This window comes from Primulina tabacum, chromosome 18 (assembly GCF_025594145.1).
Source record: "Primulina tabacum isolate GXHZ01 chromosome 18, ASM2559414v2, whole genome shotgun sequence".
Taxonomy (NCBI): domain Eukaryota; kingdom Viridiplantae; phylum Streptophyta; class Magnoliopsida; order Lamiales; family Gesneriaceae; genus Primulina; species Primulina tabacum.
The window spans coordinates 27,895,280-28,010,975 of record NC_134567.1 but is presented as its reverse complement, the minus strand read 5'-3'; the positions used below and the strand labels follow the sequence as shown (position 1 = coordinate 28,010,975).

Genomic DNA, 115,696 nt, shown 5'->3' with positions numbered 1-115,696 from the left:
GGAATATCCACTTTCTATAGTATCTTCTCTAAAATCATTGGATGGGTGGGAATCTAGCGATTTCACGAGCATTAGTATGTAATGGCAAAAACTTGAAAATCATATCAGCCGTAAAAACTAATTTTCAGTCGAGTCGAGTTAGACCTATTATAAGGATATATTATTCCATCCTTGGTTTTTTCTATCCACCGTACTCGAACCCAATATCTTACATGTTGCAAAATAGTGTCGTGAATAAGGCTAAAAGATGACCTCGTATAAAATTATTAGAAGTAACTGATATTGTAATATTATAATTCAAAAAAATTTGTTTTTATTTGGAGTCGTTTGCCTATTCTCCTAGCATAAAATTTTTTGTGAGACGGTTTCACGAGTCAATTTTGTGGTGTGGTTTTCTATTTGAGTTAGTTATTCATAAAAAATATTATTTTTTATGCCAAAAATCTATACTTATTACTGTAAATATTGACATGATTGACCCATATCACGGATAAAGACTCGTGAGAAATCTACTAATCTTCTAGATATGCACTCAAGGATTAAATGAAGACAATTTGAATTGAACATGCATTAAGGTTTTGCTTTGATCATTGAATGGAGAAGACATATTTCAAATTTATTTATGCATTTCCATTGGGTGTTGATTTCAAATTTAGTCAATATGTCATTAAATTCACGTTTCAAATATTTTCCCAAATCAAATATCCTCTATAAACATTTTATCGAGTGGGACTATTGCACACAACTTGGTCAATAAGATTTACTTGACTAGCGCGATTCTCTTTAGCGTTAGACCAAATATTTATTCAGTATTTAGTGATATTGTGTTAGCTCGATTATTTATTCAATGAGTAATAAAAAATTATTTAAAAAATACATTGAATATTGATATGGGTCGTCCAAAACTACATGGAACAAACTACTACAAAGACTGTAATATGGCCGGTCAAAAGTCCAATCCGATAACATATCTTGCCCGATTTGCAATTTCTTAAAAAAATGTCGAAAAACTTTATAAATAAAATATATTTGTATGATTCTGTAATATGTCAAAGAAAGAACTTAAAATATTTTAAAATAACCACTTAATTTGTTATTTTTTTTATGAGAGTGTGGCCACATCGTCTCAACTTCAGATGGTAAAAAAACTTTATTAAAAAAACAAAAACAAATGTCAAATTGTCAATGTATATAAAAAAATCATGTGAGATAGTAGCACATATCATTTTTTGTAAGAGATATATTTTATTTGGATCACTCATGAAAAAATATCACTTTTTATACCAAATTATTAATTTTATAATAAATATGAGCATGATTATTCCGTCTCACAATAGACTATATATTAATTTATCCTAATCATTCTAAATCAATTTTCCTTATTATTTGATATATTTTTATAAACGTTTATAAACCTAAGCACTTATCAGTTTTTTTAATATATTTAGTTGAATTATTCAGATGAGCCACTTATGACAATTTGGTAGCTTTAGTATGTCAATGATTTCATAATAGATCTTATTAATAAAACTTTCCAACCTCAATACATGACATACAATCTATGATACATATTACCTCAATTATTTATTCATACAACTTGAACTTGGTCAAAATATAGATTAATTGCTTGACAAGAAACAAATCATTTTTGGATATTTTTTTATATTATAACTATAAACAGTGAGTTTTGTTTTTAACATAATTTCGAATACAAAGTGCTCAAACATTAATATTTCGATGGTTCTAGTTATTTAAATAAACAAATAAGTCTATTGTATGGTTCTAGTTATTTAAATAAACAAATAAGTCTATTGTAAGACGATCTCACCAAAGTGTATATATATATATATAGACACACACGAGGGAGTCTTCTAGGTTTTAAAAAATCAAGCCAATTGTCAAACATCATCAAATAATAGTACACCCAATTCAACCTAAATATACAACACCCTTCTTTGCTTCTTCCCGCATTCCATTCTCTTCATTCGAATTCATTTTCTTTTTCTCTTTTATGATTGTGATATTATGTTGAGGCTGTGGAAATGGTACCAGAATTGCTTGGCGACGCACCCAGTTAAGACCCAGGTGATTAGCTCCGGCTTGATTTGGGGAGTTGGTGATATTGCTGCTCAAACCGTCACTCAATCCACCTCCAGAAGAATCTATGTGAGTATCTTTTTTGGGTTCTACATCGATTTTTGATCATATTTAATGGCTTTGGTTTTTATATATAGTTTTTTTTTTGAATTTTTTGAGTTGCGCCAAATTTCGTTTATCTGTTTGTATTTGTGTTTCATTTTTCTCAAGTTGTTATGTGACCATATATATTTGAGTGTTAAATATGCGTTTGTGTTGTGTGTGCTTCGAGTAGATGGGGTGTGGATTTTTCATGGATGTTTGGGTGCGGATGGCATGGCGGTTGATAATCCTAGAATTTTTGTGATGGAACTTACATTTTTTAAGAATGGATTGCCATAAAATCAATGTTTCCTCGCTGTATCCTGTTTCTTTTGTTGTTGAACTAAATGCTGGTAATTGAAAACGTCTTATTTCTCTGTCTGTCCCGCTGTGGTTTTATTGTTCAAAGGGCATTAAATATCTCTAGAAGATGAGTTATCAAAGACTCATTAATTTGTTACATCTGCTAATGTGCTGTGTTTATGTTTCTATAACTTTTGTGAACGTGTTGCACGTTTTCTCCACAAAATATGCGAAGTCAAATGTTGTAATATGTGGCATAGCTATTAACTGTTCGGTCTCATACGCTCATATCTCTCGAGAATCCTTAATGTAAACTTTTCTGGCAGGGAAATGAGATGTGGTTTTTGGTCTATTTTCCCAAAGTGACATGAATTTTCCACATGAGCGTTCCTCTTATACTTCTAATTGATTTAATCGAGTTTCTGTCTTACTGAAAAGAATAAAGGTCCTCGTGTTCATTTTGAACCTACTACACATTTTCTTCCGATCGTGAAGAATGTTTATGCAATCTGTTGGTTAGCTTTCTTTAAGGCTGTGCTGTTTATATATATACTTGTATATAACTTTGAATGGAACAAATGCATGATGGTTTATGCAGTTGTGTGCAAAGCTGTTATCCATGAACATTGAATGATTAGACTTTAGAATTGTTCTCGTGTTTATGTTTTTTCTTAAAAGATGGAGAAAGATATGACCAGTCTCAGAATGGTAAGTTTACTTTGGCTATTTTGGAATTAGATTGTGTTTTATCCTTTAAGCATTAGATATTACAAAATGTTGCACTGGCATTATTTATTCCTTTTACCTTGTGTTTCTAATACTTGTTGAAAATGAAACAGCCACCAACCCCTCGCATGCACGAAACCTGCCAAAATGAACATGAAATGAATGTTTTCTTCTTCTTCTTCTTCTTCTTCTTCTTCTTCTTCTTCCTGCTCATACGTCTGGTAGTCATACACAGCTTTGGCAATTTGTATACCTGTTAGTCCGAGAAGCTTCACAGCTTGATTTTCACATCACTGAATATCGATACCCATTGTTTCCTCTGCAGGATGAAGACAAAGAATTAAAGATCAATTGGAGAAGAGTTGCTACTACGAGCTTGTTTGGGCTTGGATTTGTTGGCCCAGTTGGGCATTTCTGGTTAGTTTTCTGTTGAGCTATGACTTTCAGAAGAAACCCTCGTTTTCTATGCTCAAAGGTCCTATTAAATTAAATATGAACGCTGCCGCTTTTAAGTTACATCCCGTGTTTAAACTTGAAAATGGACAAGTAGGTAACTGGTTGTCTCCTGTAGCTTTGCTCATACGTTTGATGGCCAGATTGAAATTGACAAAAGAGAAGATTTTGAAAAATTATTGCTCAGTAATTTCTAAGACAAGGTCGCAGTGATGAAGCAATGGTGCATTATTTGATAGTATCCTACTGTCTTCTCTAACATGGTGCTATGTATCTCAGGAAATTCTCATGATGATAATAGTAACCATTTACTAATGTAGTTGAAAACGTCAAGAGTTCAGACTGTGAGAAACTTCATGAACACTGAATGCTGTTGAAATCCAAAAAATTATTTTGAAATCAGATTTGATATAACTAAGGTTAAGATGTCTTTTTCATGTAATCTGATCTCGATTTTGTTATAGGAGATGTTTTAAACTAGTCACAAGATAGTTTTACCTATATAAAGAGTAAGATGAATAGAGTTTAGCCCCCTATGCATTGTGTCATGGATTTATATCTTCACTGATGAATTGTGTGTCGGATGTTCGCATTCACTGTCGAATGATTTAAATTCTCTGTTGTTTTGTGTTGTGTTCACTTCTCATCGCAATTATGTTATTTAAGAGTAAGATTAATAAAGCTTTAGCCCTTTAAACATTGTGTCATGTATAAGGAACAAATGGTGCTTTAGACTTCTAGTAATGTTTGATTCTTGTCATTACACACGTACATGCAGTACAGTTCTCAATCTTTCTTCCACACAGGTATGAAGGGCTGGACCGTTTCATTAGATTAAGGCTACAACTACGTCCAAATTCCTTCCGTTTTGTCGGCACAAAAGTAGCAGTCGATGGCATAATCTTTGGGCCCTTGGATTTACTTGTTTTTTTCACTTACATGGGTTTTTCCACGGGTAAAAGTGCCACTCAGGTCAAACAAGATGTTAAGAGAGACTTTCTCCCCGCCTTGATTTTAGAGGGAGGCATCTGGCCAATTGTTCAAGTTGCCAATTTTCGATTCATTCCTGTTCGTTATCAACTCCTTTATGTCAATTTTTTCTGTTTATTGGATAGCTGCTTTCTTTCGTGGATTGAGCAACAAGAAGATGCCCCTTGGAAGCAGTGGCTCAAATCATTGCTTCCTTTGGAAGAAGAAAAACAAAAAGGCGGGTGATCGGTAATTACTTGTTCATCGTTTCAATTGGGATCATTTTTCGAACTGTCATCAACGACAAGAATAGTGTGAAACCTTGATTTGTGCTCCGGAAATGAACGTTTTGTGATTGTAGAGTTCTTGGCTTCAATATACTGCTAAAGAGGAGAGGATGGCATGTGTTCATTTTTTGCATTTTATAGGATTTGCTATTTTCATGAGAAGCGCGTTTCCGATATGTTTGCGAGTCATCACTTCTTGTGCTGTTGACGATCAAGAGTCATTTGCTCTTTGTTACGGGAAAAAAAAATCGTTTACTCATTGATAATTGGATTGTCATTTGAAATTAGATTCTTTTTCAGTTTCGTCTCGATTGTTTCTTTTCACCATGCTTTTCTTCTTCACTGAAATTCTTGTAAACAAAAATAATAATCATTCTTGAATAACAATAATTTTTTGAGGATTTTGCAAGGCCTTCAATTATTTCGTGACAAAGGATAGAAGTTGCACCTTAAATTTTTTTGAATACGTTCAATTATTTATCTATCACACAAACCAAACGGTGTATAAGAGTATTATTTTTTATTGTGAATATCGGTAGGGTTGACTCGTCTCACAGATAAAAATCTGTAAGATCGTCTCACAAGAGATTTACTCTATTAAAAAATGTTTTTGTTTTTCAATTTAACATATTGTTATAGGTACGATAATATAATAGAAAATGACCAAAATTATGAAATTTTCTTTTTTAAAAAATATGGTGGAAGTGGAAGATATCCCATCCCAAACCCAAATATCGGACAGTACGCACACACTGAACGTGAAAACGCCATAGCTGAGACTGAGAGATGTTTCTGAGCCATCGACTTCCAAGAATTCACCTCATCTCTCATTTCACTTGTCCCAAACCCAAAAGGCTTCTGCTAATCACTTCAACCATTGTATCCAAACACATACCTGCTTCCATCTCCCACTTCTCCGCGACAATCGCTACCCCGTCAAAGCCCCAAGAAAATGCGCCGCTTCCTCTTGAAACTCTCTTTGTGCCGCCGGATACAGACGTTTCGTCTTTAGAAATCTCGAGCTTAAGCGCGAGAATCTTGAAGGGCTCGAATATCGTGCTGAGTAAGTATGCTGCAGGCGATGGTACTGAAGTTGTGAATTCGGAGTTTGTGAAGAGCAGTGTAACAACTGAGGACTGTCCTTCAGATGGGATACCGGAATTCGCGCTCGTGGGCAGGTCTAATGTGGGGAAATCTTCGCTTCTTAACTCGCTCGTTAGGCGGAAGCGGCTCGCGCTCACTTCCAAGAAGCCTGGTGTGTGCAATTTTTAGCAGTGTAGTGCGTGTTCTTGACAGAACTAGTTAGTCAGGCATCATTTTGATGTGGCTTTTTTTTTGGCAGATATTATATGTTTGGTTTTTGGTTTCAATCCGTAGGAATGGGTAATTTAGCCTTTCATAAAGTTCATTTCTTATTTTTTTCAACTCAAGGGGAAGCTTGCTGCCGTAGGAATGAATAATTTAGCCTTTCATTAAACATCTCTGAACCAGGTTCGGTGAATCACAGAATAGAGGGATTTGTTATTGTATGCTTATAGATGGTGCTCAATAGTGATTGAATGTGAGATCAAATGAACTTATAACTGATAGTACTATAGCTATGGGAAGCTTATTATGCGCAAGTCGTACCATGAAACTTTTCATTTTTTGGCGTGATAGACATATATTGTTACATCCAACACTGATAGCCTCTTGGGAGTGTTCTTTTGTTCATTTTTTGGAAGCTAAACAGGATTAGAGGACTTGATTTTGTAGAGTTTATTGTCGGAAAAGACATTGGGTTTGTCTAATTTGTGATGCAAAAAGGTGCGAAGCTTTGAATTTCCTGTACAAGATGATAGAAAATATTTATCTGGAACTATTCAAAGTACAATTTTTGTTGTGAAAGTAACTATATTATCGTGTTTCCATTTTCAGGGAAGACACAATGCATCAACCATTTTCGCATTAATGATAGCTGGTACCTCGTCGATTTACCAGGCTATGGGTATCCTCTTGACTTTGTATTTCTCGATTTTCGCTCATTTTATTGGGTTTCACTTTTGTGATTGGCGTTAAAAGTAAGAGTCGGTTATATATACAAATAAACAATTGTGTGACAGTAGTTTGAATGCACCTGCTCATTTCTTAACATAAATGAACACCATAATTGTACTTTTAACATCATAGTGTCCTAGTTTTCTACGTCGTGTTGCATATATGCTGCATCCAAGCGCTATTTCTCTATTTTTGGATGTTCACCATGTGTCCTCGTAAACTGGTTGAATACATAACATAGTTATCAAAAGTTTACAAGCCATGCATCCATGTTCAAGGTTTAATAAAACAGCCCTTACTCCTGACACAAGCAAAGGCCCAGTACTTCGATACTGCACACATAACAATAAAGTTTCGTCTCTAGTGCATTTCTAAAGTCCAAGAAACCTTTAAGTGTGCTCCAAACACGGGGACGATAGATCCAAAACAAAATGCAAGGGAATAATGATGAGTTCTTTTATAAACCAATAACTATTTGTTTTATTGTTACATAATGGCTTGCAAAGTACATGAATAATTATACACGATTAAATTTTCTTAGAATATTTAGATCCTAGCATATCATTAATTGCATCAATCAAGCGTCACTGTGCCTTCCGTCTAGGATATGTTATAAATACCTATGCACCTTATGGTTTTAATAACTACAATATAGAACTTGCTACAAGAAAATGTTAGGTTTAGCACTGTGTATGGCAGAAGATTCGGATATGTTAAGCTAACATGTGCATGCACTATTTGAGTGTATGGTGTTGAAAGGGTTGTCTGAACCATGAAAAACAAGTAGATTTCCTACAGAAAACGTTTTTTCTTCTCATTTATCTCTCATATTCGTGTCTAATCTCAAGCTTCCATGAAAAGGGATTTACAAAAATGGAAAAAATGTCAAACCGATATGTTATGTGATACTGTGAATTTTTCGACATTCTGTTCTGCTTAGCAAGTAAATTGGACAATTTGTCGGTACTTGTGGCGGTGACTAATTATTGTTGTTAAATAGGTATGCAGCCGCTCCACATGAGATTCGAACAGACTGGGGCAAATTCACCAAGGATTATTTCCTCAACCGGCCTACACTTGTCTCTGTTTTCCTTCTGATTGATGCCAGCATTCCCGCAAAAAAGATTGATCTTGATTATGCTAGTTGGTTGGGACAAAATCAGGTTTTTAATTTCTACTTTTACTTCTGAAAGGGAATACAAAGCAATATTCATTTTCTTGTACGCGAGGAAGCTTCTCGCCGTTTTATGTTACCCTTTTTTGTGGCTTTATGGAATGCTTTATGCCATACTTGGTGTTACAACTAACTAACGTTATAATAATTTGGTACTTGCCAAGAGTTTTACAACTGCCTTTTTTAATTCATGTAGATGAATATCCAACCAGTGTTGCAAAAAAAGTGTGAAAATCAAATGTTGCTAACAAATTAAAATGCTTGAATGGTTCTCTGCTGGAAAAGTTATCAAATCCATTTATAATTTTTAACGTTTTATATTGGTAATCTTCACATGGTTTGATGATCATATTTATTAACAAGTAAAACCACTAGAAAAATTGATAAAGAGGTTTTAGCAGGCTCAAGAAAGTCGTGATGTCTATATTTTGTTCCGTTCTTTTTTCCAGATTCCGATGACTTTAATATTCACGAAATGTGACAAACGGAAAAAGAAAAGGAATGGAGGGAGACGACCTGAAGAAAACGTCCAAGAGTTTCAGGAGCTGATACACAACTTTTTCCAGACGGCACCACCTTGGATCATGACCAGTAGTGTCACAAACCAAGGAAGAGAGGAGATACTTTTGCACATGTCTCAGTTAAGAAACTACTGGCTCAAGCATTAGGCTTCCTACTAGGTATTACCTCGATCCTCATGACAGACTGATACAGTGGAATAAACTACACATACAATTTGCCCTTTTTTTAAAAAAAAAATGTGGAGAGGGGTGTGTCCCATGGCGGAGCAAGAGGGAATATCGGGGAGCCCCCCCACCCCATGTTCGTTATTTTTTTCCGGATTTTTTATTGAAATATTAAACAAAATAATGTCGCGTTCCCTAAATCTCCGAAGTTCTCATTTCGGCTCTCCACATGAAGTTCTTGGCTCTAATGTCGGCTCATTCCCATGAATCCGGATCTTGTTTCTCAAGTGTTGTACTGTTTTTTACTTGCAGGACCGGAGTCTACTGCTAGCCATATGGTTTGTAGTAAGTAGGATTCATGGGAAGTATTCCTTTACCCTGTTCCATTGGTTTTCATGTGACAACATATATTGTTTTTTTCTCATTCTTTATCAGTAAAATCATTTGAAGTAGTTGCCTTTGGTCTTTATGTTTGTGTGTATGTTTATTGATTGTATTACAACACCCATGTATTCAAATCATCGATAGGATATTTTAAGTTATCATGTCTAAAAAATTAGGCGAGCTAGATGATTTTTTAGTCTAAATATCTAATTCTTTTTGTTCACATCTATATTTCTTCAACAATTTTTCTGTATCGGATATTAAACTCAAAATCCATAACATATTCATTTTCATCTTATGCAAATTGATGGGTAAATATATCAAATATTTTTTTTATAAAATTAAAAATTATATATTAATCTAGGCGGCAACGAAAATGTAAGAACAGAAGCACATTACACACAACAAAGAATCTTTGCTATAATATAAAATTCTATGCTCGAAAATGATGGTTTGATTGCCATCAACGTATTATTTTTAAATGATCAATTATTAGATTATTTCATATATATTTTTTAAATGAAAATTTTCTATTCAAATGTGGTTTTGATTAAAATTTGAATTGTTAAGAAGCCGATAAATGGGTTTTTTTTAAAGTAATTAATAAATTAAACTATTGAAAACTTTTACGCACAATTTTGAATTTTTAAGAGTGTGCGTACATTCGTACCAATAAATAAAACAATTAACTAAAGTAAGAGTCGGGCTCCATGTGAAAATTGAAATTAATGGAATAAATACAATATAAAGAGAACAAAATTTCACAAAAATCTATGACAGTCACATCATTAAGTCAAAACTTTAGGATTGGGGGACTCGTGTTCTGAAAAAATTCTACAATAAAAATTATTAATTCAATTCGAAAATAATAATAATAATAATATTATTATTATTATTATTATATATTAATATTATTATTATGTGATCAGATACGAGAAAAATTTATTTTTTAATGATATTTCATTGTCCTAACCACATCGTTTGATAGCTTTTGGTGGTTTCGACAAATTTTTGGAATTCCGAATACAAGTAATTTTTCAACAAATGAGATTATATTTACTATTGACCCAATATAATATTTAAGTTCGAATAAAACTCGAACTTGCATTATTATCCTACTTTGCTAAAAAAATCAAAGGTCAACGATCTAATCTAAATGAAATATCTGATATGAAATCTCGGGTTCAAGACTAAATATAACAAACTTATGACCAATTATACGTATATATAAAAACTTGTGTGAAACGGTCTCACGGATCGTATTTTGTGAGACAAATCTTTTATTTGTGTTATCAATGTAAATATATTACTTTTTATATTAAGAGTATTATTTTTTATTGTGAATATCGGTAGTATTGACACGTCTCACATATAAAGATTCGTGAGATCGTCTCACAATATATCTTTATATTTTTTTTTCTATTTGAAATGTGAGTGGCTACTAGGTATAGGATAGGATAGATCTACCATTCATGATATTGACATCTTCTGGATATCTGAATTTGCACATGCAATGAATTTCAATTTTGATCAAAGAAAGTGCAGTGGCATTGAAAATAAATGTAAATAATTGGACATTTAGGGAAAAAAAATTAAAAAAAAAATCAAATTAAAAGTTATTAGTTTATCCAATAATTGCTCCTGAAATGTATTTATTTATTTTTTTAATAAAATATATCTGAAACTGAGACCATCTGCGTCTGACAGCATTTGGGCACACTCAGGTCAACTTTCAAATCACTCAAGTTTTATGTCTGTGCCTCGTTGGAAGCTTCTCAAATTTCAAGATTCTCTTCCAAAAATTTTTTTAATGCAAAACTTATAAATTAATTTTTATTCGATGAGCTGGTAATTTAATTAATTTTGAAAATATATGCATAAATTCAAGAGGTTTTTTGTAAAAATAAGAAATTTATGCCAACATTTATACATTGAAGAAGATTCGTGCCTTTTTTTTCCAAAAGAAAAATTTGTTCCTAAATTAATCTAAGGAAACACATTAATTATATATTATTATTCTTGTAAATTTTATTAATATATTATCTTTGTTTTGTTATATTGGAATTTTTAATGAGAACCATTAGTCACTTTATAATGATATTAATCACATTACATATTTTGGCCAAACTTTCAAAATTTATGTGAGAAAATTGATGTACTTTTAGAAATCAAAAGCAGACTGATTATGAAAGTAATGCTATGTTAATTATATCCATAAATTCTTGTTTTTATGACGTGAGAATCCAAAGTCAATATCTTTTGACATGCATTGGATAAATCATACGCTAACGTAATATCATATCAACTATGCTGGCTAGATAAACCACAATGCATGAGGCATGTGCAATAAATTATCCAAGTAAATCTTGTGTGAGACGATCTCACGGATCTTTATTCGTGAGACGAGTCAACAATGTCTATATTTACAATAAAAAGTGATATATTTGACATAAAAAATAATATTTCTCATGAGTGATCTAGATAGAAGACATGTCTCATTAAATTAATCTATGAAAATGTTTCGAGAAAATCGAGCTCTTAATCATTGATCGGATCCGAATAAAAATAAACATAATTACGATAAGACAATTATTGTAGCTGAGCCTACTCGAGCTCCTCCCTATATAAAATGCAGGCACATTCAAAATCAAAATTCAAAAACTTGGACACGAATTTTGATATTTCCTAATGGAAAATCATAACTTCTTCCTCAGACTTTCTCGTTTGTTGTCTTCTTCTTTTGCTTCTTGCCGTTTTAGAAGCCCACCAGATCATGTTGCTCATAGCTCCATCTCCATGCAAACTGATAATAGTAACATCATTATTCCCCATGCAAACGACAACTCGTCTTTCATCAAAAACCCTGAAAAAACTCTCGAAAACGACGGTTTTTCAGGTCCAAATCCCTGCAGGAAAAACGACGCCATCGACCTTTATAACCGGAGTACGTCGTCCCATAGCGGCTGGTTCAGTAGTGCCGATGAGAAGTTACAGGAGAACGACGCTTTCTTCAGCTTTTCGTCTTGCTCCGTGGAGTCCTTTCGCCTGAGATATCGCCGCCCCAAGGTAGGGTGTGATGAGATGAATAGTATCGATGAAATTGGAGAACGTGCAAGTTCTTCGGCATTATCTGCATCCATGACAGCGAAGATCGTGGGAAGCATCCGCCGTATGGCAGGACCTCCGCCGCCTCAGACCACCAACGTTATTCTCCATGAAACTGCCGAAAAACCCACCAGGACAACAACCCATGAAAAGAATCACGACCTTGGGTCCGATCAAATGTCAGCCAAGATGTACTATTCCTGCCGTGCATATTCCGGTTTGTCTCGCCGGAAAGCGATGAGGACTCGACGGAGAGCTCATATGAGGAAGATTTTCGTTTGCGGTTCGATTGTTGGAGAGTGTCTGGCGGTGGAGAAAAAGTCGAGGGATCCTCGTAGGGATTTCCAGGCATCAATAGTGGACATGATCTTGGCGAAACAGTTGTTCGGAGCAGAGGATCTGGAGAGACTGTTGATTTGTTTCCTGTCTTTGAATAGTGTTTGTTATCATGCCCTGATTTTCGAAGTGTTCTCTGATATTTGTGAAACTTTGTTTCGTTTTTGAGTTTCTTTGGAATTTAATGGCTTTTGTTTTTTTGTTACTTGTACTTATAGTTTGGTGATGAAGGATTTATATCTCTAATCTTTCCTAAAATCGAATTACATACGTTTATACATATTTTGTTTCCAACTATCGTTGGTGAAGAACATTATAAAACTGCTGTCTTAAAGAAAGGTTAGGTGAAATAGACATTCTTTTTTATTATTATTACTAAAAATGAATAAATATTTAAATTTAAAAAATTAATACAATTATAAAAAACAAAAATAAAAACTATTTTTTCGCTAATTTTAAAAAAATTTCTTAAATATAACGCATGTCGATTAATTTTTTTGGCTAATAATCACTTTCATATATCAAAATTTTAGATCGTGTTAGCCTAAGGCAATGACATGATGCTTATCGTGTTTAGTGTATTGATGTCTGCCATCAACCTTAATACATATTTAATTCTTTAATTTTCGAGAAGTTATATATTTTTATTTTTTAACATGTGATAAAAAATATTTTTAAATCACATTCAATAAAATTAATGAGAAATATTTTTCTAAAAATTCAGTAATTTCGTCTAAATCCACATTCACAAACAATTTTATGACATGACACGTGTTTGACACATTTGAATGATAACAATAATTTTTTCATCAATTTTTTTATCCAAATGAGTTGTGATTTAATTTACCAAATCTCTTTATAATATAAACAACAGCCTATTATTACGAAAGAAAAATGAAACATGTGATCACAAGTAGATTATGTATAAATAAAAAAGTTATTTTATTAACATTTACTATGTGTAATCCAAAACAATTTTAATAAATTTTATAATGTGTCTTCTAATAAGATGCTTGCTTTCTTTAGAATTGGTTTAATCATTTCATTACGGGACATTGTACTATCATGTATCCGTGAACTTTGTAATATAGAAGAAAATTATCACATTAGTAATACGTAATAATTAAAATTTTGTACAAATAGAATAATAATATTTTTTACTTCTTGATCATGAAAGATAAATTTCAAACTTAATGTCTCGTTGTTTCCATATGTAGATATTTCATAACAACGAACAAATCTAACTTTAAACGAACACTACATCTTGGAAGGATTCAACTCATATATGATGCTGAAAAGACGAGTCATTTCAGAATTCAATTTTGGAAATAGATAAATTTAATAAAATTGGTTTCTAATATAATATGCAATATTGCATTATTTAAAATTTTAAATTCAAATAAGACATCCCAATGGACAAAAATTATACATTGAATGCTTTTGACAGAATTATAACATACATTAACTCTTTCAAATTATGGAAATCTCGAATTGCATGCATTGAGTGGCAAACATTTCTGATTATTGAGGGTAATAACATGTTTATTGAGAGTAATTTAATGTCCATTTGAAACTCTTTTGAATCTATCTCTTTTAATTTTCTTGTGCTCTTTTATTTGAATTTGTAAGAAGACAATTCAAGATATACGATATACATATAATTTTGGAAGAAAACTACAATGCATTAATTCTTTCAAATTAAGGTAATTTCGAAATAATATGTATTTGAGATAAAAAAAATTTATGATTATTAAAAGTAAATTAATGTCCATTGGAAAACTTTGTTGTAATGATAACTTTTAACACTCAACCAATTTTATTTTTAAAAAAATTAAATAAACTAATTAAATATTGTATTTCTTTTTTAGTAAGTAATTTGGACAATAAATTACTTAAAATAACAAAATTTATTTTTGAATGATTTACCTCATGAGCGATTTTGAACATTGCAATCATTTTTATTTTAAATTTATTTATACATTTTTTACTTAAACTTATTGATATAATGTAACATTGCAAATTTTTTAAATATAATTTACGTTTTCAATATAGTTTAGTTTTAATTTGAGTAAAAAAATTAAAAATATATAATACATAAATTACATTTGAATTAATATAAAAATTAATTAAATTCAAAATTGAATTAAATGAATTGATATAATCAATACAAATAATAATTGAAGTGATCATTTATTGCAGTGGACATATGTCAATATTGATAATAAATATTTCTTTTTTTAGAAATGACATTTTGACGGGAAATTACTATTTTTGGCAAAAACTCTACTTTTATATATATATATATATATATATATATATATATATAGATATCTAAATTAAATAATATGGAGCAAAGAAACATGTATTTTACAAACACCCAATAAGAGAGGAAAAATAGAATCTAAACCACAAAACAATGCCATATCATAATGAAAGAAAAATGGAGTGAAGAACTCAAAAGTATTAATTATATGTTAATCTAGTTTCATTATATCTGTTCTTTCCAAGCACCATTTTCTAGGAACTAGTCCCACGGAAAACTGCATTCGTGGCCTTGTATATTTTTTTCTTTGTAATTTAATTTTTCAAGCTGATATGTCATTACACACATTAGAACATAATATTGATGATTGGAAGAAAGTTTACTATATAGATAAACATTGATTCAATAATAGATATGTGAGGCCCGGGGTCGAAGAGGGCGTGGGTGATCGTCGGTGCCATGAAGTTGAACGAATAATGAGCGGCTCCTGGCATGCTTCTAGGTGGAGCGAACATGAATGAACCGATCCCACACCGAAATGAGAGGGATTCTGAGACTATTTAATGTAATGGACTGTGCAGTTGAAGAGAGCTCAAGAAGATGCATCTTCTTTTTCGGTAGCTCATCACACAAGAACTTCAAAGTTAAGCGTGCTTGACTTTGGGCAATTTTGGGATGGATGACCTCCTGGAAAGTTTCCCAAGATGTGTGTGATTGAGGACATAAGCACGCTGAAAATACCCGTCTTGATACAATGAGGATAATCATCAAATCTAGGGCACTTGAAATTTACAAGATACGTCCTCAATAGTTTATCAACGGAACATTTCAAAATAATTTTTGTTCCAAGTTATTTTTTGCACATATATTACATACAATATTTGAGATTTTGAGTCTTCTAGTCTGGATATTAGAATGATTACGTGTTTTACATCAATTAAACAAAAATTTATTCCACTGACCGGAAACGAACCATTTTAAAAAAACAAGTAAAAGGGGTACATTACATATTCTACTCTAGGGACCAAGAATTTCAAAGCCACCACCATAATTAAACGGCGGTGCTCCCACTTCCGTCGCCGTCGTTAACCCCGTTTTCTCCGCCTACGGAAACTTGCTTAAATCCGTAAAGATATGACAATAGAAATCGATCGGTCCCCGTAGAGGAGAGTCTAGAGGGGTTTCTATAAATTTCTCTGGCGGGAGGTGCCAAGTCCGATTGATTTCTCACGCGAGTTTGTGGAGGAAAAGTGGTGGTGGTTGGGGGGGGGGGGGCGGGAATCATGGTGAATTTGATGGTGGAAAGAGCTACCAGCAATATGCTGATCGGTCCTGATTGGGCAATGAATATCGAGATCTGCGACATCTGCAATCACGACCCTGCGTAAGCTGTTTGAATTTTTTCTATTTTTTAAGCTTGGATTACTTGATGGTCCTTCTTTTCCTGTGAACTTGGAATCGCGATTGTTGAATGCATTAAATTAGGTTACCGCAGTTGCCCATGGCATGAATACAGAAGTATTCAGCTTGTTTCTTTTCTTCATGCTGAATGCTGGCACTTTTTGTGTTTTACTGTATATTCCTCTATTTCAATATATGGCTGGTTTTTGTGAACTCATGATGTTTTTCTGTTTGCATCAGACAAGCAAAAGATGTTGTAAGAGGTATAAAGAAACGTCTTGGCAGCAAAAATCCAAAAGTCAAGCTTCTTGCGTTAACAGTAAGCTTGATTCTCCTTCCCTAACAGTTTTGCCCTTGCCTTCAATATTTGTCCACGGGCTTTGCTTTATTTTAACTTAATACTTCTGGGTTTTATACATGTTCAACAAGACCATCCTCTCAAGGTCAAATGTTAGGCACAAAAACCTTGGCTTTTTCCGAAACTTCCAGAAATTTAGCAAACTTCATTATCTATGTTATCAATAAATACCCCTTAGATTTACCTTTAAAATCTTGTTAAAAGCTCAAGAAGATGCAAACATCAGACATGGTAGACAATAAAGCCATATCTTGACCAAATTAGTTCGATTCATTTACAAAACTTGTGGCCAATGACATTTTAAACACCACACGAGCTTGGGAAGCCATAACCAAGCTAGTTTCAAAGATGAATTTCAATACATTGATTATAACTTATGTGAACATGAAGCTCGTTGCAAGGATCAAAAAGCAATGATGAGACGTTGATATGAGATGTTTTGAAAGTGAAGAGTAACAAAGAAATTGACAGAGAGTTTTCTTTCTACCTATGCTATCTAAGTTCTGTAATGAAAAAGCTTTGAAATGACCATTATCAAGCCGTGGCATCGTTTTTAAAGTTACTTTTTGAAAAGAAGTAGAAAAGTTTCCTGAAAGTGTCGCAGGTCCATACCCCATGGCCCATGGTCATGTCCGTATCTTTGTTTTTTTTTTTTTTTTATAAAAATTAGTAAGCACAAATCCATGAGCCTTAAAGTGTCCTGATCCATAGCGTGCTTAAAATTTCTAGCCTTCTCATGTTCGGCTACACGCAACATGCATGAGTTCCGTGCCTTAACACCAAATTTGGAATGCAATCATGGATTCGTGGCAACCCCGGTGCCTAGTATGAGGTAAACACATAACAAATCCACTGGCTTGAACATGACTATGGGTCGTGTCTGCATAACTGAACCAGCTCACAAAACATCATCACTGATCTATGACCCTTACCTTCACGTCCGTTGTTTGCAACACATAACAAATCCACTGGCTTGAACATGACTATGGGTCGTGTCTGCATAATTGAACCAGCTCACAAAACATCATCACTGATCTATGACCCTTACCTTCACGTCCGTTGTTTGCAACACATCCATTGGCTAGAACACGATAATGTGTGAATCTAAACATGGATGAACAAGAATAGAAAGCAAGGATTGCACAACCGAGGCTATGTGGTCACTTACGTGGCACTGTGGACTATCGGTGGCCAGCATAGGAACAAAAACACTTAATTTAGAAGCAAGTGTAACACATTGGCTTATATTCTGTTTTCTAGCTATTAGAGACCATTGTGAAGAATTGCGGGGATATTGTGCATATGCATGTTGCTGATAAAGATTTACCTCGTGAGATGGTGAAAATTGTCAAAAAGAAGGTAACATGGTCACATATTTCGTTGCTACGGTGGCATGATCTCTTAATCTTTTCCCATATTTGTAGTAACATTCATTTTGTTATGCAGCCCGACTTTCATGTGAAAGAGAAGATTTTAATTTTGATAGATACATGGCAAGAAGCTTTTGGAGGGTCAAGGGCAAGATATCCCCAATACTTTGTGGCATACCAGGATTTATTAGTATGTCATGCGATCATCATGTCTTGTTCCCTCCATTGTTTTTCCTTCTTTTTTAAATGAAATAGTATGGTTGTGTTAATTTTAACCTTTATTTTATTGCATATTTGTCAGCGACTTGGGGCAGTTTTCCCTCAGAGATCCGAGAGTTCGGTACCTATTTTTACACCAGCACAAACACAGCCATTAACATCTTTTCCACAAAATCTTCGTGATCCTGAGTCAAGACCGGATGCGGCTGAATCTTCTGCAGAAGCTGAATTTCCAACATTGAGGTACATTAACACAGTAAAATTTTCTTTATTTGTCTCGATAAACTTGACATTCCCTGTAATTTTATTGGAATTGTGGAGGCATATTTTTCAAAGAATTGATGTTTGGTACCATACAAAATTTACTTCAAATTGATCGCCTATTAAAACTTTCCTCTTTCTGCGATTCACGTTGTATAAAGAAAATGCTAAATCATGGATATTTGGAGTTACGATTAATCATTTAATCTTTTATTTCGATTTGGTGTACTACTTAATTTTTTGAGCTCCTGGCTTTGAAATCCAGCCTGTAGGCACCTTGTCGGTGCTTGAATGATAATGTGAATACGGAGACGTGTCTTACTCTGGTTTATGATAATTCTAGTTGTGCCACATATTTTGTTCTTCATTCATAGGAGCCATATTTTGTTCTTGTTTTGTAGGAGTCGAGTTATGAACTAAAATAGCTATTCCTTTATACCTTTACTTGCCTTCTGATTTGAGTCTCAGTGCTCCTGTGGTATAGTTAAATTGCTCTTTGATTTTGATGGAAATTTTTTTCAGCGTGACAGAACTTCAAAATGCACGAGGTGTCATGGATGTCCTCTCGGAAATGCTGAACGCCTTAAATCCTAGTGATAAAGAGGTCATTCTTCACTGACATTTGTTCGAGCAATATTGTAGTTCTTATGGATTATCTATTCTTGCATAATTATGTGAAGTGACTTGGAAAGTTATAGTTTCTCTGATTTGCTATGGTGGAAATCGAATTGAAAATAATTTACTTATTTTACTCTGATTTAACAAGATTTCCCCTTCAATTTTTTGCTGAGAATTAAATTTTTTGTTGCAGGAACTCAGGCACGATGTTATTGTTGATCTGGTGGCGCAGTGCCGTACTTATAAGCAAAGAGTTGTGCACCTAGTTAACTCAACTTCGTAAGGGCTTGTTTAACTTCGACTTGTGCTAATAGTGTTTGTTTATTGTAATTGTCATTGGTGTTTATCCTTGTTTCATTTTTTTTAATGTGTTCCTTTCTATTATATCTTAATTTAAACAATAGAAACTAGCCATCTTAGTAGATCAAATGTCCTAATTGTTGACCAAGGAAGGCACATATCTTGATGTTTCATCTTTTTCTCATTTATTTCTTTCCAAGTGTTCTGCATATTCTGACTTCAATACCTGTGGAACAAATTGAATGTTGTAATAGCAGGACAGGTCCACAACAAATCACTTAAATCTGGGTGGATTTTTGCAAATCTTAAATGCTGATACTGGTCGTGAACCTTCTAGTATAAGAATTGCTTCATGTACTGATAGAGTTAAGTGTTTGAAGACTGAGTGCAGTTTGAAAGGAAAATTCTTCTGGTTGAGTAACATAGGAGATTGCCATCGTTATAACTTTTGTATAGGTTCTCCGTTAAGCCAGGTTCTATGATTTATAATTTCATTTGACAGGTTTCATGGGTGAAATTTTACCTTTTTAGCTCCCGTTACCTGCTATTTTTGTGGTTTTTGAGAATCTGCTCACTATATTGATATAAATATAAGCTAGTATTCTTCATGAATCAATCTAATATCAGCTAGAGATTGTAATTATACTTGGTCAGAATACGTTGGAATTTAAAGCAGTCTTTTAACGTATTTTGACACAGGGATGAATCATTGTTATGCCAAGGACTAGCGCTGAATGATAACTTGCAACGTGTTTTGGCTAAGCATGAGTCAATGTCCTCTGGAGCCACCTCTGGGGAATCAGATAAGCCAAAACCCGAGCCAACCCGAGCCTTGGTAAAAGTTGATGCTCCTCTTATTGACACTAGTATTGCCAAACAATCAGAAAACGGGTAAATTTTGTTTCTGCCACTGTATTAAATTTATGAATTGCCCCCATCATTTTTACATGTTTAGAAAAGTGACAAAAAGATTGTTCCTAGCCATGAAGTGAATGTATTTTGCAGATCCACATCAGGTATTATCATACCAACACCTCCAGAAACTAATGCTCAATTAACGACGCCAACAAAAGCTGGTCCTATTATAGATCTTCTGAGTGGAGACACACTGGCCCTTGTGCCTGTCGCAGAACCTCAGCCAGCGAGCCCTGTTGGATCTCAGCAGAACGCTCTCGCTCTTGTTGACATGTTTTCACCAAGCAATAACAATCAATCTTCCAACTCTATTGGACAAGGATATTCATCATCACGTCAATTTCCGCAAAATGTTCAAACTCCACAGCCTTTGTTAAACTCAAACGGAAGTGTGTCTGGCCCTGAATTACCCCGATATAGACAGCCCCTTTACCCTCAGGGCTCTTCTTCTATGTGGAATGGTCAGATGACCCAACAACAGCAGTCACCTTCACCAGTTTACGGTGCATCTTTCTTTTTTATTTGATATCTAATAAAACAACCCTATAGAAAACCAGAAAAGATAAAACATAAAATAAAGCCAAATTAATGAATGAATAGGAAGCAAGCTTCAATTACTTTTGTCCCATGTGTGATTCTTGGAAAAATTTTGGCCCTGCTACTTTCTTCATAAATATGTTATTGGGATAATTTCTCCGATTGTCATCCTGAATCACGTCATCACGTAATTTATAGAATTTTGTAGTCTTGATCTACTCGAGAGCTCAAAGTAATATGATGCATTAGAATCAATGTCTAATCTATTCCTAATTCTTCAAATTGTAGGTCCTCAAGACAGTGGTACGCTTCCTCCTCCACCTTGGGAAGCTCAACTGGACAACACTCAACAACCCATAGTCATCCCCCTCAACAAATGCATGTTGCACATTCCCTACCATCACCCAGTGGCACATATCTTCAAGGATCGCAACCTTTGGCAAATAACCAACCATTCAGCACATACGCTCAACCAATCTCCAGTGGCCATCATACCCTCGTAAACAATCAAGTTCTGCAGAGCGATCAAATGACTGCTGGCTTGTATCCACAACATTTTCAAAATCCACAGGCTATGGGTATGTTTCCTCAGCCAATACAATCTGTTCCAATGGTTTATATGTACCCTCAACAGGCATACGGATATCAAATAGCTGGCTATGGCCATGGCTATGGCTATGGCCAAGGTGAACAACAGAACACTCAATTTATTGATCAAAAGATTTCCATATCGTCGAGGGACCACAGTTCCCTGAGGAATTCTTCTAATATGGTTTCCAGTTCCTCGTATGCACCGTCCCTGAAACCCTTCAAGCCAGAGGACAAGTTATTTGGAGACCTTGTTGATATTTCTAAATTCAAAACGGGAAAAAACCATGCCTGATAGAGCTGGGAGTATGTGATAAACGCCATGTTGTCTGTATCGCACCGGCATTCTTATTTGCTTGCCTACTTTCTGTGGGTGCCTGATGTTTGTGATTTCTTATTTGGAATCTTTGCACACATGTTCTCTTTATTAATTGTACTTTTCATGTTGGAAAAATGACTCCCGTTTAAGTAAATAAAATTTTTATCTTTATTTTTGGAACTTGATAGCCTATATACGATTATTTAAATGCGAGACATGGGTTTAAAAAATATAAAATTATCAATTTTCTATTTTAAACCTTTCAAACTTATCTTTAATTATATTTTAAAATTATAAATTAGGTGTTACATTTCTTCAAATAAAAAACTATGAAAAAATTATTATTTTAAAAGTAATAGAAGTCATATTTAGATAATTATTTTAAATATACAAATACGTACAAATATATACTAAGTATATATATATATATATATATATATATATGAAATTGAAATATAGTGTGTGTTGATTGTCAATTTTAAAGTTCAGTTTCAAACTCCATGAACCTAGGTCCAATTTTTCATAATTTATTACATACATTGAGTGAAGTTTTACTGGGGGTAAAATGGGAAATACTAAAAATTAGTGGACCAAGTTGTAATAATACAAAGCTATAGGGTGTGGAACAAATTTTCGCAGCTCATGTTCATATTGATCGGACGACGTATCAACGGACAAGATTTGCAGGTACCACTGAGCAACGGGGCAATCGCTATACTAAACGAAAATCGTTGAGAAAATTCATAATAATTTTCGTGTGTAACTACGAATCCACAACTGATTTCAGGCGAGTTTCTATTTCTTCGATCCCTCATAATTTTTCATTTCTATTTTAGCTCCTGCCCACTTTTCGTATTTTTTGTTTTTACTATAACTTCCTTTGCTTCTGGTTTGCGACTTTAATGGTGGGATTCCTATAAATTGATTCGATTTTTCTGTTTTGTAATTAAGGTAACTCGTTGTTAACTGATTCAGTTCTCAGTCGTGCGTTTTTAGGTGGATTTTGATCTCTACGATTGGTGTAGAAGATGCAGGTTAGTGTATTTATCTTGAAAGATTTTTTTTAACTTGGGTTTTTCTTGCCTTTGTTTGTTTTTCCTTCTTCACGATTTTGTCGTCTGCTGTTATGTCTGAAATTGAGTTTTTTTAGAACGATACTATCGTATGATTCTTTGTTATGTGTGCCTAAGCTTTGTGACGTAGTGTGAAATATGAAATCAGTTGATGGGCGACTCACCTTATTTGTGATTTTTTTTTCCTTCATATTTCCTGAAAATTTTTAATTGTTGCCATCGGCGGCTTCCCCAAAATTGTTTAATTATTCTGATGTAAAACATGGTTCCTCCTCATTGATTTAAGATGCCATGTTCATGTTAAAAAATTGCCGACATTTAGTTGAACCGCAGAATACCATTTTCCTCCTCCTCTAACTGGATACCATTTGAACAATATTAGCGTTGTATACTTTTTGATACCCCTAATAGCTTGCACAAAGTGGAGGTTGATTTTTGACAGCTCAAAATTAGAAACGACTTTCAAAAGATTGGAACTATGGGGTGCACAAAAATTTGCATAAATTGTTTTAACATCTCAAATTTCCAATTTATGGCCATTTTGAGTGATTTCCTTCAAGAATGTTTACGGTTGACACTGATGTCTGGTTGTTATTGTATGTTATATCTAATTTTTTATTATTATTTGTATTGTGTAAAGAGATAATGGTCCTTTCTTTGCCACCTATCAAATCTTGACTCTTGAGTCATTGTATTTGGAATGTAAGATTAAAACTTTTATTGGATGTTATATCTAATTTTAAATTTGATTCTCCGTATCATGTAAAGAGATCAACCTATAAAATCTTGAAGCATTGTATTTGGAATGTAAGATTTGGACTTTTGAAATTGGATAACGATGACTAAGTTTCATGAACTTATAGTGTAATGTTTTATTGTCGACGATATGGAAGTATCGGCTGTATATTTTATTTGATTAATAAGTTCAGTGATCTGTTGTTTGCTTGTTATATTTGAAATGGATTTCTTGGGGGTTAGGCATCAAGGGCTAGGCTTTTTAAGGAGTATAAAGAAGTTCAGAGAGAGAAAGTAGCCGATCCTGACATTCAACTTGTTTGTGATGATACAAATATATTTAGGTGGACAGCTCTCATAAAGGTTGGTACAGTCTTTTCTATGCGTTATTATCGTGTTGTGACGTTTTGGGAAAATATGAATCATTCTTTTGTATCGTTGCATGCCTTTTATGGTATACACATAGGGGCCGTCTGAGACACCATATGAAGGGGGAGTTTTCCAGCTTGCTTTTTCTGTCCCAGAGCAGTATCCCTTGCAGCCTCCTCAAGTGCGGTTCTTGACAAAAATATTTCATCCGAACGTACACTTCAAGGTGATGATTTATCGCTTTTAATTTTTTCCATTTCTGAAGTGTGCTTGTTCTAATGAAAAGACGAGAGATCAAAGGTTAAAATATGTGAAGGCGTGTTTGTTTTGTTTTGGGAGTTAATGTGGAAGAGTTTTGGGGAACGAAATATTATGTTTGGTTCTGCTGATGTCAGATCTTGTAAAAGATTGTCTGGTAAAATTGTTTTTTGGGTTAGAAAATGATATACAGATATTGGAATGATGAAAATTATAGTTAAAATAACGATTATATTTGGAGATCTTAAGCAGGGAGAAAATAAATGTTGTAGAAAAAAAACAATTTATGATTTTTCTTTTTTGGGATGAAACATCTTTAGAGATAACAAAACTTGACAAACGGTTTGTTAAAACTTTAATCTTTAAATATGATAGTTAAAACTTAAAAGCACTTTCTTTTTGAAATATTTTTAAAGAGAAGCAAAAGTAGAAATTCCAAAAGTCACAGTTTGTGGCTTCTTGATTGTGGGTTTTTTAGGCGCTCTAAAAAACTATATATTTCCATGTAATATCTTTTTCAAAAAACTATCTCAGAAAAGCTTCTCGACTCTGAACTTTTAATTTTCTTTAGTAGCTTATCTTATTCAAGTACATGTATTAATTTTCTCGAAATATGTTATGGTAAATTTGCTTTTAATATGATAAGGCTGGTATGTTAGCATAACATGGAAAACATGCAATGTGTTTTTATCTGCAGACGGGTGAGATTTGCCTCGACATTTTGAAAAACGCTTGGAGTCCGGCCTGGACACTGCAGTCTGTTTGTAGAGCTATAATTGCCCTGATGGCTCATCCAGAACCTGATAGCCCACTAAACTGTGATTCAGGTATTAATATAGCCTCATTGAGATATACTCGGACCACACTCGTTTGTCTGTGAGAATAGAAAATATTGGATGCGATTGTTTGCAGAAAAGATATTTGTTTTTCAGGTAGGGTAAAGCGTGTTCTATGACTAGCAGCTAGCTAACACTAAATTCGGGTAGATTATGACAATTATTGCAATTTTTTATGTCGCGTTACTATTTTTTTTGCACAGACGTGTATTTTGTGCGACTTGAATTTATGATTTGTGTTCTAAAAGTAATTGCTTCACCTCCAGGCTAATAATGGTAGTCCACGGATGGCTCATTCCCCTATAAGAAACTATCCTTATACTTCTCTTGTCCCATATAATTAAAAATTGAGAAAATTGTTTTTTTCCATATATGTTTACCTCTTTGCAATTTTGGTATTTTATGTTGTCAAATTTTAGTTTTAGTTCCCTATTGGTACTTTTAGTCATTTTTCGACTTGACGCTGATGTGACACCAATACATTGTTGATGTGGCTCTGACATGATCTGCAATCCTAATGAAAAATGACTAAAATTAACAAAATCAGAACATATAGGGCCGAAACTGATATTTGACAACATGTATGATCAAAATCGCAAAATGATAAAATTACAGGACAAAAAATGTAGTAGTTCTTACAAATTTAATTGAACCGGAGATACTGAAACTAGGTTCGGAAGTCTCGAGCGGTTGGAAATTTATTCAGATGGTGTTGTTTCTTGGATGTTCACTGAGACATGTATCAAGAAATCAATGAGATTAGGAAATAACGTAGTTCACATTTCCAACAAATTTTGCTGTCATGCTACTGAAATCAATGCTACGGTGCAGACGAACAATGTTTCTTACCCTTGACACCAAAAGATCCATCCCTATAATTCTTGTCTTTTATATCTTCTTGCATTGATGTGATTTTTACAGCTATGAGGCGATTGTATATCCTCTATTCGTTTATAATTTAGAGTGAAGAATCTCTTCAATTCTCTGCAGGCAATCTCCTGCGCTCCGGCGACATCAGAGGATTCCAGTCCATGGCCAGGATGTATACTAGACTTGCAGCCATTCCCAAGAAAGGGTAAAATCAACTCACATTCAAGATCGTGTGACCCGCATTTTGCTAGTCAGTCATCCGCTGACCACCCTTCGTATAATCAATTGCGAGTTTGTACACGAAACATGTTTCTTCACACAACTTGATCGGATTTCACTATTCTAATATACGATATAGGAAAATTATCTTTGATGTATTTCATTTTATCTTTTGACCTCATATTCAAATGATGATGGGCTGCATTTTACGGACTTGGCACATCATGGTTATTTATTAACAAGCGTAGGATAGAAAATTATAAATCAAGATCAACATGCACACAAAATAGTTGATGACAGCAAAGAGATGCAACCGATGATACCCAATCCGATGGTGTACATATACAATGAATCATATATGATTTTTTCATAAATTTTATATCACACCGTATTCGCTCACGTTCAATGTAAAGGGCCAGGGCCATTTCAACTGGAGTTTTCAGATCAAGGGCCATTTCAACTGGAGTTTTCAGATCAACCACGGCTTTCGACAATGTTTTTCTGTCGATTTCACTGGCGTCCGAGGAACGAAGCTTTCGAGGTTTTTAACAAACATGTTGCCCTCTATTGTGAAAGGCCCTCATGAAAAAGAAGTTGGGAATATATGCTACTGGTCATTGAGGGAAGATGAGTTCTGGATTGGATACTCAGTTCCTCCTCCGGTGCTAGAAAGACTGGAAGTGTGGTAAATTGATAATATAATATTGCTTAATAAGAAACAATAATTTGGTGCAAAAAATAGAAAAAGAAACAGGAATTATTAAATTTGAGATAAAATATAGTGTTTGGTTATTGTATGATTATTTTTTTCGACTGATTAAGTACTAATGGCATGTTTGGATTGACTCAATTAATTTGTTTGGATGAGTTTAAGTTTAGATTAATTTTAAGTCAAATTCCTATCAACGAAGTGTCCAACAGGTGAGACATGTAATTGCATTGAAAAATATTTTTTTTCCCAATCATATCTTTTTATTTTTCGAGTTTTTATTTATTCTTCGTATTTTATTTTCATAAAACATATGAGGATATTATGGAGAATAATTACTCAACATAGAAATTCAAGAGGAATAATTCTCATTCATACATGAATTTTTAATTTTATTCTTATGGATTTGCAAAAAACCTATCATCTGTTGGGGACGAATACCCAAATAGGTTTTAAGTTTTAGTGAGTGGAATATTATATTTTTAATCGTATAACTATATTTTTTAGTCATAGATTAATTTATATTCTTAATTCACTAATTTGTACTTTTTTTCTGAGTTAATTAGTTATTTTTCCTAGTGTGTTGGCGCGAGATCGGAAAATTACGACATGTCATCGAAAATTATTGGCATAACTAGAAACACTGCTACGTGGTCGACGTCACATCATCACTCTAGCGAAAGATGACTAAAATTGAAACACAAAGGTATAAGTTATAGACTAAGACAGTGCATTGATGATCTATAACACGATGAAATACATGCATGTATATGTTGCAATCTATAAATATATATACATAAAATTAATGCAAACCGGAAACAACGTTGGGATCGGACATGAATCGGATCTTGTTTACTATAAAAGAAACATAATATAGACACATGCATTAAGATATATAAATCCATATATGGATCTTACTTCGTTTTCGATCGAATAACAGATTCATTAATCGCATGAAAAATCAAGTGGTTAATTCTTTGAAGGTGTCGTTTGATGTCATTGGGCATTGTGTAACCCGCCAAGCCCTTCGAGACAAAACAAGGCGAACTCACATATAATATTTGTTTTTCAATTGACAGAGACAAAAAATGATAGTATCATGTAACAAGAAATTTAATTTACAGCATAAAATGACAAGAGATATACCATTGGAGGGACAGCTTATCGTGGGAATCAATTCAAATGCATAGATTTATATAGCCCCCCCATCATGCAAATGATTTTGTAACATAAATCTGTATATTTCCTTTTTGTTTTTCAGTCTGTTTTTGTACCAAACATATAAATATATATATACCAAAATGTCTTCACCGCTTCTTCCTGCTAACTTAATCCCCGACGAGGCGAATCCGCCATGGATGAACAAAGGGGACAACGCGTGGCAGCTCACAGCCGCGACCCTAGTAGGGCTACAAAGTGTGCCGGGGCTTATAATCTTGTATGGTGGTGCTGTCAAGAAAAAATGGGCTGTGAACTCGGCTTTCATGGCTTTATACGCATTTGCTTGCGTTCTACTTTGTTGGGTTTGCTGGGGATACCGGCTTTCCTTCGGGGACAAGTTGATCCCTATCTGGGGTAAGATCGACGTGACCTTGTCTCAGCATTATCTTCTTGGACAGGCGTTTAGTGGGAAGTTCCCCAACGCCACCATGGTGTATTTTCAGTTCGTTTTCGCGGCTATAACGTTGATTCTGATAGCTGGTGCTGTGTTGGGGAGGATGAACTTTTACGCGTGGATGCTGTTCGTTCCTCTATGGCTAACGTTTTCTTACACGATTGGGGCGTATACGATTTGGTCTCTCGATGGTTGGCTGGCTGTTGCTGGGATGATAGATTACTCGGGTGGTTATGTTATTCATCTGTCTTCTGGTGTTGCTGGTTTCACTGCTGCATATTGGGTAAGCACAGTTTTTAATTTCACATGTTTTTCATATATATTATCAGTGGACAGTCCATTTGAGATAAATTTCACACTTTTAATGCACATGTATATCAACACTCCTTGAGCAAGATTTTTAAACAAAATTTTATATTATTCAAGTTTATTTATCATCTAACATAAGATGATCTTTCCTAAAATTTGTTGCTGGGATAGTAGGATGAGCTTATGAAAGAAAGTTATAAAATTGACAGAGAAGGACTTCATTTTATCGTAAAACTTGAGTCAAATGAGAGACTATGCAAATATATTGAATCTCAACTTTTGCACTTAGCGGTGTAAGATTACTGCTTACCATGTGTTTTGAATAATCAAATTTATTTATTTTAAAATTTTCCAAAGATATATCGTAAAATTAGATTTGAAAATTCAGTTTTGTAAAACCTAACATATCCACAAAATTTAAAAACTTGACCATTAATCACTACAGAAAATATGTTTTGAAAAGAGATGAAGGGATTTGATCATTAGTATGTATACGATTGAAACTAATTATAACCCTGGAAGTGGGAAAGAGATAGTTTTAAGTATGATCTTTAGAATGTATGTATATATGAGAGTTGAGACATTATATCATATGAAATTTATTACAACATGGTAAGTGGGAAGAATAAACAAAAGAATACAAACAATGAAAACAATTTTCGTGATAAAAACAATGATATTTTAACTTGCAGGTGGGTCCTCGTTTAACGAAAGACAGAGAAAGATTTCCTCCTAACAACATCCTCCTGATGCTAGCTGGGGCAGGCCTACTGTGGATGGGGTGGACAGGTTTCAACGGGGGAGACCCTTATGCGGCTAGCATTGATGCCTCCTTGGCTGTTATCAACACTCATATATGTGCTGCAACTAGTCTGCTGACTTGGCTCATGCTCGACATCGTATTCTTCGGCAAAGCATCCGTCATCGGTGCAGTTCAAGGCATGATCACTGGCTTGGTTTGCATCACCCCGGCTGCAGGTACCTTTCTTGTTTTCTCTGTATTCTATAATTAATCTGTTGAACATTAACTTGGTCTGTACTTCAAAAATGTACCTTTTACATTTTCTTGGTATAGGAGTTGTGCATGGATGGGCGGCTATAATAATGGGAATATGCTCGGGCTCGATCCCTTGGTTCACCATGATGGTGGTTCACAAGAAATCCGTGCTCCTCCAGAAAGTCGACGACACCATGGCTGTGTTTCACACGCACGCGGTTGCGGGGTGTCTAGGAGGGATTCTTACCGGCCTCTTCGCCGACCCAAAACTATGCAATTTGTTCTATACAAAGTATGCCAAATATGTAGGCTTGTTCTATGGCTTTCACAATGGAGACTACCACAACGGATTTAGACAGATTGGACTTCAACTTGGCGGCGTGGTTTTCGTGGTCGGGGTTAATATCGTGACGACAAGCTTGATATGCTTGGTTGTGCGACTTATCGTGCCTTTGAGAATGAGCGAGGAGGATATGGAGATCGGGGACGAGGCTGCTCACGGTGAAGAGGCGTATGCCATATGGGGGCAGGGGGATAGGAATGAGAATTCACGATTTTCGACATATAACGACGTCGAAATCGGCCCGTCTAAGGCTAGAGGTCAGGTCGAGATGACTTGAAGAAAGGGATCGGAGCTGTGAGGTTCATGCAAGTTGGATCGAATGAACTAAAGGATCGAATAAAATGTGCTTTTGGTCTTTAGCATATTTATAATGTTTTTTGAATATGTCATCGTGAATGCAAGTGAAAGAAAAGCCTCTAAAACGTGACATTTTATTGTACCAATAATATTATAATATTGCCTTTTGTTAGGAATTGCAACTAACAAAATAAATGTTCGTTGAATTAAAAATATTTAACTTCGAGCTCGATTCGTATATAAAAAAATTTATAATTGTTTTGTTGTTTCTATTCAAAATTTGAGTTTATAGACGAACTAGTCGAATTAGTTACTACATCCTTAAAATTCAAAATTTCATATTAATAAAATATTAAAATAGAGGACAAAAACTCGTGTGAGACGGTCTCATCGATCGTATTTTTTGATAAGAATATCTATTGGGATAATTGACTTTAGTACAAAGATAAAAATAAAAGATTCGGGAGACTCCAAACGGAGATGGAATAAAAATTAAACTTGTTAATTTATTGTTATGCGGCCTTTAATGAGTAAAAGCCCACGATCTCCTCCGATTTTCCGTGGACCTCTCACGATTCCGCAATGGCGAATGCATCAACTTCAATTCCACCATCGACCAAAGGAAGGTGGGATCACCTATCTACATACGCGTCGCGCATATTTCTCTTCCTCATCATTTTTCAGGTTCCGCTTTTCAGGTCAGAACTACGTTCTTCTCCATTTCATATTCATCAAAATTCATAGTTGTCCTTGGGAATAATGGATTTTTTGTTCCAATTTATTCTAAAGGTTCGTCCTTTTTTGGCTGAAGTTTGTAATTGTTCGGAGTTTTAGTTTGATTGGTGCTGCTTTTGTTGGTGAAAGAAGATATCTCGTTAATTGATCTGTGGATCTTTCTATTTTTTTTTTTTTTAAATCGGAATCCAAGGTTCCTTTTCTAATTCAGTATGCTAGGATGGTGCCTGATAGTTTTGGTTAAAATATAACAAATACTAGGCATGTGATCGAATTCAAGTGAGTTGCTTGTGCTAAGAATTATATGCTTTGGTTCTATTTTCTTTTTCCTAATTGCAAATTGTCTACACAGGTAGAAAGTTTGTTTGTTTTTTGTGCAGCTGTAATTATTCCATGTGTTACTGCAGCATATAGCTATTTCATTTGAATTTCTTGATAAACAAAGTGTTGAAATTCGTTGCCATGACTTGATCTCTGTGAATATGCAGTTGGAAACATTGTTTTGTGTAATTTAATCACCAGCAACTATCTTTTTTCCTCCCCTTTATGTAACTGGTTTCTTCTTCCCATCTCCCACACACTCTCAGGGTTCAATGTAGATCTGGCATGTGTACAACGCCTCTTCATGTCACATCTTCACAGTTGGTGGCCAGCGAAGTCTTTCCACTTCCAGTGATAAAGGGCCTTCTTTATCCGGGAGCCATTGTAAATGGTCTCATCAGTAACATGACTGTGCCAAGCTGGAATAATCTGCTAAACTTCTATAACTTGACTGACATAAAGGAGGCCTCTGCAGTAACTGATCTACAGCGATTGGAGGTTTGGCTTTGGCTTCTCTTTTCCCACATCTCTATCATTTCTTATATCATAGCTTTATGTGACTTGAAGTTCTTTATCTATTAAATATCAAATCGAACATGCTTCCATGGGAACAAAAATGACTTTTTCACAATCTGTACTGCACTTTGGATATTATATATAGTAGATAGTAGATAAGATGCATAGATATTAATTCTTCACAATTTACCAATGTTGTTACTGTCGTAAATTTGTCAAAGGAGCCCTCACCACGTGGTCCCTAAATGTATTCTTCCTTTAGGGTCTTGGGATTTGAAATATTCAATTCGTGTTCTGTGAAATCTTGTTTACCATTTCAGTGAATGAAAATTCTACTTCTCCTTTTCCCCATTACAATTCGCTTTTCTTGAAAGATTTTTCTAATCGCTTGACAGGTTCTTGCGGGAAGTTACTTCAGTGTGGCTGGTTCGCTGATTGGTGTTATAAAACCAGGAAGGATGAGCATGTTTGGAACACTTCTTGTTGTGTGGGGTCTTGTTAAGGAAGGGATTCTTGGAAAGCAAGCAAGCACGGATCCAACAAAGGCTGTATTTGTGTACCCAACAATGTTAATAGCTTTGGTTTGTGCTTTCTTGTCTGTGAAATATGATTTGAAGAAGGCAGTGAGAAGTGCCCCAACTCGACCTGTTGTTAAGCCTCTGAAGAGCTCTTCAAAATCCAAATTGAAATGACCTACAGATGCAATGTAGGCAACAGTAGGTACTCTCTCTGTTAAAGAAGGGCCAAATCTGGCTACCCAAATTCCCTCAAGATGCCTCGAATCCCATCAAGTCCATGTTTGCCAGGTGCTTGATATCTTGTCTTGTGACATTTTATAATCTTTATTTTCTTCCTTTTCTAGTTTATCTATCACTCGCCATGTATCAGTTGCTGATAAATTTTTACTCTTTGAGTTTGAGAATTTGTAACTTGATTGTTTTTATGCCAATTTAGGAAGTAAGTCTGTCACACCAGAAACAAATTTATGTGATACTGGGGAAAGATTTTATATGGCCTTCTGCTTTGGTATTGACATAGGAAATTATACACAAGCCGTTTTTCCTTCCCTTTATTTGAATGTTCAGAGATTGATCTGACCATGATCGGAGAAGTTCACTCACGATCTAAAGAATATTATTAGATGTCATATAGCTTTTATACAAGTTTATAACCGAGAGGTATTTAAATGTTATGGCTTATAGTTATGCGATCATGGCATCACATATAGACCATTCTACCATTTTGACCCCGTTGATTATAATGCAAAACAATATTCCTAAATTCCACCTACTACTCTGAAGCAGGTCAAAAGCTTTGATGCCATCTTCTGGCCTTTTTTGTTGTTCTTTACCTTGTACACCTCTGTACTTTGGTCCCTTCCAGTAATATATATTGCAAATTGAAACCAACAACAATTCAACATATTATACTTCAGACAAGATGGCCAGTTTGAATAGGTCAGAGAGATCATTTAGAAGGCGAGGTTCGTCAGGATTGGTGTGGAATGATGATGAACTAGCTGGTGGCTTTTATCAATTTGTGCAGACAGAAGGGAAGTTGGGTGAACTGAGGCACTGTCATAGTCTCGGTGGTGACGGCGGCGGTGCGGCGCTGATGGATCAAAGCGGTGTAAAGGCTGCACCGCACGTTTACAACCTTTACAACCGCAGTGTATCCGCTCCAATCATAAATCCAAGATTGCCTAAATTTGTTGGAAAAAAAATATTTCCAGGAATCTTTGGAAGACCTCCCAAGTCTGGAGAACATGCCAAGTGAAATTTCTTATCAGCTTTAAACAAACTCGAAATATAATTGATGGGAATATAAGAATTCTATGTTGGTACAAATTTCCCTTTTTTAATTTTTTCTTTTTTGGTATTTTAATTAGCTGCAAAAATGGGAATCCTGCGTGATTTGTTGTGATTGGGTTGGTTGTAACAAATCACATACTTCATATAATAATTTATTTGTATTTTAATCCTTTAGGTTTTAACAATCACTGAAATTAATTACAACTCGTGATCTAATTAAACTAATTAAAAACTAATCATTTAATAATTATATCATAAATATTTATTTATAATAGCTATAAAACCCAGAACACATAATCTCTTACAAAATCCGTAATACAAAAAGTCCGATCAAGTGGTTTGTAATTATAATTAATAATCATATAAATGTGTATGGATTCAATACAAAAATAGTAATATCCACATAGAAAATAAATATTTTAATTTACTATAAAAATTTATAAAACTCACTATGCTTGCTTGTGATTGAATTCAACCGCGTTACACTTATTTAGGTATATATGACTAATGCATGCGGAATCTGTAGTGTTTTAAATATGTTGTGCTTCTGGTTTTATGGACTTGATGAATGAATGGAGAGCAATGATCAGTGGCGGAGCTAGGAATCCGATTCTACCCGAGCTAGAATTTTAAACTCTAAAATCCTTTAATATTTTAAATTGATTTACCCGGGCTAATATCAAATTTATCCAAAATTATAAAAAAATTTACATATAATTTTTTTAAAAAAATTAGCCCGGGTGACAAGTAATGTGGCTCCGCCCTTGGCGATGATGAAATAAGAAGTGCCGGAAATGGGTGGCGAAGCGGTTGGTCTGATGGCTTCCGGTCATGATGGTGGTTCAGTTGGCGGAACGGTTCATCAATCAACAAGTGGTTCAAGAAGGAGAGGAAGAGGTCCAGCTGACAGAGAGAATTTCTATCTCAATAAGACATCTACACGCGTCATACCCAAGAAAATACTAGTACACGGGACATACCTTGGATCTCCAGATACAGATACACAAGGCATACCCGATACTCCAGCCAATACAAATACACTAAAAAACACACACTCGCATGTCAATACCAAATAAGAACAAATCTTGACTTTCCAGACAATGTCTTCAATGCAGGCGCATCATCCTCTAACTAGCGTGTTGCAACCCTTCTAAAATCTTTTTTGCATCTTCCGCCCTGTGAACCGAGTCCACATCAAAGTCCCCATTGCTTTCTCATCCAAATTTTTGTTTTGAAAATGCCAAACACGTCTACTTTGTGGGTACGCATATGAGCACGTGCATTATTTTGTTTTAGAGGCTTTCACATTTTCCTACATGCTAAGAATCGGCCTTTCATTGGGTTGGTTTACAAAACAATATTCCTTAAAAAAATATGACCGTCGGGGTTTTTGTTGTGCGCTCTTGTGCGTGTTGTATCAGAAAGCAAGTAGGTGATTCCAATTTTTGTGTATAGAAAGAAAGAGTCGGAACTTTCAAGAGCCATCGACCATGGTGGGATATAGAGATAGTGTCTTCAAAATTTTATTTCAAGTATTTTTTAGTTATTAGTGACACATGTCTCATGTTGTTTTATTCATTTTGCACGTAACAAACTTACTTGTTTTACGACTTATTGTTTTGTCCTTCAATCAAAATTTGATTGCAGAAAAGATGAGATTATTAGTATGTTATAGCCATACACAATCCTCAACAAAATTACGAGGAATAGATAGATCGTTCATACAATTGGAAAACATTAATTTTTAATCAAATGAAACCAGGAAATAAATAATATGTTAAAACTTAGAGTAATTTGACTTTTAATGGATCTGAGAAAAAAAATGGTGTGAATTTATTTATGAGTAGGCCTCTTCTGAAACAGCCTCACGAATCTGTATCTGTGATACGGGTCAACCCTATCGATATTCACAATAAAAAGTAATATTTTTTCATGGATGACTCAAATAAGATATTCGTCTAACAAAATACGATCCGTGAGACCGTCTCACACAAATTTTTGTCTTATTTATTTATTGTTATGATCCTCGAATCACACATAATTGAAATAATCCTAAAATATTGTCGGAGAATTGAGTGATATCTGAAATATTTCATTCGAAATAACTCCAAAGATTATATAATCAGTGGTTTATTTTTACCATATGATTGGTGAAATTCAGAAGCTGAAAAATAAATTTTTGAACAACCAAACACCGACAGCTCTCAGAATCATACACTTAAGCCTAAATAATGCAGAATGACAATTATTATTAGTATTAAAAATGGTTCTACATTGAGTCTGACTTCCTAACTAAAAATAAGATGAGATTAATTATTATTTTTTTTTTAAGAATTGGTTGACTCATTTTTATACATAATATATATTGAAAAATATTTTTTATTTTGAAAATTTTTAAATAATATAAAGATTATTTTTCCAATAGGAAATTTAATATATTATAAAGTATTTATGCCCAAATTACGTATTAATATTTCAGCAAGAGAAATTGTATAGGGTTGTTCTTTTCTTTTCTTTTTTTGGATGTATAATTTTTAATTTTGAAAATATTTAATATATAATTTTTGAGTAGGTGAATTAATGTGAAAAGCAGGGGCATTTTAGTGATATACAAAAAAGAAATAGAACAATGGAGTCCGCCGACAGCTCCAGTTGGTGCTTTGTGGAGGGAGGGTGACCGGCAACAGGCGGTTGCAACCAAAGTACAGTCTGTCCGCAGCCACTTATGGGTTGGAATATATAAAGTACACCTTCCAAATGCCATCATCCTTCTCCAACCCAAAAAAAAAAAAAAAAAGAATTGTGAAAAATCTCTTTAATTTATTATTATTTAAAAAAAAAGATTTAAGATGATTTTACTCGTATAAGCTCTTAACGTAACAATTACTCAAGGTGGAAAAACGATAAATGATTAGTTATGATAAGATTAGAATCTTCGGATAGCATGCAACCTGTCATTTAACGATGATAATTGAGAAATTGTCAAACATAACTCGTCTATTTGGCATAGTATTACGGGCTTAACAAGTATTTAGTTATATTATATCGATCGAGAAGTTGGCAATCCAATTCACTTTTTTAGATATATGGAGTTGGGCTGACAGATTATCGTTGTCTATTTTAACGGGATCTAGATAAATTGCAAAATAATTCAACTTCTATTCATTAAAAAATGAGTGATAAAAATTATACAAGTCTCACACGTTGATAACAAATCAGTGTTTTGAAATAATCATAAATAAAGTATAAATTTTCTTATTATATTTTGAAAAAACTGTCTTAACCACACCCTATGACTGATAACATAATGATAAATCTAAAGAAACAATATTTTTTTTTTTCCATTTGAGATTATATATATATATATATATAGCTGTTGTGTAGCCGACAGACGAACACCGTCTACCGGTTCAGCTGGTAAAAAATCCTTACGTTAATTATATTAGAAAAGAAACTAGAGACAGCGTGTCAGCATTCAAGCAAATGAAGGAGAAGTAGAGAGATAGAGAGTGAGAGATGGCCGATTGATTCAGCCTAAGAATCTTCCTTTCACTACCGTTTTGTTCAACTCTGATCACAAAATTCCTGCTTTTTTAACTAATTTGTGATTATACTGAAGAAATAATGGAGGCGAGTGCTGGAATGGTGGCTGGATCTCACAAAAGGAACGAGCTTGTTAGAATTCGCCATGATTCTGACAGTGGGGTATGATCTGTTTTAACATGCATTTGGATTTTTTCTTCTCTTTCGACCTTTTCGGTTCTTGATTAGTGTTCTTGGTGTTGGATCTGAGGTGGGAAATGTTGGATTGGGACTTGGATCTTGGCATGAGGTTAATTGATAATGGACTAGTGGTTGGTTTCTGGGTCTTTTAGGAATTCGCACGCTTTAATTCTTTGATGATTGATTTTGTGATTTTAGTTGTAATTTTCTTTGAGATTGCTGGGGATCAGCTGAATGTGTTGAATACGTGTTGATGAGTTCGCTGTGAAATTCTTCTTGCTGATTTGGAAGATCCATTGACTCATTTCAGCTTATTGTGCCCTTTGACTAAATATGCTAAAATTGGAGGTCTTAATTTATTTGAATGATGGGCTCAAATGAATTTGCTAGCTCTGCATTTGATCTGGTTGTCCTTTGCTTGGGTCTGTAAAATTCTGTTATTAATCACTGTAGTAATCATGCAATATGCAGGCAAAGCCCCTGAAGAATTTGAATGGCCAGATATGCCAGATTTGTGGAGATACTGTTGGACTGACTGCCAATGGAGATGTTTTTGTTGCTTGCAATGAATGTGGATTTCCAGTCTGCAGAGCTTGTTATGAATATGAACGAAAAGATGGAAACCAGTCATGCCCCCAGTGCAAGACTAGGTACAAGAGACTCAAAGGTTAGTGTGCTTCATAGATTCCTTTTGCGTGTGAACTACTTATATTTTGAACATTAGTTAATATAGTAGTTTTGCATCTTTCAGGGAGTCCTCGAGTTGACGGTGATGATGATGAGGACGAGGATGAGGATGATTTGGAAAACGAATTTCTTTACTCTCAAGGGAAAGAACAAGGCTAGATCTCAGTGGCAGGGAGATGATGCCGATTTATCTGCATCTTCCAGGCGTGAGGCTCATCAACCAATTCGTCTTCTTACCAATGGACAACCAGTAAGTTAACTAGAAAGTATTTTGTTTGCTTGATTTCTCGATTATTCGCCTACCAGATGTAAAGCAATACAGTTCGTATTTATCAATTTTTTTTAACATATTTGACAGGTCTCTGGTGAGATTCCCCCGTCTATGCTTGACACTCAATCTGTAAGAAGTACATCTGGACCTTTGGGCCCTGGAGACCGTGTTCACTCCCTTCCATATGTTGACCCCCAGCAACCAGGTAAGTACCAATCAGGATATGTTTTAATTTATCATTCCTTCATAAGTCAAGTTTTCTCGTAGCACTGACGATGTCATCAATTTATGTAGTTCCTGTAAGGATTGTCGACCCTTCAAAAGACTTGAATTCTTATGGACTTGGGAATGTTGACTGGAAGGAGAGAGTGGAAGGTTGGAAACTAAAGCAGGACAAAAATATGGGGCAAATGGCCAACCGATACAGTGAAGGGAAAGGAGATATTGAAGGCACTGGGTCAAATGGAGAAGAACTACAAATGTGAGCATCTTTACTTTTGATTTGTTTTATCGTACTTTGACAATAAATATCATTGACCGATAGCTGACTCGTTAATATTTAGAGATCATAATTATTAGTATCATAAACCACAACTAAATTGCAGCTCTGTATAATTTAGATCATGTTACTTTCATGAAATTTGTTTATGTTAGATCTCTCTTTACCTTTTCATAGTGACCGCTGATAGTCGGTGTTGATGACAGGGCTGATGATGGTCGCCAACCTATGAGCCGTATCGTGCCCATTTCCTCTTCTCATCTCACTCCTTATCGAGTCATAATCATACTTCGATTAATCATCTTGGGCTTTTTCTTGCAATACCGTTGTACTCATCCAGTGAAGGATGCTTATCCTTTATGGTTGACATCAGTCATCTGTGAGGTATGGTTTGCGTTCTCGTGGCTTCTCGATCAGTTTCCAAAATGGTACCCCATTAACCGTGAGACTTATCTTGAAAGACTTGCAGTAAGGTCGGTGAATTTTCTGTAATTCTCACAGTTTAGCCCGTCATTTCTGAGTTGAAATGATTCATTGGGTTTAAATTTTCTTCTTAATATATCTTATATGTGCAGATATGATAGAGAGGGTGAGCCCTCCCAGTTAGCACCTATTGATATATTTGTGAGTACAGTGGATCCCATGAAGGAGCCTCCTCTTATTACTGCCAACACTGTGCTGTCCATCCTTTCTGTGGATTACCCTGTCGACAAAGTATCTTGTTATGTTTCTGATGATGGTGCATCTATGCTGACCTTTGAAGCGCTCTCTGAAACTGCGGAATTTGCCAGGAAATGGGTACCTTTCTGCAAGAAGCACAACATTGAACCCAGGGCCCCTGAATTTTATTTTGCTCAGAAGATTGATTACCTGAAGGACAAGATCCAGCCTTCTTTTGTTAAAGAGCGCAGATCAATGAAGGTGAATCTTAAATGTTGTCAATAATCATATATTTTTAGTTATTTACTTTACCTCTTTATCCTTTGTGCATGGCTTCTGCTTTATCTTATTTTGACCGTCTTAATTTCCATCATGCATTTTGAGAATTAGCAAGATATGTCTAAAAGTTTGCTTTATTAAATTAATTTAAAATAATAAAGATATGATTCAATACAAGCTACTCGCATTAGACTTTTACCAAAGAAGAATGAGTTGAACTTATTGTTGCAGTGTCAGAAGTATTAATTCCATTTACATGCACTGGCAAAAAATGTTCTGAAACCGGACAAATTTTAGTGGTAAACGTGTGGATTGAATTTGACAAAATATTTTGCAATCAAAATGCAAATGCATAGCTATCATCAACAAAAATATTCTACAATCAGACGTGCAAGTATAACTGTCATTATGGTACCAAAGGCTCCTCTTATAATCTTATGTGATGAGGCAGGAAACAAAAGAAAAATGTAGCATCACTGTATTCACGACATTTTTCTGCAGAGGGAATACGAAGAATTCAAGGTACGCATCAATGCTCTTGTTGCCAAGGCTCAAAAAATGCCTGAAGAAGGATGGACAATGCAAGATGGAACTTCTTGGCCCGGAAATAACACTCGGGATCATCCGGGAATGATCCAGGTATTTTTATTTCGATGTTCTTTTGCATTCAGGTTATGCCTTTATTATTTACTGTGTTCTAATTCTCATCTCTTTTTTAATTAACAGGTCTTTCTGGGACATAGTGGGGGCCTTGATACGGATGGAAATGAGCTTCCTCGGTTGGTTTATGTTTCTCGTGAGAAGCGTCCAGGATTTCAACATCACAAGAAAGCTGGAGCTATGAATGCTTTGGTAGGTGATTTATTTTCTTGGGGCACGTCGTAGGTGGGGCCGACTTCAAACACAATAATCCCGCTTTTTTGTTTCCATATAATTAGGTTTCGAATTTATCTGTGTGTGGTGTAGGATGTGTATTTAAGTCTATATGAAGAGGTTTGTGACGAATGAAAGGCTAAATATTCCGTATTTTAATCACCTTCTTTCTCTTTTGTTTTTGCTTTTGGTAATTTAAAGTCGTCACTGAATTTCTTTATGATAATATTTATTGTGTGCTTCAGATCCGTGTCTCTGCTGTCCTCACAAATGGAGCATATCTTTTGAATGTCGATTGTGATCACTACTTCAATAACAGTAAAGCTCTTAAAGAAGCCATGTGTTTTATGATGGATCCTGCTTATGGAAAGAAGACTTGCTATGTGCAGTTTCCTCAGCGTTTTGATGGCATCGATTTGCACGATAGATATGCTAACCGCAATATTGTGTTTTTTGATGTGGGTCTCACTTTGCTTTGTTACTTCTTAAATTTTGAGATCCTAATATCTCTCTTGTCCCTGCATTTTAACATTGATATGTTTTCCACTTGCAGATCAACTTGAAAGGGTTAGATGGCCTTCAAGGCCCTGTTTATGTGGGAACTGGATGTTGCTTTAATCGGCAAGCTCTGTATGGATACGATCCAGTCCTAACAGAAGAAGACCTGCAACCAAACATTATTGTTAGAAGCTGTTGTGGATCAAGGAAGAAGGGAAGGAGGGCTAATAAAAAGTACATTGATAAGAACCGAGCTGTAAAAAGAACTGAATCCACCATTCCTATCTTTAATGTGGAAGACATGGAAGATGGCGTGGAAGGTATTTGCTTACATGGTTTGATAGTTTTATTTACCATAATGCATATTTTAATATTGTTATTGATGTACTGTTATCTTAGAATTGGATTATTTCCTGCGCGCCACCCCCCAAACAAAAAAAAAAAAACAGAATTTACCCTGTAGATAGTACAGTCAATTTGGTTCAATTCTGGAAAACGTTTACAGTAAAAAAAAAAACCTTTCATTGAACTCTTTAGCCATCAGAACTGTCTTGTTTTTCATGTGTTCACCCCTAAAGCTATATTTGTACCAGTGATTCTTGTAAAGGCTGTGGCTAACCATTCCTTGTCTTGTACAGGATACGATGATGAGAAGTCGCTTCTTATGTCTCAGAAGAGCTTGGAGAAACGATTTGGTCAATCTCCTGTCTTCATTGCTGCAACCTTTATGGAACAGGGCGGCATTCCACCGTCAACAAATCCTGCCACTCTTTTAAAAGAAGCAATTCATGTTATTAGCTGTGGTTATGAAGATAAAACAGAATGGGGCAAAGAGGTGATGTGGATATATGATGGTTTTACTTTCATTCTGTTATTCTCCATCTGAGTTCTGTATCCTCTAGAATGAAATATTTGTCCTTTATCTATATTATTTCTCTTTGTTATTAAAACTCAGTTCATTTTGTTTCTATCATTTCAGATTGGGTGGATTTACGGTTCTGTGACAGAAGATATTTTGACTGGTTTCAAAATGCACGCTCGAGGATGGATCTCAATTTATTGTATGCCTCCTCGTCCAGCATTCAAGGGGTCTGCTCCCATCAATCTGTCAGATCGTTTGAACCAGGTCCTTAGGTGGGCTCTCGGATCCATTGAAATTCTTCTGAGCAGGCATTGTCCCATATGGTATGGCTACACTGGGAAACTGCAGCTATTGGAGAGACTGGCTTATATTAACACCATTGTTTATCCGCTCACATCTATTCCATTGATCGCCTATTGCATTCTTCCTGCTATCTGTCTTCTCACTAACAAATTTATCATTCCAGAGGTGATACACAATACAAATTTTGTGATTTCCTTCCTGAGTTATGTGATTCTAAATCCACTCTTGTGCAGATAAGCAATTTTGCCAGCATGTGGTTCATTCTTCTCTTCGTCTCCATTTTTGCTACTGGCATACTTGAAATGAGGTGGGGTGGCGTTACTGTTGAGGACTGGTGGAGGAACGAACAATTTTGGGTCATTGGTGGAACATCAGCCCATCTCTTTGCTGTCTTCCAAGGTCTCTTAAAAGTCCTTGCAGGAATTGATACCAATTTCACTGTCACTTCAAAAGCATCTGATGAAGATGGAGATTTTTCCGAGCTTTATGTGTTCAAATGGACATCCCTCATTATACCTCCCACCACTGTCCTTATCGTAAATTTGGTCGGAATTGTGGCTGGTGTTTCATATGCTATCAACAGTGGATATCAGTCATGGGGTCCCCTTTTCGGGAAATTATTCTTTGCTATCTGGGTTATTGTCCACTTGTATCCTTTCCTGAAAGGTTTGTTAGGCCGGCAAAACCGTACGCCTACAATTGTCATCGTTTGGTCTATTCTACTTGCATCAATTTTCTCTCTGCTTTGGGTGCGAATCGACCCCTTCACATCTGAGGCTACAAAGAGAGCTGCACAAGGTCAGTGTGGTATCAACTGTTAAAGAGTTCTTTTGAATGCCATCTTGTAAGATCAACTCCATGTGATACCAGATACCTGTATTTCGTGTGTATAGTCCGAAAAGCAAGGGAAAAAAGGGTCATGTTGGGAACCTCCTTAATTTCTGTTGTGCCATTTCTATGTAGTGTCTGAATGTGGTGATGGATATTCATCAAACACTGAAGCCCATATGATTTAGAATACATCATACTTCTTGTATACGCTGTGTAGTGAGCACTTGTTTCGTTACAGCCCTTGTCCCAGTACAGAGGTTTTTACAAGCTTGTTGATTTGTTATTTTTTTCTAGTAATTGGTTATTTATAACCCAAAAGATGTTTGATTTTGGCATGTTTTTAAATAAAAGAATGATTTAACTTAATGGTTGATGAACAGGTATCCACGGAATGCCTCACATCTTGCCATATCTCGTTTTTGCCAAGTAGTCAAAAATGAGCGTCGGTTCAACTCCAGAAGTGGCTTTTTGCCAGTGATCAGTGAACGAAACTCAACTCTATTTGAGATAATCATGGAATGAGACTAGGCAGCAGCATTCCTTTCTTGGCATTAACACCAGTACGTTAAAATGGAATAAAGGGGAAAATATTAAACAGAAACAGAATATAAAATTTCCCGGTGCAACCGAATTGTGTACAAAATTTGAGTAAACTTTAGTCTTCACCCAATCTGAGATTACAATTAAAATGCAGGAACAATCATATTTCTATAATCATACTTAAAATAATCAAAACAAAAGGATGTTGCAGTAATCAAAAAGCGGAAAAAACAAGGGTGGGTGAAGTATGACCAAAAAAAGGGAAAGGTCAAGACCAAATAACGTTCAGGTCTCAGTCTATCTTCTAGGTATCAGGAAAATGACACAACATTCATCAAGTCAACTCGAAAAAAATCTGTATCCGGCTTTTAGCTTTGGTTATTCATGAAAGAGCTCTTCTACTCGTCCTCTTCTTTATCTACCAAAATTTTCTTGCACGCTTCGTAACACATGAAAGATATCCCAGCTGCAGGCACCAACTTCAAGCAGCTCGGGCCGAGCCCTTTGTACAAACCTTGAATTCCCTCTTGTTCAAGTATGCTGGCAAGAGCGTGAAGCACATTCCTATACACTTGCCTCCCACCGACAGCACCAACCTGCATGTGCTTACGAGCCACTTCAAGAGGGAAGGTAGCACTACTTGATATAGCACCAGATGCTGATCCAATCAACAGTGTTTCAATATTTCCAATCTTCTCCTGTTTGAAAATTTTTCTATAGACCTTCCGTAACGTGTCATATGCACAGTAGTTGGCAGCAGCATATGGAATCACTCCGATGACACTGGGTGCAAGACCTCTATAGAGCTCGCCAGGCCCACCCTCTTGCAATATTTTAACAAAAGCGTCAAGCAGACCATTATAAACTCCTCTCTGCAGTATGGAAACAGGCTATCAAGGGTTTGAATAAAGAAATTAAAAAGAACAGGAAAATTTTGGTTCTTTCTACCTGAATGGTCAATCGCGTCTTGACTAACTCAAGGGGATAGGTTACAAGAGTTGAGCTAACTCCAGCACAGGCTCCTGCCACCAATGAAGTGGGAACGGGCAATTTGAATTGTTCTCCAGGTCTTGAAGACAAATTCTTGTTGACAGTGTCATAAACAAGTAACTGTAGTAAAATTAGCAGGTATAAGAAATGGGTGAAAGCGCAATAGAAGAGTAAAGACAAGTATTTTTCCATATATATAAATATTTGATATTCTCTGCTTCATGAGTGGTGTCTGATATACTAGTCAAATAAGCAATGTTTAGCAGGAGATGGGAATTTTAGTTATAGCTTTTTTACATAAGACAGCAGAAAATAACGAAGGAAACATATAAATGAATTACAGCTTTAAACATAAAGCTTTATGCAAATCACGCCAGGAATCGTAAAAGAACCAAAGATCAATTATGCAAATTACACCAGGAAAGAAGGGATGAGGAAAAGGATGTGAAAATGAGCAGTTACATTTTGATTAAAAAAGAGTAAGCTTCTAAATGAACATCAAATTTCCATACGTCCACATTTTTCAACTATCCGTATACTGCCAAATTATACCCATTTTATACTTGGAATAACTCAAAGCAAATCACATACCTAGCATTGGGACTAGGACAGTAGAATTATGAGCAATGCAACATTGACGGTTTGTGGTAGAGAGGGCAGTGGTCACGGTGGTAGTATAGTGGATGGTACACTAACAAATGCCTTGGAAGGTATTTCTTTACGTATATTAATGACATCAGTTAGTTCCTAGGAAATAAAATCCCATGGTGCTCAACAAATAATATAAGTTAATAGCCATGGTCCACAAAGGTTCTTCTTTCTAACCGTTCTATAGGTGGTATGCTGTCTTAGACAACACCAAAAAGGCCAATCATGGGCATGGGTATTCTGCTTAGTCTTGATCATCAAACATCACAAGATCATGGTAACTAAAAGACACGCAGAATTTACAATGCATAATGAGAAGCTCCTTCAGAGCTCAAGCTCAAAAGATATTTACATGAACACAAACAAAGCAGTAATCAGCAAACAAAAGATAGCAATAAGTTATATCTCATCAAAATTCATGCTGCAAACAGTGCTACAGCAAATATTGAAGTCTCAAACCCATTTACTTGCTCCACAAAATAGACAAAATGTTCATGGCAATAGAAGGGAAAAGTATCCAACTAACTACAAATAGATTGAAATCTAAAAGAAACAACTAAACAAGCCAGAACAGAATAAAGAAGAAAACATAAAACTAGCACAGAATGCAAACAAAATTAGTAAGAAAAAAGAAAGATGAGAACAGAAACAAATCACACTTTTACCTCAATGGCCTTGCTAGGTGCAACTCGAATCACATTAATGAAATTGCCCTTAAACAATCCAGTCCATCCATCTGCTTGCATAATATTGTGAAACACCTCAGAAGTTGAATGCCCACTACTGCCCACCATCAAGTGAGTCCTAATCGTCTCGAGTGGAGCCACAGCAGTCCTCGATATCGCTCCAGCTATTCCACCGCTCAATAACCTTCTCAACGAGGGATTCCTAATTTTAACTTTGAGCCCAACTCTCTTTTTCTTCTTCTTCGTCGCCCCATTTTCCTCCTCCTGCAAACCTGATATCTTGAACCCCTCAGGCAACGAAACATACTTCACAAATAAATCGGCATAAGGTAATTTGACACCTCCGTTTTCGTTGTTTCCCATTTGCCCAACAGAAGCAAAGAGGCCGCCGCCAGGGTAAAAGTTGCAATCTTGGAGATTCCATTGGAGACCCAAATGAGAATTAAATAGAGACCCATTGTTTCTTACCTCCAAAACTTGCATTTTTTCTATCCTATCCATCATCCAACACCTCCAAAAGAATGTCCCCCACAGCCTTCTGCAACAGTTTGTGGGCGCCTTATTTTTATATTTTTTTCCCCTTCAAGCGAAAATTTCCGTTTCAAATCAAAATCCTCGAGTTTAAAAGATTTCAAGTCTCCAGACTCCACGGGGAAGCTAAATCACCAAAAGATTTGATATTGGATAAAACCAACTTTCTCGGAATAAATTACGCTATAAGAACTAAGAAATATATTTCCCCAAATCAAGTCATGTAAGATTTAACTGTCAACGGCGAAACCAATGGGGGAGGAGAAGGGGAAGCAACTTACGCTTTTCCGACCCCAGAATGGAATCGAAATAAAAATAAATAAATAAATAAAAAACGAAACAGAGCATCAAGCTGATGCCAAAAAATACAAGTATGAAGACACCTTTTTGTTTTTTCCTTATTTAATATTATTTTGATTGATTATTTCCTTATAAGCTTTTGGCCACACCACCTAATAATATCCATACAAGATTGGAATATTGTTTGCAAATTTTTATTCAATGGCCCTCCTTCACAATCCATATAAAAATTTTGTTTTTGTTAATATGTATCAACATAGTAATTGATATTGAGAATTTCAAACTGTGATTATGGATGAATGAATGCACAAGAAGTAGTTCTCACTCACACACAAAATATTGATATTTAGCATATATGTTGCTGATGTGTTCCATCAAAAGGTAAATTTTAAGAGACGTTTTTTATTTGTTACATAATAAAAAACTATATGATTTCAAAAAACAACTGCGCTACAGTCTCAAATTGACGGAAAGTGCACAGCTTGTGGATCAAAGCGTGATAGGTGGACGTAGTGTGGGTGAAGTTTGGAATCTCAGAGGCCCATTTAAAAGTTTGAAGAGCTTGGCTTGCTGTTTTTTGCTCTAAAAGGAGATGTGCAATCTACTGGTTAGTCGGGACAAGGACAGGGGATACTGAGATAAATCTTGATTGAACAGAGAAAATTAGCCACTTTTGGATGATCTTCAGGTTAAATGTTTTGAAAGGTGGCAAAATCTTGGCATGGGTTTCGCCAAGTTTCAAGCTTTCTGGGTTTTATAGTTGATTTGATTTATCAAATTGCTTCAAAATATAAAATAAGTCGCAGCGAGGATTGGTATTGGCATGTACAAGAGAGCAGCAGATCAAGATTGTCTCGCTCTACTTCAGCTCTGTAACTCTCTCTCCAAACTCAATCAATTACACAGTTTCATTCTAAAGCTCGGCTTTCGAAGTAACCCTTTAATCCGCACTAAATTCAGTACTAACTCCTCACACCTTAATGTCATTGACTATGCCTCGTCCCTCATTTTCTCCCCAGAATCAGAACCCCGTTGCTAGGATTCCTTCCTTTTCAAACTGTTATTGAAGTTAATGCAGAGACGAACAGTTTTAAGCGTAATGCTATATGCTATGACAGACAAACGCTATTTTACGGAGTTGGGCTTAACAACTCCAGGCACCCATTTGTTCTGAAGGCGTGTGCTGGCATCGGGGACTTGGATTTGGGCAAAAGGATTCATAGGTCAGTTGTCAGACTTGGGTTTAGTATTGATGCCCATCTTTGAACTCTTTAATGGATATGTATTGCAGATGTGAAAACGGGATTGATATGGCAGAGAAGCTGTTTGATGAAATGTCCTAGCGCGATTCAGTTCCTTGGAGCGCGATGATTGGTGGGTGTGTGAGGTGTGCCAAATGAAGCCGACAAGCTGTTTAGAAGAAGGCAGATTGCCAGGGTGAGGCCCGATGAGATAACTATGGTGATGGTGCTGTCTGCACTTGAGCTTGGGAGATGGGTCGAGTCTTACATAGATCGAGAGAAGGTTGAGAAGAGCACTGAACTGAGGAATGCATTAATCGACATGTTTGCCAAGTGTGGTGATGTTGATGAAGCATTGAGGTTGTTTAGGAACATGTGCAAGTAAGAGGGATCCGTATTCGTGTGTATGGGGATGCATGGCCTTGGTCTGGAGGCAGTTAACTTTTTTGAGGAGATGACAGTAGCCATTCTGGCTTAGTCGACATGAGAAAACAATAATTTGATTCAATTATAAATGAATTTGGAATCACGCCTAGGATTGAGCATTATGGATGTATGATAGACTTGTTCAGCAGGGGCTGAACCGGTGAAAGAAGCTGTGGAATTTGTAAGCAAGATGCCCATTGATCCGAATCCTGTAATATGGCGAACCTTAGTTGCTGTGTGTCGTGCAAATGGTGAGCTGAATCTTGGTGAATGAATAGCTAAGGAGCTGATTATTAATCAGCTCGTACATGAATCCACCTATATTCTACTTTCTAACTTAAATGCCAAAATGATGGATTTGGAAAAGAAAAACACCGTCAGAAGAGCAATGGGAAATAAGGGGATCAGAAAGGCTCCTGGTAGTGCTATGATTGAACTTGGTGGTTCAATCTATGAGTTTGTTGCCGGAGATAGAACCCGCGAAGAGCATCAGAAAATTTACACATGTGGAGAGAAGGTTGAAGAGTGGCGGATGTGGTGCTACAACCTCTGATGTTATGCTTGATACTGATAACGAAGTCAAGGAGTGTGCTCTTAAGTCTTAACAGAGAGCGAAAAGCTGGCTATTGCATCCGTGCTTGTGTAAACACCCCGTGCTTACACATGCTTCAGATCGGTAAAACTTCACGGGTTTATGGTGATTGCCACTCAACTACTAAGGTGATTACACATGCTTGGATTGTATCGAGTTGTTTTCTATGGTTGCTACAGCTTAATGTTCACGTAAGCTGAAACTTGAAATCGAACCAACTGTTTGCACAATATCTTGATTTGTGGACATGACATGTGCAAAAATACACTAATTTGTGTAAAAACGATGAAAATCTAACTTTTAAAAACACAACGATGGTAGATACTAAATTTGATGGTCCGTTATGATCTCTTAAACAAATATGAAGCTATAAACAAAGAAAATTAAAGAAAAATTACTGAAAATTGATAAATAAACTCATAACACAATTTATAGTTTTAATAAACTATAAGAATTTATAAAATATTAACATAAAACAAATAATGTTGTTGAAATCTGAAAAAATATGACTTGAACTAATAAAATCTGAAAAATATGACTTGAACTAATGAAATCTAGATTAAAAACTATGAAAAACGATTTATTAATGTTATGAGAATTCTGCATTGAGTTTGCTAGAATTTGTGCGATATATTGTATGTCTTCTTAGTTGCTTTGGCCGATCTTTTTTTTTTCTGAATGCTGAGCAGTTCTCTCCACTCTCCCATGATCTTCCGTCCTCCCACAATACTTCTTTCTTTCTCCCCACGATATTCTCCTCTCTCCGCGCTCTGTGATTAGTTCAAATTGATAGGAATTGGTTTGCTATTTTGATGGACTTGCATAATTACATTTTAACCCAAACACCTACTTTGTTATAGAGCCTCCAATTTTGCAAGATGCTTCAACCCTGTAATTGTTCGTTTTAAATCATCATGCCTTGAAAAGACTTCTGTAAAACCCACCCAAATCCTTTAGGACCAGTTCTCTTGAATTATTTAATAACTACATCACATCAAAAAAATAATTAAATTTTAATATTAAAAAAGGGAAAAATAATTGTGCCAACCCTCTAATAAGCACAACCATTAGCAGCCATCAAAGTCAATATCAAGGTTAGGTATGGAGGAAGACAAATTGTTAAAAAAATGTCGACATCCCAACGATGTCAAGTAAATACACCAAATTGAAAATTTTAGGAGAAAGTTATTTGAAGAACAAATACAAGTTTTCAACTCATACATGAATAATATTGTACTCAATCTCTATTAAATTACTATTAATACCAATACATGTATTGATTACTTTAGCTTTAAGCCTTAGTAACTTCTTTGTAGCCCTAAGGTTTAGACAATCCTAATTTTCTAAAATCAACACTTAAGCTATAATTAGAGCATTTCAAGACTTGCTATGTTCTACACTCACTCTCACAAGATAAAGGAAAAGTTGATTATGAATTAGCATTAATAGATGTAGCTAACTAAATACTTTCACCAAATACTTATAACAATTTAGAAATTCAATTTGCACAAATTAGCTGTCATTGTGTCCTTTACATACCAATGGGATGCAAACAAATGAGGGCCAACCCCAAAAAATATTGTACTACAACTATGTGCAAGCTAAGGAAAGGTGAATAATTCATGCTACAACAAATTTGACTTCTTCCATCTCACAATACAACAATATATACAAGCCAATCATTAGTCAATAGTCTACTCTTCACATGCTAACTCACCTTTCCTTCAACTTCACTTATATCATTAATTACAGATTAATTAATTCAAACCAGAAGGGGGAAGAACCTTCAAAGCCAGCTGACTTTCATGAAAGAATACTCTAGGAGCTTTATGTGGAAATAAGCGAAAAGGGGGAAGTGTTTTGAATGTTTCAGAGAAACTTAAAGTTCCATTTAATGAACACAATTAGAAATCTTTTTATAGGAACAAGAAAACTATGCAAAATTTCATCGATTCAAATTCAAGGTTCACTCTTTTAAATAGAGTACCTTGGTGAGAACTGAGAACCAACAAGCACATAGAGACCATCCGACCAAGATAGTGGGCACATGAATAACAAAATGATTAAATCCTGAGAGGTAACAACATAAAGAGATTTATGACATTGTACATAAGATTCAAAATCGTGAAATCTGAGAAAATTTTGAAGTGTATTCGAGTTTTTTTAAAAAATATACTGAATAATTCATAAACCCCATGCTGAGAAAGAAATGTAGATCTCGATCTTAACGACGACAATAACCCAAAAAAGACCCAAATTTCTCACTCACATTTATTCCAAGAACCCTTGTGTTAACTTTTTTTTGTATGAATATTTAACTAATATATTAAGCCTGTGCATCTCCTTTCTTTCCCATTCCATCGTCTTCCCTCTCATCCAACAGTTTTGTTGCCTCCTCATCTGCCGGCGGTGCCTTCTTCTGTGCCTCCTTGGCCTTCAAAGCCTGCAGTTTGGAGTGATTGTAATACGCGACTCCCAAAAAGGCCAACCCATAACCAAACAAATTCAATGGCGTCACTGTATCCTTGATCACAGACCAAGAAAAGGCAATCAATAGCCAATCCTTCACCACCCCAGCGACATTCATGGTTAAAGCTGAGGTCTTGCCCACCAGCAAGAACACGGCCAAGTTCAAAGCAAACGCGCACAGAGAGTTGGTCCCAAAAATAGCAAAATCAAAATGAAACCCGGATCTTTGCCTCAACAACGGGAACTCCACAAAAATCCACGGAACAGAAAGAAAAGCCAAACAGCTGGGTGCCACGTAGTAAAGCGAAGTAATGGGGTTCAAATTGATCCCTTTCGAAGTCAACAAGATCTGAATCATAACTAACCTCGTAGCCTCAAAAAGAACGGCACCAAGTTGAAGCAGAACCCCCCAAGAATCATACTTGGCCTCACCAAAAGCAGCGACCCCAACTCCCACAGAGATAGCAAGCATGTTAAGCATGGTGTTGCTCTTGAAAGCATCTTTCTTGAAGAGAATCCCGATGGAATAAACAGCAACAGGCATCAGTGCTTTGAGCATTTGAATGAAGGAGACGGAGAGGTATATGTAAGCCGAGTTGGAGAGCCACAGGGAGAGAGCATACAGAGCCCCGATTGGGACGACAGAGGTGATGTACACGCGGCGGTTCAGCGCCACCGGGTCCACGATCTTGAACAGGCGGACGGCGGCGAAAGCTAGAGAAGAGCAGAAGACCATGTGAATCATAGTCAGGGAGATGGGAAAAGGCCAGTTGTAGAGCTTGTGGTCGAGGATGTACTTGTTGTACACGATTACTGTGAATGAGAGGAAAATCCATACGGAGACATACGTATATGAGAGAATGATCTTCTTCAACACCCCATCTGAGAGGGCCTCACTTTTCCCCATTGGCGGCGGCGACGGCGACGGCGGCGGCGCAGGTTCTCGGAGGGGGTGGAAGAGTAGATGGCTTTCTTACATACAAATTGTGGGGAAAGAAGCGGAGAAGAGAGTTTTATGGAAGTAATTCAATTATTAATTTAAAGAGTGCATCTTCATATATAATTAATCGTAATTTAAAGTGCATCTTCATATATAATTGTTATTTATTTTTAATTAATGAAATTCACAAGATTAAAGAAATTTAAATTAGAGAAAACATAAACTCGTAATTGATCATCTCACGAATCAATTTTATGGGACAAATTTCTTAACAGATCGATAAAAAATATTATTTTCACTCAAGATATAGATCAGTTAGACCATATCACATATCCGTGAAATCAACTAGAATTAGTGCACCAATGTCCAATAGCATATAATAAGATTTGTTTCAATTATAATTATTTTACCATCAATGACATGATTTTAGCACTTATATACTAAAAAAGAAATTATCTTTTTTCGAACATACATTAAATTCGATATTTTTGAAATAATTTATATGGTGAATATGGTATTTTTGTTTTAAAAATGCAATGAATAATTTAGGAAGATAAAAGATGTAAATCTATTTAACTGCGTAATTCGATAATTAATAATTGATAAGTTATGAAATATACTCAAATATGAAACGAGACTTTCATATTTTAGAAATTCTAACTTGAAATTTGTGTCAAAGAATTTCTTTCCACTATATTACAGCAAAAGACAAAAACAAATATAAGAAGGTGGTGGGCTACATAAATTTAAAACAATTTATAAATTCTTATATTTTTTTATAAATTGTTTTAAAAATTTATAAATTGTGAGATTTTTTTAAAAAAAGTAAGTGATTAAAGTGTTTAAATGAAAATAACTAAAAGTTACTAATGATATTATAAGACCTTTTTTATGGTCAAAATTACCTAAAAATGTATAATATTATAAGTTAATGTATTTATATATATAGTTATTTATGAAAATAGTTTTATAATTTTAATATTTGAAAAAAAAAATCTATTTTATATCTATATTAGAAAAATTAAGTTTTTTGGAGAAAAAATATTTAATATTGTTTTTAATAAACGTAAATAAAATATTGATTAAAAAATATAGTTAATAATTTAATCAATAAAATATTAAATATTTTTGTTTTTTATATCTTACTAAAAAGATAGAACAAAACTATATTTTAAATTTGAAAAAAACAAAGTGATAAAGTAGGTATTTAACAAATGATGATAAAATGAAGATTTAAAAAATATATAGGATATTTCGGAGAGTGAAATATAAAAATAAAATCTTTTTGAACTTATTTTTAAAAAAAAAACATCTTATGAGCTGTCAACTTATTTTAAAAGCTTATAAGTTTTATATATATATATATATATATATATATATATATATATATATATATATTATCAACTCCCTAATAATAATAACAATAATAACGACAACTTTGTATTTTAAAATGATTGAGAAATTTTGAAAAAGGAAAAAAAGATAAAACTCAACATTCCATATTTGACAAAGTAAACTGCGTGGCATTTGGGTAACGTGCATTTGGACTTCCCGTTGACTTTTCAACGATGGAAATATTTTTCTGGTTTACTATGATGGAACCTGCTGTCTCTGTAAATTCTCCGATTAATATAATAGCTTATAAAATAAACTAATCAGATAAATTATATTAGACAAACCTTATTCAATTCGACAAGTTTGTTCAAAACAAATTATTATTATTATTATTGATTGCAACATCAAAACAAATTATTATTATTATTATTATTATTGGTTGCAACATTCATAGTTATAATAGTTTATTTCTGAAATGGGGAGGATTTTAATATATTTGGATCTTAAATCCAAAATCTTGTCCTAAATTTTAGAGCTGAGAGCCATAAGTAATTGGAAAGTGGTGAACACTTGTATATATGTATCTATTCTTCTATTCTATTTTATTCTATTTTATTAAGAGTGAGCACATGATAGTAACTACCTAGGAGGACACAAACTTTTTCTTCCAACTTTACCTTTATATGATACTAATATTACACTTTTGTTTTTTGTTATTTTGTTTTTTTTTTTTAAATTTCAACACACACTTTTATTTTTTATTTTTGTTATTTCAACAATTCAAATATCAATTTAGTCACTCCATAAATTATCAAATTACACTTTAGTCCATCGATAATGATAAAAAAAATTTGTATACACACGCATCGCATGTGCTTAGTAACTAGTGTAAATAACAATTCTGCCCACAAAATAATAATATAAATCATAGTTTATGTAGCCGTTGAGAATATCTCGATGAATTCTAATATTTAAAATTTTAGACTCCGTTTGGAGAAAGACATCCAGAATTATAAGTAAAAACTTGTGTGAGACGATCTTACGGAGCATATTTTGTGAGACGGGTCTCTTGTTTGAGCCATCCATGAAAAAGTATTACTTTTTATGCTAAGAGTATTACTTTTTATTGCGAATATCGGTAGGATTAACCCGTCTCGCAGATAAAGATTTGTGAGACTATCTCACAAGAAACCTACTCAGAATTAAATAAACCAAAAAAGTGGACTTCACCGAGCCTTTTTCAATCGGTCTACTTCAGATGTCTTCTCAAATTTTCCAGATTTTTGGAAAAAAAATTCGATGAATTTAGGGTATGCGATTGGGGAGTTGGGGTTCATATTTGATCATGTCTACCTGAATAAAGTTTCGATAAGAGTTATTGATATTTTTTTACCTTCAAAAATTAAACCCCTACCAACAACAATTACTTTTGCTTTGTTCGGATATTGAGATGATATAATCTAGATATTACCTCATCGTGCAACTCTTCAAAATATTACCTCATTCGATTTTGTTCAACTCTTCAAAATCCATCTATCGTTTTAGTAAAATAAAAGGTTTTAACACAATATTTTAATGAGAAGAAACAAAATATTAAAAACTACAAAATTTCTAAATTTTTTACACAAAAATACTATTGATGTCACATAAATACAATCACAACAGTATAATTGCAGAACAAGAAATAAGACATCGAGTAATCTAGCTTTAAAAACTAAAACTGGAGAAAATATTTTTATTGACTCGATGAAATTTATTAATGTAGCGATCCCTATTAAACGTATGGCTAGTATCACAATTTTTTTAGTGGCTAATGCGCATGTAGAAATACTGGCAATCTGGAAAGAAACTCTTCTAATCTAAATTCTAAAACAAGAGGGTACACCCGCGAATGAAAACAAATCTAGAACCTACGAAAAGACAAATGGTTAAAAGTTAGAAAAGGCAATTAAGACATATCATAACTTGATCAGCATTCGAAATGAAATTGTCTAGTCTACTCTTCCCGTTTGGCGGCTGGCTATTCATGTTTAAACGATAACAGCTGAAGGCCAAGACGAGAACAGTATCAACTTAACAGAGAAGTCGAGAAACCAAATATGAAATATATAAAAAAAAAAAAAAAAAAACTGCAGCACCACCGTTCTCTCTCAGGCACAAACACCTGCATCAGTCTTACAAGACCTTCATGCTTCAAGATGGCACTGCAAAACACGACAAAATTGAGAAGTTACAATAAAGCCAAATCATCACATAGATTTTGACACTTTCCTTGATCCGTGATTAACAAAAAGGCACTCAGAAACAATATCAAATGTGTGACAAAGGCAGCAAGCAAAGCTTTCAATAAGGCACAACCTGAATACATCATATTATCACCCAAACCAATAACAAAAGCAAATACATAATAAAAGAAACACATTCATAAATCCCTTGTGTAAAATATATGGATGTAACCCCCCATATATTCCAAACTACATAATAAAAGAAACCCTTGTGTAAAATATATGAATGTAACCCCAATATATTCCAAACCCAAAAAAAAATAAGGCCTTATTTGCGTAATTGCTAGAAAAAGAAACAAACAACTCACTGTATGTAGATGTATCAATCTGCTCTGGAAGCTCTTTGATGTCAACTTCAAATCTCTCCTGAACCTGTAACACGCATCAAGGACATGTCATAAAATGCAAGCAAAGACAAAGTTCACAAATAATTCATCTACAACATATGGTAAATTCACAGATAATTCATCTACAACTTATAAATACCTGATTAAGAACATCTGAATCAGATGCAGAAGAAACAAACGTGATGGCAAGTCCTTTGGTTCCAAATCGCCCAGCTCTACCCACCTAACATTTCAAAAATCATGAAAAACGAATTAAAGGCACTTGTTCAAAAGCATTAAAATTGTGCATGAAAGCCAGTGAATTGTACCCGATGGAGATAAGTGTCAGCTGAATCAGGCATATCATAGTTAATCACAATGTTCACCCGTTCAATGTCTATTCCTCTTCCCACCAGATCTGTTGCAACTAGAATTCTCTTGTGCCCTTCTTTGAATCCCTTGTACCGAGTCAATCTGCAAACCCCACACGTTAAGAATAATAATCTTCGGAAATTGGAGACCTAGCACACAAGAACTCAAGTAAAGGTCGTCAAATCAAATGCATTGCATTTATGCACTACTAACTTGAGGACAACATACATGATATTTTCGGGGAAAAAACAAGGATATCAAAAGAGAACAGTCTAAGAGTCACAAACCTTTCTTCCTGAGACATGCCAGAATGAATGCAAATAGATGGGAAATTACACTCCACAAGCAACTTGTTAAGCTCGGCAGCTCTATTGACGCTTTTGACAAAAATGACAACTTGATTGAAGTCCAATGCATCGAGTAGATCATTCAGCTTCCGGTTTTTCTCCAGCTCACTTAATTTGATGTAGTGCTGCCATAGTGGATATTAAATGTGTGAAACTGTAGCACAAAATGAACAAGAAATTTAACAATTTCAAGATCAAACCTGCACAAGACCATGGAGGGTCAACTTGGCCTCATCGTCCACATAGATTTCCATTGGCTGAAAGGAAGACATGTCACAGTAAAGCATATTAGGAGAGCTCATGTGAAATTAATGGTATCCACTATGAAATGAATGATGGATGAACACAGCCGGAATTGAGGTTGAGGTCCATCTGAATTTTCTTCTTCCAGCTACTTTACCTCCAAGACCAACTTGTGTCACCACTGCCGATCAAAATAACTACGCTAACTGATGACATAAATAAATTAAATTCCCTACCCAGCCCATACTTCCATAACAATTCTCTCCTCAACAGAGAAAAAAAAAACAGACTTCTGATGAACTTGACAAACCAAAGCAAGGGGGGGAAAAACACTCCCTAAAATGAACAGAAGTACCCTAGGACTAGACCCCTACGATCATGTTCCCTGAAGCTTCCTAAATTTAACCATCTCATGCATCAGTTTGACAGACACAAGTGAAATAGCAAGCGTAGATCGCTTCAACCACTGCATTAATGACCAAAGACCTCCTGCAGAAGGCTGGAATGATGGAAACAAGGTAGACTTCGATATTCAAATAGGACTGGCCACGGGACATTACATCTTGCATGAATTTCTTGCAAACTGGTCGAATCTCTTTGCTGAGTGTGGCCGAGAACATCATAACTTGTTTATCATGAGGTGTCATCTTAAAGATCTCCTGGACATCTCTCCTCATATCTGGGGACACGGACAGGTAATGAGAAAATTTACAACAAATTTGACCTCTCAAATGCAGTGAGGGCTGTCATTGTGTTGTTTCTGTGATATGATATTACTTATTATTATGGATGTGTCAGCATGCATACCAAGGGACTCGAGCATCTTATCACATTCATCCAGAATGAAATGCCTCACATTCCTCAAAGAAAGTTCCTTATCTCTTGCCAGAGCAAGTATCCTTCCAGGTGTTCCCACGACAATGTGAGGGCATTCATTCTTCAAGAGATCCTTGTGGACTTTAATGTTGACACCACCATAAAAGACGGCAACTTTGATATCCGGTAAATATGTGCTGAACCGCTCAACCTCATGACAGATCTGCAATCGAAAGAACATAAAAGGTAAAGTAACCAGCAGATACAGATTCCAATAGACATGAAGCAAAGACACTTTGCTGTAGACTACATGCCTGGTAAGCCAATTCCCTTGTATGACACAGAACGAGAGCAGCAACTTGACCTGCAATAGGTTCGATCTGCTGCAACGTTGAGAGAACAAACACAGCAGTTTTCCCCATACCGGATTTTGCTTGGCAAATAACATCCATTCCCAAAATAGCTTGAGGTATGCATTCGTGTTGCACTGATGAAGAACCACAGAAATTTGATCCAAGGAATCCTCAGTTTTCAATAAGAAAATGTTTTACCATTCAACTACTCCAAGGCAGAGCATTAATAGTGATTTACCTGAGAAACATAAGAACACAAACAGAATCAGGTAAAGAACGATCGTGCCAATTTCTGTATAAGGTAAATATCTGTAGAAGGTACAAAGTACAAAACAGACAACATAAAAAGAACTACACCAGATAGTATTTAACAATAAAAGCATATATTACAACATCGTGAGCAATGTATGCCAGAAATGAAGCGCCACATTCCACTCGCTATATATTTCGATCAAATAGCGACTCACACAGAATGAAAAACATTTGCGAAACAAAACTTAAAGTGTCATAATGTCAGCATGTTAACAAGAATTCAGACAGTATAACTAAACTAAAACCACAAAGAAGAATAATGTCAGCATGGCAACAGAAAATTTGGCCCCGGCATACAAAAAATAAAATTGAAGGCATGTCACACAGAGATTGCGTGTAACAACAGCAGTGGAAAATAACTGTGAGATTTAGTAAAGTGGAAAGTAAATGAAATCACTAAATCTTACATACAATGATGAAATGCATGAACGAATACACTACCAGTATTATAAAACTCAGGCTAGGTGGGCGCCCGACCGACTGCACCGAAAAGGTGCTCGGCGGTCAGCCAAGGCGGCAACGGGACCTAGGCTAGGAGGGCCTAAGCATTCAGATTTTTTTTGGCATTTAATTTTTGAAAACCCAATTAAACCAAAACATGACATAAAGAAAGAATTACAGATTTCTGCTTTTAATTTTTTTGGTTTTATTGGAATTGAAAGCCCAAATAAAACAACGATTTATTGGCTTGCGTTTGCCTAACACACCACTATCATCTTCTTTGTTTGTTTACTTCTGAACACATGGCCCTAAAGATAATTTTTTTCCTTATTTTGATTTCTCTTGCATTGCCTTGAGCAGAAGAAGAGCAGGAGGAATTAACGAGTTGTCAATTGAATATTAACAAAATTCAGGCTGAAATGTATTCTAAGAACTATTACAAGCCTCTTGATACCGTGGAATCTGCATTACGACGCCTAGACTCTAGGCACTGATCTAGCGCCCGACTTGCACCTGGCGAATTTTAGAACTTTGTCTACTGCTCAACCAGAAAAAGGTATATTACCTTCTGACGGATGCTCAAATCCAGAATCCACAATAGCCCGTAAAAGCTCTGGCTTCAAGAGGAAATCTCTGAATCCTGAACTGTGAATGCCTACGTAACCCCTGAAATTAAAGAGGCAGAATGCCCAAGTTATAACTGGGTGCATGGATAACAGAAGTAAAGTAGATAAATTTACAAATACATTCATTTACTTGCAAAAAAGAAACTTTTTTCTCCATCACTATCTCTAAAACGATAAATTTCCCCAGTCTATCAGTCCCTCGCAAGTTTTCTATCTAATCTAATTTTAAAAAAGATGTAAACTTTGTCCAATAAACCACAAATCTCAGATGAGAAGAAAAAAACCGACCAACCTTGAAATAACAGTAGTATACAGTAAGAAAATCTAAAAGAGCAAACTGATACTGCCTAGAACTAACAAAGACTTGTTGAAACCAGAAAGATTCGACCCGCCATAAAGGAGATCTTGGTCTAGCAATAACAATAAAAATTATTAAAATATATAACATGGCCTTACTTCTTGGCGGACTCGCCGTTGACTTTGGCGGTGACGGAGTCTGCTGCCTTTTCGTCTTCCTCCTCGTAGTCGAGAAGCTCCTCTTCGTAAGCGTCGTTCTCCTTATTCTCTCCCATTTGGCGTCTCTGAAGTTACTGCAGGAAAACAACAGATCAACAAAATTGTTCCAAGTCCCTCCAAACCCGGAATCCTCGTCTACGTTTAGCGAAGAAAGGTACAATTTCGCAACAATATGCAAGAGGAGCAACGCAAATGGTTCCCTCAGGAATTCACCTGCAGAATCTGGAACAGATGGATCGGTTTCAGAGTCGATGGATAGGGTGGCAGCTCTCTTAACGCGGGGCAGAGTGAGAGGCGACGAAAGTGCTAGGGTTTTGACTATATAGTAACCTAATGACGAATTTACCCTTGAAGGAAGGTAGGAATTACAGGGGCGTGTCGAGTTTCGCAACCCAATTTTTTCCCGAGAGAAGAACGTCCATATTTCCACTCCGAAAATTTACAATCACACTCCACTTTTGAAATATATCCTCACTTACACACACAAACTAAAATATAACTTCTATAAATCAAAAGATAATGAATCGTGAATTTGATTATTAGTTTTAATCATTTTAGAATGAAAATACATAAAATGCTTGAAAATAGGCTACAAAGTTTCTGTAGAGTGAGTTTCCGTGGATCTTTGGAACAGATAAAAGTACGAGTTGAGGCAAAGGAAATCCTTTTTCCGCAAGACGACTTTGTCCGTATTCACAGTGCTATACGAAACGACAATCGTCCCCAAAATACAACATCATCAATCCAGAAACTGAAGCACCACAAGTTCCGGATGTCAGCGAACAAAGATATGCCGAAGCTTTCAAGTTTTGAATAATAGAATGCAATGAAAATGTGTGCAAAAATGTCTGATGAATGCATGCAGATGGACTATTTAAAGAGTGATTCACACAAGCCAGGGACATGTCCAGAGGACACACCCTTTTGTGATAAGTCATGGGACGCACCCTTCAAGGCAGAGGACGCACGGTTTTATGCAAAGGGACGCGGTGCAACGCCAAAAGACAGTCACACGAGACACACTGTTCGAACTGAAGCACCGCACTGGTTCGGACTAATCACCAACTAAAATGTGTAAACATTGGATTGTTTCGAAAAAAAAATTATTTTTTCAAATGAACTTTGTCCAAAAATATTAATATGGTCAAGAAGCAGCACCGCACCGCACCAAAACCGAACCAGGCTGAGCGCACGCGCTTGTGTTTCTCCGAGATCCAACTTGTCAGCATTGTCTCTCTTTTCAAAAACTTCTGATGCCCCTTGGGGTCCGAACCTATAGCTCAAACAAACATAGAGCTAATAAAGTATATTTTCCTTGGCACATTTTCTAATGTGGGACAAAACATATTTTTCAATGTTCATTCACCACTCGTACTTATCTAACAGTTTTAATGCTTGAAAATATGTGGTTTTAATCGCGGTCCGATGTTCAAGTCATAAGACGAGGTAAAAAGATATACACGAATTTATTCGAGTGTTTTGCATAAATAATAAGTGTAGTTAAGATATGAATCTACATGCCTTTCGGAAATTCATAAATATTTATACTAATATGTAAGAATTTCGGCTGGATTATATATATTTGTTAGTGCAATAGAGAACAATAATTAAGTATGCAAGTGAGCCACCAATTAAAAACTTTGCGTTTATAAATTATAAGTTCCCTCACATTATTAATGGAGCTAGAATTCGGAGTATACAAGAATCCAACTTTGTGCCTCAAATGGCGAAAGAAACAAGGCACAATCCCACAAGGAAATCAGCACATTTTGGTCAAAACAAGAGAATATTTACATGCCAAAAGGTATATTCGTTTCAATATAACATCCCTTCTATTTGTTCCCCACCAATTATATGTAATATTGTTCCTTCGAATGCTAACGTACGTTTTCAGTCATGAAGTTTTGGAAGATTTTGAGAAATCTAATCAATCAGACGTTGCCTGATTGGAAAGACAAGTTTTTATCCTACAAAGAATTGAAGCAGCATCTGAATCTCATCTATCCAAACAAGGAAAACGATATTCTTGGAAAAGAGAGGCCGAACAAGAGGCCCCGGACGAGCCGTGAGCACGGTAGTCAGACGGTACTGGAAGCCATAAATGAGTTTCTGAATCTTCTCCACGCGGAGATCGACAAGTTTAACAAGTTTGTGATGAACAAAGAGGAAGGGTACATTATCAAATTGCAGGTATACATATATATACAATTTTCTTTTTGACGAGAAAAGGCCTAAACAGTACTGATCTTAGACTGGGTGATCATTATTTGCTTTTCCATCATGGGTTTTTTTTATATGATCAGGATTAATATATATACGACTACATGTTATCAATTAGATGTTGAAAGACGATGTTGTCGAGGCACGATGTTCGACGGTGGAGCTGATGAAAATAGGAAGGAAGATGGTGGATTTTCATGGAGAGATGATTCTACTAGAGAACTACAGTGCTCTCAACTACATAGGACTGGTGAAAATCTTAAAGAAGCACGACAAGAGAAGCAACGGGGATCATCTGATTCGACTGGGCTTCGTCCAGATAATCTTGCAACAGCCATTCTTGAGGACGCAGGTGATAAAGGATTTGGTCAAGGAATGCGAGTCGATGATTATTTACCACATCTTATCAGGTCACCAGCACCAGGAACCTGCAGCCCCGAGTATCTGCAGAGTGCGCGGCGGCTGCGTCGAAGATATTTCCGATGAAGAGCTTGGTGAGATGGAAAACATGTATCTTAGGCTTACTATATCAGCCTTGAGGGCTCTGAAGAAGATCAGGAGTGGAAGCTCCACTCTCGGCATCTTCTCCATGCCTCCGATGAAGGATTGTGATCATGACTGATTGGATTGAAATGTCGGAACATAATCGTGTGGATACAGTCAAACGCATGCACGCGCCGAAAATTAGCAAAATCGCATCGTTTTAATACTTTAAATTAGGATAAATACCTCGAATATGTTAACTTACGAGATGATTTTCGAAAATTTTCTTAACCAACTGAAGAAGTCGAATATATACGCCATATATGTGGCGAAATATATACGGCAAAATGCAATTGACGCCTCCATTGTACGATAGTTTGTTGTGGGGAAATTGTATCGTTGGTATATCAAGATTGGTACGTTCGGGATTTTATTCTTGTAACTTGTCAATGTTTGTTTTTGCATTCAACAGTTTGATGGTTTTTTTTTTTTGCTCCTTTTGACCAAAAGTCGTTAAACACATCGAATGTTGCTTGTTTGACTTTGATGGTCTCCTACGTATCTCATGTAGCGAGAATAAATATACGTTGATACTTTAAAAAATATAAACATAAAATAAAATGAAAATAAAAAACGACGCCCAATATTTCAAAATGAGAGGAAAAAAACTTATTGTTTCCATGATTTTGTTTTGTGTAATAAAGGTTTTATTCTCCCAATATGAATAACGTGGAATATATATTATCGATGTCAAATAAGTAATATCTGATTGATTTTGTGTATTCGAGTGAAAAACAAAAGTAGGAAATATTTCAAGTTATTTGATCAAATTCAAACATTTACAAGTTACAAAATTAAAATTCAAAACATATCAACTTACACGACTAAATTGTAATTTTTCCGTTTATTGTGTACATTTTCAATTTGTTTGTCTTAATTTATATCTTGCCTTGATTTACCGAAGGCTATGAGAATTGATTTTAAGATAAGATAATTCTACCAGTTTAGGAACTGAGTTGAAACAAATTTACTCGAACAAGATGTTTATTTTAAGTAACTTCACGAACTTTGGCATGAAAATTTCTATTTCAAAATTATAACGTCAAGTGGAAATTTATTTCTACCAATGTGATACCTAAATTTATCCACAGTTTTACCTCTGCATGTTTTTTATGCAACTCTGATGATCGATGATTTTATCTCAAACTTCACATGTTTTTTGTTATTGTTTTTTTTTAAAATTATTTATTCAAATAATTAAATTACGTGAACACAAAAAATATATATATAATAGTTACTAATATATTATTAATTTAGAAAATATCTCGTTACATCATTACAAATTAATTTTGATTAAGATTTTTATAAATTCCAGAATTACCCCACACATTTTTTTATCTAATATATATAATTTTGTTATTTGAATTACTGACATGATTGTATTTTGCTAATCCGATTATTATTTATTTATATTTCATTTAATGTACAAAAATATGTTTAAATATTCACATTGAATAATAAAAAGACTATTTATTCAATAACATATCATATTTAGTTTTATAAATATCATAATTAATCAAAATTTGATAAACAATATATGTATTACATAATATTCATCTATCGTATTTTACATATCATTGTATGCATATAAATGAATCAAATTGGTTTGCGAATTTTTCAAGTAGGCTCAAAAAATATTTAATTTGAATTCGAGTTTATGAATTTGAGCCAAATTCGAACATATTATTTCGAACTGTTTTCGAGCAGTATTAGAGCTTAAATTATTTTGTTCAATAGTTCACTAGTCGCTCCTGAGTCGTAATATTTTATTAATATAATTATATATTAAATAAATAAATTTCGAGTTTTTCGAGTTCGATTAGAACGTGAACATGTTCGAATTCTTCGAAACGAACTCGAATTTCATTCAAATCGAACTCGAATTTCATTCAAATCGAACTCGAAAAAAAAGTTAAATTTTTCGAATTTTGAGTCAAAGTTGAACTCAAATAAAAATTTATTCAAACTAAATTCAAATCATTTACATCAAAATAATTTTCTATTATCTACGATTGCTTTCCACGTCGGCAGGCCACATGATGTGTTCATTAATTTGACGCGATAACGGAGAGGTCAACGATTCGAGGGCAGACAAGTAATTTCAGACGAGAACGCATGGGCTTAAACGTTCACCACTGCCTATCACTCCGCTCATCCTTTCCGCACCTGCTCTGAAGAAGTTACGCTAGTGTGTTAACGGATCAAGCATTTCGTAACTGATCCAATTGCAAGTGAAAGCAGAAAATTTTAGATCCGATTTTGTTGCGTCTTCAATTTTAGATTGATTGACACTGTTTTGTTTTCAGATTTGTTGGCCTTTATTTCCTGCCTGATATTTTGAGATCTGGGCTTTGAAACGAGTGATTTGGGTTGGAAAATCAGCGTATTTGGAAATATCAGTTAATGCTGTGCTGGAGTAGATCGATCCCCTCTTGGATTTCGCATCTACTTGCATGCATGGGGTCAGTTTTCCAAGTCTCTCTCTCTATATGTGTGTGTGGATGATGATGTTGGGATTCTTCATTTTGTGTTTAGTACAGAAGCACAAGGTACAACTTTTTAAAGGACGGTAATTTACTGATTAGCTGGTGAATATGCTCTTCTTTGGAAATTTGGGGGGGTTTTTTCAATATTTTCCCGAGGTAGCCAAAGTTTTTAACTTTTCCTGTTCAGGGGAAGGGCACTCATAACACGATTCTAGCCTCGATAATTACCAATCATTTTGTGTTGCATTTTGGGGGCCGGTGATCTCTGTGATTCTAAGAGGGTGTTACCACGAAAAGTAAATAAACCTTCGTGGAACATATGACCCCACCAAAGAATTTTTATTTGTCTTGCTTTCATGATAATATGGTGTTTTCCTTGGGTTTTGGGCCAACCCATTTTGTCACGAAACAAGTAGGCTTTCTTAATTTCTATTCTTATTTTGTGGTTTGGAATATTTGATTTTGCTTCCATTTTAAGAAAGCGACGATGGCGTGTGAAAACATAAAGTTTTGATTTTTCTCTATCTTTGACATTTTCACATCATGCTTTGTCTGATGTTGTAAGAGTTTGTTCGAGTAGTACCCGTTCCCTACGTGATTGTACAGTTTAGAAATGACTCACTAGGAACCTGTAAAGAAAAAAAACGATAAAATAAGAAAATGGCAAGATTTGTATGTGATAGATATTGTTTGGAAATAGAGATTCTTGAGAAAATTAGGCCTTTATATTTGTCCTTTGGGTGTTTGAAGAAGTATTTGCTATCTCTCATTGGGTTGATTATTGAAAGTTTGAAGGATAAATGGAAAGAAATGTTTCGTGTAAGATGATGCCTTAACTTTACTTAGATCAAGTGGAGCAGATGCGTAATTATTTTACTTACCTTTTGACTTGTTGATCTGCAGAATTGGAGTTTTTTACTTCATAGTTTCTTGATATTGATGGTTTAATTTTCGATTATTTGACAGTATAGGTACATGACATGATATTCTTGTTATTGAGCCACAATTGTAATTGCTATAATTCTTAGACGAAATTACTTGATATGAGTCATGGAGATGCAACTCTCTCAAATGTCTTCCGTGCCAATATGGTTTATTTTGAAACAACAACAACTGAAGCTTCACACCCACTTATCTAGATTTCTTCCTTATTTTTTATTTGTAATATTGTTTTGTTTTATCATGGATTGCAAAATCGACATTAATTTCCATAAGTATAGTCACTTATCTAACCTTTCTTCACCCACGGAACCATCTCCTCTTGTCGTCTGACACATGCAGTTCCCCTTCTACTTGCTTTTATATAATTCAGCTGTTGAAAATTTCGGTAATTCATGGTTTTCTTGATGATGATTTTCAAGATATAAGAATGGGTACAACGTGAACTGGTTTAATCTTCTAAGGGATGATCTTACAATATATTATGAAATATTGCCCTGGAAAGGTTTCTGTTTTTCCAGTTTCAATCAAGACCTCTACTGACTAATTGCTCCACCTGTCTTTACTGTTAGCATCATCTCACATATATGATACTGTCTTTGTTATCTTGGGTTTGCTTTAATGAACGTTTGTTGCCATAATAGAACTGATCTTATTCAAAACTTTTGGCTTAAATTTGTTCCATTTTGGATAATGCTATTCACTTTTAGAGTAATGGACGTTTTCGAGGCTAACTGTGACAAAATTTCTTCTCACTCCTACACTTTCTATGTTCGTTGGCCCTCCTTTGCTATACCCAAAGTGTCTTAAAATTTTCTGTCACGTTATTCATTTGCATGGTGATAAACCAAATTTGTAACAGAGCAGAGGTTGCGTAGGATGTTGTGTCAAACCATCACTTGTGATTTCTGTGGATGAACCATCCAAAGGTCTGAAAATTCAAGGTCAACGAGTAAAGAAACATAATTTGACAGAGGATTTCTGGAGCACCAGTTCAGGTACCATGGACCATAGTGCCTTCCAGTCCCATAGAAGTATCTCGTCAATCAGTACTTCAAATCAAACCGTTGATGCTCACAGCAGTGCTGGCAGTTCAAACCACCCTTCCGATTTTGTTAATCCTGGCAAGTACATCAATGCTATGTCATCCTCTTGCTGTGCATTTAAGGAACTTAAAGTACAATTTTGCGCTTTGATACCTCCACTACTGCTCTCTTGTTTATTTTATCTCTTGCAGAGGAACACTAAAATAAATTATGGAGCTTTTAGGGGCCTATTTGGTTGGCTTCAAATCATATTTTATCCCAAAGTTGGCAGTATTCTACTAGGTGTTTTTGTTTTCTAACCCATACTTACATCAAGCGCTAATTCTTTTCCTTAATTTGCCACTATCAAAGCTTAATTAGTATAATGACAAATCTTGAGTTTGCTTCCATTCTTTGATTTTTCTGGATTAGTCTAGCACGGATCCAGAAACTGCTTGTTTTTTTTGGGTTTCTTTTAATTTATCATCCCCATGACTGCTTTAAAAAGAGGGTGGGTTCGATATAAACTTGAGAGACCGACCTTTATTTGACATTACTGTCTCCCTTCTCTGCCTGCTAGTTTTTCTTGATCAAAATGTGGCCTTTCACTGCCTTTTAACAAATTCAAATTAATTTGTTGAAGGTCTTCTTCTCTGGAATCAAACAAGACAACAGTGGATTGGAAATAAGCGATCTCAAAAGCATGTACAAGAACGAAAATTGAGGTGGCCGACTTTTTGTATTTCCCAGTCTGAAATGTTCGGATATCGATGACTAGATTTGGTGGACATAATGTGTGCATGACATCAATCTCTTCATGCGAAGTTTGTTTGATATCATCCTTTCGAAACATGGCTGGAATATTGAACAGTTTTTATATTATGCTTTTCCAATTTTGCAGTTGGAATGCAACGTATGAAAGTTTGCTTGGGACCAACAAGCCTTTCCCCCAGCCTATCCCATTGGCGGTGAGTGTGGTATCTGTCTGCATTAAGAGAAATGTATAATCCCAGCTTTCTCATCTCTCTTTTAGTTACCTTAACAGGAAATGGTGGATTTTCTGGTGGATGTGTGGGAACAAGAGGGGCTTTTCGATTGACTTGTAAGAAAATATAAATTTTCTGGATAGTAAACTCTTGCTTGTAACTCGATGAAATGGTTGATGAACGCAACGAGCAATTTAAGTGAAGTTCATATTATAAATATATGACACTGTTTACATTTCCCGGTTTCGAAGTTGCTAAGAATTTGTGACTAGGTAGTCAATGTTTTCTAATGCTCTGTGAATTTCTTGTACTTTTATTCATGGTTGGAACTTAGAGATGGAAGTTGCATGCCTTGTGTGCAGGGGATGAGCGGGGAACTCCATCTCTCACCTAAAACAAATATGCATTTAAAAAAAAAAAAAAAAAAAACTAATCAATATTTTTCCCTTCGAATATCTTTTGTTGTTCCTCTGTTTTCTAGGTTTGTCTTTAGTTAGAATTCGATACCGGAGAGAGCAAGGGCTTGGTGGTTTCAATTAGTCGTGTAAACAGATCGAATCGAGCCACATATCAAGAAAAATAAAAGGCTCAAACTCAAGCTCGGTTTGAAACTTAACTAATCATATTTTTAGTTCGAATTCGTTCGATACTCAGAAAATATTTAAATATGTTTGCAAACAATTTGAAAAACCGTTGCTCGAGAATAATGACTCAAATGCTTTGAAGTATATTTCTTTAAGCATATAAGTTGTTTGTGACGAACTATCTATAAAAATAATTTAGGGCTCGAATCAGAGATATAAGTCCAATGTTTTTCCAACTCCAACGAGGCTTGAAGAGTTGCATATTTGCATGTCATTGTCTCCTCTAGAAACATAATTTTCCTAATTATTTTTATTTACATAATAATATGTTATAAAAAAGACTTTCTAATAATGTTTTGATGACATGGAACCAATCTGCAATCATCATTTTTCGATATGTACGGAGTACACTCATGGTAACACAAGAATTTCTAAATATTGTATAGTTTTAGGAGATAGAATAATACCCATTATTTCTTGGTTACCAAACCCATTCATTGTTGTTAGTACAATCTTCATTCTTATACCTCGAATCTCAAAATATAAAAATAGATCCGACGATGCATATGATGGTCATTGTACGTAGCTGATATTTGTTCACATATTGTCTATATGGGGCTCGTCATTCTGTTGAAGAGCGTGTTCAAACATTTGCTTTCGTTGTGAATTTATGTTGTGTTTCGATCGATGAATTTGATTTTAGTTGAGGGATTTAAATGATGAATTGCATCAAATGACATTTAAATTGAGTTTATTTGAAATTTAATATAATTATTATTGAAATAACTTACTTCACTTTGATTGCTCTTGGATTGGTTCAAAAAGATTTGAATTTGAAATAACTTCGTATTGAGATAATTTGAAATACACCACAATAGTTCAAAAAATAATTAATTGAGATTTGAAATCAAATGTCAAATGTATTTACCAAAACAAACCACTTAATTTGTCATTATGGATTTGGAATCTGTATCTTCGAATCCGCTCATCCAAACAAACTGTTAGTCCTTTGGCTTACATATCACTGCTTGTTTCGTCAATTCGCAATATTACAAAGTTTCTTCACTGTTCTCACGAGGCATCAGGTCGCACATCGTCTTGATGTTGCTACTTTAGATGATGATCTATGTGTTGATTTCATAGATGCTATTTTCGACAAATGTTGTACTGTTTGAATGAAATGCTATTTCCTTTAAATAAACTTGGAGATATTTGTTTTCAATATTTATTTCTCAATATACTATAGATAATTTTATAAATTACAATAATTTTTTTAAAAAAAAATATTATTGTCATAAATAGAAGGGAAAATAAATTGTAATTCAATTTTCAGTCGGATGAAATTATGAAATGCAAATAACAAATAACAACTCTTTTTCAACGACTTACTACTGCCAACTTTACATCAAATAAAATTGAAGGCAGGTGGAGAGTTTCAAATTTGTTTAGTATGGACAAAATAATATTTATGTTAATTAATTGGGGTGATGATGCCTTGCTTTTGTTTCCTATGGACAAATTACCAATTGAAATATGAATGCATGAGTTGTCGTTATCTTCATTGCAATTAAATATAAGCCCAATTGGTTTTAATTTGATGTCTTTCAGCTGCGAAACTTCAAAAACTTCTGGGGGGGGGGACAAAACGATGTGCTCCACTTGTTCAAAATATTATTGATATAATAACCACACACACATTATGTGTGTGTGTGTGTGTGTGTCTGTGTGTGTATATAACTCAACTTCAAATACTAGCTAAAAAAAAGAAGAATTGTCAAAATCTATATATGAAACTCTCAGCAACTCCATCCAACCGATATGAGACATCTTAACACACCTCTCTCATGCTAAGGTATGAAAAATTGAAACGTTGAGATATTAATGGGTGGCCGAACTATAAGCGGTCCAACACATAACCATGGAATTGAGTTCTGATATAATGTTAAGATTGAAATTTGGACATAACTCAACCACGAAAGTTATCTCAAAAGATGAGGAATTATCCAGATCCATATATGAAATTTCCAGATATTTTATCTAATCCATGTTAGACAATTAACATAAAAAGACGTAGATATGTAAATAAACAATGGGTAGAGTAAAAGAATTCTAGGATAAAAATATATCGAAGTATTACAGTTACTCGATGCAACAAAATCTATCTTCTTAGATACATGTATGCGTACGGAAAAATGATAACGATATTATTCAACTCACTCTCATTACTCAGTATAATTAGAGATTACGTATCATAATGTATCGTACCACAATAAAAAAAAGTATATATCATATCGAAAATTGTATAACGTATATTGTACTGAAAATTATGCTATAAAAAAAATTTATATCCATATTGCATCAAAATACCGATCGAAAAATTTGAAACATATAACTAACATATCAATTATATCAAAATTTTATTACGATATCGATATATATCGTTTTACACCATATATTTTTAAAATTTTATAAATTTATTGTTTAAAATGTTATTACCTAAATCTTTGACATACGGATTTTTTTTAATATTGGGGTTTGGTATTTTTGGTGATTATATATCCAAGATACTTGAAACAGTGAAAACATTAATCAAATATTGTGGTTTCGTAGGAAGAAGGAACATTGAACGTAGTAATAAAGTTACAGTCTTGATTCATTGCATGCAAGGAAGATGGGCCCCACGTACCTCCAGAAATAATAATTAATTAATTTATCGAGGATATGCAATTAGAAGAAATACACCCACAAGCTTGGATCAACGCATTTTCGCATTGTATTTCTCCTTCTCTTCCTTCCTGGCTGACTACTTTTTTGCCCTTTTCAATAGGGTTTTCTTCGATAATCTTTTTGGCCTCTGGTTCTTCTCGGATGCATTTTGTTCTTCTTGATTCTCTCCTCATCGTGTGTTTCTTCTTGGATCTGCTTGTTTTTTGCTCTCGCCAGAGGGAGGGTTTTTTTGGCTTCCACCTTCCTGCGGTGTACAAGCTGTTCCCATGTCTAAAGTCTTTGATTTCAGTGGTATGCTTCGCTCATCGTTTGTGTGTTTTCTTGGTTGAAGTTTGTTTTCTTGATGTGCTAATGATTTTCCGAATCTTTCTGCTCTCGACGGTTTGTGTGTTGTGCGTTCGTTTTTTGGGACTGCTTTTTATCTGTAGACAGGCTGAAATTTTTTTATTCGAGTCATATTATCTGAAATCATGTATAGTTTTGGGTTAAAGTTCTAATCTTTAGACCCGTGTGTAGTGTTTGTTTTCTAGATCTTTCTATTTTGTTGTATTTGCACACCTCGAGCACTCAAATGATTAAATCTGAAGTTCATATGTAGCGTGTTAATTAACATCTGAAGTTTTTATTTTCTCAATTCTAATTTTGTTTTACAATCTTTTGGTTGTCTTTTCGTTATTGATTCCTTGTTTTTTGAAACGTTTATTTTTACGTGATATTTAATGATCGTGGGGGTAATAGAATAATATCTCACTTCCTTGGGCCTTTGCTTAGAAAGATGGAATGAATTTCATTTGATGAATGGAATTGAAATGACCCCAATCACTTGGTACTTGAAATACTTGATGTATTGGAAAGTTGACAATGCAATTCAAGTGGAGTTGTATCAAGTATTTGAAATCCAAATGCGCCGATTCTGTCAACCAATTTCCGCTTGGTGTTTTCCAGTGAATTTGACTTGGTAGACTCTGTGCGTTTACTTGAGGATATTTGTGCTTCCTCACTGTGGGATTTGGTTGCTGGTTATGCGTACCATTCTCGACTTCTCACGTGCTTTATCCACTTATTCATGATATGTTGGTCCCTTTGATGTTACTGTGCAGCTTTAGATTTGAAATTTGCATATTTGTCCCAGAAATTTCTCATTATTAACCAAAACACTAGATATATTATAATTCTTGAAAAGCGATTAGTTATATATTATAATTATAAGCTGATGTCAGTTTTCCTATTTTGGTTACAGGTGTTGATGATTTTTGTTCTGGGGGGTTTATGCATACAAATCCCAAGGATTCAAATTTGTTTTTTCCTCTTGGGCGCCATGTGGACGTGTATTTCCCGCGGAAAAGGTCTCATGTCAGTGCTCCATTCGTTTTCAGTGGAGAGGTTAAGCCGCAGCCATCTATTGAGGTTCTTCCTGATGAATGCCTCTTTGAGGTGTTCAGACGTCTCTCAGGAGGGCAAGAGAGGAGTGTCTGTGCCTCTGTCTCAAAGCGCTGGCTTATGCTTCTGAGTAGCATCCATAGAGATGAAATATTCCCGGCTAAAGGTAATCTTGACCCCGAGGAGCATGATAATACATCTATATCTGTGAAGGAGGATGAAGCATTCAAGCCTAAGGAGAAAGTTGAATTTGTTGATTCCGAGCGTGGTTAAATCTGTGAACGAGGAATTTGAAGGAATTGATTCAGATGGTTTTCTTTCCCGATGCTTGGAAGGGAAAAAAGCAACTGATGTGAGACTGGCATCTATTGCTGTAGGAACTGGAAGTCGTGGAGGTTTAGGAAAGCTTTCCATTCGTGGAAGCAGTTCTACCCGTGGTCTGACAAATCTTGGCCTTAGAGCTATTGGTCGTGGTTGCCCTTCTTTGAGATATCTTTCCCTGTGGAACTTATCATCAATCGGTGATGAAGGGCTTTTGGAAATTGCAAGTGGAGCACGTCTTCTTGAGAAACTTGACCTATGTCATTGCCCTGCAATCACAGACATAGGATTAATTGCCATGGCGATGAACTGTCCCAATTTGATGTCAGTTACAATTGAGTCCTGCACAAACATTGGTAATGAAAGCTTGAAAGCCTTGGGCCGCTATTGCCCCAACTTGAAGTGCATCACTGTTAAAAATTGCGCACTTATAGGTGACCAGGGAATTGTGAGTTTGTTTTCATCCGCTGGTCATGTCTTGTCAAAAGCTAAATTTCAGGCGCTTGACATCAGTGATGTTTCTCTTGCTGTTATTGGACACTATGGCAGTGCAATGACCGATCTTGAACTCCTTGACCTCCAGAATGTCAATGATAGGGGTTTCTGGGTTATGGGTAAGGGTCAAGGTTTGCAGAAGCTGAAAGTTTTATCCATTACTGCATGTGGAGGTGTTTCTGATTCTGGGCTTGAAGCTTTGGGGGGTGGTTGCCCAAATCTGAAGCTGTTTGGACTCAGAAAAAATCTCCTTGTCTCAGATACTGGAATTGTGAAATTGGCCAGAGCTGCTGTGTCACTCGAGAGTCTTCAATTGGAGGAATGCCACAGGATCACACAATGTGGAGTATTCCATATCCTTGCAAATTGTGGTGGAAAATTCAAGGCTCTTGCTTTAGCAAATTGTTTGGGGATTCGGGACATAAATTTTCTGTTTCCTTTGACTTCCATATGCCATTCGATCCGATCATTGATCATTCATAACTGTCCAGGATTTGGTGATGTTGGATTGGCCGTATTGGGTAGAATGTGCCCAAAACTGACTCAAGTTGAACTCAGTGGCCTTCAGGGAATAACTGATACTGGACTTCTACCTCTTATTCGCAGTTTGGAAGCTGGTTTGAATAAGCTAAATCTTAGTGGGTCTGTTAATCTGACTGACAACTCAGTTGTGGCTATCACTAAGATGCACGGGGAAACACTAGAGCTTATGAATCTTGATGGGTGCAAATACCTCACAGACATCACCTTGTCTGAAATCGCCCAGAACTGCTCAGTGCTGACCGAGTTGGATGTTTCGAAGTGTGGAATAACTGATTCTGGGATTGCTACTTTGTCTGGTGCTGAGCAGCTAAATTTACAGATATTTTCCCTGGCAGGTTGCTCTTTTGTGTCCGACATGAGCTTACCTTACTTGGGTGTGTTGGGCAAGACTTTGGTGGGGCTTAACATCCGGCACTGCAATGGAATCAGCAGCAGCAGTATTGATCTGCTTCTAGAGCAGCTTTGGAGGTGTGATGTTCTTTATTAACATGGTGAACCGAGCATAAATGTCCACTTCCTCCATGAACGTCTTGTTAGCTAGCAGTTAGTGCTGAGTTGTTTTTGGGTCCATTGGTGTATGGGTCTTTGTCACCTGGTTCAGTGTCCATCTTCGGCCTTGCATTTTTTCCGGTGATTGTGGCTTGGTAACCCTTTTTTGCAGCTTTCATTTCGTTAGAAAGTTGTTTCAAGAATTTTAGTTCTCTACGATGGGAGCTATCCTTCTACTGGGCCACACTTAGCTGAGAATATACCGAGGACGGTGGGTGCTGAATCTTTGCATTGTTTCAAGCAGTCTCTCTTCTTATTAGGGTATATAGAAGTCTCGGCTTCACCGAGTCTTCTACATTGCATATGTTGTCGTGTTTCATGTTTTGATTGAGTCGGTGTGAGGGTTGTTTCATGGTTGCTTTTGGCTGTTCGAGGTCTGTTGCCTTGCTTTCGTGGGCTTTGGTCATGGCAGATATTACTTATAGTCTGCCATGATAACCTTGTCTTTATGATAGGGTTGTTTTTTGTGTTTGCCAAACCCTGGTTTTGCAGGCTTCTTTTCTTGTAAACGGTCGTCCCCCTTGCAACCTTCTCGTGATGTAAGACTCCTTGAATGTTCCGTTGCTTTGTTACCATTGTGGTATCAGTTGTCTATCGATGAATAAAAGTGCATTTTTATGTATCTTCTTGTTTATGTTCATCTTTTTTTAAGATTGGTTATTATACCTGTTACTTTACGCAGCTACGGTACAGGAAGGACAGGTTACTAACCCTGAAGTAGGTTGACGAACTAAGATTTAAATAACCCGACAACTTTGATCTTATACAAGAAGCAATTCGTAGGCCAACTTAAAAGATTTGCAACATGTTCCACTGCTATTGATTTAGATATCCCACACCTACACGCTCCAGAATCATGATCTCCGGACCTTGAGCTTCAAGAGCAGGCTCATCGCCTATGATTTGCCTGTTTTATTAGAAATGATTATCTCAGGCCATGTTCCTTTTTTCTCCTCATTCGCCACGATTTCTCATCCAAGCTCATCGAGAGAGCATTAGGAGGTAATAGGCGCTAAGCTTCCGTGATCTGGCTCTCGTAGTTGGTAACCACATCAAAGAGCTAGTTTAGGAATTGTGCCATCACAAATCTCTGACTTGAGAATCACAAGGATTTCGTTGGTATAATCCGACCATTGTCGGACAATCGTCAAGGTAGATCAGATTTGTCGTCATTATTCCCGATCTAAATTAAATCGTCATATTTCATTGTTTCAAATATGGGTTGAATTAACCCAAAAATTCTTCAAATTCACTTAAAGAATATTGATATAATAATCTAATTACATATATAAATACTAATATTATTTAGATAATACAAACCCACTTCACTTCTGAGGGAAAAATAACTTTCTTAAACCGGATTTCGATTTGCTTTGGAGGTTTGAAAAATGATCAAACCCACTTCATTTTAGGTTTTCTCCCGTGAGATCCAAACCCGCAGAGAAAACTGTAATATCTGATTAAGATTCAATCCTCCATTTCTTACATTTAATGTAACTTCAAACGAAACGGGTCAACTTCCCTTCTATTTCCTCCCAAAGTTCGCACCAAATCTAGTGATCCACCCGTTCACCATAAAATTTACCTGCCTGCTATTCGAACACGCTTTCACCATTATCTGTCTGCAGCCGACAGCTCTGCTCGTTTCTTCTTCTTCTTCTTCTTTTTACATTTTCAAAGATTGTACTTTTAAGCCCAGAAGACCAGATCTGTCGGTGGATTTCTGTTCCAAGGTTCATCATCTAGATCTAAGTGATTCATTGTTTAAAGGTGAGTAAACTTCAAAACCCATTTGTTGTCGGTCTCGTTTTCTTGAGCCATCGAAGCTTGTACATCATCGAAGTTTTCCATTTTTTTTCCAGAATTTTGAGCGCGGGATATCGGAAGAAACTTAGCTCAAGCCATGCCGCCGACCACGATTCGGAAAGCCATCGGGACGGTGAAGGACCAAGCCAGCATCGGGATCGCCAAGGTTGCCAGCAACATGGCGCCGGAGCTGGAAGTCGCCATAGTCAAAGCCACCAGTCACGACGATGACCCGGCATCCGAGAAGTATATTAGGGAAATTCTCCATTTGAACTCGCTCTCTCGTGGTTATGTTAATGCTTGTGTTGTTGCTATATCTAAAAGATTGGGGAAGACTCGGGATTGGATCGTTGCCCTCAAGTGTTTGATGTTAATTCACCGTTTGCTCAACGACGGAGATGCTGTTTTCCAGCAGGAAATCTTGTATGCTACTAGAAAGGGGACTAGATTATTGAACTTGTCGGATTTCCGTGATGAGGCTCATTCCAATTCATGGGATCATTCCGCATTTGTGAGAACCTATGCTCTGTACTTGGATCAGAGACTTGAGTTGGTGGTTTATGATCGGAAACAGAGTGGATATGGGGTTGAAATGAGAGGATTTGGCAGTAGAGAGGATCTGCATAATTATAGATCGCCCCCAGGATCAAACAGGGGATATGATGATTTCAATGAAATTCGGGACAGACAGGGTTATGGAATGCCCAGATCGCAGTCATCTGGGGACGTCAGAGAATCTGCTGAGGGGAGGAAAGATCTTACCCCACTGAGGGAAATGAAGCCGGAGAGGGTTCTTGGGAAGATGGGTCATTTGCAGAGACTGTTGGACCGGCTCATGTCGTGTCGACCCACGGGTCTAGCCAAGAATGAGAGGATGATTCTGGTGGCACTGTATGCAATGGTCAAGGAGAGCTTCAAGTTCTATGCTGATGTGTGCGAGGTTCTGGCAGTACTTCTAGATAAGTTCTTTGATATGGAGTATCAAGATTGTGTGAAAGCTTTTGATGCCTACGCTAGCGCAGCTAAGCAGATTGATGAGCTGGTAGGATTCTATAATTGGTGCAAAGATGTAGGGGTGGCGAGGTCTTCCGAGTATCCGGAAGTGCAGAAGATTACTAGTAAGCTGCTGGAGACTTTGGGGGAGTTTGTGAGGGACAGGGCTAAGGCAATGAAGAGCCCTGAAAGAAAGGTGGAGATCGGGCCAGTTGCTCAAGGGGAGGAGCTGTTGTCTGATGTGAATGAGATCAAAGCATTGCCGCCTCCAGAAAACTATACTCCCCATCCACCACCTGAGCCAGAGATGCCTAAGCCCATTGTCCAAGAGACTCGGGATTTAGTGGATCTACGGGATGAGGGAGTGACTGCTGATGATCAAGGCAATAAATTCGCTCTGGCGCTGTTTGCTGGGCCGGTGGCAAATAATGGGACTGGCTCGTGGGAAGCATTCCCTTCGAACGGAGAGCCAGAGGTGACTTCTGCTTGGCAAAATCCTGCATCCGAGAGCGGAAAGGCTGACTGGGAACTAGCCCTGGTCGAGTCTGCCAGTAATTTGTCCAAGCAGAAGGCTGCAATGGGCGGGGGACTGGATCCTTTACTGTTGAATGGTATGTACGATCAGGGAGTGGTTCGGCAACACGTGAGCACGACCCAATTGAGTGGTGGCAGTGCTAGCAGTGTGGTATTGCCAGGTCCTGGAACAAGCAAAACTCCAGTGTTAGCACTACCTGCACCAGATGGAACAGTCCAGGCTGTCGGAGGAGATCCATTTGCTGCATCTTTGAGCATTCCCCCGCCAGCATATGTGCAGATGTCGGATATGGAAAAGAAGCAGCACTTGTTATCTCAGGAGCAGATGGTATGGCAACAATATTCGAGAGAAGGCATGCAAGGTCAAACCAGTTTGCACAAGATCGGTGCCACCGCACAGCCTTATGGAATGCCACCAGTAAATGGACCTTATGGGTATCACTTCATGCATTACTGATTTTTCAGCAAGTTTACTTAAACATTGTATCACTTTTGTTTTTTCCTTTGCATTATATGTTATATTACTTGCAATTGTGCGTGACCATGGGCATAGAAAGGGCATCAATGTGATTTCAGGGGCTTTGTTCCGTTTATGAATTTTTTTTTTCTGCAATACAATTCGAGATTTTTCAACAATGTCTCCCGTCCAAAAACATAAATTTTTTATATTGAATTGATATCTTAGTGGTAGCTACTATGTTGCGTTTATTTCTGTCTGAAGATCCAACTTGAAGTACACCTTGGAAAGTTGTCCGAGTACTGTTGCCACCGGCTATGGATGGTTCCTGGTTGGGAGCATAAAAGAATCCAACGAGCCTTTTTCGCTTTCCCAGATTCCATATGCAAAGGGAAAGCGTCAAGCTTCTTCCTCCATTGGTGGAGAATCTTCTTTAAAAACTTTGGTCCCTCCTCATTTTAGCTTACAAGAAGTTTGATGTCTTAAGTTTATTAATGGCTTCTTTGGGTCGTAGAATCTCCCAACATAGAATTCAAGAACATCTACAAACTATCTTCCACAAGTAAGAGCGAGTAAAGTCCCAGCTACGCTGGTGATCTACAATCAGTGCATTCTCATCCTTGAATAGATAGAGCTCAAAATTTGCTCAAAATTAATCTATGAATTCTAGTTATCCAATTGAATCCTATGTGTAAGAAGATTCTCTGGTGAAGTTTGGTAAATCTTTCAAGGTATAATATGTGGGAAGTGAACAAGAGATTATAGGAGAAATAATGAAATATATGGAGAAAAAGGAGAGAGAGCGAGAGTTTTTAATCTGACCAAGTAAAAGAATATTCTTCGGAGATTTAATAATAATAATATTCGTTCTGGATTACTTATGACCTTTTAATCTGACCAAGTAAAATAATATTTTTCAAACAGCAACGCGTTATTTAATATTCATATTCAACCAGCTTTGATTTTTCCAAAGAGTGGTTGGATTGGCATATTCTAGATTAATTATGACCTTTTATTACATTACGAATTTCATGATAATAATTAATTGATGACTAACTAATGCATATAAATTATGACCCCCATTATCTGAATCATTACTATTTTTTTAACTACTCAACAAATTTCAAAGATCTCGCACCAACAAAATTTCATAAAAAAAACAACCACCATCTTTTGTTCATAAAGGTTAATGCTCAAGAAAATCTATTACATTATAGACTAGCAGTCGAAATACACATAATACATATAAAAAAGCTCACAATAAAACACGGAAATTTGTTTGTCAAGTTTTTCTTTTAGGTTGCGCTTGATGGATTTCTATTTTTTGGATGAAATTTCACGACTTGAATCCAGAAGCTCCAAAGTCTGCAATTGAGCATAGTTTTTCACCCTGAAACAGTCAAAATATGCAGTGCTTTTTTATTCATATGAAGGATTAGGCACAAAAAAGTAGCGAGGATCAATCATCTATATATTTGAGTACTACTCAAGATTATACCCGAAATGACAAAGAATTACTGCATCAAGAACAACGACTGCTGAGTATTCTGAAAATTTAGTGAACTCACATAAAGTGGAATTATACATGAACATGATACCATATCCCTGTCGACAAACTATTTGGATAATTCTAATAGTTAAATTGACTTGAAGATTGGGTAATAGCAACTAAAATAAATAATATACAACGGTGTCCATAAATTTCAAACCTCAAACAAACTTTCCTCCAAGAGGGGAAATATAAATTAGGCAAGAAGTGCTAATTAAAGAAGGAAATGGAAATCTGAGTAAATATGTCAACTAGGAATTTTACATGTAATTGAAGTTCCAAACATGATCCCATTCACTAACCGGTGAAGCAAGATTTGCAAGCATTAGTTCGCATTCCATACCAAGGATTAGCTCCATTCTGTTATACAATGGACATAGAGATTACCAAATTCGTAGAAAAAATAATCTGGATACTGAATTAAGCTAAAGAAACATAAAAGTAGATTTATTTGGGCATGTGTAATATTATTTCAGGGTGAGAGACTGTGCCAAGCAAAAGGACATGGTGTTGCTTGGACTAAACTTGATGCACTGATGACTCAGGAGGCGAAGTGAAAAACATCACATATTTAGGGAAAAATAAGATTTTCTAGTCTTTGGTTGGTTCTTGTATTTGAAATTACAGGTGAAATTTTAAACATTTTGTAACAGATTATCAATTTGCCTACCACCTCCTCAATGCGTCAACTACCGCTCAAATGTGTGGCAATATAATACAAATTATTGCACCCAACATGCATCTTACTCTAAAACATAATCGTAAAATGAGGAAGGTGTTTCTTCCAGTAAATACTGCTTACCTATATGTCGTAGAACCGAGAGCGACGTCTTTGAGAGCTGTGGAAAGTACATGAGAGATATGATATCCAAGCAACAAAACAAAAATTGAAGGTGATGTGATGGGCCTTTTTATGGTTTTGTCAACAAACAAGTATGAAAAATTAGTAAAAAATTTGAAAAAACTTCAACAGATATGTAAAATATATAATGTAAATGAACCATCCAGAAATTTAATTTGTTCATAATCTCAATTTTTATTGAGTATGAAAGATCAAAAGATAACAAATTTCCACATCATGGGAAATATAAAATAGTAACAACTGGTGCATTCACTCACCTGTTTTGATCAACTCTTCCCCTTGAAACTTCCCTGGCACTAACAAACACGTCAACAGTATCTACAGGGGGTCTAAAATCGGGATATTCTATGGATGATATAGAACCCTCATCAGAGTTCGAAGTATCAAAACTAAAATGATTATTTCCTCTTCTGGAAACACCAACTCTTGATCTTCTTCTGTTTCTAGATGCCCGAAAATTGTCAAATACCTGATATAACATGCAGGATTTCCACCAATTTCCCTTGTCCCCAGGGAAGTCGTCAAAGTCATCTCCCGAGTTATCATTTCCATATTCTATTACATAATCACCTAGAACCACTCCACGAGGGATTTCCGACTGTATAGTGCTTAAAACATCAATTATCTCGGAAGATTGTTGGAAATTTTCCCAATCCAGTTGGCGAGCAGGATCGATTTTTGAAGGGAAAGCATGAGGATGCTCTAGTCGTGCATGTTTTTGAAGTTCCAAGTAAGTGCCCGAGAATGCACATTTTTCTTCTTCACAATGGCGTTTCTTATCATCCAGGTTTACACGAGCTGTATCAATCACTATCCATCCAGTAACTTCTCCTCTACACAAGGGGCATGCCGGTTTGACATCCGATTCCGAATCCAAAAACTGTCTAGTTTCAACAGAACTTGGTGATTTAGATCCAGACGACATTCCACTAGCTTGTTTGAAGCGATAGAGACAATTTGATTGCAAATGGTCTGTGCCGCATACCAATGGCCGACATCCATTATCATAAGACGTGCATTGGAGGAGAACACTATTGTGTGGAAACTCCAAGCAGATAGGACAAATAACATCATCCCAGTTTGTATACAGATGAATCTCCTCCATTCCAGTTGTGTATGGGCAAAAGCCCTCTTTTCCAATGTCTCAAAGCAGGCACAGAGAATTAAACTTTAAGTCTCTAGAAACATGGATCAAGAGCCTTCATGCCTTCCGGTCAAAATATTAGAGTCAGAATAATTAGTAGCTTCACAATTATCCTAATAAGTTCGCCATGCAAAAAAGTATTCCAAGCAATGAACAAGGAATTGAAAATTATAATAGAAAAGGCCAAAAGGGTGTTGGGAGTGTGACGTCTGGATCTAGCAATGATTCTTTTTATTTACCAACATTGTATTAAGAATCTGCTTTAGAAGAGTTGGTAAATTGCCATAACTGAAGTGGAAATTGAAACGAGATGAACATATCAAAATTCGATTTGTTTGCTCCTTGTCCATGCAAAGGTGAGAAGCACGAACATGCAATGAATGTGTGTGATACTGTGATACGGGCTCAGCACGGCTCCCATTATTCCTTAACACCTCCCAGTTTTCGACCATTCCCCTGATCATATATGTGATTCACCACAAGTAAACAAAAAAGCAAAACACTAACCCCACAGCTTTCAGATATTAATATTTGCATTTCACCAAGCACAAGCTATGTAAAATATTTCTTACAAGATATTTAGGTAACTATCAATCAGTCGGATCGCCACTTCTTTCCTCGAAGTAAGTTTAAGTACGTCTGCATGAAGAATGAACATAAATTCAAAGAGAAAGTATCATTGCTCTCGGTCATAACCGAGATAAACATAAATTCATGGGAAATAGATTATAAACAAATTGAAATTATGAAGGCATGTCTGGAACTAAGGAATTTTTTAAAAATCAACACATGATTGATTTCAACCGATGACAGGTAAGGGAAAAAAAGCTTAGAAAAACAATTTTTCCTCACATTCAATAGGTTTTCATACTTCAACTTCTTCAAAAGGAGGTACCATGGGTCCAAAAACTACCTCACAACAATCCCAGACTCCCAAAGAGCAAATATTTTTTTCACGACAAAAAATCGAACCAAATCTCAAACGGTTCCCATCCTCAAGATTTCAAATAGAAATGAGGCCAAAGAAGGGGGGAAATTCCACACGGGTTGGACGATCAACACTTGCAAAATCCCAAAAACAGCATCAAACCCAACAATCAACCAAAAAAACGTGAAGCAAGTCCAATAAAGCAACCCACGGCCATCATGGAATAATCAAGAAATCCAAACCACCGCCACCCAAAAGTCAACTTAGCCAATTGATTCACACCCGAAGGCAGCACCCAACCCCCATCAAGAATCGGAATCTTTATTGAGTTCGTAAATATATATAACACATGTAAGAGAGGAGGAGAGATGAACCTGGTTATTCTCAAAGTCCGAGAATTGTGAAGTAAAAGTGGAGACGATAGGGTCTGTCTATTTTCTGAGAGCTAATGAAATGGAATGGAAATTCATGGTTGGTGATGAGGACTTTATAGTCTTTTCATCTTACACTCCATTATTGTTTGTTTTTCCTTTTGTTTCCTATTCATTTTATACTAAATATATATATATTGTGAGACATATCAACTTTAACGATATTTACAATAAAAAATAATATTATTAGTATAAAAATTAATATTTTTTTATAGATGACCCAAATAAAATATCAGTATCACAAAATATGACTCATGAGATCGTCTCACACAAATTTTTACATCCCATCAATTTAAGAGTTAAAAATAACGATTAAGAACTTTAAAAATAACAAAATTTGGTTATCATGCACGAGAGAAAGTCAGATTCACATACTCGATATTTGTTGTGGGCTGCTTCCATTTCACTCCTTGAGGTGCATGCAAATTGGCAAACATGAGTTGCGAGTGCGGTGCAGTGAGAAGAACTTCGTTCCTATTTCAGAAATAAGACTCGTAATTGAATTGAATTAGATACTACAAAAACTTGTGTAAGATGGTCTTGTGGATCGTATTTTTGATACAGATATTTTATTTGAGTCATCCATGAAAAAATATTATTTTTTAGGATAAATGTATTGCTTTTTATCGTGAATATTGGTAAGATTGACCGTCTCACACATAAAACTTCGTGAGATCGTCTTACAAAAAACATGTTCATTAGATATTATAGTTTGAGTTTTTGAGATGCTAATAATATTTAATTTTAAATTAACAAAAAGACTAACTCGATCAAATTTTTGAAACATTAAGAATAAAGTCGAAACATAGAGACAGAGACATCGAACATGTGACACTGAACTAATTCTTTCCCAAAAAAATACATACATATTGTGAATTAATGTGTTCCGGGTGGATTATTCATTAGGTCTAATGTAATATGTGACAACGAAAATCGGAAATTCCAGACGAAAAATAAAGAGACTGGTGCAGATTGGCACGAGGGTTTAGCTTTTTACTTCTACAATGGATTCCTTTTCATCGGCGGCGATTGCTCGGCAAACATGGGAGCTGGAGAATAATATCATCTCTGCCTCCTCCAGCGATTCCTCGGCTGCGGCGTCGGACGCTATCTTCTTCTACGACTCGGCGGCGCAGGAGAAGTTCCAGCAAGAGAGGCCTTGGGCAAACGATCCTCACTACTTCAAGCGGGTGAAGATCTCTGCTTTAGCGCTGCTCAAGATGGTTGTCCACGCGCGTTCCGGAGGAACCATTGAAGTCATGGGCCTGATGCAGGGCAAAACTGACGGGGATGCGATTATTGTGATGGACGCTTTTGCCCTTCCCGTCGAGGGTACTGAAACTAGAGTGAATGCGCAGGCTGATGCGTACGAGTATATGGTGGAATATTCACAGACCAATAAGCAGGTACTTATGCTTAATATTGCTTTGATTTGTTGGAGCTTATGATTCCATGCTCATGTTATTGTGATTTAAAAATGTTGGGGAGTTATAGAGAAGCCTTGGGATTTTATGCGGATAATGGATAGGAATTTAGTGCATAATCAATACTCTTAACAAAGAGTATTGCTGTTATAGAGAACTGACAGGGAGTTGAACGTGTAAGTTATTGGACATCAGACCATTTCTCTATGGTATTGTAGAGAGCGATTTCGATTATTTTAAGTCCTGTAAACACTGAGTGTTTCGTAAGTGAGTATGTGATATCAAAACTTTCTGTTAGCAATTTTGGATGTCATTTCTCAGAGTAAAATTTCCCCCCTTTGATTTTGTTTATGAAGGCCGGCCGGTTAGAGAATGCAGTTGGGTGGTACCATTCCCATCCTGGTTATGGATGTTGGCTTTCTGGTATAGATGTTTCCACACAAATGCTTAACCAACAATACCAGGAGCCGTTTCTGGCTGTTGTTATTGATCCAACAAGGACTGTTTCTGCCGGAAAAGTAGAGATCGGGGCTTTTAGAACATACCCTGAAGGGTATAAACCTCCAGATGAACCAGTTTCTGAGTATCAGACAATCCCCTTGAACAAAATCGAGGACTTTGGTGTTCATTGTAAACAGGTAAAACTTTCTGTTTCCATACAACTAAGAAGCACTCTGTGCTGAATTTGCTCACTTACTCAGGCTTTTTTTGCATGTAGTATTATTCATTGGATATCACGTACTTCAAGTCATCTCTTGATTCTCATCTTATGGACCTACTATGGAATAAGTATTGGGTTAACACCCTATCGTCTTCTCCTTTGCTTGGCAATGGAGACTATGTTGCTGGTCAAATATCAGATCTAGGTAATTTCCTTGGATATGTTAGGTGACTTTTTGTTGTGTGTTTTTAGTTATCAAATCGAAATGTTTTGAGAATAATTTTGAAATACTTGTTGGACGTGATGAAATTTTCAGAAGGTTGTCATTTGAAGCATCCATGATTTAGTGATTTTCTAAAATTGAGTGGGATCTTAAAATTTTTAAACTTATTTATGGGGTGACTAGTGTAATGGAATGATTTGTAATTGTAAGATAATTATTTTGAAAGTGAATGATGGTTGATTTGGAAAGCTGATTTAAAAAATGAATCAAAACATACTGCCATTGGTGGCAAACAAATTCAGTAGAAAGTGTTTTCCCTCCACCATCAGCTTTTGGTTCATCATCCCGTGCATTTAATTATCTCAGCAACTACAACTTCTGGTATTTAATACTAGTTTTATGCTTCTGACCTTGTGCAGCGGAGAAACTAGAGCAAGCTGAAAATCAGTTAGCTCATTCACGTTTTGGTCCTTTGATAGCAGCCCCTCAAAGGAAGAAAGAGGTCAGCGCATTTACAGCAATTTACTGGAGCATAATACTAGAACTCCAGTCGGAGTATGCTAATGCTGTTTTCTGCTGCATTTTTGTTTCGTATGGCAGTTTCCCATACTCCTTGTTTACAAATTTCTTCCACTGGTGCATACCACTTCCAGTTAGTAATGCAAGTGATGCTATATTGCATCGTTAGCACCCAAATTTTTGAGCAATCTTGAGTTTGCTTACAACTGTAGAATTGGGGAAGGAAAACAGAAGATACAACTTAGAAATAATTTTGTATTCTGCATATCCCTTATTTTACATCCACTTTGTTTTATATAGCAACAAGTAAGGCCAGAGATTCCTAACTCCACTAATCATATTTTGCCAGACAGTCTAAATCTAATTATCATTTTGCAATGACATGTCGTTCACAGTTCACATCGTCTCAAATTGGGGTCATCACATTCATTTTGCCAATTTGTTGATTTACACAAAATGAAGATTAGGAAAATTTTTGTGACCCTAACAATGACATTTATTTGTAGACCGCCTTTGTGAGCAATGAACACATTTGACTTTCTTAAAGACAGTCTGGTGTTTCTTCACTACATCCCATGAAGTGCTTTAAGAAAACCCTGCTTAGAACGATTTTGTGTATAATTCTCTGTATCTACAATTATTTGCCAGATTATTACATTTACAAATCATTCAACATGCAAATGTTGTCATAATCTGTGGACGCTTGCCTTTGTGTATTTCAGGAAGAATCTCAACTTAATAAGATCACTCGCGACAGTGCAAAGATAACTGTGGAGCAGGTTCATGGTTTGATGTCCCAGGTATCTGTGATTCAGCACTTCACCATCGAACATTATTGTACATTTTTTTATGTGCACAATGCATATGTTGAGTTATATTGATCTGTACCTCTTTTATCATCAATTCTAGGTTATCAAGGATGTACTTTTCAATTCAGTTTGCCAGTGCAATCGATCTGGGGCTGAGTCATCTGAGCCAGAACCAATGGTTGAAACCTGAGCTAATGGCTGATTTTGAAGCCTGAACATCCTTTTCCCGGTGCTGTTCTTGCACTCACTACAGACAACCAAAGAGGGGATTCGATGATTATCTTCTATTTTTATCTGTCAAGACTCGGGTAATTATCCCATCCGTTGGCTCGACTTAGATATTTCATACACAATCTGCAGCATTGTTGATGGGAAGTTGGTGGTTTTATCAAGATAGATGGCTTTTCAGCTTTTCATACACAATCTGCAACATCGAACAACTTGACAGGCAATGGATTTAAAATTCATTTTAATTTTGTTCATATAAATAAGCCAGAATTTGAAATCAAATGGCGGAGTCAAATTGCATGGCAGTAGATTTTAAATCGAAAACTGAGGTTTTAAGACATGGTTTTGTTCATTCAAACACAAAATGACATGACCTCATCCAAAACCTTGGATGATAGTCTTGTAAATGAATTTGAATCTAAATTGTTCACCCAGACACTATCATTTAAATACCTAGTATTTTAGTTGCTATAACTTAATTCAGACAAAACTAAATGAGAGATATAATTTTTCATTAAATAATAAAAATTTAATTTTAAAGTAAAGTTATCTAGAATATTGATATCTATAAATTTTTTCCCTTACATTATAGATTTCTTCATTTTTTTTCTTCCAAAGGGAAAAGATTTTTTTTTTAGAATTATAAACTGTTTGAAAATTGTCAACGACGAAAATTTCGTTTTTTCTATTTTGAGGGAAAGTCGAACCGGATAACCAGAAAAAAGACATGCGTACACGTGGCACGTTGAGGTTCATGGATTAGATTTTCAATGGGACCCACGCATATTTTTCCGTATATACTGCAACTCAAGTCTTAATAGCTTCCTGCAAAACTCGTCGAGAATGGCGACTGTGGTCGCGTGTTCTTTCGCTGCTGCGAATTCGTCCGTTAGGATTCCTAAGCCCTTTTTCCCAGAGAAGGAATTTGGACAGGCCCTTGTGATTTCTCGCCGCCGCGTGTCGGCCATCGCTGCTTCGGGAATATACGCGTCGATGTCGGTGGCGACTCCAGTGTCGACTAAGCCTGATGACTTGGTGGAATCCATTCTGTCACAGGTTGGATCAGTTTCACCTATTCGTTGGGAATTTGGTGTTATTTCATCTTATTGTGCTTTTTACAGACAAATGTATTTTAACAGAGAAAAAGGTGGGGGAAGGGAAGGAAGCTAGCTAGTGCCCTCACAACAAAAAATTTACTTTTATCTTGATATATATTTATTGAACCCGTTTGTTTGATCGTAATTGTAAGCTTTTTCATCTCTCGTTCGGCCTTTGCTAGAACTTCTAGTAAAAAGAAACTAAGATCTCTGGTTTCATTAGGTTATGCAAACTGATAGAGGAGTTCTGCTGTCAAGAAATGAACACCAAAGGGTAGCCGAAGTGGCTAATGAATTGCAAAAATTGTGTGTTGCTGAACCGACCAAGTGCCCGCTTATTTTTGGAGGTCAACATCCCTCTAACTCTATGATGCTATGCTTGAGCTATCATTTCTAACATATATCGAAATGGTGTCTTCAAATTTTGTCGTTTCACTTTGCTATGCGAACCGAGTTTCTACCTGATGCTCATCCATTGACTTATAGAATATAGTCCTTATATTTTCCAATTAGCAGATATATTGTATAACCTATAATGAATTAGCCCATTTCACTGTTTGCTTTCTACTGTACTTTGAGACGCTTCTACGAATGGGAAGACCGAAGACTTGACTTACCTTTTGCCTTTACTCTTTCTTATACATTACTACTCATTGGTTACATTTTAGCTTTTGATAAATGTTCAAATCTTCTGTAAAAAAAACTTGTTTGCAGAATGGGATGTTCGTTATTGCTCAAATCCTACATCACCAGGTGGTGGATATCGAAATGCTGTTTGGTCGACTGATATTCAAAACCAAGGAAATGATTCAGGTCATTGAATCCCCGGATACTGTCATAAACAGAGTATCCTTTAGTGCTCTGGGATTGTTAGATGGAGAGGTTTCTTTGAAGGGTAATATTTTTCCCCTGTGATCATGGGCATTTATGGTTTCCTTTTATTCCTCTGTAGTATGATAAAATTTTCTGGTTAACTGTAATTTTTTCCATATCTTTGACTTCATTGAGTGAGGCAATATGAGTTGAATGCTAATATTTTCAAGCTGAATTGCACATTTGTGTGATCCTGGAAAATACATTTCATAACAGTAAACATACCAAAATGCACTAGCTGTTCATATTTGACTTGGAAATATTTCAAATGTATCAGAGCTCGACTCATGTTTATTGGGTGTGTATATATAGGACTAGTTAGTATTTGAACCAGCTGGCATAGTCTGCACCTGTGTTGAAGGCCATGAAACTCTGTCTGACTATAAATTTGGCTGATAAACAGGAAAATTGACAGCCCTGGATGGAGAATGGATTCGAGTCATATTCGAGCAACCGGAACTCAAAGTTGGAGGATGGGAATTCAAATATGGTGGTGAGAGTGAAGTGAAGCTGCAAATCACATACATTGATAATAAGATCAGGCTTGGAAAGGGTTCCAGAGGTTCTCTCTTCGTCTTTCAAAGACGCGAACCGCTCCCATGAAAACATATGGTTATAAAACACGCTCATTCCGACATATATAAACGCCTAACGTACAGTTCGATTAGTGTACGTTTTGATGGAACAATTTGATTAGAAAATACAATAATGCCAAGCTCCGTGTAAATGGTAGCACAACAAATGCATTTGCCAAAAACTCAAACCCTGTCTGCTATTATATGGATCTAATGAGAACGCACATTAATCAATTACCAAATTTCCGAAATTATTCGTTTTCATAGGTTTTTATGGTGACTAGCAAGGCATTCTAATCAAAAGATGAATGCTTTTTGCACTGAGAGATTAACAAAAACTTTTGTCATAAAATATTGGGCAAGTGAATGCAAAAAATCTGTAAAATATTACGTATACATGCATGATAGCCAACTCCCCCATATTTTGTTGTACTAGGAATGTACACATCGCACGAAGATGACTAATAATGAAAAATATAATAACGAGAATTGGATAATGTTTAAAATTGTTTGAATAACATCGTGTTTACAAGTATTTATCAATCTACATATATCAAAACACAATACATAAAAATACCATGACAATAAATCATATATATTTGCTTATTTATATGACATTTTTCAATCCGCGACATAATACAGCTCTCTTAAATGATAAATCAGCAAAAATATTTTTCATTCAAATATCATTCAAAACGGAAAAACAATAAAAATAAAATTAACAGGATAGTGAATTTTACCAAAATCAAAACTAAAATTTACTTAAATAGACAAAAAACCCCTTAAAAAGACATATTAATTTAATTTGCTAACTTAAATGAACAAGAAAATGTAAAAAAATAATTTTTTTGGCATAAAATTTAAGAAATAAAGAGAAATGTATATTAATGTCCAAATTCATTTAAGATGGACAATGAATTACCAAAAAACACTTAAGATAACCTAATAATTTAATTGACAACTTAAATAAACAAGGATATTTAAAAAAATTCACAATTGAAAGTGGTATATTTATATGCATGTTAGATTTGAAAAAATCCATAGTCTTAGAGTAAAACTATCTATAAAAAAAGAAATTCAAATTTATATCTTATTCTCCGATAATGTGAAAATGCATTATAAGAAAGATTTCAGAGCAATAATGGTTGCGATCTCATGAACTTTTTCTTTTATTAAAACGAAACTGGATACTCGATCCCGCGTTACCATCGTCAGCAAGCCGATTCCTCAGCTCAAACTCATCATCTGTGAACGTGAAAAGACTACAACTCAACGAGGAAAACTTAAAAAGCTTGAGCAATTTAGAGGAAAATCTATCATCTTTTCAACCGTAATATGCGTTAGCACCTATCAGCCATCGACGGCTGAAACTTCAGGCAACAGTTGCAATTTTCCGAGGCGATAAAGCAGCTGTATGTGGAACGAGGGATAGTCCAAACAGCTTGATTTCCTTTGGTACGATTCCTACAATTCCAAGGACCTTTCTCACCTCGTTTGCGAGCTCAATAATGCTGTCATCTTCACGACCTATATAGATTTAATGTTTGATTTATAACTTGTAAAATGACTTCATTCGGGCCAGAGAATTTCTAAAGATTATCATCTATTATCCTAACATCAAAAATGGAATTCAGGGCATTTACCAATATCAAACAACGCCTTCTCTAACTTGAAAAGGTAGTCTCGATTGTTCCCGCAGGGGCCAGAGGCAGTTGCTATTTGCTTAGCCATGTCCTCCAAGGGGGCAGGCCCGAGATAGTACTTATTCGATAATTCCGGTGTGGATGTGAACCTGCCAAGTGAAATGGAAAGCTACCATTGTTGAACCGAAGAAACAGCAAGCACATAATTGTTTCTATTTCGAGTCAATGCTCTTTATCATCGAGAAGACAAACAAACATCACATCCTCTTTTCCATTTTCAATTTTTTCTCCAAAACAAATTTAACCTCACGTTAACACCATGCAACATAATCATTAATCTCAATTTAGCTTTTCACAGCTTTTAAAAGTTGATCTGTGTTTATAAACTTAACATACCACACTTAAAAGTTTTAAAATTCCATATACACCACCAAAAAATAATACATGACATCACTAACTCGATACTTTTTAGCATGATATGACATACATAATAAAAACGATGTCGTTCAAAAATGAACACAAAATAAATCACATTCTCCTATATATTTTCTGAAAAACTTTTTACCAGAAAACATTGAGATTAAAACCAGATAAAGCATAACTTTTTTTTGTTGAATGTTTGAGGTAGATAAATCACTTACACTATTACCCCAGTAATAAAGGGCATCTCCGAATCTTCATCCTGCATTAAGAACACAAAGATATGAAAATCAGCAACCACGAAAACTGACGTGCATTCAAAATGGCTATGTGAATGAAACGTGGGTGCAAAAATTTGAATATGGCATAGTACAAGGACGAGGAACAAGAATCCGGAAAAAAGTGTAACTCACCTTGAAAAAGTCTACCAAAGTTTTTCTGTCATACTCACATTCTCTTCGTTCCAGGTACTAACAAACATAGATAAACAAGATAATTAATGCAGAATGCCACATTAGATACCAAATTATGAAATCAGTTGAACAAAATACAACTATGTGCATTATATTATATTTATACGAGGAAAAAGTCCAATCCCAAAGGTTAAATTTATACTTGAACCAAGTAAATAAACTTATCATACCACCATTGCTTCTTTTTCTTTTTCCGGCCCTCCCCGCACGCAGTAGGCAGCACCCCACTGAAATAAGAATTCACATATCAAGATAACCTTTCAAAATAGCCAAGGGCGCATCCAGAAATAAGAGAAGCATACAATAAATGGAAAATAGCTGTCCAAATTGACCTTTGCTTGAAAGTTTGAAAAATATTTAGTGACATAATCAATCATCTAATAAGTCAAAACTAATACAAAATAGAAAAGGTTCAGATTTAAAAATAAGATAGTTATACATGAAATGGAAAAAATAAGGATCCGATTTGTTGGAAAATATTGGCCTTTTTCTTAAAGTTTACATCAAATTTAGGTAAATTAATCCAATCACCTAATTCTTCATGACCTCCAGAACCAATCATCTATGTTCACCTAAGAAGAAAGAAATCATTCCATAGAAAGATTTTGACCTGTGGTCCACGCACATTTATCAGCTCAAATTTTCTTTTACTTGATGAACAAACAAGATACCAAAAACTAGACATGTTTCGCCTATCCGTATCACTCTCTAGAAGAATTTCGACATTTACTGAGTGGCTCATAGCATTGGTAGAAAAATCATTTCAATCACGCTTCTTATGGAAATTAATAAAAGTTTAAGAGGAAAAATCATTACGCAGACTGCTCCTTCATGTTCGTCCAAAGTGCAGGTTCTTGCTGGGTGTTCCGGAGTACCTCTGTGATCAATGCAGGCTGAAAACCATAAAAATAAATGTATAAAGAACAGAATAGTGGTAATTCTTCGAATTGTCCTGAAAATTATCCAAGTAAAATTTAAGAAACTAATATATATCACACTAAATAACTGAAAAACGTATTGCGCAGATGTCAGATTCGATTTTAGCAGCAACAAACTCAGATTACTCAAATTAAATCGAAGGGGTTTGGACTTTGGTTGGCTAAAAGTTTAAAAAAACACAATTTAACCAAAAAATAAATAAAAGATTCACAAATTCCATTAAACACAAAAGAAAGCATACCCAGATCAAATACACGTTTGTAGTCTCTGATGTACCCAATCACCTTTTCGTCATACTCAAATCCTGGGTTCCACACCAATGACCCGTACCCAAAAATCCAGAATACCATCTTCCGTTGCTTGAACAGAAATACCTTCCAAAGCAAAGAAGCAAGATCAACAATCCACCTCAGAAAACCCTCAACACCAAAAATAAAAATAAAAATAAGGAAAAAATGTTTTTTTTTTAAAAAAAAAACACTTACAGAAGAATTAAACGCAACAAATGAGCCGTGAATTAAATTCGGAACGGATATTGAGCAATAGGGATTCGGCTAAAATCGAAAAGGTGAGATGTGGATGAATTTTCCTTCGATCTCTGATGGATCTCTCTCTGTGTCTAAAGATTTTGTCGGTCAGTGCGAGAGAGAGAAGGAGAGATGAGGGGGAGGAGAGCTCGCAATTTATTTATAGGATGATTTATTAAATAAAATCAATTCTGTAATTTTTTTCAGGTAAATTAGGTTAAAATCCACTTCTCTATTTCAATTTACAAATCAATCTCCAGTTAGACTTTAATACTAAAAAATAAAATTTGTTAAAAAATCTCACATTTATGACATGAATCTCTTGTTTAGTACGCCAGTAAAAAAATTAATATTTTTTATATCAAAATTATACTTATTATCGTAAATATGGATATAATTAATTCGTCTCACAGATAAAAATAAGAGATTATTTTACTTTCCAACCGAGGCCGCTGAGCCATTGCGTTGGAAAATTGAGTACATTACTTTAAAAATAATATTGAGAGATAATTTGAAATTAGGGTTTATCTTCTAGATACTTTCAGTGTAGCGTCAAACATATTTTGTTCTTGCGGTTGATTATTATAATTCAATGATGGACTAACAAATTTTTATGCTTTGAAGATGCTTATATTGAAACGTCTGCCCTTTTTATTGCTTTAAAAGTACTAGAAATTTTTTTCTTTAACACTCAATTTGTGGCCATGACAAATAACACATAAAATATTTTTATAAAATATTTTACCCTTTAAAATAAAATCTCAACCAACTAGCATTTTAAAAATCAAGTGCAATAGTCATAAAATGAAATCGTCACCTGTTTTACCCAACCTAAATAAAGCAATAAGTTTGAAAAGTATAGCTCATACTAAACCTCTCAAAAATCTCTCCAAAAAGCATAAATAAATGGTCTTAAAATCTTTAACATAAATCATGAGTCATAAATCATAATGCTGAAAAAGTAGAAGCGCTGGTCCTCGGGTTGTGTGCGCCTTCAGTCCAGTTAAATCATCCGTCAAGTCCTCCCTCAAACTCACCTGCATCCATCACACCTAGTGAGTCTAAAGACTCAACACACCATCATCTTTATAGCAAGTAATACGTAATACAGTCAACATATAACAGTAAAAAATATTTGTACTTAAAATATTGTTTTCATGAAGATGCATAAACTTCAAACATGAACATTTTCGTAAATCTTTTATGATGCATGATTTTTAAATAGAAACATTTTCATAATGATGCATCAACCTTAAGCATAAACATTTTCATGATATGTATAACATAAACCTTAACCTTTCCCTTTTTCCTCAACATACATGACATAAAACCTTTTTAACATGATCATAAACATTTTTCCTTTTCCTTTTATTTTTCCTTTGTTGAATTCAGATCGTTAATTGTGACTTTCCTCAAACCTCAAAAGTCGATGGATCCATCTACATGTAACAACAGTACTGGACGGCGGGGACATCAGCGACACTCTCACCGGTCAACTGAGCCTTGGCCTATCATGATCGAATAGAAATACGATCGTCGGGGCTCCCTCTAGGGCCTTATTCCATAAATGGGCTTCCTCTGGGGCCTTCTCCCCTCACGATAGTCTCATTCTTACCTCAAACATCATATCCTCATACCTCATATTCGCAATAATGGAAACACAATCGTCGGGCTCCCACTGGGATCATCACCCTCACGACGTCGCCATTATTAACGAATTAGTCACAATCACTTCACTTCCTTCGACATTTTTCATTCACATCACTTTATAAAATCGTGCATAACATATATTTTATTTTTGAAACCAAGCATGCAACATGTCTTTTAAGTGTCAACCTTAAATCATAAAAATCCCATAGACATATAAAAATCATAATTTAATCATGAACATTTCATAACCATTTAAAATGACATTTTAACCTCAAACATTTATAATAACATTTTGACATATTAAATCATAAACATATAAAATTCCATAAACATTTAAAATATCATTTTAACATAAAAAATTCCATAAACATCCATAACTATAGAAAATAATCATATTAGCACATAAAACAGCATTCAGGGCACTGCCATGACGTTACTAATTTTTAGGTGTAAAAAGACTGTTTTACCCCTAGACATAAAATTTCCCGTTTTTGACATTTTCTTGAATTCATTGACTCTAACATATCCCAAATAATTATTTAAGCCTAAATTAAAATTTCCATAATTTTATTTAGCATTAAAAACTAGGCTTTTTAAATTAATCCTTAATTAATCGTTTTGACGGTGTTTTAATCTCGAAAAATCTCAAACTTTAATATAAAATTCCCAAATTTAAAACTTAGACTTCTAATAATTATTTAAGCCTAAATCTAATTTTCTATAATTTTATAAAGCTTAAAACTAGGTGTTTCAATTAATTCGTTAATTAGCGTTCCTGTGAGGCGATGAAATCCCGATTAAATCTAAAACTCATTATTTTGATCCCAAATTTTAAACATAGAATTTTTATTATTTATTCTACCCTTCCAAGTCATTAGCCACACCCGTGGACCCTTGGATCAATTTTTCCTTCTTAAATTCTTGTTTTTGACCCTTCGACGAACACACCGAGCCATCTCCCAATTCACTCGAGCCACGCCCGAGCTGCCTCGAGCCAAAACCTAGCCAACCCATCTAGAGGACACTACCAAACAATCTCAGCCCGAAAAACAACCCATGGCCCGCTCAAAACCTTCCTGAAACTTGACCCAAAATCTGTACATGTGTGTGTGAGTTTCATAGTTGCTCTAGGACTCCTAGTTATCCTAAGACTCTACCAGCTGAGCCACTACCGAGCCTAGCACACCCTAACCCTCCTTGGACCACGCCCAGACCATGTCCAGACCAATCCAACCCATACAACCCAGCAGCGAAGCTTCTGAACTAGAAAAGCAGCCTGCGCGTTCCCTTGCTAGTTTCCTCACGTTTTCCTTGTTTTGGTCGAGCCAGCAGCGAGCCAGCCGCACCAACCCCTAGCCCAACCCATGCCCATGACCATTGGACCCTGATGAATCACCCTGGCTCGCCCCAGGCCAGCCGAAGCGCCCCTCTTCTTCCTCGACAGCTCCTGTGCGTGATTATGGGAGGAGTCCCACTTCGGGTGAACTCCTTCCCCAAGCCTAAACTCGAACCCTAGCCACCCTAGGACCCAATCCAGCCCTAGACCGAGACCACCCCTGACCCTGACCCAGCCCTGATCGAGCCCCTTGACCCCATGCATCAAAACCACACCCATGAAGACACACAACTCACGACCCTTCTTGTCTAAACCCATCCTACGGTTCCAGCTTTCCTCTACTCCTTGTTGCAGCGTTTTAGGGTGATTAAGGACTCCATAAAACATGTAAAAACATCCCTCAAACTATCCTAATCATTGCAGCCCCTAATCAACATAATATTCATGTTTTTGGAACAACAATTCACAAGTTTACTTCATGTACATGCAATAATTCGAAAATATACATAAAAACCCCATGCTTTTCATTCAAATATAATTTAAACAATAATATGATGTGATGAATGAGAAAATGAGATGTATGGCGTGCCTTTGCGTTATATACGCTCGAATATACGTTGACGACGAAGAACGGAGGGACATCTTGGCTTGTACTTGTGCTTGAACCTTACGAATTGCTCCTCAAAGTATCGAGTGAAGTGTCGTGGGTGTGGAGAGGTGCTTGAGAGAATTTTCAGAATTTTAAAACTAGGTGGCCGTGAATTTGCTTTGCAAGATGTAGGGTTTTGGGATTTTTAATATATTATATACTCTAATTAACCACTAACTAGGCTTCAGGCCTATTAAGCCTTGAAATTTAAGCCCATTAGTTTTAATTAGGATTAAATAAAATATTATCATAGCTTTGATTAAATAAATTTGTGAATTTATTAGCCGGGTTGCCAAAAAGCTCGTATTTTTTGTTGAAAATCCAACACCGATAAAAATTACGTCCCGGCGTATAAAATCACCTCAAAATCCCTTATTTTCAAAAATATTAAAAAGCATCACCCATATTTTAAATAATTAAAAACAATTGTTTAATAAAAACAATTTCTATTTTTTTCAGCCCTCGGTCTCCGTTCCTCGATCGCAACCTGAATAACTTTTAAAAATACATTTTAATACAACAATGTCGAAAAATATAATTTACACATGCAAATATTCACAACATAAATAATTAATGCAATCAAAATAATTAATTAAAATACAAAAGAATTTAATAATTGCATGCATGTGGTTTGAGTTGACCTTTAAATTTTCGGGGCGTTACATATATCGTTTAGTATTTTTGGCAATTGGTACTGGGAATCTTGTTTTGTAGCATTGCGCTTGCTTTATGAATCGTGGTATTTAAGGATCGTGATGTTATATGTATACGTAAACGATACCACATTGTCCACAATACAAATAATGCAACTGATATGATTGATAATTAAAAAAAACTCATGTGAGATCGTTTCAGTGTCAATTTTGTATGATAAATTTTTAACTCGACCTATGAGAAATATTATTTTATACTGTCTAAAGTATTAATATTCACAGCAAAAATATCATTTCTCGTTAGTTATGTTGTGAATAAATATTATGGAATATATTTCAATTTAAGTAAAAAAAAATCAATATATGGCAAGTGGTAGATGTTACCCGGTAATGGTACGTTCATCCACTCAATAACACGTGTGCTGTGAATCACGAACACTCGTCCATGTATCATGATGGAATGAATGTTCATGATTTATTTACTAACATATATATAATGTGTTGAGTGAATAAAAGCAATGTCCATATGGATAACATAACAAAACCCTGAATTGGTGTCAATTGTTAATCTTCCAGGTTCACTGAATCCGCAGATATTTCATCTGTGGTCTTTGGTCCAATCCGGGTTAAAATTACTGGACGAGCAATAGAAATAGAAATAAAAATAGATTCGAGCAATGTCAAGCTGCCTCGGGACAGATCAACTTAGAAAAATCAAGTATAACATTTCGTCCGAATTCGAACAATTTGGGACTTCCCACGTTCGCCGGAAGAAATATACAGAGGATATTTGTTTCCCGCCGTCATTCAATCTTCGAACCTGTTTGGTGTGGGATTTGTGGGGCGTGACAACAATGGTATTCTGATTTTTGCTGAAGGTTGGATTATTCATGGAGCTATATCTTCTCATATAGCAGAGACAATGGAAGTCAAGGAAGGATTGAAGAAAGCAATCGACTTGGGATGGTCGAAGGTGATAATTTCTTCAAGAATTCCTGTAGTAAAGATCCAACATTGTAGAAATAATGCGAATCAAGTGGCGAATAAATTTGCTCGACTTGCAGAATTGTAAACATTTTATGTTTTCAAACGTGATTCCATTTTTTATAGCCAAATTTGTTTATAAAGTGATGTCCCATAATGTCCCGGGTTATGGACAACTCGGGACATGGATATAGAATAGTGCCCGAATCAGGGGCATGGATTACTCCCGGGTCGTACGGATAACCCGGGAATCGGGATAAACGGATTATTAAGTCCCACAAAGGAGCCTAGGGAAAGCCGGGACATTTGATGCCCGGGCTGTGGGACAGACAGGTCGTCAAGGAGAATCTGCAAGGAGGATTCATCAAGAGCCGGGAAGGTGAGTATCTGAGGAGTCCGATCGTCAGGCTGTTAGGGGTCCGGTTTCCTATGTTATTTCCCGGGAAGCATTCCACCCGGGCCACCTCGATATGAGGGAAGCATTTAATACCGCCGATAAACAGAATGTATGTAGCCGACCTATCTCTAACATCAATGCAAGTGGTTGGTAAAATCAAGTAGGCTGGATGTGACTACTATGCGATTTGACATGTCAGAACGATAGGGTATAATCAGCCACCCTACTATAATTAATACTCACACACGAAGAATGAGGTCATCATTGCATCCTCTACTATAAATAGCAGGTTCTTTACTTGCATTTACTCTCTATTCAGATATTGAATACAAACATTGAATACTCTCATTTATTGCTCATTTACTCACACTCTCCACACCAATCTCACAGCCATCACTTGGCTACATTGGTTTTATTGCTTGAGTACCCTGCTGACTTAAGCATCGGAGTGGTCACGCCGGACACCCCTCCGGCGCCCATTCACGTGGTTACTTTCTTGTTCGCAGATCTCTCAAATCTCAGGAAGGAAAGAAGTTCGTCTTTTTAAATGATATTTTATACAGGCAATCATATCAAGGCCCGTTACTCAAGTGCTTATCAGAAGATGATGTAGAGTATGTCCTCCGGGAAATACACGAAGGATGATGTGGTAAACATCTCGGGGGAACAGCTCTGTCTCGGAAAGTTATCTTGGTCGGATTCTGGTGGCCCCAAATGAATCAGGATGCTGCCCTGACTTGTTCAAAAATGCAAGGGTTGTCAACATCACTCCAATTTTAATCATCGCCCAGATGCTAATATGCAACCAATCTCAGCATCATGCCCTTTTGATCAATGGGGTTTAGATATTGTGGGTCCCTTCCCCATAGCCCGAGCACAGAAAAAGTTCCTTCTTGTGGCTGTGGATTATTTCTCCAAAGGGGTAGAGGCCGAGCCATTGGCCAAAATTACTGAGGAGAAGGTCATGAAATTTCTTTGGAAAAATATTGTTTGCAGATATGGCATCACGAGGAAATTAATTTCCGATAATGGGAGGCAATTCCAGGGAAATAAAATCACCTCATGGTGTCAAGAAATGAAGATTATTCAATCCTTCATCTCAGTAGCTTACCCTCAAGCTAATGACCAGACTGAAGTCACTAATAGAATCATTGTGCAAGCATTGAAAGCCCGGCTTCATGGGAAGGGTAAAGATTGGGTGGAAGAACTGCCGAGTGTATTATGTGTGTATCGAACTACACCACGAACAATTACTCGGAAAACTCCCTACAGTCTTGTTTATGGTTCAGAAGCAGTCCTACCTGTGGAGATTGGGCAATCTTCTACTCGGGTAGAATCTTACCCGAGCAACAATGATCAATCCCGGGCCATTGAACTTGATCTGGTTGAAGAAAAGAAGACAGAGCAGCCATTCGAATGGAAGCTTATCGTAGCCTGGTAATGAAATCTTACAACAAGCATGTTCGATCACGAGATTTTCAAGTAGGGGACCTGATCATGAAGAAGGTCAAACCAATGGGTGATGTAGGGAAATTGGAAGCAAGGTGGGAAGGACCCTTCAAAATAATTCGAAGAGTCAGCTCGGGGGCAGCCTATTATCTCGAAGATTCTCAGGGACAAACTCTTAAAAGGCCATGGAATGCTTTTCATTTGAAGAAATATTATGTTTAAAAACACTTGTATCCACTGTTTCCACATCAAATAAAAAAATTGTTCAAGAAAATGTCTACTAAGTCCAGGGACCCGTACCCTGGCCCAGGGACCCGCACCCTGGCCCAGGGACCCGCACCCTGGTTATCTACTAAGTCCAGGGACCCGTACCCTAGCCCAGGGACCCGCACCCCGGTCATCTCAAATCTAAGGACTTGTACCTTGGCTCGGGGACTCGCACCCTGATCATTCTTCAAAGATCAAGGATTACATCCCGATTTAAAGGTGTTTGGAGAAGATTGATTAAAATCTACAAAGGTATTTAAAGCAAAGTATTCACTCAAAATTATCAAACGCAAGGAATATAGAGCAAAATATTTTCATTAATGGGAAGAAATTTAAGAGGTGTCCGGAAGCCCGGGAAATAAAAAAAAAAAAGAGATGAGAGAAACCTAAGTCCAAATCTATTTTGGGGTCTTGACCCTGGTCCTACTCCTCTTCCTCATCCGGGAGGGATGCAGCGGCCTTCTCCAAGTCTGGAAAGTCCTCCCGGTCTGCTGGGACAAGACCCGCCTGTTCAAACTCCTCCAGGCATTTGATAAAGCTCTGTTCGAAGTAGGGGAAGGCTTTATCAGCCACCATCTTCTTGAACTCTGGGGACTTCAGAAAATTGGCCATTTGTTCTTCCTGGGCAGTCTTCATGAGGCCTATTGCAGCCTGGAAATTCCTCAGCCCTGACGCGGGAGGACTCTGCCTCTGCCTTTGCTGCCTTCGCCTCCGCCCGGGCCTCAGCAAGCTCCACTCGGGCCAGGTCCATTTGCTGTTGCCAGCAGGTCTTCTCCCGAGCCAAGACATGCTCATGGAGGTCCTTCAATCGGTTCACTTCCTCCTGAAGCTTATCGTGCATTTCCCGGGCAGAGGTGGCCTGTGTTTGGGCCCTTTTAGCAAGCTTGAGCCACTCGCTCAAAGGAGGCCATGAGCATCTGCAAACCCTGTAAACATGGAAAGTTAGAAAAAAAATTGATACGATAGAATCAAATGGTGATAAGTAGAGATACTTACAGAGAAGGACTGAGCTACTACTTCGCATAGCATCTCGTTGAGGTGGAGCCCTTGTAGATGCCCCACCTCATCAGGGTGCAAAAGGCCCCGAATCATCTTCACGAGATCCGAGCTGACATAATCCCCTGAAGATGCTGGGAAGATTCCAGGGCCTTCCACCGGATGGACCAGCAGACGACCCGGTGAGTGGAGGAGACCGGACGATCTCCTCGGGTACATCTTCCAAGACCACCGTCTCCACGACCGGCTCCGTTGCGGCTTTCCTCTTTCTATGATTCAGAGAAGCCGGGTCCTCCTCAGCAGCTTGGGAAGTGGTTTCCTCCCGAGCTGTCGCCTCGGCCTCAACCCGGCGCTGCTCGGCTTCCCGAACTTCTGCCTCAGCTCGGGCTCGTCGTTTCTCCTGCTCCTGGGCTTCCCGGGCCCTCTTCTCCGCCCGGGCCCTTTTTTGGTCTGCCTTCCTCTTGGCCGCCGCCTCCACAAAACTGGCCTTAATCATTTCTTCTTCTGCATTGGAAACTCGGAAGATTAGAAAAATGACAAGTTTAAATTAAGAGTTGAAGTTGAGAAGCTATTTAATATTGAGGAAGTCGGAAGGTCTCAAACCAATCGAAACGCCTTCTCATTTATTCAGGAGGAGGGAGCTAATCACAGCCGTTGATCTATGAACACATGAACGTTCATGATTAATTTTGGAAGTTGAGCCGAACAGACGAAAGGGCGTGCACGAATATCAATGTGTCAGACTTATCGGATTCTCGGAATATGAAACGATTTTCGACAATATAAATGCTAAAAGCATGCGTCATAGTGACACCCCGTGGACTACTCGAGAACCCTAACCGACAAAAAATCTAAGCCCGGGAAGTATAAGGCCCCGGCACCTTATTCTAAGCCCGGGATATAAGAGGTCCCAGCATTTCGGTTTGTCGTTTATCCGTTATTTATCTTCGACTAATGTCAGTTATTTTTCATATTATCCATTTAACAGATACGATTTTCGGCAATATAAATGCTAAAAGCATACAGAGACGAACTAGAAGAAATATTTTTCATATTATCCATTTAAAATATATTAGCACGGATTACATCAAAATATTCATCTTCTACAGCAGCCTCCCATTTTCTCAACCAACCGGTTAAGACTCCGGTGGAAGTCTTGAGGATGCTGTCTGAATCAGCAATCTGGTGGAGGATTTTTCTTTCTTTCCGAAGCATCAGTTGGTAGACATGTCCATCAGTAAAGATGTCTGACCCCTCAGCTATGTGCAAGTAGTCCCGAAATTTCTTCATCTTTGCCACCAGCCTGGAAGTGGTAGCTTCTCCAGTTTCATAAAGAAACTTCAGCCCCTGAACCTCTTCCCAATAGCAAAGAATTTTATGAAAGACTTCATCTTCCATAGCAGCTTTTCGAGCCTCCAAAGCAGATTCCTCGCAAGCCTCAGCCATATCAGGAGTCCTTGAGCTACTTGTGCCGGCCATTATACTGCTTGGGTAATAATTTGCTAATATGATTGAAAAATAGATAGGTTACTATGTATAGGAGGAAGGAATTGATCACAGCTGTTGATCTTTGAATGCATGAACGGTCAGGATGGATATTGGAAGTTGTACCAGGTAGCCGAAAAGACGTGCACAGATATCGAGATATCACAATGATTATCCTTAGGATACGAAACGTTTTGGATAAGTTGGAATTTTAGGGCTTACGACAGCATCAGTGATTGTGACGGCATCTTTATCGTCTCGGGAGGCTAAGCGACAAATTGCTTTGCCTGGCTGGGCACACATGATTAATCGGGACAGCGAGTAAGACTCTAGCCCGATTATTTAAGAAGGGAGTGATGATGCCCCATAATGTCCCGAGTTATGGACAACCCGGGACATGAATATAGAATAGTGCCCGAATCAGGGGCATGGATTACTCCCGGGTCGTACGGATAACTCGGGAATCGGGATAAACGGATTATTAAGTCCCACAAAGGAGCCTAGGGAAAGCCGGGACATTTGATGCCCGGGCTGTGGGACAGACAGGTCGTCAAGGAGAATCTGCAGGGAGGATTCATCAGGAGCCAGGAAGGCGAGTATCTGAGGAGTCCGATCGTCAAGTTGTTAGGGGTCCGGTTTCCTATGTTATTTCCCGGGAAGCATTCCACCCGGGCCACCTCGATATGAGGGAAGCATTTAATACCGCCGATAAACAGAATGTATGTAGCCGACCTATCTCTAACATCAGTGCACGTGGTTGGTAAAATCAAGTAGGCTGGATGTGACTATTATGCGATTTCACATGTCAGAACAATATGGCATAATCAGCCACCATACTATAATTAATGCTCACACACGAAGAACGATGTCATCATTGCATCCTCTACTATAAATATCAGGTTCTTTACTTGCATTTACTCTCTATTCAGATATTGAATACTCTCATTTATTGCTCATTTACTCCCACTCTCCACACCAATCTCACAGCCATCACTTGGCTACATTGGTTTTATTGCTTGAGTACCCTGCTTACTTAAGCATCGGAGTGATCACGCCGGACACCCCTCCGGCGCCCATTCACGTAGTTACTTTCTTGTTCGCAGATCTCTCAAATCTCAGGAAGGAAAGAAGTTCAGTCCAGACGCTCAACTCATATTTCCTTTAACTTGATAGCAAATCCGGCAGAGTACCAGACCCGACTCATCCATTTCGCCCGGATTGCGTCATAAAGATTTATCAACCTTCTGATGCTAATGGTTTTTAGCTTTAAAAAAAAATTCCAACATAGAAACACATTTTGAACCCAATTATCATGTATGCATCCATGTTAGGTAAAACACATAACATCAATATCTCAAGTTTGAAACGACATATCAATCTCATATGCCTAAAAAACACACACACACCAATATTTATTTAAACCATAAAATATTTTAACATTTACCACAAAGCAAAAACTTGTGTGAGACGGTTTCACGAGTCATATTTTGTGAGACAAGTCTCTTATTTGGGTTATCCATGAAAAAAATATTACTTTTTATACTAAGAGTATTATTTTTTATTGTGAATATCAGTAGGGTTGACCCGTCTCACACTTAAAGATACGATTTAATTTTCAATCCTTCTTCGTCTTGTTTTTGGGTTTGATTTTTTTGTCATAATTAATGTTTATATGAGAATATGCAGCCCAACTAAGAGAAGTGATTACTCATCCATCTTATTTATTTCTATTTAAAAATTTATTATCCTCTTATTCATATTTCATCTCGCATATCAACTTCAAGCATTGCCTCGAAATATTCAAGCTAACAAAAAAAATCACTGTTGCAGAAAAAAGACGCAGAAATAGAATCGTATGAAAAATGGGGTGCCACGCCCCCAACAATGTATAACGTTAGAACTTTCTTCATCATGTACAAAACATATATCTAAGGGGTGAATTTTTTTAAATTTTTTTTGGGAAATTTCACCATATTTCTTTCTATGTAACATCATAACTTCGTTTTCCACCTATAAATGCTTGGACTGTTGCATCGGTTTCCGGCTGCTCAAGATGTCAACTCGCGTCTTCCTGCAAAATTCAAGATAAAAGAATTCCAATGTTGAATCTCTCATATTATATGCTTAAATACTAGACAAATCAAGTCTTTTCATTCTTCTTCAAAAATCAGATAGAACTTGCAAAATGGGAAATAAAGTTTTAAAAAGATGATGCAACTATAGGTACTTACTTCAGACATTGAAACTCGGCTGTGTTTAGGTGAGCGGTCTGCAATGGCTGGAATTGGATCAGCCATGGTATCCTCCGCGAGTTCTCGAAGTTTGTTCAATTGTGGGAGCACAACTTTTCCAAGGTCCGGCCTATCTTTCCTTCTAAGTTCAGTACATCTGACTGCTAACTGGGCCAATGACAAAGCCTCTTCCTTAGGCCAATCGGGCACTGACGAATCAAGCATTTCAAGAAACGTCCCTTTCTCAATGGCTCTTTGAACAGTATGAGTCAAACCCATTGGTGGCTTACCTGTAAGGATCTGTAAAAAGATAATACCAAGGGAATATATGTCTGATTTTATACCAAGCATTCCTGTTTGCTGATACTCAGGATCGATATAACAGAAAGTTCCAGCAGCGGATGTCATCCGATATTGTGTGACAGTGTCGGCTACGGATGGAGGGACAAGCCTGGCTAAGCCAACATCAGCAATCTTGCTAACATAGTTGCGGTCCAGGAGAATGTTAGCTGGCTTTAAGTCTCGGTGAACCAATGGTTCTGGTTTAGTCTGGTGGAGAAAAAGGAGGCATGTTCCAATCTCAGCAGTGATACGAAATCTTTGCCTCCAAGATAGTGGAGGAGTGTTTCCACGCCTGAATAATCGGTCTTCTAAGCTTCCATTGTGCATATACTCGTAAACTAAACAACCATACTCGGGACATGCACCTAGGAGAAGGACCATGTTTGGGTGTCTTACGCAGCAAAGAATTTCTACCTAAAATAACATATCAACGATGAATAAGACACTTATTTTAACTACTAATTTTGGATACAAAAAGAGATCTTTAATGTTCTATCCCCTATTCTGTATGTGTGCCTACTTTTTAGGCATGATACAGTTATAATTGCTCAATTAACTATTTAGTAGAACTCAAAATTCGAGTAAATGGAGATAAACAAATAAGTGGATCAAATTCACGTACCTCTTGGTTAAACTGGGATCTTCCTTGCGTAGCATCGGGACGGAGGACCTTAACCGCTACTGGTGTATGATCCAGATAACACTTGAATACTGGTCCATACCCTCCTTCTCCAATCTTCCTAGATTGTGAAAAAAATTCTGTAGCAGTTTCAATATCCTCGATCGTATATCTCCTGTACCTGTAATCCGTCTGTGCCATTGAGGTTACTACCTTAACATTCTCTTCTGATTCTTTCAAGGCTTTCATTTCTGCACCAACTCTCTTTTGAGCTTCTAGATCTGCTATCCTTTTAGATGCTTCAGCATGCTCGATGGCTGCCCTCGACTTGGCCTTTTCATTTTCTGCAACTCGGACCGCATCTTCTTCAGCAAATCGAGCAGCTTCTAATCTTTGTTGTTCTTCCATTTTCCAACGCTGGAGCTCCTTTGCCTGAAAACCCGAAACATATTTTGAGACGTACCAATAATAATTGTTGAATCAATAGGAAGAAAAAGTCTAGTCGTGCCTTCTCTTGAGCGGAAAGAGCTTCCTTGCATGCAGTACTATACATATCCATTGTTTGCCTGAGCTCTTGCTTTAGTCTTCTCATTTCTGCTTCTACTTCCTCCTGTAAAATACAGACCCCGTCTTCAATTTTTCACGTGGTTCAGTTTTTCATGTGGGTTAAAGCATAATTATGCAACCCATCACATAAAAACCAGTATCTATGAGTATACAAGAAAATATAAATTTTCAACTTGGAGTCATAATCCTTCATTCATTAGTGGTAGAGGCATACTGAATCTCTGGACGTAGATTTTAGAAGCACTTCACCGAAATGACAATAATAAAAATTTAAGGCCTTTACTGACTTTGTTGTAAATCTCCTCACCATTGTCTGTGTGGTATATGTTTTACCACTCTCAACTGAAGCGTAGGAAGTGCGTTCTGGTGAGGCCTGTAAATCCAGGGATCTACGTCCAAGTTGCCAGGAATCTAAACCTTGGTCTATATCTGAGAAACCCGAAAGTCGAGGTGGGGTATGACTGCCTTCTAAGCTTTCGGCATATGAAGGAAACATGTCGATACTTCTCCGTCCATTGCCAACAAATGATATGTCACACTCTGGCTGAGAGAGTTCGTATGGCTTTCCATTGGGTCCTTTTCTGTGAGTAAATGGGGATCTGCTTGCAGTAGTAACATCTTCAGTTAGTTTCCACTTGATAAGAGGTGGATGCATGATTTTGATTGGGTTGATTTAATGATTTTTTTTGGAAAGGACAAAAGAGAGATTTTTAAAATAACCATACATGCATTTTATTTTTCATTTGTGTGAAGCGTTCTCATGTCTGTCCTTCTTTTCATGCCAATCATATGTCAACATGAATTCTATATGATTTCTTTTACAACAGCAAAAAAATGAAGGCCATTTTGACAGAAATGAAGGCCATTTTGACCAGTGAATGTGATAATCTCCTATTTTGAGAAGTGTGAGGTAGAATGAAACTGTCTTGAAACTAGCTCAAAAAATTTTTAGGGAGGCAACTTAAATATATTTAGGGAGATTAAACTTAAAAAATTAGAAAACTTTGCAAATGAAATTAAAATCATCATTTGAAGGGAGTGCTTTCCCAATCCATCCAGTAAATATCATCTATACTAAAGGTGTATCAATCTTATGTTTTGAGTATTTAGTTTAACGGTAATCATCACGTGCTAATAGCACGATCATTTTCCTACTACACCACACAGACAATATGTTGCTCGCTTAGATTCATGCTTTCCCAATCCATCCAGTAAATATCATCTATACTAAAGGTGTATCAATCTTATGTTTTGAGTATTTAGTTTAACTGGTAAGCATCACGTGCTAATAGCACGATCATTTTCCTACTACACCACACAGACAATATGTTGCTCGCTTAGATTCATGGACAACATATTGTCACATCATATGGAATAGGTTATCTTCGAGTGTTACTCGTGCTCGTTGAGTCGCCTGTATAAATAACAACAGATGGTACACTTGAATCAATCACTGATATGTAGTATGGTATAAGAATGACATACTTGATGGAGGTTGCATCTCTTTGCTTGGCATGCGTAGACGATTCAGATCCTGGCCTTGAATGTCCTGAAAGCGAACCTGAACGGAAGAAATTCATGATTAATCTCATCTTTCGGAGAAACATGATAAAAAGATACAACTATATTAGAGAAAGATGACTAACTTCGAGAAACCGTGCTGGAGGGTTCTAGTGACTCCGTTGCATTTGATTTTTTGTTGGCTTCGATCAGTATCTGCTGATGCAGCGGGCTGACAATTGATGGAGCTGGACGGGAAGCAGCTCGAGTTGATGAAATTTTTCCTTTATGGATGACATATACAGTACAAAAATCGGGTACTCCTTTGAGAACGTTTCCGGGAATGTCTTTCGCTTTGAATCTGTGGTGTAGAAAAGCCAAGTAAATGAAACTCTAGACATAGTTTTCTTCAACAAAACGGTTAGTGTATACCTGAAAATTCCGCCTTTTGCTGTGGCACCAAGGACCAAAACATCAATTGCCGATTGCTTTATGAATTCAATAATTGCTGTTGTTACATCGGTATCATCTATCACCACGTCAAAGCATTGTATCTGATAAACGAATCCACAGGAAACTGAAGAATATTTGTAACTGCTTGAGAAATAACATACCAAAACCATGAAACTTACGTCTTTGCGCGTACAAAAAACACGGAAAGGAAGGAAGACTTCCTTCGTTTGTGCATCCCATTCTCCAGTTTCGTTGCTGGAGTCAGAAATCGGGGTTGGTCCTGTGCCACATGTACTATGAAATTAGTTTTAGAGTCTTGAAAACTAAGGCAAAGGTAAAGCACAATAAAGAAAACTTGTAGTTTTGGACACCATTCCAGTAAAAATTGGTATCCATTCACCATGATAAGTAGAACATATTGATCAACGACATAAAAGAACCCAATCTGATGCAAATCAACATAGTTGCCACTAGCCAAGATTCAAGAACATATGCTTCGCATAGTTCCACACAACTGGATGGCAAAACTTATATTTTTCAGAAAAACGCACATGAAATTCGAAGTTTTGCATCGCCCAAGTCTCCCCTTCGGCACTTATGTCCCTCGAACGAATCAAAATGTAAGATTTAAAACTCAGTTTAGATTAAGTTGTCTTTGGCAGCATTTTATCACGTATCAAAAGCTCATATAAACAGAGAGAGGGATAAAGAAATACTATTGACGGGCATGTATTGTGGTGCAGATTCATTCGAACTCTGTTTAACTTTAACATGAACCAAAATTATAGTCTGCCCTTTAGTAACGAGATTGTCCGTAGCCCATTTCAATGCAATTTGGCTCCCTTTATCCTTGTCAATAGCCACAGCGACCAGCCTAGTCATCGGAGCCACTCGCTCCCCATTATTTCCCGGCGAAGGCGGAGGCCACATTTCCTTGCTTTTATCACTCCCTCGGATTGAAATCCTTTTTTATTCTTCAATCCATGATTGGCATTTTGCGGAAACCGAATCAAATAAAATGTAATGGGTGGTCGCCATTCCAAGAAAAAAAAAACGAGGATCTTCTCTCTGTTTTTTCTGTTGTTGAATTCCTTGACGATTTTGGAAAGATATTTCTTGACCAGAAAACAAATCGAAATTATAATTTTTTTGATCGAAAAAACCAAACGAGGAGTGTACTTTCACCGAATTAGAAACGCTTCCCCTGCTCAGTGGAGCTCCGTCTTTGGTGGGCTTACCGCTACTTTCTCGGGGGGAATTTTTGACCATCGTTGCATGGCTTGGAGATGCTCTCATGACTCGAATGATACGTAAAAATAGTATTGTGACAAAAAATTTTAATTTATATTCGAAATTATATATTCTTTAATTAAATATATATATATATATATTTTTTAACAATCTATCTTAAAGTTGTGTTTTGTTGATGCAATAAAAGATGATAAAAACTTGTGTGAGACGGTCTTACGGGTCGTATTTTGCGAGACATATCTCTTATTTGGGTCATCAATGAAAAAATATTATTTTTATACTAAGATTATTACTTTTTATTGTAAATATCGGTAGGGTTGACTCGTCTCACAGATAAAGATTTGTAAGACCGTCTCACAGGAGACCTATTATTCAACTTATCTTGAAAGCTATTAGATCATGTGAATATTTGAGTAAATTCCATTCTTTATTTTAATCTTCTTTTTTTTACCATAAATTGACGGTAAAAAAATGTAGCTGTTGTTGAAGTATCGAACACATTGTAAAAAATGTAGCTGGTATTGAAATATCGAACACAAGAAAAAAACTGAAAATAAATTATTTGGTTAGGTTGTTCGCAAATTTTTAAAAAAAAAAAAACAAAAAAAAACTAAGAACACCAGCTATATTTTTTACGATGTGTTCGATACTTCAACACCAGCTACATTTTTTAAATGTAAATGTATGATTAAAAAAAGAAAAAGATTAAAATAAAGAATGGAATTTACTCAAATATTCACATGATCTAATAGCTTTCAAGATAAGCTGAATAATCTTTTTTGAGTAAGTCTCTTGTGAGATGGTCTCACGAATTTTTATCTGTGAGACGGATCAACATACCTATATTCATAATAAAAAATAATAATCTTAGCATAAAAGTATTACTTTTTTATGGATGACCCAAATAAGAGATTCGTCTCACAAAATACGACACGTGAGACCGTCTTACACAAGTTTTTACTATCTTTTATTGCATCAACAAAACACAAATTTAAGATAGATGGTTAAAAATATATATTTTTAATTAAAAGAATATATAATTTCGAATATAAATAAATTTTTTTTCTAACAATACTAATTTTACGTATCATTCAAGTCATAAGAGCATCACCAATCCACACACGCTATAATTCGCGTGCACATAATTATTAACAAATCATTTAGTTATTTTAAAATTTACCAGAATGTGTCACTATAATAATTTTTATTGGATAAAAGAAAAGATATTTTTGTCCATCCATTATAATCTATAATGATAAAGATAATTACTTTTAAGTAGATTGCGCGTTATTATATTATATATGATATAGATAAATCTTATCCCATCAACTATCAAATTTATTTAAAACTTACATATTTGTTAACAAATAAATGCTATTTCTAAATCTAAATCACACAAAATTCCATAAAATCTCACAAAACCAAACATAGTGCAAAGAGTTCATCATATGCTAACGGAGTGTATTTAATGTAAGAGATTTATTGACTTTTAATGACTTTTGTAGATTTTAAAAGTTTAAATATATTTAATTAAGACTTTTACATACTCTGTAGAAATCTAGTGATATTCAAAATAGACTTTCATGGAGTTTTAAAAGTCAAGTAGTATTCAAAATTGACTTTTAAAACTATATAAAAGTCTATAGGTATTCAAATATTCAATAGACTTTTAATAATTTCATGGAATTCATTGACATATAAGCATTGAAGCCTAAAGTACAACTATAAATTGTCAAAAATTGTATATGGTTCAACCCAAAGATTTGGATGGATTTTTAAAACTTTTAACTCATACACAAACTATTTATTTCTCTTTCTGTCGCTTCATATCACCTCTCTTCTTATCTTCTCTTCTCTCATCTATATATACCACTCTCTCAAATTTTCGAATGTATCTCTATATATATTTTCATCTTTCCTTTTCAAAATTTTCAATTTTTGGCTGATTGTTAATTTAATAATTTTTTATTTTAATATCATAGAAAATTTTGAATTATAGATTTGATTTCTGTGATTTTTTATTTATGAGTTATACAAATTAATATAATATTCAAAAAGTAATAAAACATGATTAAAAAAATGTCGCTTAATTCTTAATAATTGAATAGCCTCGCAATAGTGTGGGGCCCTTAACTCATAATCGTTATTACAATGCAATTTGATTAGTGTTGATTAATTTCAGCGGAAAACGAGTTTAAATTTTCTTTACAATGAGCCCAAAACGTGTCAACTGTAATTATACTACTAAAAAGAGTATATAATATCGTCTCGTCTCAACATGCCACAATATAAAACAAGCCCACACGTAATCCAAAACAACTACATACAAACAAACTCATATCCTCGGGACATACCCCGGTATATAGATACATATACATATATACTGGGAAAGACCATGAAACCTCAAATCAACCATGACTCCCTCCCAAAGTACCATCTCCGGTCTCTTGATAACTTGAAGTATCTGTCATTGTCAACATACAAAGACAACAACAGCCCCCTCTAGGGTGAGCAAAGCTCAGTCTGAAACAACCACAATATATACCACAAGAATCTAAACAATGATACATGGTATGCAATGCATGTATGTCGTGGATGTATCAGGTCAAATGCCCATCCACTGAGCATATATCAGAATCAATCGAATCGCTATCAAATCAATGCTCGAGCTGGCACACCGGCCTCAATCAGGGATATTCGTATGATAGCGTCGACTAAAGCGCCATCAAATCCCAAATCTCAATCAATCATCGGGGCCACAAATGACTATACTTTAAGGGTCATGTAATACCAAACATAGCATCGTGTTCACAAATCCCAGAATCAAATCATATCAGGGTATCCAAGGATCATAGCTCAACGTACATGTCATGTATGCCACATAAACTCAACAAATAAGGCATATAGACATGTATTCTCAATCCAATCAATCAAACATATATCATATGATACAAATACCTGTCGTATGTTACTCGATCGCAGCATACCTCAATTCTTCGTTTCCAGTCGATGTAGCTTGAAGATATCAGTATAATAATCTATCTACATTAATAACATATTCATTCAATCAATAACATCATTCAAATTCAATAATATAAGTTTCAATTTTTTTTTGAAACTTCAAAAATTCGTATCAAATCAAAATCATAGTATAATTCAATTCCGACTTCAAAACTTAGTTTCTTGTCATTTATTCTATGGCATGTATTGAAATCAACTTCAAATACATGCTATTCCAGTACTTTAATATTTAGAGCTGCTGAAACCAAAAGAATCTTACCTCAAAAGGAAGCTCTCGACACGAGGATTCCGAATATATAATTTGTTTTAAGTTTGGATAACATTTCGAGGTGATTTCGTACAAAAGAAATCGATTTCCAACTTATTATCTCGAAAATTCAAAGGAAGAATGAAGGATATGCATTGAAAATTCATCCTTATCACCCTTATATCGTGTTTTCCAGAAGTATGCGCGCATATGCGCGCTCTGTTCTGCCCGCGCGCGCGGGACCTGCGCAGGTGCGCGTCTTGTTCTGTCCGAAACGCTATTTTAGGTTCTGAATTAGCAAAGTGGTAACCATGAAAGTTGTAGATCTATGTCTTGGCTTTCATTTGCTACCAACTTCACTCAATTTTGATATCGGATGCGAGAGTTATGCTCATTCTCCCAAAATATATCAGTGCAGGAACTGCAACGCAAACGATACACTTCGGGATGATTTTGCCCCTATTTTCAAATGGATTTGGACAAAACTCAAAATATAAAGTTTTAGTACTATATATTAGCTTTCCAATGAAATTGGTCTCATGTCATTTTGACTAATACTCAGTTCATTATGCTAAACACCGTAACATGTCTCACTTTTCTGTCACGGTTCAGCATACTTTTCAAACACAAATCAATTTCTAATAGAATATTTCATTATCACAACATATTTTCTCATTTCCATTGTCAAGATATACATCATACACGTAATCACATGACAATTTCATGAATTATCGATAATCAAAGTGTGATTTACGATAATACGATACACAGGTCCTTTACAATAATCATGATTTTTTAAATTCTTTTCAGCATTTTCAATTGATATGTAAGCTATGATATTTTTATACAAAATTATATCCACACAATGCTAAATAATATTCTTTTTCACATGTATATTTTCAATTCAAAAACAATATTACAGATTAATCAATTGATGTATTTTAAAAAATTTACAAACATGCATACAAACCCACATATATATACATGTAAGTATTAAATATTTAACTTTTAAATAAATAAATTTATTTATTAATATGAATATTGAAAAATTATTTCAAACTGAAT

The 115,696-nt window shown here is 36.0% G+C and overlaps 19 protein-coding genes and 2 pseudogenes across 35 annotated transcripts; 15 read left to right on the top strand and 6 right to left on the bottom strand.

Moving 5' to 3' along the window:
• The first annotated feature begins 1,890 nt into the window (after positions 1 to 1,890).
• LOC142533661 (uncharacterized) lies at positions 1,891 to 5,027 on the top strand. Its single transcript, XM_075640503.1, has 3 exons — positions 1,891 to 2,166; positions 3,533 to 3,624; positions 4,467 to 5,027. Exons 1-3 carry the CDS (start codon positions 2,026 to 2,028, stop codon positions 4,873 to 4,875), a joined length of 642 nt encoding a protein of 213 aa, XP_075496618.1. The 5' UTR covers positions 1,891 to 2,025; the 3' UTR covers positions 4,876 to 5,027.
• A 583-nt stretch (positions 5,028 to 5,610) lies between these two features.
• LOC142533116 (GTP-binding protein At2g22870-like) lies at positions 5,611 to 9,265 on the top strand. Its single transcript, XM_075639762.1, has 5 exons — positions 5,611 to 6,171; positions 6,834 to 6,903; positions 7,954 to 8,116; positions 8,577 to 8,807; positions 9,126 to 9,265. The coding sequence occupies exons 1-4, from the start codon at positions 5,703 to 5,705 to the stop codon at positions 8,793 to 8,795; spliced, it is 921 nt and encodes a 306-aa protein (XP_075495877.1). The 5' UTR covers positions 5,611 to 5,702; the 3' UTR covers positions 8,796 to 8,807; positions 9,126 to 9,265.
• A 2,534-nt stretch (positions 9,266 to 11,799) lies between these two features.
• LOC142533374 (uncharacterized) lies at positions 11,800 to 12,817 on the top strand. The gene has a single exon (XM_075640117.1). The coding sequence runs from the start codon at positions 11,886 to 11,888 to the stop codon at positions 12,804 to 12,806; it is 921 nt and encodes a 306-aa protein (XP_075496232.1). The 5' UTR covers positions 11,800 to 11,885; the 3' UTR covers positions 12,807 to 12,817.
• A 3,050-nt stretch (positions 12,818 to 15,867) lies between these two features.
• LOC142532585 (TOM1-like protein 9) lies at positions 15,868 to 21,967 on the top strand (annotated as a pseudogene).
• A 453-nt stretch (positions 21,968 to 22,420) lies between these two features.
• On the top strand, positions 22,421 to 26,356 carry LOC142533370 (protein PEROXIN-4). Its single transcript, XM_075640114.1, has 6 exons — positions 22,421 to 22,574; positions 22,739 to 22,821; positions 23,839 to 23,958; positions 24,062 to 24,190; positions 24,920 to 25,049; positions 26,049 to 26,356. The coding sequence occupies exons 2-6, from the start codon at positions 22,816 to 22,818 to the stop codon at positions 26,135 to 26,137; spliced, it is 474 nt and encodes a 157-aa protein (XP_075496229.1). The 5' UTR covers positions 22,421 to 22,574; positions 22,739 to 22,815; the 3' UTR covers positions 26,138 to 26,356.
• A 1,801-nt stretch (positions 26,357 to 28,157) lies between these two features.
• Positions 28,158 to 30,400, top strand: LOC142533329 (ammonium transporter 2 member 5-like). The gene is made up of 3 exons (XM_075640065.1): positions 28,158 to 28,754; positions 29,473 to 29,758; positions 29,856 to 30,400. The coding sequence occupies exons 1-3, from the start codon at positions 28,158 to 28,160 to the stop codon at positions 30,395 to 30,397; spliced, it is 1,425 nt and encodes a 474-aa protein (XP_075496180.1). The 3' UTR covers positions 30,398 to 30,400.
• Positions 30,401 to 30,926: 526 nt separating this feature from the next.
• LOC142533727 (uncharacterized) lies at positions 30,927 to 33,000 on the top strand. The gene is made up of 3 exons (XM_075640594.1): positions 30,927 to 31,115; positions 31,740 to 31,971; positions 32,385 to 33,000. The coding sequence occupies exons 1-3, from the start codon at positions 31,000 to 31,002 to the stop codon at positions 32,679 to 32,681; spliced, it is 645 nt and encodes a 214-aa protein (XP_075496709.1). The 5' UTR covers positions 30,927 to 30,999; the 3' UTR covers positions 32,682 to 33,000.
• Positions 33,001 to 37,260: 4,260 nt separating this feature from the next.
• LOC142532991 (cellulose synthase A catalytic subunit 1 [UDP-forming]-like) lies at positions 37,261 to 43,616 on the top strand. The gene is given in 15 exon segments (XM_075639561.1): positions 37,261 to 37,505; positions 37,995 to 38,190; positions 38,275 to 38,360; positions 38,362 to 38,460; positions 38,569 to 38,686; positions 38,776 to 38,962; positions 39,187 to 39,453; positions 39,556 to 39,901; positions 40,421 to 40,558; positions 40,646 to 40,771; positions 41,038 to 41,250; positions 41,346 to 41,610; positions 41,929 to 42,125; positions 42,270 to 42,620; positions 42,689 to 43,616. Coding segments are annotated over 15 exon segments (3,258 nt in total). The 5' UTR covers positions 37,261 to 37,424; the 3' UTR covers positions 43,277 to 43,616.
• Positions 43,617 to 43,876: 260 nt separating this feature from the next.
• On the bottom strand, positions 43,877 to 46,923 carry LOC142533533 (adenine nucleotide transporter BT1, chloroplastic/mitochondrial-like). Its single transcript, XM_075640345.1, has 3 exons — positions 46,130 to 46,923; positions 44,775 to 44,936; positions 43,877 to 44,698 (listed from the first exon to the last, which is right to left on the bottom strand). Exons 1-3 carry the CDS (start codon positions 46,652 to 46,654, stop codon positions 44,225 to 44,227), a joined length of 1,161 nt encoding a protein of 386 aa, XP_075496460.1. The 5' UTR covers positions 46,655 to 46,923; the 3' UTR covers positions 43,877 to 44,224.
• Positions 46,924 to 47,185: 262 nt separating this feature from the next.
• LOC142533532 (pentatricopeptide repeat-containing protein At1g59720, chloroplastic/mitochondrial-like) lies at positions 47,186 to 51,684 on the top strand (annotated as a pseudogene).
• LOC142533534 (putative sugar phosphate/phosphate translocator At2g25520) lies at positions 51,373 to 52,738 on the bottom strand. The gene has a single exon (XM_075640346.1). It carries the CDS (start codon positions 52,614 to 52,616, stop codon positions 51,567 to 51,569), a length of 1,050 nt encoding a protein of 349 aa, XP_075496461.1. The 5' UTR covers positions 52,617 to 52,738; the 3' UTR covers positions 51,373 to 51,566.
• Positions 52,739 to 55,864: 3,126 nt separating this feature from the next.
• Positions 55,865 to 60,993, bottom strand: LOC142532607 (DEAD-box ATP-dependent RNA helicase 15-like). Of its 3 annotated transcripts, none has more exons than XM_075638923.1 (12): positions 60,835 to 60,993; positions 60,562 to 60,695; positions 60,045 to 60,145; positions 58,688 to 58,860; positions 58,365 to 58,596; positions 58,118 to 58,236; positions 57,515 to 57,571; positions 57,255 to 57,439; positions 56,925 to 57,069; positions 56,756 to 56,839; positions 56,578 to 56,641; positions 55,865 to 56,188 (listed from the first exon to the last, which is right to left on the bottom strand). In XM_075638923.1, exons 2-12 carry the CDS (start codon positions 60,675 to 60,677, stop codon positions 56,178 to 56,180), a joined length of 1,287 nt encoding a protein of 428 aa, XP_075495038.1. In that variant the 5' UTR covers positions 60,678 to 60,695; positions 60,835 to 60,993; the 3' UTR covers positions 55,865 to 56,177. The 3 variants fall into 3 exon arrangements, with proteins under 3 accessions (XP_075495038.1, XP_075495036.1, XP_075495039.1); XM_075638921.1 differs by having other exon boundaries at positions 56,106 to 56,444; positions 56,506 to 56,641; XM_075638924.1 differs by lacking the exon at positions 60,835 to 60,993 and having other exon boundaries at positions 56,106 to 56,444; positions 56,506 to 56,641; positions 58,688 to 58,964; positions 60,562 to 60,822.
• Positions 60,994 to 62,504: 1,511 nt separating this feature from the next.
• Positions 62,505 to 63,609, top strand: LOC142533656 (SPX domain-containing protein 1-like). The gene is made up of 2 exons (XM_075640496.1): positions 62,505 to 62,811; positions 62,960 to 63,609. Exons 1-2 carry the CDS (start codon positions 62,518 to 62,520, stop codon positions 63,461 to 63,463), a joined length of 798 nt encoding a protein of 265 aa, XP_075496611.1. The 5' UTR covers positions 62,505 to 62,517; the 3' UTR covers positions 63,464 to 63,609.
• Positions 63,610 to 65,518: 1,909 nt separating this feature from the next.
• LOC142533392 (uncharacterized) lies at positions 65,519 to 69,058 on the top strand. Of its 4 annotated transcripts, none has more exons than XM_075640141.1 (6): positions 65,519 to 65,611; positions 65,691 to 65,933; positions 67,672 to 67,933; positions 68,478 to 68,559; positions 68,736 to 68,802; positions 68,880 to 69,058. In XM_075640141.1, the coding sequence occupies exons 2-6, from the start codon at positions 65,838 to 65,840 to the stop codon at positions 68,931 to 68,933; spliced, it is 561 nt and encodes a 186-aa protein (XP_075496256.1). In that variant the 5' UTR covers positions 65,519 to 65,611; positions 65,691 to 65,837; the 3' UTR covers positions 68,934 to 69,058. The 4 variants fall into 4 exon arrangements, with proteins under 4 accessions (XP_075496256.1, XP_075496257.1, XP_075496258.1 ...); XM_075640142.1 differs by having other exon boundaries at positions 65,524 to 65,611; positions 65,691 to 65,846; positions 67,677 to 67,933; XM_075640143.1 differs by having other exon boundaries at positions 65,527 to 65,611; positions 65,691 to 65,846.
• A 3,078-nt stretch (positions 69,059 to 72,136) lies between these two features.
• On the top strand, positions 72,137 to 76,041 carry LOC142532172 (EIN3-binding F-box protein 1-like). The gene is given in 3 exon segments (XM_075638434.1): positions 72,137 to 72,422; positions 73,372 to 73,778; positions 73,780 to 76,041. Coding segments are annotated over 3 exon segments (2,010 nt in total). The 5' UTR covers positions 72,137 to 72,397; the 3' UTR covers positions 75,358 to 76,041.
• Positions 76,042 to 76,844: 803 nt separating this feature from the next.
• Positions 76,845 to 79,472, top strand: LOC142532645 (putative clathrin assembly protein At4g32285). The gene is made up of 2 exons (XM_075638981.1): positions 76,845 to 77,189; positions 77,282 to 79,472. The coding sequence occupies exon 2, from the start codon at positions 77,323 to 77,325 to the stop codon at positions 79,207 to 79,209; it is 1,887 nt and encodes a 628-aa protein (XP_075495096.1). The 5' UTR covers positions 76,845 to 77,189; positions 77,282 to 77,322; the 3' UTR covers positions 79,210 to 79,472.
• Positions 79,473 to 80,341: 869 nt separating this feature from the next.
• Positions 80,342 to 84,213, bottom strand: LOC142532716 (uncharacterized). Of its 12 annotated transcripts, XM_075639119.1 has the most exons (7): positions 84,067 to 84,213; positions 83,337 to 83,403; positions 83,136 to 83,220; positions 81,878 to 82,827; positions 81,561 to 81,597; positions 81,061 to 81,118; positions 80,342 to 80,599 (listed from the first exon to the last, which is right to left on the bottom strand). In XM_075639119.1, exons 4-5 carry the CDS (start codon positions 82,723 to 82,725, stop codon positions 81,561 to 81,563), a joined length of 885 nt encoding a protein of 294 aa, XP_075495234.1. In that variant the 5' UTR covers positions 82,726 to 82,827; positions 83,136 to 83,220; positions 83,337 to 83,403; positions 84,067 to 84,213; the 3' UTR covers positions 80,342 to 80,599; positions 81,061 to 81,118. The 12 variants fall into 12 exon arrangements, with proteins under 12 accessions (XP_075495234.1, XP_075495230.1, XP_075495229.1 ...); XM_075639115.1 differs by adding an exon at positions 80,708 to 80,756 and having other exon boundaries at positions 81,023 to 81,118; positions 81,878 to 83,403; XM_075639114.1 differs by having other exon boundaries at positions 81,878 to 83,220.
• A 799-nt stretch (positions 84,214 to 85,012) lies between these two features.
• LOC142532594 (COP9 signalosome complex subunit 5a-like) lies at positions 85,013 to 88,486 on the top strand. Its single transcript, XM_075638907.1, has 6 exons — positions 85,013 to 85,529; positions 85,904 to 86,185; positions 86,266 to 86,413; positions 86,851 to 86,933; positions 87,673 to 87,750; positions 87,860 to 88,486. Exons 1-6 carry the CDS (start codon positions 85,128 to 85,130, stop codon positions 87,947 to 87,949), a joined length of 1,083 nt encoding a protein of 360 aa, XP_075495022.1. The 5' UTR covers positions 85,013 to 85,127; the 3' UTR covers positions 87,950 to 88,486.
• Positions 88,487 to 88,696: 210 nt separating this feature from the next.
• Positions 88,697 to 90,796, top strand: LOC142532595 (putative plastid-lipid-associated protein 8, chloroplastic). Its single transcript, XM_075638908.1, is given in 5 exon segments — positions 88,697 to 89,043; positions 89,308 to 89,431; positions 89,799 to 89,860; positions 89,862 to 89,979; positions 90,361 to 90,796. Coding segments are annotated over 5 exon segments (717 nt in total). The 5' UTR covers positions 88,697 to 88,830; the 3' UTR covers positions 90,561 to 90,796.
• Positions 90,797 to 91,681: 885 nt separating this feature from the next.
• On the bottom strand, positions 91,682 to 94,687 carry LOC142533341 (gamma-glutamylcyclotransferase 2-1-like). Its single transcript, XM_075640078.1, has 8 exons — positions 94,493 to 94,687; positions 94,249 to 94,381; positions 93,885 to 93,961; positions 93,239 to 93,295; positions 93,009 to 93,065; positions 92,817 to 92,857; positions 92,176 to 92,324; positions 91,682 to 92,059 (listed from the first exon to the last, which is right to left on the bottom strand). Exons 2-8 carry the CDS (start codon positions 94,355 to 94,357, stop codon positions 91,905 to 91,907), a joined length of 645 nt encoding a protein of 214 aa, XP_075496193.1. The 5' UTR covers positions 94,358 to 94,381; positions 94,493 to 94,687; the 3' UTR covers positions 91,682 to 91,904.
• Positions 94,688 to 106,249: 11,562 nt separating this feature from the next.
• Positions 106,250 to 111,285, bottom strand: LOC142533937 (U-box domain-containing protein 35-like). Its single transcript, XM_075640869.1, has 10 exons — positions 110,829 to 111,285; positions 110,292 to 110,392; positions 110,092 to 110,213; positions 109,806 to 110,020; positions 109,645 to 109,720; positions 108,467 to 108,758; positions 108,101 to 108,202; positions 107,596 to 108,024; positions 106,632 to 107,387; positions 106,250 to 106,471 (listed from the first exon to the last, which is right to left on the bottom strand). Exons 1-10 carry the CDS (start codon positions 111,040 to 111,042, stop codon positions 106,457 to 106,459), a joined length of 2,322 nt encoding a protein of 773 aa, XP_075496984.1. The 5' UTR covers positions 111,043 to 111,285; the 3' UTR covers positions 106,250 to 106,456.
• Between the last annotated feature and the right edge of the window lie 4,411 nt (positions 111,286 to 115,696).

What these genes read in the sequence shown, in the direction of transcription:
- LOC142532607 (XM_075638921.1), bottom strand. Translation starts at nt 60,677, where the DNA reads ATGGGAGAGAATAAGGAGAACGACGCTTACGAAGAGGAGCTTCTCGAC. An exon ending in GCAAGAAATTCATGCAAGAT is followed by an intron (nt 57,572 to 58,117) that starts GTAATGTCCCGT and finishes TCTTCCTTTCAG; the next exon opens with CCAATGGAAATCTATGTGGA. An exon ending in CCCTCCATGGTCTTGTGCAG is followed by an intron (nt 57,440 to 57,514) that starts GTTTGATCTTGA and finishes CCACTATGGCAG; the next exon opens with CACTACATCAAATTAAGTGA.
- LOC142533534 (XM_075640346.1), bottom strand. Translation starts at nt 52,616, where the DNA reads ATGGGGAAAAGTGAGGCCCTCTCAGATGGGGTGTTGAAGAAGATCATT.
- LOC142533341 (XM_075640078.1), bottom strand. Translation starts at nt 94,357, where the DNA reads ATGGTATTCTGGATTTTTGGGTACGGGTCATTGGTGTGGAACCCAGGA. An exon ending in AAGAAAAAGAAGCAATGGTG is followed by an intron (nt 93,066 to 93,238) that starts GTATGATAAGTT and finishes TATGTTTGTTAG; the next exon opens with TACCTGGAACGAAGAGAATG. An exon ending in TTTATTACTGGGGTAATAGT is followed by an intron (nt 92,325 to 92,816) that starts GTAAGTGATTTA and finishes TTCACTTGGCAG; the next exon opens with GTTCACATCCACACCGGAAT.
- LOC142532716 (XM_075639112.1), bottom strand. Translation starts at nt 82,725, where the DNA reads ATGGAGGAGATTCATCTGTATACAAACTGGGATGATGTTATTTGTCCT. An exon ending in GGAAGAGTTGATCAAAACAG is followed by an intron (nt 81,598 to 81,877) that starts GTGAGTGAATGC and finishes TACTTTCCACAG; the next exon opens with CTCTCAAAGACGTCGCTCTC.
- LOC142533116 (XM_075639762.1), top strand. Translation starts at nt 5,703, where the DNA reads ATGTTTCTGAGCCATCGACTTCCAAGAATTCACCTCATCTCTCATTTC. An exon ending in GCTCACTTCCAAGAAGCCTG is followed by an intron (nt 6,172 to 6,833) that starts GTGTGTGCAATT and finishes TTCCATTTTCAG; the next exon opens with GGAAGACACAATGCATCAAC. An exon ending in GTCGATTTACCAGGCTATGG is followed by an intron (nt 6,904 to 7,953) that starts GTATCCTCTTGA and finishes GTTGTTAAATAG; the next exon opens with GTATGCAGCCGCTCCACATG.
- LOC142533656 (XM_075640496.1), top strand. Translation starts at nt 62,518, where the DNA reads ATGAAGTTTTGGAAGATTTTGAGAAATCTAATCAATCAGACGTTGCCT. An exon ending in GGTACATTATCAAATTGCAG is followed by an intron (nt 62,812 to 62,959) that starts GTATACATATAT and finishes GTTATCAATTAG; the next exon opens with ATGTTGAAAGACGATGTTGT.
- LOC142533661 (XM_075640503.1), top strand. Translation starts at nt 2,026, where the DNA reads ATGTTGAGGCTGTGGAAATGGTACCAGAATTGCTTGGCGACGCACCCA. An exon ending in CCACCTCCAGAAGAATCTAT is followed by an intron (nt 2,167 to 3,532) that starts GTGAGTATCTTT and finishes TTTCCTCTGCAG; the next exon opens with GATGAAGACAAAGAATTAAA. An exon ending in GGCCCAGTTGGGCATTTCTG is followed by an intron (nt 3,625 to 4,466) that starts GTTAGTTTTCTG and finishes TCTTCCACACAG; the next exon opens with GTATGAAGGGCTGGACCGTT.
- LOC142532645 (XM_075638981.1), top strand. Translation starts at nt 77,323, where the DNA reads ATGCCGCCGACCACGATTCGGAAAGCCATCGGGACGGTGAAGGACCAA.
- LOC142533370 (XM_075640114.1), top strand. An exon ending in GGTGGACAGCTCTCATAAAG is followed by an intron (nt 23,959 to 24,061) that starts GTTGGTACAGTC and finishes GTATACACATAG; the next exon opens with GGGCCGTCTGAGACACCATA. An exon ending in ATCCGAACGTACACTTCAAG is followed by an intron (nt 24,191 to 24,919) that starts GTGATGATTTAT and finishes TTTTATCTGCAG; the next exon opens with ACGGGTGAGATTTGCCTCGA.
- LOC142533937 (XM_075640869.1), bottom strand. Translation starts at nt 111,042, where the DNA reads ATGTGGCCTCCGCCTTCGCCGGGAAATAATGGGGAGCGAGTGGCTCCG. An exon ending in AGAGATGCAACCTCCATCAA is followed by an intron (nt 108,759 to 109,644) that starts GTATGTCATTCT and finishes TACTGCAAGCAG; the next exon opens with ATCCCCATTTACTCACAGAA. An exon ending in CTCTTTCCGCTCAAGAGAAG is followed by an intron (nt 108,025 to 108,100) that starts GCACGACTAGAC and finishes TCGGGTTTTCAG; the next exon opens with GCAAAGGAGCTCCAGCGTTG.
- LOC142533392 (XM_075640140.1), top strand. Translation starts at nt 66,531, where the DNA reads ATGGCAAGATTTGTATGTGATAGATATTGTTTGGAAATAGAGATTCTT. An exon ending in GTACAAGAACGAAAATTGAG is followed by an intron (nt 68,560 to 68,735) that starts GTGGCCGACTTT and finishes CCAATTTTGCAG; the next exon opens with TTGGAATGCAACGTATGAAA. An exon ending in CCCAGCCTATCCCATTGGCG is followed by an intron (nt 68,803 to 68,879) that starts GTGAGTGTGGTA and finishes TTACCTTAACAG; the next exon opens with GAAATGGTGGATTTTCTGGT.
- LOC142533374 (XM_075640117.1), top strand. Translation starts at nt 11,886, where the DNA reads ATGGAAAATCATAACTTCTTCCTCAGACTTTCTCGTTTGTTGTCTTCT.
- LOC142533727 (XM_075640594.1), top strand. Translation starts at nt 31,000, where the DNA reads ATGGCGAATGCATCAACTTCAATTCCACCATCGACCAAAGGAAGGTGG. An exon ending in TTTCAGGTTCCGCTTTTCAG is followed by an intron (nt 31,116 to 31,739) that starts GTCAGAACTACG and finishes ACACACTCTCAG; the next exon opens with GGTTCAATGTAGATCTGGCA. An exon ending in CTGATCTACAGCGATTGGAG is followed by an intron (nt 31,972 to 32,384) that starts GTTTGGCTTTGG and finishes ATCGCTTGACAG; the next exon opens with GTTCTTGCGGGAAGTTACTT.
- LOC142532594 (XM_075638907.1), top strand. Translation starts at nt 85,128, where the DNA reads ATGGATTCCTTTTCATCGGCGGCGATTGCTCGGCAAACATGGGAGCTG. An exon ending in TTGGTGTTCATTGTAAACAG is followed by an intron (nt 86,186 to 86,265) that starts GTAAAACTTTCT and finishes TTTTGCATGTAG; the next exon opens with TATTATTCATTGGATATCAC. An exon ending in TTCATGGTTTGATGTCCCAG is followed by an intron (nt 87,751 to 87,859) that starts GTATCTGTGATT and finishes CATCAATTCTAG; the next exon opens with GTTATCAAGGATGTACTTTT.
- LOC142533329 (XM_075640065.1), top strand. Translation starts at nt 28,158, where the DNA reads ATGTCTTCACCGCTTCTTCCTGCTAACTTAATCCCCGACGAGGCGAAT. An exon ending in GTTTCACTGCTGCATATTGG is followed by an intron (nt 28,755 to 29,472) that starts GTAAGCACAGTT and finishes TTTAACTTGCAG; the next exon opens with GTGGGTCCTCGTTTAACGAA. An exon ending in TTGCATCACCCCGGCTGCAG is followed by an intron (nt 29,759 to 29,855) that starts GTACCTTTCTTG and finishes TTCTTGGTATAG; the next exon opens with GAGTTGTGCATGGATGGGCG.
- LOC142533533 (XM_075640345.1), bottom strand. Translation starts at nt 46,654, where the DNA reads ATGATGGATAGGATAGAAAAAATGCAAGTTTTGGAGGTAAGAAACAAT. An exon ending in CACCTAGCAAGGCCATTGAG is followed by an intron (nt 44,937 to 46,129) that starts GTAAAAGTGTGA and finishes ATTTTACTACAG; the next exon opens with TTACTTGTTTATGACACTGT. An exon ending in AGACGCGATTGACCATTCAG is followed by an intron (nt 44,699 to 44,774) that starts GTAGAAAGAACC and finishes TCCATACTGCAG; the next exon opens with AGAGGAGTTTATAATGGTCT.